Source organism: Clarias gariepinus, chromosome 21 (genome assembly GCF_024256425.1).
Source record: "Clarias gariepinus isolate MV-2021 ecotype Netherlands chromosome 21, CGAR_prim_01v2, whole genome shotgun sequence".
In the NCBI taxonomy this organism is placed as follows: domain Eukaryota; kingdom Metazoa; phylum Chordata; class Actinopteri; order Siluriformes; family Clariidae; genus Clarias; species Clarias gariepinus.
In genome coordinates this window covers 9,732,304-9,876,482 of record NC_071120.1, presented here as the reverse complement: position 1 = coordinate 9,876,482, position 144,179 = coordinate 9,732,304, and the positions used below count along the sequence as shown (strand labels likewise).

The following is a 144,179-nucleotide window of genomic DNA, read 5'->3' as shown; positions in this document are numbered from 1 at the left end:
GGCTTTGTAAGAAAAAGTTCTATTTAAGGCCATTTAAAGTTACAGTATGATCGGAAAGATCAACTTACTTCTAACTGCTTGTGGTCCTATGACTAGAACTTCTGTCCTCATTAGGATTAAGCAGAAGGAAGTTAATTAACATCCAATGTCCTGGACACATTGCTCAACTTCAGGTTTTTCTCGTCTGGTTTTGCTGGTTTGAGACATATAATTGTGTGTCATCAGCATAACAATGAAAACTAACACCATGCTTACAAATGATGTTGCCCAGAGGAAGCATGTAAAGGGAGAAAAGCAGTGGGCCTAAAACTGAACTCTGTGGAACCCCAAACTCCACTAGAGAATATGGAGAATGGTCACCATTTAAATCTACAAACTGATAACAATCAATCAAATACTGTAGGATCTGAGCTTCAAGAGGGCTGTTCCCTTAATTCTTACTACATTTTCTAATTTGTAGGGAGAATACTATGATTAATAGTGTCAAAAGCTGCACTGAGGTCAAGTAACACAAGTTTAGTGACACAACCCTGATCAGAGGCCAAAAGGAAGTCATTTACTACTTTAACAAGTGCTGTCTCTGTGCTGTGATGAGGCCTAAAACCTGACTGATACAGTTCTTTTATGCCATTTCTATCTAAATATACACATAGCTGCTGTGATACTATTTTTTCCAGACTCTTAGAGATAAATGGGAGGTTTGATATCGGCCTGTATGACAGGGGCCAAGGTCATGTTTCTTGATAAGCGGTTTAATAACTGCTAATTTAAAAGATTTGGGAACATACCCACTGTGTAAAAAGTTAATTATTTTCAACAGGGTTTTCTGGGTTTCAACAAGGTTTGAGAGGAAATCTGCAAATTCACAGAGAAACTCAGAGTATGGCCATGAAGGAATTAGTGGGATCGACTGAGCTGACTTTATATTTGTTGCTACACTTTTTATGTTACTATAGAGAGCTCCAAATGCATTAAATTTAAATCCGTATTTTTGTACTATAGACAGATTATTATTGTAAATAACTCTGACGCCTCCTTCTCTACCAGTTAGCCGAGGCTGGTGCATGTAGCTGTATCCAGGAGAACTAGCTTCATTAAGAGCTACAGGTAAATACTTGTTCTCTTTAGTCCAGGTTTCTGTTAAACATAATATATCAAACTCCTGGTCTGTGATAGTTTCATTAACAATAACTGCTTAAGATCTGAGAGATCTGATATTTAATATTCCTAGCTTCAGATCACATGGCTGCGAATTCAGTGTGTTTTAAATTTTTGGTCTCTGTATTAAAATTACTAAATTACTAAAACAGACTTTCTGAGTCTTTCTAAATTTTTGTTTAGCTTGGGGAACAGACACAGTCTTAATATAGTAAACCCTGAGTGACGACTGTATACAGCTAGCACTCGGTTGCTTTAGCCTGTTGGTTTGCTCCTTGGCCTGGGCTCTGGATAGTCACCGATTAACTAGGCCTCTTCTGAGACTATGCACTTTACAGTACTACAAGAAATGAGAGCAGCACCTTCCCGAGTGTGATAGACACCGTCTTGCCCTAATAGGCCAGCTTTGCCCTCAAAGGTACTCCAATTATCTATAAAGCCTACATTATTTTCAGAGTACCACCTGGACATCCAGCAGTTCCGCGACCATAACCTGCTGTAAGCTATGTCGCCACATCACATTGGGATGGGACCAGAGCATACTACTTTGTCGGACATTGCCTTCGCTAATTTAAACATCGCTGTAAAGTTACTTTTACTAACCTGTGACTGACTGGTGCCCCTAAAGACCTAGCTAATTACACATGTCTCAGTATAGAGTCTCCTATAACCGGAGCTCTTTCAGGTTTCTCAGCGGGTGCATGACAGAGGAGAGCAAACCTGTTGGACATGTGAAGTGCAGAGGAGGTGTGCTCTGGTGGGCTAGCCTTAGCGTTAGCTTTGGCTGAACAAGTATGCTCCAAGTCGTCACCCACTCGCCCTGCTGTGAGGGCTATAATGCTGGAGTCGGGGGCTGGCTATCTTCGCCTGTGGCACACAGACTGTTCGCTACGGGAATAATAATGCTCTTGCGCTCTTTAACCCTACAGTATCTAAAGTCTGGATGTGCTCCTCTAACGCTAATATCTTCTCCGTCAGAGTGCTCACTAACACACACCTATCACAAATAAAGTTATCGCTAATGACAGAGGAAGAATGTCTAAACATCCTGCAATCTACACACTGAACGAGCTGAATGGTAGACACAATAGCATAGCAAAAAGAGTTTTAATTGCTTGGTGATGGATTCCGCTTGTTGTTCTCATATGATACACGCATTCTCTGTTAAAATTGTTATTTAGTATAAGCGGAAAAAGGCAGTATAATTTAAATGCTAATACAAACAAACAAGGAACTTTCGCGGTAACAATACGAAAAAACAGGAAGCTACATTACATACTTTACATAGCTTTTCATAAGGTTTTTTTTTTACTTGGTCTGAATTTCCAATGACTGGTGTTACTCCAGGCCTTGGATAATCAACAAGGCCTAGGACATTACATTCACTTTATGGTGAAGGGGCATCAGTAGACGTAACCTGGCATTTATGTATGTAAATACTGATAAACCTTTATGTGCTATAAGCTAAGGTTTTCCTTTTTATGGTTACTTTGGCAACTTCTGACATGAAATATAACCCCTGGAGAAAGGTTTTCCAGATTAAGGGTCATACACAGTGCAGTTCTTATTTTTACTTCTCAACAAGAATGTTACATCATATTTCACTAAAATGCCTATTGCATCATTTGGGTGTAAACTGTCAGCTTTGTTCATTGGTGTTTCTTTTTTGCCTTATGCAGGCTTAGTATACCTAAACTTGTTAAGTTAACTGCCTTGTGTAACTGCCTTGTTGCCTCTGAGAGAGTGGGATGATATTTTGTAATCACTTTATGCAATGCACTGTTCATGGAGAACCATTAAGAACACAATGCCTGTCAACACTACTTTCCTTGAAGAACTTCTCTCGGCTATGGTTGAGACTGTGATTTATTCAGTGATTTTGTGTCTATGTGTCATGCAGGAGGCTAACTCCATTAACAAGTCTCTGAGTGCTCTGGGTGATGTGATCTCGGCTCTGGCTATGGAGCAAGCTCATGTTCCCTACCGTAATAACAAGTTAACACAGCTCATGCAGGACTCACTTGGGGGCAACGCCAAAACCCTCATGTTCCTCAATATCTCGCCTTCTGGCTGCAACCTGGATGAGACTCTTACCTCACTCATGTAAGACGCAAACACAAATATGGTATTATATCTAGTTACCTTTCCTTAAGAGCCATTCAAATTATTCTAACTTGCTAAGAGGGCTCTAATGTGGTTTGAATTTTGTAATGTTACAACCTGGAAATTAGCTCAATTAGGGAGTACACATCAGAAGTCTACACACGGTAGCCCACAATATGTAAGAAAAAATTGATTTTCTTAAGTAAATGTGTCATAGTACAAATCAGTACAGATACACCTGTTCCTGAAAAGTGTATGCACTTACTAAAAATCAATTAAAATGGTAAAGAGGCTAAGGGAAGCTTGTAAGGTTCTGCTTAATTTTAAAGAGATCTTTACGACAAGAAATGTAGAAATTTTTTGAAGCATCATTGTAACACTTACATTCGGCAGTATACAACGGGTGTTCAAGTCAAACGAGCACTCAAAATGAAGTTTTCCATGAATGAAGATGTAAAACTGATAAAAAAAAATTTGCTGAGGATTTCACCCCACAGTAAAACATAATGCAACAAACATTTTTAAGAAGGCTATATGTCCATTAATTACAATTCCGGCCAAGGTAGCTTGGAGTCCACTGCAGTCACTTCTCTGAACATTCAGTGAGTGGAACACCTGATGCTTGAAAACTGATGAACAACTTAAGGGAACTGTACACGGAATTAATCATGAACACCACATGCACGTTACAGGAACTCAGCTGGGGTTTTTGCTACATCCCCTGTACAGTCCTGACTATGCTTCATGCCATTTTTTCATATTTGGGTCATTAAGGGAGTTCCTGGGAGGCCAGCGTATCAGACGTGAAGCAAGCAATGCGATCATAGCTCCAGTGTGCTGAAAAAACTTTCTACTTTGATGTGATCCAACCACTAGTGAAATGGAGTTTACTGTTCTGGTATTTTGCACAATTGAAGTCCTGGTTTGACTTGAATGTCCCTTGTATGACCTTAATTGTAAATAACTTTTATATATATATTTTTTTTTGGATTTCTGGTTCATTGGAACATGACATGTCATGGAGACATCAGATAGAGTATTTGGTTACACATGGTCTAGTTCTCACTGTGAAGTCTTGAATGTGGCACATAACATGCCAAATATCTTAAAAATCTAAAAAAAAAATCTTCCAACTTAGATATGCGTCCAGAGTGAAGGCCATCACCAACCATGCACAGAGGAATATGGAGAGCAAAGAGATCGCTCAACTCAAAGAGGTCTGTTCTACTCTATTTTATCTCAGTGTTTAAATATGTTTCATTAAGATTTTAGGCATTAATAAAGAAATTATCACTTGGAACTTTTGTCTCTCTCTCACATTTTATTTCCAGGTGATTTTGAGACTAAAATCAGGACAAGCTGTGGAAGAAGAAGATGTATGATTGATGTTCGCTCAAATTCAGCAATATTTTTGTCATGTTTGGAGATTTGTGATTTGTTTATTATTAATCAGGTCTAGTAAAGAATTATTATGGCATCAAATAAAGAGAATAGATGGCATGTGCAATCTAATTTATTAGTATGGTTAGTGGGTGTCTTGCAGGTGATTGATTAGAGCGTGGGTGTTTTGCCTATGCTCCTATGTGTCTGAATGCTTGAGTCCATGATGTGCTTGGGCCTTATGGGATGATGTCATGTTGTTTGGATAGTTCATATTATTTTAAACCTAGATCAGGATTGTTACAGCAAGCATGTAGAGATCAGGACCAGCCTTATCTTGAGGTTATGTTCATTCAGCATGCTCGATCTCTAAATCTAAATCTCGAATACACTAAATCTAAATGCACAAAAATGAGCTCACCAAGTGTCTCAAGTAGCCAAACTAATGAATTATTAATCACAGGTTCCAAGTTGTTATCTACTTCCTTGATCTTAATCCCATCTAATCTTGTGTAATCTGAACCCTACGATTATTACAAACTGTCAGTCATCTCCAAGTTCATTAGTGATGCGAACACCAACAGGTAAAAAAAAAAAATGTAGCAAGATGTGGTTTGATTTCATCGGTTGCCATGACAATGCATTTCACTCACTTGATACAGTATGTATTCATCAGCAGCACCTTTTTTTCTTCTTTGAAAAAAGAAGACAAATTAAATTATCATTGTTTATATTAGATCTTTGAATTGGAAAATAACTACTAAGGGTCATATTAATGTCGTATGGCTACTTCCAGTAGACGTGGCATGACAAATCATTACAATCCATTGTAATAAGCTGCAACCAAATGAGGATAAATTCCTGTTAATTCTGGTTCATTTCAAGGTTTCCTCCTATTGCAATCCTTGGGAGTTTTTTACTTGTCACCCTCGCCCTCGGGCGTCAGGGACAAACTGACAATTCTGATTTATACCATATAGTAAAATACTAACAAAATACTAGATAAAAAAATTAGAGTGTACCTTTACATTAAACCTTTATCTTTATTTTTGTAATTCATTTAGCAAATAGAACAATAATGTTAATGTCATTACAAAATATATAAAGGAAAACAATGAAATATGTACAGATTGAAGAAAGGGTATTTCTAGAAAAAGATTTAAATCTACTCTAATCTCATACTTGCGTAAATGTTTAGGATCCAGGACCCTCTAATGATCAGACTGTCACATTATACATCTCTAAACCAAAAGGGGGAATAAAACAACACTCAACACTGTTTTTGTCTCCTTACTGTTGCATATATATATATCCTCCTAACGTTTTACCTTAAAACAGCTATCAATTGCAAACATGTATCAATTTAGGAACCTTTAATCTATATGTACTGTATATACATAAATTCCCTTTGAACTAAAACAAACAAGATACATCCAAGTTCTGATAAACACATGGAGGTATGCACCATCACTGAGGTATTTCCTGAACTTGTGACACTATTATTTTCATTGCATTGAGTTGACCACTGAAAGATAAAACAAAGCAGGGTGTCCAGCATTATCAAAAAGGGCCAGGGTAGCTGTAAATTCCTGTTTAAGCGTAATCTATGAAGAAAAAATGAAAATGACTGTTAGCTTCAGGGGTGCACCAACTTTACTGTACATCAATAAGTAACAACCTCAAGAGACTTGTTGTTATTGCTTACTAAACTAATTAGCTCTTTTTTGTCTTTAAATGGCAGTAATGTGCTTATGTAAATGTAAGCCAGTTTGGCTACATTATTATTTCACATAATTTAAATTTGCATGCAGCTTAATGTAAACCTGCATAAAATAATTAAATTGCAAGTATACAATTACATAGGTTGATCAAAGTAGGCGGCTCTCACTTTCCTCCTCCAGTGTACCTGGCCCTTTGAGGATAAGACTGTACATCTAAATGAATAGTTTTATTCTTCGTTCGGCACCAGGGGGCGCTCACAGTTGTTCCAGTTCACCTGACCTCATATTCATTTAAGTACTTCAGGGCTTTACTAGCTATTTACTAATGTTTGCTGTATCTATAAGACCTCCCCATGGGATCTCTTTACAATGTTTTATGATTGTGGATTTATGATTATCACACTGGTGGGGGTCCTCTTCCACGTCCCCCAGGGGCTGGTGAGCGGGTTACAGGTTGACGGGGATTCACGGCAGCCAGTGAGACATCCTTCTGCATTTTTACTGCTTTACCACTAGTGGCTGTTCCAGCTTTTTCAGTGACCTTTGGAGATTTACCAGCAGGGGGTTTACGGGCAGAATTCTCTGAGGTTCAGGAGGAAAAGAGATGAATAAAAGTGAACATGGCCAAATAATAACCCCTTGATATGAATCCTAATGTTACATTTTTGTATGCAATTTCTTTTTCTAATATTAGGACAATAATTATGTAAACAATTATTTACATTATTATATATAATTATATTATAAAATTATATAATTATGTACAAAATACATTTTGTAAAAAAGTGGGTGATTCCAAATGTGCAGGTTAAGCAATGTGTACTGAACATAACAACAAGCAAAATGTGATCATACATGTATATACAGTAGTGTGTGTTTGAGGAAGCGTTTTGTGAGCTGCTGCACAGAAGGCTGGAAACATCAGAATTAAACATCATAATGTGAAATAAATATGTTAGGATAACCTTTCTGAATCAGCTGTTTGTTTTAAAGGAATGTTTCATCATTACATGATTGCACGACAATCAATTGCACGACAAGCTACTCATTATTTAAAATGGGTAAGCCATACCAAATAGCTACTAGCCTTCCAAAATTTGCTAGCTGCACTAATTTATTTCAAATGATTAAAAATGCATGCTTTGCACAGGGTGTGATATATATTTTTGTAAACATTCATTTGCAAAAAGTTGGTATATGGTTCTTCGTTCTTTACATTGTTCTAGACACATGGTCAGAGTGCACAACGCACAAGGAGAGATAGTAAAAACAGGTGTTTAAAGTGTTTATTAATTTATAAACATAAAAATAAGAATAAACACTGCAATACTCCATTACCATAAGGATTCAGATCCACTGTTATGACACTTGCAACTGAGCTCTGGAGCATCCTACTCCTATCTGTGGTCTTTGACATGCTTCTACACTTGTGCCTTCATTGGACGTAATTAGAAATGACATGCACTGATATACCTGTATGTCTGAGCGAAAACAAATCCATCAGGTTGAAATCTGTATATCTACAAGACAGGATTGTGTCAATACATACAGTAGCTCTGGGGAAGGACACAAGGACATTTCTGCAGTGTTGAAATTAATTGAGTCTCCTGGTAGACTTGTCTGTATAGAGGGATAATGAATGCAGACATATATAGAGCAACCAAGAGCTATGGTAGCCCAGCCAAGGCCTGGACCTGAATCAAATGGAGCAGAGACCTAAAAATGGCTATGCACTTGGTTGAGCTTTAACAATTGTGTCAAAACTTTGTTTCCAAGTACTTATTGGTGGGTCTAAATACTAATGTAAACGGAATATTTCACTCAGCTTTAGTCATTATTACCCATTCTCTATGTGGAATTAACCTGATCTGTATGTATTTAGATTGTGGGAGGAAACCTGAGCACCTGGAGGAAACTGGGAAAATGCAAACTCCACACACATACAGATCTGACTTCCAGACAGGCAGAGCAGCGGCCTGGCACAGTTGCTAGGTAACCCCCACAATGATAGTAATCAGAACAGACGTGCGACACCTGGCCATAAGTCCACTTAAACCCCTAGAAACTGGCACACCATGTATGAATTGTTGTGAAATGCCAATGTCTCTGTCTACCAGCCGCCATGATCACCTGCACACTTCCATTCCTTAATCCACTACACTCTTTGCTTTCAACTCCTCGTTCACTACTTTTTGCTCTTTGCACACCAGTGTTCGAACTTTAATCAGCTCTGCTTCCTATTTAACCCATGAGCAGACTACACCTTGTGGCCAGATTATTGTGTGCCTTTTATGCACTTGGATCCATCACAATCTCTCTGAGCCCTAAAAATATAATCTGGCCAAAAATGGGTCCAACAGAGGCAGATCGCCTGAAGGAGGCATTACAGAGCCAAGGAGCACTTACTATCTGAGCACTTACCAACTGTTTATCAGACAGATTACCATCACAGAAGCCCTGGCGTCACTCATCCTTCAGCCTCCCACTCCAGTTCATACCTTTCGCCATGAACCATGACTCCCCACCCATCTACCTATGACGTGGACCTGTCCACCTGCCATTCCTCAGTGTCTCCATGCTCCCTCGCCTGGGAGGTAACCTACCCAACCTGCTGGAAGTGTTCATTGATTCAGGAACAGCTGGCAAATTCATGGATAAGGGCCTGGTGTCCCCACTCCCATTCCTGTGGGAAGTCTGCATGGTTAGCCATCAGGGCCATCCCTGGGTCAGGGCGGGCATCTTCTTCAAGAAGAAGAAAGATGGCAACCTCTGTCCCTGCAGTGATTACCAGTGATTGAATGCCATAACCTGACTGCTATGCCCCAGGGCCTTTGACTGCCTGCAAAAGGCCAGCTAGCTACTTAAAAATTATATAAAATTAGACCTAATTAGACCTGCGCAGTGCATACAACTTGATCCTACACACTTGTGCCTATTTCTCCTAGCGCTTTTCTCCCTGATCGCCTGACTAGCCATAAAATTGGCCCTTAGAAGAGTGAAGACAACCTTGGCTAAAGGGGGCTAATCTGGAGTGACCAGAAAAAATCTCGTATCTTGAATCATATTCCAAATACTGAGTGATTTGATTTAAGGGCTGCCCTTTGTGCAGTATGCCAGGGCCACCTTGTAGAAACAGCTCCTAGATGGGGGAGTACTATAACATGGCTACCTATGTGGTAGGCAAATCGACAGACAACTACACAACAGATTTCCACCCCACCATGACAGTAATTAGGCCAGACGAGTGACACCTGGCCTTAAGACCCCAGAAACCGACACACCACATGCGACCATTAAGAAAATCAAAGAAGCCAAGTCGAAGAAGAAAAAAGAAACGTCTAAGCCAAAGTGCTAAAAAGTTGTTGTTGTTTTTTAAGCGTAGTGGTAATACACAAACCACACACAAAAAAGATGATGTTTTGAGTGGTAACAAACTTGGCAGTGTGGCAGGTAACAAACGCTTCCCTCTGAGTTTGGGCTCCCATACTTAACAACATACACAGTGGCATGTAAATGTACCCGGTAATTTTTTTACTGCTTCGGGAAAATAGACATTGGATGGAAAGTAGAAGAATGGTTTTGTCACCTTTATTGCTATAGAAAAATAATAATAATTCATCATACCACCATGTTTCCACACACTTTCATACTTACATAATATACTGCAACTTCTGCCTGACATATATATATATATAATATATATATATCAAATTAAAGAATTGAATTGAGTAAATAAATATGAGACTACTAACCAGCTTCCTCTTTAGCAGGTGTTGTTGGTATCAGGGATTTATTGGGAAGAAGATCCTCCAAGTCTTTCATCACCTGATTAGTGCTGTCTTTGTTGTTCCTTCTGTTCTTCTCCTCATCTCTTTGCTATAAAGACAAGTCAGATATAATCATATTCTTTTTATTATTATTATTATTATTATTGGGGATTTTTTCCAGATTTTCTCCCTAATTTAGTCGTGGCCAATTCCTTCCGGTCACTAGAGGGCTCCCACATTAAGGCTACTACTACCATTCAGCCGGCGCGTGACGTCAGCAGTTCGAACTGTTTGCTCACACACCGTTAGGAGGAAGGAGGAAGGCGCTTATCCGCTCCTTCCGCGTGCGCAAGCTCACAGACGCCCCTGATTGGCTGTAGAGCCGTGATTAATGTGAGATTAATTAATGCTACTGTAAGTACCTCTCATCCCGCCCCCCTGAGAGAGCTCGGCCAATTATCTCTCTCTAGACCTCCGGCTGTGAGAGGTAACAGCATCACCCCGGGATCGAACCAGCGATCTCCGGATGACAGGGCGAGCACTTTACCACTGCGCCACTCGGAGGCCCCCAGATATAATCATATTCTAACATTTGTTAAACCTATATATTCTATATTATGTGTTTAGTAAATGCAGAATCCCTTATTGGAAAGTATTAGAATGTAACATTCGACTTTACTGTTATACTGTAAATGGCACTAACCATTTGTATCTTTCTCTTCAGATCCATGTTGGCTTTTTGATAGGCCTTTGAGACTGTATTTAGGTAGTAGATTGCTAGCCTGCATAAGAACACACCATAAGATGATGATGACACACAAGGAACTCAGCAAGTTGTCTTTATAAATCAAGAATAGCAGTTATCTACAAAGTCAAGACTAGAGAGAATAAAACTATTTGATTGAATTCATAGCTAATATACACTGCTTGCTCCCTTTAAACAATACAAATACCCACATCACCACTTAACCAATACCCCAACCTCAGTAACCTCCCTTAGGTGAGCACTCACACCATGAGAAGTACGACAGATATGATGAGTCCCGGGTTGGAGGCATAGGTAAAGATGTTGGCCACAAATGTTGGAAGGTTCTGGATCGTCTCAATTACCACATCATACATCTTCTGTCTCCCACTGTTCGGAGGAAAAAAGAAAAATGTTAATAAACCATAAAACTCCTGATATCATTTTATTTGATTTCTTGTTTAATTGTCTTTTCATTTACACATAGGATTCCACAGACCCCCAGAAAACTATGATGATTAGCCATGAAGGCCATGATTTCTTAGCAATCACAGTAATTTTTTATTGGGATTATACACTGTATATAGTATATAATATTGAGTTCTTACAGTTATTGACCTATAGATGCAATCCAAACTCTATTACCTATCAATTAACAGTTTTAATATATATATATATATATATATATATATATATATATATATATATATATATACAGTATATATATATACAGTATATATATATATATATATATATATATATATATATATATATATATATATATATATATATACAGTATATATATATATATATATATATATATATATATATATATATATATATGCATTCTGTAACTAGGCAATTTAGGCAACTAGGCAATTTAGTTTATGCATCCATTACATAAGCATAATGTTACTGTATACAATTAAATAATTATCATGATATTTGTATAGGAAAGTAAGGGGAAACCTGTATTGTTATGGATTATAACTCTTCTACCTTTGTGTGACTAGTTTATAAAAATCTCCTGAAGGTACCCAGTGCTTCTTTGGAACTTTTGGTTTCAGATTTAATGGCAATATTAAAACATGTCTACATACAATTCCTTCCATACTTTGAATACGAATAATTACCTGTTCAAGATCTAACAGTGAGTGTGTATGCTGTATGTGTGCATAACCTGAAGGGTCCACAGTCAAAAGAAGGAGACATGGTCATCATGGTGTAGACCACAGGCATGAGGCTGAGGAATAGCACAAGCAAAAGGATGCCCATGTAGAAGTTGTTGGAGCGTGAAGCTTTAAACACTCTCTCATGAGGGACGTTACTGCTCATTACTGCCCAGCACTGGAAATACATGGAGGTCACGAGGCGCAGAATGTTTATACCTACGAGCCCTGGTGCATAAAATGCACCCATCCTAAAAGAAAGTAAAAAAAAAAACCACACACACATATGTTAGTTCTTCATTGTGTGTTTTTGTAATTTTAGAATAAATAATGCATCCTTACCAGATCATTCCTTGGTTGAAAATTAGCCCAAGAACATTTCCACTGATATCGAACTCTGAATAAGAAGGCTGCAATGAAGACCACAATACACAAATGTTAAAGTTGCTTTTAACAACGTACTAAGCTTACAGTATCCAAGTCATAGTAAAAGACTCTCTCTGTAATTAAGTGCCCAGAGTAGAATCATGTGTCTCTGTTTGTCTTGTTGTTAAGTATCACCTATCAAGCTGCCTGTTGCTTTTAGGGTGTCATGTTAGCAATGAATAAATAAGTTTTATTGTTGTATTTTTGCAAAAACTCAAGTCAACAATGCAGAATACAGATCAACCTGTTTAAATAACTCTATAAAAATTGTTCTAGAAATTTCAACATTCTTCATGCTATTGAAAATTTTGAACAAAATATGTAACAATCACTGTATTCAAGTTCAGAAAAGCAGATATCTTTTCTCTGTGCCATCTCCAACTAGTTTCCCCTACAACATGGTGAAAATCTCAGTCTCAAGGCCAGGAGCTACACAAGTTACTTATTACCAATACCAGTGACTGTACCTCATCTAATGCATTATCAAGACACCACCATGTCTACTAAAACATCAGCAGCTGTAATGAGGACTGCTGATGTGGCTAGGGCAAAAAATTGCCATGTCCGCACTGTGAGACGCCTAAGACAGCGCTACAGGGAGACAGGAAGGACAGCTGATCATCCTCGCAGTGGAAGACCACGTGTAACAACACCTTCACAGGATCGGTACATCCGAATATCACACCTGCGTGACAGGTACAGGATGGCCACAACAACTGCCCGAGTCACACCAGGAACACACAATCCGTCCATCAGTGCTCAGACTGTCCGCAATAGGCAGTCCATGAGGAGGAGATGCACTGCAGTACTTCAAGCAGCTGGTGGCCACACCAGATATACTGACTGGTACTTTTGATTTTGAGCCTCCCTTCATTCAGGGACACATTGGGAAACATTTTTAGTTTATGTCTTATGGTGTTGACTCTTTTAGTGTTCATACAAATATTTACACATTAAGTTTACTGAAAGTAAAAACAGTTGAAAGTCAGACGACCTTTCTTTTTTTGCTGAGTATATGTATATATATTTATTTATTTATTTTTTATTTTTATTTTTTTACTGTAAGTCGCTCTGGATAGGTCTGTCAAATGATATAATGTAAATGTAAGCCATAATATTTCCTTAATTCAGAAAAGTGCTTTCCAAATTAATGTCCTGAAGGAATAAATACCTCTGAAGACACAGAGAACCATTTAAGGTAACAGAATCTTTAATCATTTGGAATGTAGCTAAAGATGTTAACCTACTGTTCAGAAAGTCATGGGTGAAACCCCAGCACCAGCACGCTGTCACTGTTGGGCACTTTAATGAGGCCCTTAACTGCTCAGATGTATAATGATATAAATGTAAGTTGCTCTGCATAAGGGTTTTTGCTAAATGCTATAACTTATAGCCTATAGTGGGTATAGAAAAAAATCACCCTCCTTTAAAACATCCAAGTTTTAACATCTAAGTAAGATAAAACACCAACATGAAAAATTACAAAATACAAATAGATAAAATACAAAAGAAACTGAATCACTGATTTGGAAAAAGATTCCAACCCCCGCCAAGTTTCATCAAACTGGATGAAAGAGCCAGGAGGAAACTGGTCAGAAAGGGCTACCAAGAGACAAACACCAACTCTGAAGCAGTTACAGAAATTTATGACAAAGGGTGGTCATTGAGTGCATATGACAACAGTATAACAAATTTTCTACAAATCTGGCTTATATGGGATGGTTGCAAGGAAAAAGTCCCTCCTCAAGAAAGGCCACATGCTGTCATGACTGAGCTTTGCGAAAATGCAGATGGTAAAATTTTTAAATTGAAATGAATTTATCACAACACCAAATGATATGTTTGGAATCCAATACAGCTCAATATCCAACTAACACCATTCCTACAGTAAAGCCTGGAGATGGTAATATCCTTTTATAGGGTGGTTTCTCTGCAACAGGGACTGGAGCACTTGTCAGAAAAATGTATGGGACAAAATACCATCGAATTCTTAAGTAAAACGTAACTTCTAAAAAAAAAAATCATAAAATTCTGAATAATAACTTACAAATCCAGCCTCAAGGTCCCAGCACCAGCAGTAGTTGAGGAAACGTACAATTAAAGCTCTCATGAAGTCTCCAACCAGGATGGTCAGGTACGTCACCTGAATATCTGAGACTGTTAGCTTCACGAACTCCTACAGCAGGTAACAAAAACAATTTTCAACATATAGCTGCTTATGTCAAGCATTAATCATTATTTGCAGTAATATATCTAAAATGTGGTTTTAAAGGATTTAATTTGTTTAAAAACAAGATTTGTTAATACGCACAATTCCCACTTCAGTCTCCCAGCAAGGACCCCTGATCACGTCAGCAGGTGAAATATCTGGTGGAGGAATATTCTCTGTCACGTTGTGATACAGTGTGTAGTTAGCATAGTATTGGTTCAAAGCCCAGTCGGTTTCATTCTTTATCAATTTCTCCTTCTCCAGCTATTAATAAAGCATTGGGAATGTTAAGGTCAAAAAGTGGTTTTAAACATACCCTTAGTACAGTTTAAATCATTGTTGTATTTCTGTACCTTCTCATTGACATCATCAATAAGAGCAAACAGGAAGGTGTAGAGATTTCCCAGGAAGAGGGCGAAAATGCGGCCCAGCTGCCACTTCAAGGCAATCCGAGGATGATAATCTTCCAGTTCAGCGATGGTCTCAAACAAAGGTGGGCACACCAAACCCAACAGAGACATTACGAACTCCACCTAAGGGACAAATCATTATTAGGAATAAAACAAAATTCTAGTAAAATATAGTAAACCTGCAGCAGAAGCCAGCACCACCAGCTTGATGCAGGTCATCCCCCTGAGTTTGTTTGTGTTTCCCATTGTACAGTGACAATTTGTGGTTACGGTATACCATGTGAGCTTTGAATATATACAGTACTGTACCATGTGAGCTGTGAATCCTGTGTCAGTGTTTTACTCTTGTCAAACCCAGGCCACCCATATACACATTTCCCATCACATTGCCTTGTATTCTGGTCCAACTCAAGACTGGGTGGTAACACTTACCTCATTTTTTTGGTACCAGGATAGTTGATTGCTATCCAGTTTAGCAAAATCTTGTGATCTTTTCACCACAAAGTAGATAAGATATCCACTCCCTCCCAGGCTGCACAGGATCAGTACGTTAGCAAGAACACGCAGAAATCTCCTCAAATGAATGTTCTCGTCCTTTAAATTCTCCTGCTCATCCACTATAGATTCCTATATGGGTAAAGTTCAGGGAACAAGTCAACGGTTTAAGTACACTACAGACACTATGCAGACCAAAATAACCATGTTATAGTGTATAAATCTGGAATGTGATGTTTTTAACTATCACATTCCACATTTAGACCCCTGCTTGCTGTTATAATGCACTCAATCTTTCCAGAGGGCTTTGCACTAGATTTTGCATGGCTGTGTTTTTTTTTTTTTTTTATCAGATCTCAGGTACCAAAGGAGTCAGTCATACTGTGCATTGAAGAATGTGCAGTCAGCATTCAAGATCAAGTTAAGTTCAGTGCCTTGGCAAACAACCTAGGCTAACAATTTCTTCCCAAGCTTGCTATGTGCACAGGTGCATTTTCATCCTGGAACTGGTTAGGACCTCTTAGTTCCAGAAACGGGAAATTATAATGCTCTGGCATATGAAGACATTCGATATTGTGCTATTGTGCGCTTTCAAGTTTGTGAAAACAGTTTGGGAAGGGTGTCAACATACTTACAGTATGGTGTATAGTGTATTAAGTGCCGGGATGTATTAGCACATTTATTTTCAACACCAATTTTATAGACATGCATTTACCTTGAGTCAATGCAACTTAGATTTTTGAAGTGGAGCAAAGGCCTCAAAAATGAACAGGAAATTCACAGTATGTGTCAAAGTTCTGTATCACTAAGTTTACTGTAAGTTTGTGTCTAAAACTATTGATCCTTATGTTTAAACTAAGATTATGAAAATCATCAAGATTAAAAATTTACATGCAGAAGTTACACCAATGTATTTAACCAGTAATTCAGATTTTGTTTTAAAGTAAGCCCACAAGCTTATAAAGCTTATCAAATAATAGTAATAATAATAACAACTATGCTAATGCCATATAAAAAACGCCAACTAGTCTACTTAGCATGACTTTGGACTGTGCGAGGAACCCAGAGTACCCAGGCATGGGAAGAACATGCGAAATCTATGCAAACAGACCCAAAGCCAGGACCCGAACCCATGGAGACCATGGAGATGTCAGGTCACAATGCTTGCCACTATGCCACTGTACCACCTTTGCCATGCTACATGTCACAGTACCATATGATTATTTATCATGCGTTTAAATAGCTGTTTAAGAAATGGGTATGAAGTTCAGCCTGACCTTGAAGCTAGTTGTTATAGAAGCATATTTATTGTCAGCTGTCTCTGGGTTTCCAATGAGGTAATCCCAACTAGTGAAGAGTTTCCAGCAAAACACAAAGTCACTTTCCTCTCCTCCATCACCTCCTTCATTGGCATTTCTTGCCATCCTTTAAAAAAATTACATACTTGTCAGTCACTACAGGTGAGTTTTTATTATGATTCAGAATCGCTGCATTACAGTAAACATGATCCCGTCTTCTCCTTCAACACAGCAAGGTGAATACTGCTTAGAAAAGAAAAACTTACGTCCTTATCACCACCATCAGGCTGTAGCCAAATATTCCTATTCCAACTAGGAAATAGGACAAGGGTAGACGAAACTTAAGGAGTCCAATAGTATTCTGGTTATTATAGTAGCCATAAAATAGAACGGAGTACCTGCAGTAACCCTTTAAAGAAAAAGAAGAAAGATTGATGTATTTTCAACCAGTATTTTATTGTAATGTATTGTCATTTTCTTAATAGTCTGTTCCTTACTCCAAACTCAAAAAGAACCGAGAAGTCCATAGCGGTATCCTGCTCCTCTCTGGGCACTGTTTTCCTGGGGATGGAGCCATACGGCAAACCCATCAGGACCTCCAGAAAGAGAGCGAGATGTGACTTTATAGATTACTTCAAACACCAAATCTGTCTGAAAGAGTAGGAATACAATCAACAGGGTAGTAATATCTGTTTAAACTGTTCAGGGTGATCCCCTGAGTTGTTAACGGTATTTATATTCCATTTGTCATGTCCGAGTTCCCAGTTAAATTTAAGGACCCACCAGCAGGTCCAGTCCAACACCCACCCTATTGTAGCTAAATGCATTTTATATTGGCTGTACTGTTGTAACTTAATCATTCATAGAGGTACTCAATAATATTTAGGTTGGGATGAATCACTGAAAAAATGTAGGAGGTAAAGGACACAAGCTTGCCAACAACTTCACACTTTTTGCTAAGTAAATTAAAAAAATTACATCTAATTTAATATAGGTAGCAGTGCTATTTGGACAAATCAAACCTAACTAAATCTTTCCCCAAAAATATTTTAAATTGCAAATTTACCTCTGGGATGACAACAAGCCCAAACATAAGTCCAAAAAGGACAAGGTTAAGGCCATACATCCACCTGAGGAAGATGAAGTAGGAGGCTACAGATGACCCAAAGTGACCTTGGAGAAAAAAAAAAAAGAGACAAAGTCGGGTAACCTGGAACAAGCAGGAAATCTACAGTAGAAACATGCCAGCAAATTGAATTGAGTATTAATGTAAAAAAACCAAACCCAACTTTCTACTTCTTTGATTTTCCTCTCCCATGGAATGCATGCTGTCTTAAAGTTATCGAAGTCACGATTGAATTTGATCAATTTCTGAGAAATAGAAAAAAAGTAGAAATATAATTGTAACGTATTCTGACATAATAGAGACAAAAATATACCTCTGATAAAAACAATGATATACCTTGGTCATCATGACTTTAAAGGCGTAGAGTTTCCGTCCTTTCCCTTTACCCAAAGCACCTTCAAACTTCTCTACAAACTCTTGTGCTTCCCTAAAACCATTTAGACAAAAAGACAAACAAGATAGTTAAAATTCAATTATTTGTCACATGTACCTTACAGCACAGTAAAATAATCTTTATGCATATCCCAGTGAAGAAGCTGGCGTGAGCCCGAATACAGCACCCCTGGAGCAAATAGGGTTATGGGCCTTGCTCAAGGGCTCTACTGTGGCAGCTTGGCGGTGCCAGGACCTTCAAATCAGTGACCCAGAGCCTTAACTGATCGAGCCACCTTCTGGAAAATGCAGGTCAACTTTAACCTTAGCAGTCCATCACCTTGACCACTTGATCTAAAATCTTGTATAAAATGTAGAAAAACTCATTAGAAATCTTGATCTTTTCTAGTACTTGTTTGAATCTGACCAACAAGGCTTAGTTTTAAGCCTTGTAAGATAAGTTATTACAAGGTAAGATATACAGTAGCACACGGCATCATTACATGCAATTAGTGGACCAATTCACAATCCCTTTGGAGTAAACACAGATGTTGACACCTTTTCACGAATATCACATTCCACCCACTACTGGTTTCCAATGTAACCCAACACATTGGCGAATTAATTACCTCCTGGATTAAGGATATGTTGCGATCATGACAAGGGACATTAATAACACAACAAAACAAAAACAATACAACAAATTTAGCAATAAAGTGTTGAACTAAAGCTGATATGGCTAATAGCCTTAACTAAAAGTTATAAAGATGTATGGTAGCAGAACAGGCATGCTAGTAGAATAAAGCAAATATGTACTGTGTACTGTATGTGAAGAGTGTAATAACCACTATTCACTTAAATTCTCATGATGGAAACTTGACATCTTGCTGTATAACAATATACATTTCTGGCACGTGGGTCCAGATAGATAATAATCTAAGTTTACTTGTGCCAGGTTTTGAAACAGTTATTCTGAAAAGACTTAATAAAACTACCCGAACTGCAATTTCATCCAACCAAACCAGTTCCTTTTAGGTTCCAGGTCAATTAAAACACTCCCTTGCACCATTGCCACCCTTTTTGTCTTAGGATCCGTGTCTCTACAACTCAGGTACTCAGGCGAAATACAAACCACTGAAGCCCAGCTGCCAGCACAGGCTATCAGTGTTCTCTTGGACAGTGTTTGATTCTACTACCTCTGAACTTGTCTAAACTCTCATCATCTATTCTGACTGGAGATTGCCTGGAGCAGTCTGAGGTAAAGGTTCACCACAAGGCCAAGGATCCAAGGGCGATTTATCAAACTTGTTTAGACAGTTTTATTTATTTACTATTTCTAGTTTTTTTTATTTTAATTTTTTTTCATTATTTTTACATTTTGGTGATTTTTGCAAGATATATCTGATAAGTTATAGTTTATACAGAAAATCCCAACAAAACAGCTGATGCATTTCTGATGCAAGGTCAAATATGTTAAATTCATATCAGATTTTTTTTTCTGTTAAAGGTATAGCAGGGTGTGCGTGGTCAGTCTACAACCAAATAATAATAATAATTATTATTATTATTATTATTATTATTTTTTTTTTTTTAATAATTTGATTATAGTACATGAAAAGCCAAGGGAAGGTAAGGCTGTGGTAAAGCCCTCGAATCTGAATGCAAGCAAAAGAAATCGGAACCAGAAGTGGCACAAAAGCATCCATGAAACTTAGTGTTACAAGGAAAGCTACGTTACTTCAAAATCAGGAGTCTTCTTTTCATCCGCCATGGTTTGTTTCGAAGTGTAGCAATAAGTTTCTTCTTTTCTTCGACCTCCTCTTTTAGCCGAGCCATTTCACCCTCTGACAGGGACTCAGCATCAGATTCACTCCCAGATGAGCTACCAGAGAGGAACATCAGATATCACAATAAGGATGACTAATTTCCACTCATTTTTAATCTCTTAAACAGTGCAGCTTGTAAAAATCGACTGTGATACAAATTTTAGGTTGGTAGTCTAAAATAATAGTTTTTAAAAGTATAAAGCAAGAAGAACGAAAGAAGCATGCAAAACCTTAGATAAATTTGTCACACTAAAGGTTGAGTCACATTGTTGGTTTAATCAATTAATTAATTCATTAATTAATTAATTGACATGTATCAGTCTGGAGAGGGTTAAAAAGCCATTTCACAATGAGAGGCAATGTCCACTTTTAACCTTATTGTCATTGTTTCCTTTCAATTTTGATATATTGGAATATACGATTGTATAATTTTCCCATTACCAAAGGACTATAGATTGTTTATACTAAGCTATTTTTTATTTTGTTTTTCATTCACTTTTGTTCCTTATTCCAGGCTTTAAGTTCTAATTGGCTAGGGAAATGCACCGCAGAGGGCTGGTCTGGTGCAGTTTATTGCAAGCAACAAACAGTTAAATGCTGACTTTGACAAATGAGAGAAAAGGAAGGAATTTCAGGCATGTTAGTATTTCAGATGGAACATTAACAGAAACATTTTGAAAACTTCCAAAATCTTGTTCTAAAAGAAGTGTAATATGTAGCTTCAAAGTTAGAAGACAAATTCTAGCCATACTCTACCTGCTACCTTCTCCTTTTTTCTTTTTATCGCCCTTTTCTTTCCCAGCTTTTCCTTTTCCAGTTTTCTCCTTATTGTTCTCTTCCTCTTTTTCCTTTTTGCTTGCTCCTTTTCCATTCTTCTTCTTGCTCCCTTTGTCCTCTTCACTGTCCACATCAGAATCCTGGGCTGCAGCATTGGTCTTCTTTCTGTTGGTAGCCTTTCTCCGCCCACGTGGTTTCTCACTATTGTTGTCTTCAAGATTGTCATTTCTCCTTCTTCTGCCTCGTCTTTGGCGAGGAGTTTCATCTTCCTCCTCCTCTTCATCATCACTAGCTGCTGTTTTTGCTTTCACTCTGCGAGCAGCAGCTCTGGGTCTTCCTGCACTTCTTGGTCTCCTGATGTCGTCTGAGGAACAGGTGAGACATGGCACTGTACTGTTTCATATTGTTTATACAATAATTTACTTATGTAATACATATAAATGTAAAAAAAAGAATGTAAAATATTTAAAATAATTCTATTAAACTATCTTTTCCAAAAATGTTCCCCTTCCTAAATGCAGTAGAGACAATAATTTGTGTATAAGGACCATAAATAATATACTGATTATATAAAAATGGCAAGCATTGTCAGACTTTTATTATTAAAAGAGGTTTTGTTAAATGTATTAATTATATGTATTAAGTATAAATGTAAATTTATTATAGAAACAGTGTTCCTATAATAATTGTCACCCTTCATAAAAAATGATTGAAGATGCTTGCACGAAATTAGACATTAAACACATTTATTCTATTTCCACTCATATATAAACAAGAAAATGTCTGTTCTGTATGAATTCCAAAACCAAACCTTTTTTTCGAAATCCTAAATAATTAATACATTTAAACAATGGGGGGATAAATAAAATATGTTCAGTGTTTAAAAGTAAATGATGAAGTCCAATGGAGTCTACCTTAATTAAGTCTTATAAATGAATATAAGCAGAAATGGAAAACATATTAAGTATTTAGTATATTAAAATGTGCTATTTCTCATTTAAATGTAAGCAAATGTGTGATTTGAACCGCACTGAACCACATTGTGAAAAAAAAGGGGGGGAGATTTTCCATTTTGTTTAGATGACTCTCTGATAGACCGATCTAACATGGATTATCAGGTTTTACACACACTCTCAAAGTCTGTGTCAGCTCAATGGGGGAAAGAGGTAAAATACTACAAACTTAATACTAAGAAACTCTGAAATCTATAAATATTTCTAAAATTCATTTTAGTAGTACTTTCAGACTTATGGACCTCTTTGTGTTTTATATGCATACTTTAAACATAGAAATTAAGTATCTGCTTGGAAATAAAGTAAACACCTATACATTTATACATTCTGCTATACATAACTTACCATCACTGTCTAACTCAGCATCTATCTCAATTCCAACTGTAACACACAAACACAAACAGGCAACAAAATGACATATATTAATAAGCAATTCAAATCTAAAGCATTCACATATTGCCAAGTAAATAACTAAGTAAAACCTGTATTGAAAAAATTACAAAACAATGGATCAATAATCTATTGTTACTCTCACCGTCTTCCAGATTCGCAGTAATGCCTGTTTTTTGGCGTGGCATTTTTCAACGTCGTGTGATTTCAATATCCGGTCATTCTTGCGTCTGCAGTTTTCTGCTGGTGAAGGCATGTGACACAGAGGACACAGTTGAGTGGCATTCAGCTCTCAATGTGTGGCAGGTGCATCTCTCCAAAGCCCGAGCATCAGATGTCCCCTTGGATACTGCAAACGATATCTCTCCGGAAATTGGCAGCAAAAAGCCTAGTGGCCAGACGAGAAATCTCAAGAGGAGAATGGACAAAAGACAGCGTAAAATGACCTGGTCTTAACCTGCATGCAACAACATCTTCGATTACGAACCACGTAAGACCTCCAAGCTAATCAGACTGTAGATAACACTGAAAATACGGTGTACCATAGAATCATAGACAATCTTATTAAAATATGGAATTTTTTTCTGACATTATTATTCTTTGAATATATTTAAAATATTTCCATCAGTTATTTCACTTGAATAAAAAATCTGGGGTAAAAATCTAAAGAAAGCAGAATAACAGAAGTCTTAACAAAAAAAATTAAGGTTTGATGGGGCATGGGTTTATTTTAATTCATGTATATTAAAAAAAGAAAAATCTACTCTACAGTTTGTATTTATGACCTGTAAAGGAATTAGCTTTTTATGTCTGTTTAATTAGTCAAACACATGTCTGATTATGTGGACATAGCTTGGCCTTATGAATAATTCAAGTGGCAATTGGACACCAAGGCACAACCAGTACGGCCATTAAAACCTTCTCCTTCCCAGAATTATGGCTCTGTTTAGCTGTCCCTCATGTGCTCATTTTGTCCAGACTTTTTTATTTTTTAACTCATAGAGACTTTTGTGTCTTTTCTAATGCAGTTTCTATGATGTGTTGTACTCTTAACAGAGAATTCAGGGATCTCTACGTAAATGCCTACACATGCATCTGAACTTGAATGGCATCCAATTCTTAATCCATAGGTTTTAATGTGTTATTTGCACTTCACCTTGCAGCTATAACAGCAAACTCTTATTAAAAGGCTTTCTACAAGGTTTAGGAGTGTGTTTATGGAAAAAAAAATTTTATGGGAGCACATTTGGGAGGTCAGATTCTGATGTTGGACGAGTTGGCCTGGCTCACAATCTCTGCTCTAATTCATCCCAAAGGTCTACTATTGGGTTGAGGTCAGGACTCTGTGCAGGCCAGTCAAGTTATTTCACACCAAACTCAGCCATGTCTTTATGGACCTTATTTTGTGCACTGGTGCACAGTCATGTTGGAGCAGGAGGGGGCCAAACTGTTCCCACAAAGTTAGGGGCATGCAATCGTCCAAAATGGTTTTATATGTTGAAGCATTAAGAGTTCCTTTGACTAGAACTAAGGGGTCGAGCACAACTCCTAAAAAAACAACCCCCCATCATAATCCCTCCTGCACCAAACTTGACAATGCAATCAGACAAGTACCGTTCTTCTGTCAACCGCCAAACCTAGACTCATCCATTGGGTTGCCAAATTCAAAGACAAAGAAACATAATTCTTCACTCCAAGGAACATGTCTTCACTGCTCTAGAGTCTAGTAATGGCGTGCTTTACATCATTGTATCCGATGCTTTGCATTGCACTTAATGTAAGACTTGGATGCAGCTGTTCAGCCATGGAAACCCATCCCATAAAGCTCTCTACACTCTGTTTTTGAGCTAATCTGAAGGCCACATAAAGTTTGGAGGTTCTGTAGCTATTGACTCTGCAGAAAAATAGCAACCTCTGTGCACTATGTGTCTCAGCATCCACTGACCCTGCTCAATGATTTTACGTGGCCTACTACTTTGTAGTTGAGTTGATGTTGTTCCTAATCACTTTTACTTTGTCATAATACCATTACCAATTTTCTGAGGAATATTCAGTAGCAAGGAAATTGCACAACTTGACTTATTGCACAGGTGGCATCCTATCACAGTACCATGCTGGAATTCATTAAGCTCCTGAGAATGTTTGTAGAAGTGGTCTGCTTACCTAGGTTCTTGATTCTATACACCTGTAATCTCCTGTGGTGATGCCCAGATAGGAGCAGGACAGATTTCCTGGGGTGGTACACCTCTACGTAATGCTCCGGAGGAGAAGAAGTTAAGGAGACACCTTTCATACATAGTAAACACATTAGAGTATAAACTGTATTGATATTTTTCAGATTTTAGTATCTGTACAGATTTGTACAGCAGAATTTTAGTGTGTAGAAGGTGGAAAAACAATCTAGAGGATAGATACATTTTTCATGTATGAGAAGCTGTGTATAATGTATTTATGTCCTGGGTCAAACTAGTGTAAAGGACTGCATTTTATAATATCTGGAAGACCATGAAGAAGCAGCACAATGCTATTTAGCAGCACCAGTGATTTCAAAGTATTCAGCATGATAGCATGACAGCATGTCCCTCAACATGATCAGCAATGTGCCCACTGATGTTTTCTACCTGACCAATCAATCTTTCAGTTGACAGTTGTGTCATAGAGTTAAGGTACCATATCTTTTCATGTAGTAGTAGTAATAATAATAATAATAATAATAATAATAATAATAATAATAATAATAATAACACATTTTATTTATAAATCACTTTACATTTGTGGACAAATCAAAGCAAGAATAAAGGAGTAATGATCCGGGGAATGAGTGTCCCCATTAATATGCTTTCCTGAACAAAAGTCTTTAACTGTTTTTTGGTATTTACTGTAGGTATTTATGGAGAAAAGATGCCTTGTAGGTTGTGGAGTAAGGAGTTCTTTGAGATAGTATGGGGCATTTCCATGGATGCACTGGTGGGTAAGTAGCCAGAACATAGTGAACATAGATTTTCATAGAGTTTATATATTTAATAAAGAGATGGATGGGAGTCAGTGGCATGTCCGGAGGATTGGAGTGATGTGCACATACAGGATCCTGGCAGCACTGTTTTCAATGTGTTGGAGCTTTTGAAGACTCACAATCCCAGAGATCCCAATGAGAAGTGCAATACAATTGTCAAGCCTGCTGAAGTGACTTGAGCTTTGGATCATCAATAAGTTAACAATAATTTTTGATACAGGAAGTTTCATTTCCTTGATTCTTCATGATTTATCCATCAACCATACAGTTTTTTTTTTTTTTTTACCCCAATGTGACAGTCTGTTTTTAGCACACATCTGTTTTTCAGATTGGATCTCTTGGGCTGCATTCCTATTACAAGCCACATTGCTCATTTCAAATTTTTTGGCCAGATCGGATTTGCATGTCATGATGGTTTACATTCATAAGTGACTTGTCTCTGACTCTACACCATGTTCCAAATTATAATGCAAATGATATCTTTCCATGATTTTCATAATTAGTCATTGCAAATGACAGTCAGTATAATTTTCAAGTCATCAACCATACGATCATACGATCTAGGATCACATCGTATGAAAATCTATGTTCACTTTATGGGGTCCTAGAGTGGATACATAGCTGATATGTGGTCATGTGACATGAATAAGAGTAATAACAGACTTGGACACATGATAGTTTTATCATGTTGAAATGTTCTAAATCAGGACAATGGTCATAGAAATTATGTTCCCACTAACAGTCGAATGTGGAAAATTGAATAAATTCACTGAATATTTATTATGTCACTTTGGAAGTCAATAAATGCCTTAAGATATACAGTATTTTAGCAGATAAGTGGCATCACTTTTTATCACGGATGAAATTATTTATTAAAGTGTAATGGTTTGTAGGTTTTTTTGCTCAGTAGTTTAGTCATGCTTTTACATTGCAAATTGATTCTTGTCTAAATCCAACGCCTTTGTTTATAACTTCAATACAGATTATATGACGGGAAATTTTTGTAAATCATATATTGAAAGTCCATTGGGGTTTTTTTAGCGCTTTTCAACTATTTTAAATTTGATGAAACCATGTGATTACCAAAGGACTAATTAAAAACCACACATACACACACACACACACACACACACACACTGGATAATCAGTACTGTACATGATGTAAGGGCAAATGGTATATCCAAGAAAATCAGGTAATTCACGAAGCACATACTGTATATCTGTGCTGGGAAAAGGATCCATCTCTGGGACACAGTACACCAGCAGAGATAACAGTAGATTAGAGAATACAGCGAGGGGGCATCTGAAACTCCAGCAGTGTATATTTGAAAAGCATGAAAACAATACGCACAATGCTCCTCGGGTTCATTTGGTTTCAGGCATTCAGACTGCTCTCTCGCTCGCTATACCTCAAATAAACTTTACCAGAGCTGGAAACTGGATATGCTTATTACACTGGACCACTTGAAATATTCATTCAGGAACCTAGGTGTATTTAACTGTAAATTTAAGACTTGTTGGAAGATTTAATCCTTTCATTGAATTTAAATGTCTACTGTAAGTATGATGTTTTAGTTGTGGTCCTTTATTAAAAAATCCAATTGAGATATTTTACCAAAAAACGCAGTACTTATCATCTAATCTACTGAAAAATTACTTAATATAGATAGAATACGGAATATATATATAATATGTTAATATTCAGTAGATAAATTCATAGGTAGCCACAGACAGCATAAATCTTTAAAAAAAAAAAAAAAAAGCAAATCCTTGGGAACAGTGTTTTTATCGTCCCTAAAAGTAAAGCTGCTTTGTGACAATGTCCCTTATTTACAGTCCTCATCATCAGCAACTTTCACATACAAACCAACACCATAATATATTGTGAACATATTTTTATTTATTTGATCGTGCAGCTTCCTAACAGTCAGAAATATATATTTTTTAATATAACGCAGCTGCTAGTATTCAGGTCTAGTCACGGCTGAGATCAGACAGGTGAAACTTGACTAACGATGTGGAGACAATGAGGCATGGAGTGTAAAGGTAAGTCGAGACCTCAATCTGTCACTCACAGCTGAGCTACTCGGTCCATAACCACAAAAAAGAAATATAAATAAAAGATCAGGTTTTTTTTAGAGAAAACGTATCCGTTTGTTATAGAGGTAAAACAGCAGAGTAACCAAAAGTGTGATGAATGTTTTCAATATTACACTTTAATCGCATTAAAATAATGCTGAACACTTGTGAAAATGTGTTTAAAGATTCCAGGAAGTCTTGCATGGCAATTTATTTGAAATTACTTTATTCAGAACAGTGTGCTCATGAAAATTCTGTTCTGCAGATACTTTCTTCCTACACACACAAAAAAAAAAAAAACCCTTCGCTATCACTAAAGTTTCTTCATCTCCTTCATCTGCTTTTGCTTGGCACACTGCCGGGTCACTGGTGCCTCATGTCTTTAGCGACTTTTATCCATCTCATTGCTGTTTCATACCCTTTGACTCAAATAGACATGAATGATGGTGTTTTGTTTTTGGTCATTTATTTATTTATTTATTTTTTTCAGTTGTAGCTGTATTCGGAGTTAAAATTAAACAGCTTCATGTTTTGTATTATTGGAGAAGTGTTATAGTGTACATGAACTTGTTAACCATTTACATTTACAAGTTAAGTCTTACAAGTGCTTTGAAGATTCTGTCACTGGACAAATCCTTACACAGTTTACCAGGTTACTAAGTTTTAAAGTACCATCAGCCAAACACAGGTTTTTTTTTCTTTTTGGATGGGGATGGAGTACACCCAAAAATGTAATAAACAGATTGCTGCTTAAAGAAAATTAACCAACATTCAAATAATAGTTACTTACATTTCTTTTGGCCAGTGATTGTAGTGGCTTAAGAAACTAGCAATTCTGTTCACTTATTATTTTAAATTTTTTTGCTTGATTGTTTTAATATGTTATAAGTTATACTGATACTGTATAATCTAATAAAGTCGATACCAAAATTAAAATCCGAGTCCGGGTTTGATTCTCGCCTTGTGGTCTGTGTGCACAGAGTTTGCATGTTCTCACGCTTGGGGAGATTCCTCCAGGTACTCTGGGTTCCTCCTACATTCAAAGACATGCAGATTAGGCTAATAGGTGTTTCTAAATTGCCTGTATACAGGATAAAGCCATATAGACAATGAGTGAGTGAGTGAATGATTATATACAGTAAATGAGCCAGTACGTTATAAATTATTGCCCATGTTGTCTTTATAACATAGCTTATAGGTTTTGCAAAAATATTGACATTATTTAATTAATAAGATGGCTCAAAACTGATTTTTTTTTTATCTCATAGCTATTAAGATAATTGTGCATAATGAATTGTCAATGCAACATATATTTTAAAAAGCTATAGAGCATTAAAGAGCCTTGGCATCTAGTGTTTAACTGTATTTTTAAATTATCATAATAAAATGCTAGACGTACAGTATGTTAAAGATGTTGGAAGCCATATTGTTAAATAAACAAATGATTAATGTGATAATTGTCAAGACTATTAGATGTTTATTTCACAAAAAAGAAATTGTTTAAAATCAATTCCAGCATTCATTACATGATTTCCATTTATTTCATTTCAGAGGAACTTGTTAATCTGAACAGAAAATTTATTTTTCCGTTCAGATTAACAGAGAACAGAGAACTGTTTCTTCAGGAGCAATTAATCATAATGAGATGAAAAATAAGATAACGTCTGATGTGATCAGCTCTGTCTCATGACTTCTTTCTTCTTTTTTAATATGGTGGAAATCCTGGTAGTTGCCCGTGTATGAGATGAGACTGAGGTGCTGAGGTTTGAACATAAGGAGATCGGGGGGAGAGTTTCAGGTCAGAACACTGATCTCCATTGTAAAAATGTGGAGGAGGAGAAAGATAAGAACTCTGGCCACTGCTTTTCCTGGTGTCTGTAGCAAAAGAGAGAGAGAAAGAGAGAGAGAGAGAGAGCGAGAGAGAGAGAGAGAAAGAGAGAGAGAGAATAGTGAATCTGTCTTGAATTTATATTATTTATCTATTTTGAGAGATAGATAGATAGATAGATAGATAGATAGATAGATAGATAGATAGATAGACAGACAGACAGACAGACAGACTGACTGGCCAAAAAGAGCTGGCATTTCAAAATAGTCATATTATTGAGCTGCATCAAGCAATAAAGAAAAACTAAGGACATCCTTCAGCAGATTATCAATATGAAAGCATAGTGCTGAACCGTCAACTTTGTGCATGAGTTGGAAAGGTGGTCTAAAAATTTTATGAATAGAGATCACTTAATCAACCGGTGATTAAGCAACATCAAATATGTGTATTTATATTGTGCAGAAATCAAAAGCACATTATTTAAAGCTGTGAATTGCACCCACAATAACACCATCTGTACTCTCACCTTTTATAGAGGCATTATTGTTGCTCTGCTTGTCCTCTTGTGTCTGTTCAGCTGTCTTCCTTGCTACATGTTTGTTCCAGTTTCTATTCTCCTCTCTTTGCTTTTTTTTGGTGAGAAACACAGCACAGAGCAGTATTATAACCCATGTGTGTGTATGTATATATATATATATATATATATATATATATATATATATTAGTGCTGTCAAAATTAGTGCGTTAACGCATGCGATTAATTTGAAATATTTAACGCATTAAAAAAATTTAACGCAATTAACGCGGTTGCAGTTTTTTTTTTTTCCTGTTGTGGCCGACGTGTGTTCAACGTGCAAAGAAGTATGGGTAAGACCAAGGAAGGACTTTTAGACGGAAAGTTTCAGTATAAAACTCTGCCGGATGGTTCTGTGGATAAAACAAAAGTAATCTGTACATTTTGCAAAGCCGAATTTAAATACCACAGAAGTAATTCGTCTTTGACATATCACTTAAAAGCAAAACACCCCACCGAAACAATCTCTACAGGGCCTCGCCAATGTAAATTGCATTGATTGTTTTGAAATTCAAATGACACAAATGGCACATACCTGTGTTTTTATTTCTGTAATAAATATGGCTTTCAAGCCAACAGTTAATTTGGAGAATATTGATGGTTTATTGCAGGTATGTTGTTTACATGAGAAAATCTGTGTTACAAGTTAAACAAAAATTCTAATAAACAATCATATTTGATTTTAAATAGTTTTATTGTCTTGAGTTTACATTAATTATTTACATTTTCATATCCAAAAAGTTTCAGTCTTTTAATTGTGATTAATCGCGATTAATTGCAAAAAATTGTGCGATTAATTAGTTAATTTTTTTAATCGATTGACAGCACTAATATATATATATATATATAAAATCTAATAAAAGTAACATGAAAGTGAGAGCGATTGGATTGGCAAATTAAGATATATATTTAATTTGACTGTACTAGTAATATTAGGAAAAATTTGTTTTATCCAGCTGTATTTACTCAGTATAACTTTTACCGTCCAACTGTAGTATATAACACCATGGCAGAAAAAGAAAAAAAAAAACAGTATGACTTGTAAAGGCAATCAGGTGAGGCTAATATAAAATATATATATACATACATATGTATGTGCAAACCCAAGACCTCTCAATTTTCTGGTGGTGATGGTAACAATTGAATGCCTGGATGAGTTGAGTGTTAATAATTATTTACACAAAAATCAGTGATTTCAACTTACAATCCGCAGTTTGGTTTTTAGATCAGTGTTGGCCCGCTTGAATGATTTAGATGTGGCGTATAGGTAATAGATTGTGAGGCTAAAGCAACATAGGAAAAAAAGACATTTTTTTTTATAATATTACAATTGTATATATTATTTATAGGTTTATACTGTTTTTAACTATTTTAAAATGCCTTTATATAAGTCAACAAAAAAACAACATTTAAGCATTTCTGGTGAAATAGAATAAATAAAAATAATAATAAATAAATAAATAAATAAATAATAAAGTTTTGTTGCTTTCCTAAAAGTCTCTTTTGTAACATTTACCCCATAATTTGTTTCATTTATCAAACAAATCTGTACCGGTGCATTAAAACTTGTTTTTTTCCTGCACAGGTTTGGTTTAAAAAATATATATTTATGCAAAACATTCACATAAAACTGTATTTTATTTGGTAAATAGTTTGTCTCCACACTGGTGCTTACATCAGGAACAATAGGAAAGGCACGACCAGTCCTGGGTTTGAGAGATAGCTGAACGCCGTTGCTAACCATTTTGGCAAATCCATCTGCAGAGACTCTGGGATCACGTCGTATATGCGGTCTTTCCCACTGAAATGTTAAAGAGGCTGTTATGTCCCAGTCCATCTCTTTTCATATTACACTGAATTAAATTTTAGAAAAATTCTCTATAAATTCAAAAAATATCCTTTATCTTGCTTGATGAACGGCAAAACTAAATAACACAAGTTCTTGTTATGGAGTGTGTGTGTGTGTGTGTGTGTGTGTGTGTGTGTGTGTGTGTGTGAGAGAGAGAGAGAGAGAGAGAGAGAGAGAGTGTATAAGTATTGCGATAGGTTATCATGCATGTACTGGTGATGTTGGTGAAAGTGTTAAGTCAACATAGCCATCTAGTGCACCCTAGTGGTAAAGCAAATTTATTTCTTTTTGCTAAAATCTGCTCTTGGCTGCCATCAACCTGTTTCAACCACACTCTGCTGAGGTCAGGGATGCACTTCTGCCCCATAAAGTCCAACACAGACAGAATCGGGTGGAGCTTCTTCCTGCAGTCCACTTGCACATGGAACTTGAACAATGGCTAGTACTAATCCCCTGCACAAGGCAACAAGGCAACAGTGCTAATCGCTACACCACCGTGCAGCCCTCAAATGTACTTGGTAATGTTGGTGGTTTTTCAGCTATTCCCAGCAAGGGGTCTCCACAGTCTGCACATACAAGCTTGGCTTAAGTTTAATGCTGGATGCCCTTCCTGACACAAGCCTCCCTTTTTATCCGGGTTTGGACCGGCACTGCATCCAGGGGCTCGGGTTTGGGCACTAGCTGGGAATCAAATTCTTTCACTAATATACATTTAGTCAAACACTGTATATGAGGAGCAGACTGTCTAAGGATGTCTCTGGATGTTATGTTGATCTTTCAGTACCTGAAAGGCCCGCAGTCGAAGGATGGCCGCAAAGCGACGATGGTGAATATGGTGGGCAGTGTGGAGACGAAGAGGATGAGCAGCTGTAGGGACATGTAGGAGTTGCTAGAACGTGAGGCCTTAAAGATGCGAGGATGAGGCATGTTGCAGCACATGACACCCCAGGATTGTAAATACATGGACGTTTGCAGTCGGATGAGGTTGAGCGCGGGGAGGCACGGGGCATAAAATGTCCCCATGCTGAAATACACACACAAACACTTGCACAAATCAAACTACACAAAGACAAACACAAACAGATGATTTGGACAATGTATTATAGACACATATGAGATAATAAAGGAGGAAATATAAAGAATCATCGTACCAAGTCATCCCCTGGTTAAATATGAGAGTGAGCACATTCCCACTCACATCGAACAAGGAATAGCATGGCTACAAATAAGAAAAAACAGTTTTGTGCTTATCAATATGAGTAAAACCTGCAAGATAGAATCTAGAGAAATCACATAAAAACGTTGGAACAAAATACTTAGAGTATTGTGCAAGTCTCATACAAGGAAGTGGCCTGAACACTTACAAAGGTGTACTCCAAGTCCCAGCACCAGCAGTGGTTGATACAACGAATAATGACTGCTCGGGCAAAGTCGTTGATCAGAATGACTACGTAAGTAGTTACTGTGTCTGAAAGCAGCATACGTACAAACTCCTAGACCAAGAGACAGAAAAGTTTTAAGGCTCTTTCCACTAAGTACTTTTGAGCTTAATACTTGCTCAAAAGTACAGTGTTACAGACTGCTGACATTAAATAATCCAATCTTGATTTATTATTTTAAAATATAATCCATTGGTGTTTCTTAAATAAATATTTTTATACTTTATAGATGAATGGTAGGTGGATAGATGAATGGATGGATGGATGGATGGATGGATGGATGGATGGATAGATGGATGGATGGATGGATGGATGGATGGATGGTGGGTGGACGGATAGATGGATGGATGGATGCATGGATGGTGGGTGGGTGGATGGATGGAAGGTGGGTGGATGGATGGATGGATGGATGGATGGAAGGTGGGTGGATGGATGGATGGATGGATGGATGGGTGGATGGATGGTGGGTGGATGGATGGATGGATGGATGGTGGGAGGGTGGATGGATGGAAGGTGGGTGGATGGATGGATGCATGGATGGATGGATGGATGGATAGATAGATGGATGGAAGGTGGGTGGATGGATGGATGGATGCTGGGTGGATGGATGGATGGATGCTGGGTGGATGGATGCATAGATGGATGGTGGGTGGATGGATGAATGAATAGATGGATAGATGGATGGATGGATGAATGGATAGATGGATGGATGAATGGATGGATGGATGAATGGATAGATGGGTGGATGGATGGTGGGTGGATGGATGGATGCATGGATGGTGGGTGGGTGGATGGATGGAAGGTGGGTGGATGGATGGATGGATGGATGGATGGATGGAAGGTGGGTGGGTGGGTGGATGGATGGAAGGTGGGTGGATGGATGGATGGATGGATGGATGGATGGAAGGTGGGTGGATGGATGGATGGATGGATGGAAGGTGGGTGGATGAATGGATGGTGGGTGGATGGAAGGTGGGTGGATGGATGGATGGATGGATGGATAGATGGGTGGATGGGTGGATGGATGGGTGGATGGTGGGTGGATGGATAGATGGATGGTGGATGGATGGATGGATGGATGGATGGTGGGTGGATGGATGGTGGGTGGATGGATGGTGGATGGATGGATGGATGGATGGATGCATGAATGGTGGGTGGGTGGATGGATGGAAGGTGGGTGTATGGATGGATGCATGGATGGATGGATGGATGGATGGAAGGTGGGTGGATGGATGGATGGATGGAAGGTGGGTGGATGGATGGAAGGTGGGTGGATGGAAGGTGGGTGGATGGATGGACGGATGGATGGTGGGTGGATGGATGGATGCATGGATGGTGGGTGGGTGGATGGATGGAAGGTGGGTGGATGATGGATGGATGGATGGATGGAAGGTGGGTGGATGGATGGATGGATGGATGGTGGGTGGATGGAAGGATGAATAGATGCTGGGTGGATGGATGCATGGATGGATGGATGAATGGATGGATGGATGGTGGGTGGGTGGATGGATGGTGGGTGGATGGATGGATGGATGCTGGGTGGATGGATGCATGGATGGATGGATGGTGGGTGGGTGGGGGGTGGATGGATGCATGGATGGATGGATGGTTGGATGGATGGATGGAAGGTGGGTGGATGGATGGATGGATGGATGGATACCTGTCCCACCATAGTCTCCCAGCAAGGCCCTCTGGGTACATCTGCAGGATCCACTCTGATAGGACCACCAGTTGAATTCTGCGCTATGGACCTGTTATGCATGTTAGCCTCCCATATGGTCAGATTTAATTTCATTGCTTCTTCTTGACCCCTCTGGTAAACAAATAAACAAATAATAATATGCTACTTACATACCGTTTACCTTTTTACACTGACATTTATTTTGTGTGGTTGATACATTTTCCTTGAGTAGAGTCATTTATTTATTATTTGTCTGCAAATATTGGGTGAATAGCATTGATAATGGAACACTAAAAATGCATGTGAAGTGCATCATTGGTGTTTATGGCAAAAAGCACTTCCATTGTAAAGTTTATGGTAGCTACTTCCAGAACTGTGAGTGAGAATGACATGAAATGTTAACAAGGGCAACAACAAAGGGGGCAGAAGTTTAAAAGTGCTCCCATGACTCACACTGATGCTGATCTGGTCAATGATGGCTATGATGAAGCTGTAGAGGTTGCCTACGTAAAGGGTAAAGACACGGGCCAGCTGCAGGCGCAGGGTAATGCGCGGGTGATAATCCTCCCAAATGCCTATTGCGTCAAACAACATCGGAATGAATGTGGTTAACAGAGACATCACTATGTTCACCTGGAAAACAGAAATGCAGAAATAATTATATTAGTTTTGTGAGTTTTTTATTTATTTATTACTAAATGATAATAATAATAATAATAATAATAATAATAATAATAAAATTATAAATAGAGGATTCTTACTTCATTTCTCTCCCACCAGCTGAAATGGTTCATCCCATCATAGATAAACTTTTCAGATCTGTGCACTACAAAATAGATTAGATACCCACTTCCACCCAGGATGAAAAGAACCAGGATATTGGCCGTGACACGGATGAACACTTTCATGCGGATGCTTTCATCTTTTTTGCCAAGCTTCTCCTCACAAAGTGCTTCCTTATGACAAGAAGCATGTGCAAGGAACATGTGAATTCTATACAGACAATTGAAATTCACACACACACACACACACACGCACACACACAAGCAAGCAATCACACAGGCAAACCTTAAAAGTTGTGGCAATGTAGGCAAACTTGCTGTTGGCTGTGTCTGGGTTTCCAACTAGGTAATCCCAACTGGTGAATATTTTCCAGCTGTAATTGAAGTTGTTATCATCCTCTCCGCTGTCTTCACTGGTGTTACGTGCCATGCTATGGACAAATGTTAGGAAAAAGTGACCAGAAGGTGGAGCTATATACCATTTCTGTATAAGAGGAGACAAATCTTGGTTGACTTGGAGCGAAAAGGGTCATGACACAAAATAGCTCTGCTTTATGGCCAATGATCCAGTTCTGCGTATGACACAAAAATTCCGTGTTACTATGGTATGATGAAGTTTAACTACAAGCAAGTGTCAAAGACTATTGAGGATTTTATTAAGTTTATGCTCATCTTTATACATTTTAAGAAGGACATCAAAGAGCCATTTCTCTCTACTGAACATCATCAGGGACACACTGGTATTAAGAAAAATGTACAGGGATTGGACATTGAGAATTGGGTTAGTCATTTTCTTGGTGAATCCCCTTTCCTATTTTTTGGGGCATCCGGAACAAAGCACGTCCAGAGGAGAAAAGGTGAGCACTTCCGTCAGTACTGTGTTATGCCAACAGTAAACTATCCTGAGACCATTCATGTGTGGGGTTGCTTCTTAACCAAGGGAGTGGTCTTACTCCAAATTCTGCCTAAGAACACAGCCATGAACAAAGAATGGTATAAAAACACCCTACGAGAGCAACTTTTCCCAACCATCCAAGAACAGTTTAGTGATGAACAATGCCTTTTCCAGCATGATGGAGTTCCTTGCCAAAAATTCCTAGGCAAAAAAGATAACTACTGTAAGTGGCTTGGGGAACAAAACAGCAAAATCTTGGGTCCATGGCCAAGAAACTCCCCAGATCTAAATCTCATTGAGATCCTTAAAAAGCAGGTGGACAAAACTGATAAACTCCAAGCACTGACAGTGCAAGTACGGGCTGCTATGGAGTCAGTAAGTGGCCCAGAAGTTGATTGACAGCATGACAGGGTCAACACTGCAAATATTGACTTTGTGCTTAAACTTAATGTAATTGTTAATAAAAGCTTTTGACACTTGTGAAATGATTGTAAGTACACTTCAATATACCATAGTAACATATGAAAAAAAGACACTAAAGTAACAGACTTTATGAAAATTAATATTTGTGTCATTTTTTTTTGTGTCAACTTTTGGCCACTGCTGTGCATGAGCCCCATGTTTCAGTAACATTTGCAACTTGCTCTTTTTGACTTTTTGGCTTACGAATCAGAATTACTCATCATGTAAGTGGCAAACAAAAAGGAGTATGGAGCAGGGAGCACACATGTCTGTGAAAGCATGGATGTTCCCATGATGGGTTTAAATCCATCCCTCAAAACAACATAAAATTGGTGCCAAATGATTCAATGCTATGAGTATTTGAATTTGCCTTTAGTAATTCCTGTCTTGTGTACAGTGTTCCCCGAACAATCTGCGGATCTGTTGTAGATATAATAAGTACTGACGATTGACAATATGTGTAAACAAAGGAACAATTTAAAAATTAAAAATGAAAGCATAAAATATTCTATTCAAGGGATCATTTTCACACATGATGCACCATAATCAAAGTTCAAAGGTGAATTAAAGTGTGACTTTCTCATCTAAATAGGACCTAAATTACACTATCTATACCTCTCCGGCTGAAAAAAACAATTGGACAAATCAGAATGATTTGGATAAAGATACTGTGGTTATAGTTTAGTTCATCATGTTTGAAGAATTAATGGTTTATCCATTTGCCCTAGACACAAGGGCAAATAGATATTGTGAACAAACACAAAGACAGAAACCAGATCTATGAACTTTCAGCTTGCACATTTAATCCCAAGGAAGACCATACCCACCCTCGTGTCACCCTCTTAATGTGGGGCTTTTTCTCCGCAAACAGTGCTGGTACATTAGGAAATTCAAACGATGTATCAACATGGAGAAAATTCATGTTTTAACAAACCAGACCACAAACCTACAACCAAATTATCTCAAGACGGTCATGATTTGTCTAGACGTATAGCTCCTGATTTAAATCCCACTAAAGTATAGTATAGATACAAGATGTAGAAAAAAGGAAATAGTTTCCCACACTCACGTTTTAATGACCACCATGAAATTGTAAGCCATGCCGGCCACCCCAACCAGGAAGTAGCACAGGGGCATTCGGTACCTGAGCCAACCGATTGTTCTTTGGTTGTTGTAGTAGCCATAAAACATTATAGAATACTTAAGGTAACCCTGTAAGAAATACACAGGCTCTTGATGTAGCAGTGTTTATTTAAAACTATGCTAATTAACTATGCTAATTATTAGTATTATTACTAATAATCGTGATCAGTGCGTGATCAGTTCTAATCAGTGCAAAAGTGCAAAAGCATTAAAATATAAAAAATTTGCTGACCTCAATGTCCCATATGATATCTAAGTTTGAAGCAATGGCTTGTTCCTCTCTGGGGATCGTTTTCCTGGGAATACTCCCATATGGCAGCCCCATTAAGGCCTGTAGAGAGAGAATTATAGAATGATTCTAAAGCAGATTCATTGCACCAAAATATCTAGGTCTCTGCTGTTGAATAATGCAGATACGGAAAAAAGGCTAAAGTTAATGAGGATATTTCAATATGATCCAGACATCCAGACACATCTGTTTTCTCCTCTTTGATAAAGCTCTTGCATCTGAATGCCAGATGCGAGAACCTGAAGCAGCATCAGTCAGCTACCCTTCCTACGAATACACCCATGGACATGCAGACTTTCCCTCAGCTCATCTGTAGAAGGCCTTTTGAACTCAAGATTCCTCAGAGTACCTTTTATATGAAGACTTTGAAAAATTAGTCCTGAAGATCCCTGGGGTGTTAATATTTTTATGGCTTTAATAGGTCAAGAAGATGTCCCCAATAGGTTTCTAGTGCTGAAAATGTCCTGCAGTATTACCTGTGTCCCCTGGGTAGCAATGAGTATATTGTTGGATCATTAATTTATAATCATGAGATTATGGTACAGGTTATTGAAAAGTAAATTTAAAACAATTTATTATTTATTTAGTATTGGCTCTTTCATTTTATTCTTTTTCCCCCTCTTATTTGAATCCCAGCATGAAGCTGCAATTATAAAATATCTCTGAAATGAAAATGAACTATGCGAGTCCAAGAGACATTGTGTACATGGTTACTGTGATGTCTAGTGATGATGGAAATGTTTCAGATAGACATTCCTCATCCAATATACCAGTAACTACAGGTTTGATTAGAGAGACATGGAACCAAGGAGACATGCAATATTGAACTACCAGTTGCAACTTATACATCTTGAAGATCAACCGTCAGCAATCTTGAAAGAACCAGTTTACAGGGGCTTAGACCAACAATCAACCTGCTATAGGTGTATGGACCATATCCCAAGCTTTCACATTTTTCTTTAAAGCATAAAGAATGCTAATGCATCCTTGCGCATAGCTAGGCGTAAAGGCGGCGCAGTTATATGTCGGGACATTTGTGAAGTCATTAATGACCACAAAAATGGTGAATATATCAGATTTTATTGATCAAGACTATTTGAGACCAGGGGCAATGAGGAAATATGATATCACTTGATAAAGTTTAAAGCACTCTGGGATGACCATAGGTATAGACATAGGGAATTAAATTTAACATGTAGTCTAACCATTACTTACCATCCAGGTAGATGGTGAGTTTTTGTAACACTCATATAACCGCAGTTTACAAAGGTGTAGAACAGAAACTGAATCAAAAACATGCGGCCCAGCAGCCCCCGAAGTCCCCAGATCTGATTGATCACCCATGAGATGTGACAGACAAACTAGTCCAATCCATTGGAGGCCCCACCCAGCAACCCACAGCACTGCCAGTGTCATGTCATAGCACAGCCCCCCCCCCCCCCCCACACACACACACCAAAATAGGATGTTTTGAACAGATATCAAAGGATGTTTTAGCCAGCCTTAGGTCTCAGTGACCTAGTTTTAGTTAAAATATTTTTGTACAACTTTCAATGAAATGTTTTGTAACTAATGTGTTCTTTACCTCAGGAAACATAACAAGCCCAAAGGACAAGCAAAAGAGAATGATGTTGATGCCAAACATCCATCGGAGCAATATGAAATATGAAGCTACTGCTGAACCAAAATGACCTGAGGGAGGATACAAAGACACAATCAGAAAGGCTCCAGGAGTGAGTGAGAACTTACTGAGAATATGGTTAAAAAAAAAATTACTTAATTAATTTCACGTACTTTCAATTTCCTTGATCTTCATCTCCCATGGAATGCAGGCCATCTTAAAGTTATTAAAGTGTCTCTGAAACTTCATCCATTTCTGAAAGTGAAGAAGCAGATTATTACATGTGACATCACAAAACTCTTCTCTTCTGCTGTCTCTGCTTCTCTTTCTTCTCCTCTCTCCCTCTCTTTCTTTCCCTCTACCTGTCTCTCTTTCAAGCTATACTTGTCACTCCTGAGCCCCCTCTGTCCTCTGGACCTGTCTGACTCGTCCTGGTGTCCTGCTTCTGGTTGAAGATCTCGTCACATGTACGCCCGTGTGGTTTGCCTGGGATGCCTGTAGTGACTGGGGACGGTTCCACTTTTCCATGAAAACGGTCCTGTTCTCAACTGATGTAGACAGCTGTCCTCTGAGGACTTGTGACTTTAGTCGCTTGATAGTTCAGGACTGGAGTTTCCTACAATCCACCTGAGCCACACAGCATGATGCTGATCAATCCCTGCTATCCGTTTTCACCCAAATGAGGATGGGTTCCCTGTTGAGTCCGGTTCCTCTTAAGGTTTCTTCGTGATACCATCTCAGAAAGTTTTTCCTTGCCACTGTCGTCCTCGGCTTGCTCATCAGGCTCAGTCTCATCATTTTGATTCATACACATTCACATTACATACAAACTTAAATACATTCTTTTGATTGTGTAAAGCTGCTTTGCAACAATGTCAATTGTTAAAAGCGCTATACAAATAAAACTGAATTGAATCGAATTGAAAAACAACTTTAGCAAAATATGCACCATATAAGGAACAGTACAATGTTTATTGTATGATGATCTTTAATTTTTTTTCTTTTTAGTAGTAATGGTGGTAGTAGTATATACAAAAGTCTAATTCACTCCCTGAAGAAAGGTTTTGCATTTCAATATCATCAAGATAATGAGTATTCAATTTCAGATCATGACTACTGACCTTCGTCATCATGGCTTTGCAAGTGTAGAATCTCCTCCTGTTGGTTTTTCCTAAAATGCCTTCATACTTTTCTATAAAGGCTTGGGACTTCCTGTGTTGCAGATAAATAATCAATGACCGGTGTGTCTCATTTGACCAAATTTTGTTCCTTTTGGCAATCATCAAGTTTGTTGAATATAGGTAATATATTAAAACATAAACCTACAGTATAATTACAGCAAAAACTACTTATTTTAGTATACGTTTCCCCTTAAACATATTTTTGCATATGTGTGTAGTGGGTTAAAGATAACGCTTTACATGTATCCGTGTGTGTGTTTGACCTGAGCGTAGACAGTTTCTTCTTCATTGGCCAAGGTTGTGCTTTCAGTGTGGCGATGAGCTTCTTCCTCTCATTTATGGCTTTTATGAGTTTCTCCATTTCCTCTTCACTCAGAGAGTCTACCAACAACTCTTCATCTGATGAAGAGCTCGTGTCAGAGCTATGGAAGACATACATATGGAAGGCAGATTAAATAATGGCACTACACAGCTCTATGCTCCCTGTTTTACATGTGCATATGTGTATGCAAGTGTGTCAATGACCAGGATAACCAAGAATAGAGTGTTTACTGAAGATGAAAAAATTAAAAAAAATAAATCAATAAACATGCTATAATCATTGTGTTCTATTTGCATACCCACTTAAACGAGTGTTGGGGTCAAAGTAAAAAGTCACATGTGTTAGTCTGGGTCAAACTGTATGACTTGACAGTCCTGAGATAAGAAATTTAGTTTTTACAATCTGACCACTTTATTACGCTTTATAAGATTTAAAACTTTTTTAGTTTTTATATAAGTAATGCCTACAACCTTCACTAGTATATGCTGTAAAATAAATGTACAATTTATATACTAATGTTAAAACTTTTATATTTTATTTCTATAATAATTTTAATACCTTTTTACTTTCCATTTTATTTTGTTATTTTATTAATATATATTACAATTAACTTTTTAGCAATTTCAAAACTTTAATTTAATTTATATTATTTTTATTTCAATACAATAATTATATTATTTTTACTTTTATTGTTTTATTTTAGTTATATACTATTTTTTTATTAAATCACAGTTTTTCTTCTTTTTTACCCTTACTTGCTTATTATGTCAAATGAAAATAAATATTTTGCTTGTCATTTATTATATTTTTTCATTATCTTTAGTTTAAACATTTATGATACATTTACAAGTTTTATATTTTACTACTATTAGTGCTATTTGTTAAAGTTTTACTACTCTTAACTTTCTTTTTTTCTTATTCTTCTTCTTCTTCTTATTATTATTATTATTATTAGTAGTAGTAGTAGTAGTAGTATAGGAATAACTACAGATTTTGTTCACATTTATTGGCTTTACATTTAAAGCTTACATGCTGTCCTTTGGCCATTTCCTTCCCTTTTTCATCTTCCCTAGATTGTTTTTTTGCTTCATTTCCAGGTTCTTCTCCTCCTCTTCTTTTTCTGTTACCCCCTGCTGTTTCTTGGTCTTCTTGTTCGCATTGCAATTTCTTTCCTTGAGAAACTCCTTTACCTCTACCTCCTCTCCTGCTTTTTTTATCCCGTTGCTTTTGGTATTGTGAAAATAATTGGATTTTCTCCGTGGCCTCTGCACATGTCCCTTGTCCATTTTACTTTTTTTTTCTTGATTCTTTTTGACCATCTCTTCTCGCTGTCTTTTTCCATCCACGTCAATTTGAACATAGTAAATGCTGTCACTTTTATCCACTGCAAGAAAATAAATAAATAAATAAATAAAATGTATTAATCTATACTACTGGTCAACAATTTGGCATCACTTTCTAACTCCATGGTCGTTTCTGATTTTTCTTTTTTTACACTATAAAACAATGCTGAAGACATTCGAAATATGCAATAATCTTCTTTGAACAGTTAATATTAAGACAGATAACAGATATATATATATATATATATATATATATATATATATATATATAAAATGGCATATACAGTATAAAACTTAATTAATAGTAAATAGTGATTTTATTCTGCTTTACTAAATCCTGTAAATAGGAAAAGTGTATCATTTGAAATAAAAAATTATAATAATAAATAATAGGCCTATATAAGAAAAAATGATGATAATTGAAATGCAATTGAAACATTATGGCCTCCTGTCTTCCATGTCAATGTTCCCTGTAAAAACCAAATGAAAATGACATTTAGACACACAGAAATAATTACAAGCGAAAGTACCAGATGTCCAGTGAAATGGGACAAGCTCATTAATCAGCTGTGAGAGAAGCTGCAAATGGTATTTTTGAAGCATGAAAGCATTGCCATTACATAAACGTCGGTGTGTAAATTGAATTGGCATTAAATTATTCTGCTGAACAATACAAGGGGTGTTCAAGTCAAACCTGGACTTTTTATTATGCAGAATACTAGAACACATTTCTTAGAGTTAAAACTCCTTCTATTTCTTTATATAATACCCTTCTACACTAATGGAACTTATTTCAGTACTCCCTGGATACCATCAAGGTACAAAGTTTTGTCAGTATCCTGAAACCATGATTAAATTGCCCACTTCATGTCTGAAACACTGGCCTCCCAGGAACTCCTTTAATGGCCCAAACATTTGGAGCGAGGTCAGGACTGTACAAGTAATGTGGCAATAACTCCCAGCCGAGTTTCTTTAACAAGCAAGTGGTGCTGGTGAATGATTGTGTGTACAGTTTCCATAGACAGATGCGTCTCTTCCACAAGTCAGAAACAAGTTATCTAATGATTTTCAGGGATCAGGCATTCCACTTACTGAATGCTCACGGAGACTACTGCAGTGGGCTCTGAGCCACCTCATCCAATATCATTATTCACTAATGTACAGCTTTCTTTAAAACGTTTGCACCATTCAAATGTTTTACTGCGGCTGTTTTATTGACGTCTTTTGTAAATGTCAATCTGTTTAACACCTTCATTTACCAGAAATTGCAAGACAAGTCCTGCTTTGTTTTAGAGAATTATCTTCACATCTCTCACAATATGACACAGTTGTCTTTGTTTGATGTCTGGTTGTTAGTACACCAGTGGTTCCCAATTGCTTATGCAATGGCTCTGATAAACTGTCCAAATTTTCTCACCAAAAAAAATTTAATGTTTTGAGTAAAGCTTGTACAGTCATTGTGTCCACTACCAAATCTGTATATGCTGCAGTCTTAGTGTTCTAGTGTGAAATAGCAGGTACAAAGAGGCGTTGAGGAGGCATATCTCTGTATCATTATACACCCTCAGGGTTTCTGGTTGAGGTCAAACAAGGCTCACTTAACTGTACTTACTTTCACAGTGCGCGCACACACACACACACACACACACACACTGCACAAGATCAATGGTTATAAGAATTTAAAAAATCTAATTAGTCTGGTCTAGACACGCATTGACGTCATTCATTTGTATCACTCTATATCACTAGTGCAGCCATGTCAGGTTGAAGTGCTTATCCGCGCCCACTGGAAAAAAAGTTACTGCACCTACATAAGCACATAAATGCCTGTGTTATATTACTGTTACACTACAAACGCGTCTTTGTTATACTGGAACCAGGATAATCCTGTGGATAAAGAGCTTATTACAATTTATTTATTTATTTATTTGTTTGTTTATTTTGATTGTTGAATGACTTACCCAGCTCGGTCCACAAAATGACCTAAAAGACTCTATTGAAGTTCTATTGAAAAATAATTTCCTTAATCTCAGAGACGTGCGTCACTTTTATTTAAAAAATTTTCAAGACGTCCCGGCTCTTTAACACTAGTCATGAGCTGTGAACTTGCCATCAGATGGTAGAAGTCGTACAGTATGACTGCACACAGATCTGAGCTTGGATAAAACTTAGCCGTAGATAAAAGCATCTGGGAAATCATTAAAAGAAGTCAGAAAACCCGATGACTGATATTCAGGAGAAATCCCTACAGAGTTCATGCAAAGTCTATTTCACAGACTTTGCTTAAAAACACATAAATTCACCAAAATCCCTAAAAAAAATTCAATCACTAATAACATTTTTTGAATGAAAAAACCCCAGTTTACCGTCACTCTCGAATGTGATGAGCTTCTCCGTTGGCATCGTGGCCTCTGGTACCTATGTACCTGTGTCTATGTCGGTCTGCTCAAGAAAATTAAGAAAGATGCTTTCAGGCGTGTATATGTATGTGCGCATGTATTAGGGGACAAGTGGACCATACACCTAGCCAATCCGTGATCGGCCAGTGATGAGTAAGGAGCATGACGAGTTCACTTTTTGCAGCCATTGAGAGACCTGGTCCAAGAACAATAAGCACTCGAAACCCTAGAGCCGCTCAATTTCTCATCCTGTGAATTATTCAACACAATTATGACTCCCTTTTTTCAAAGACAAGGGGTGGATAATTATTCAGGATAAAATACATGCCCAAAGTGATACACAAGTCCAGGTTGTATGATTGTTCTGCTGTGCTATGAATTTATTGAACGTATTTAGTGCGGAAAAAAACAAATCTAGTCAGTTTTGTAAGTTGAAGGTTTAAGAAAGTGTTCTCTGTGTAGGCAACTTGCCGTTTCAGCATGGTACGGTACCGCAGAAGAACAAAAAGCAGCCTTGATCTGGCATACTTTATCAGATAAAGATTTCTTCAAATTACTTAGATGATTATAAAATAGTTTTGTTTTTTTTATGTGTGTGAGTGTAATTGGGGTGGGGTAATCATAACCTAACCTTATCCCTGTAAATCATTTCAATGTCATCATGGAGAGCTATTTAAAAGGTTTTGGATAATGTTTCAGAAATGTCAAAGAATGACATTAAGGAGAAATTTATTATTTATGTTTCTATTATTCATTTTTATTAGTCCATGCAAGAGTATAACTTACATCAGGAAGCCATTAAGAAGTTTGCTTAGGGGTCTAAGTAGCTTTTGACACTGGAGAAACTTAAGAGACTGGTTCTGACAACTGGTGAAGTTGCGGATCCTGGGTCTGGCATTGAAAAAAAAAACTGGTTTAGATTTTGTGGAATAATCAACTGAGATAAACACTAAGGAAGTTCTGGAGAAGTTGATTCAGTGACGTTTTGATTCAACCCAGGTAGAAGAATATGGCTCAGGTGTGACTACACCCCATGGACGTTTTGGTTCTGCAGCACAGGGTACTTAGATCCATTATGGACTGAGGCATTTGTTGGTAGATCGGAACCACATTGTGTGACTGTACTTGTGGTCTGGGAATGGTATTGGGGAATAGTCATGATCTTAGACTTGGGATTGAACAGGGCTTGTGTGTGATTAATAGAGAGAGCTTTGGGGTAAATACAAAGCTTTTTCCCAATGCTCCTGCTGGATTGGTTTCATGCATTTATTTCTAAGGACTTAGAGAAGACAATTTTATCTGACATACAAATCAGCAGCATATGCACAGTATCTACATGTGGTAATGATGGAGGAAAGGGAAGGGCAACAACCGCATTACTTCTATTATTGCTCTACTGACGCAGAGCTGTGGCTCTAAAAAAACTACCCAACATCATGTAAGACCCACACAAAACATTTGAAAACACATTTCAGGAATATTGAATTAAGCAGATGTGCGAATGCTGTAACTCTCAAGCAGTGGCAAAAAGAATGTCATGAAGGTGGCCATGGCTGAAGTGCAGTAGTGATGATAGACTATATGGACAAAAGTATTTGGCCAAACCTGAAATGGTATTTATTTGATACTTCAAAATGGAGTTGATCCCCCTGTCCAGCTGTAACAGCTTTCACTCTTCTTGGAAGGATGTCCACAAGATTTTGGAGTCTTTCTGTTGAAATCCGTGCTCATTCATACTGCAGAGCATTTATGAGGCCAGGCACTGATGTTGGACGAGAAGGCCTGACTTGCAATCTCTGTTCCGGTTCATCCCAAAGGGGTTGAGATCAGGGCTCTGTGCTAGGGCCAGTCAAGTTCTTCTACACCGAACTCATCTAACCATGTCTTTATAGTCCTTGCTTTGTGCACTGGGACACAGTCATGTTGGAAGAGAAAAGGGCCTTCTCCATTTTAATAGTGTCAATTTTTGGTCTTTTCACTCACACTCCTTCTCTAGATCTCTAATCATGCAGGGAGGCCTGGAGGCAAATCCCAGGGACCCAGGGACACCCCGAACGGGGTGCCCATTCATCATATTTCATGTCTTTGGACTGTGGGAGGAAACCCACTAAGCAAGGAGAGAACATGCAGACTCCACACACACAGACACAGACCTGAGATGAGAATCGAACCCTGAACCCTGGAGGTGTAGGCCCACAGTGCGTACCACTATGACACCATGCCACCATTTTCACTATATTTATTTAATGTTGAATTTGCATGGAAAATACTGTAAAATTAGAATTTTAAAAGTACCCTTTTGGGATGTGTGTGTATGAGAGTCGCTACGGCTCTTTGTGCTTTATACACTAATGTATACAAAGATATGCAAATGGAAGAAGGTGGCCATGGGACATGTCTAATCAGCAGTTCAATTGCAAAGAAAAACACAGGCTTCCCAGACAGCGCAGGGCTGAGAACTTGTGTAGGTGTATGTGTGTTTGTGTGTGTGTGTGTGTGTGTGTGTGTGTGTGTGTGTGTGAGAGAGAGAGAGAGAGAAAGAGAGAGAGAGAGAGAGAGAGAGAGAGAGAGGCGCGGGGGTACTGTGCACTGGTGGTACCTCGTGTCCTCGTCTGTCGCTATAAGTGTTGTATAAATAAATGCATGGTTAAGGAATAATAAGCACACACACACACACACACACACACTTAGATCTTTGCTAGCATAATCATAATCATAATCATATCTACATAATGTAAGGGTATAAGAGAGAGGGATAGAGAGAGTTAGAGATATGGGCTGTGTTTTAAGCATGAGTCTTTCAAACATGATCATTGAAAGAAGGAATAATAAGTTAAATAGATGTGGAGGGGTGGAGCCTCTCTAACCCAAATGTGTTGGGGCGGGGTTGTAATGCAATGGCGGTGACATCACTTCTTATCTCAGTCTCTCTGTCTGACTCACAGACACGATGAGTCAGATTAAGTGTTATTAGTGTGCCTGGTAGACGCCTGATAGACTTCTGGTAGACACACACACACACACACACACACACACACAGTTATTATCATTATTTATACACCCAGAACTAAATCTAACCTTAATCTCCCTAACCAAAAAGAAACATTTTGCCACTGCTGACACACCCTAATCTTATCTAAGGATAAGAGCTGTATAATTTAAACAGCTCTGGTAAATTCAACCTCCACTCTCACTGTGTGTGTGTGTGTGTGTGTTGGGGGGGGGGGGCTATGTATGTCAGTAGAGTCCTCGAATCTGATGTAATCCCATCTAATCTAAACCGTTTAGTGAACTTCCTGTAGCAGCAGCCACGCTCTCTCTCTCTCTCTCTCTCTCTCTCTCACACACACACACACACACACTCACACACACACACACAGGTGAAGCTTCAGGTAACAGAATACAGACAGTCTTTATGTTTTCAATTACAAACATTTCTCTTTAATGTTTTTTTTTTTGGGTCATAAAGGTCATAAGTTACATTTTTTCATTTATAACCTATATTGTGCGGTTATGTTTTGTCAAAGCTCGGGATATAAAAAAGATGTTTGTAATTCTTGATATGATGAAGTTCTATAAGAACATGTTTATTTGTAATTTTTGTTAAGAGACTTAGGTACAGTATCAGCACTTCATAGTATTTAAAGATGAATCTGTTACTTGATCTTACTATATATATATATATATATATATATATATATAAAGACACAACAGGAGAAAAACAACATTGTTTGTCGAGAGAGTGAGAGCATATCTGGGTCAATGTAAAAATAGGCCTGGCTAGATAGTGTTGTGTAGTCCTCCAGCTGCTTCTGTCAACGGGTCGCCCCAGCGGACCATCTGAGCCGCGCACAACTTTGGCACAGGTTTTACCCTGGATGTCCTTCCTGATGTCCCATTATGTCCAGTGGCTGGGGTGGGACATTGGCTGGGAAATAAACCGAGAAGCGTACCGCTGAGACACTAGAAAAGTGCACTTCTGTCTATTTCTATTACTAATAGTTATAACAATTGCAATGCTGTTAGCAAGCCTCTGTGTGAGGTTAAATAAAGAAATAATTAAATAAACAAAATCTAAATGGTTAAAAGAAATCAGTCTTGTTTGTGATTGGTTAGAAACCTAGAGCATCAAGGTCGGACTTTCCGAAATCATTGTGTTTGTAGGCCAGTGTATGATTAATGTATGATTTATTGAACAATTACAAAACTGTTAGCACGTCTTTCTTAGCAAGCTTCTGTGAAGATAAGAAATCCTGTGTTATGACCGGTTACAAGAATTTTTTCTGAAGTTGGGACTTAATTTTTTTTTTTTTTTATTACAGTTACAAAGACTCAGAAGTATTTGTGTTCTTCTTGTCTTTTACAAACTTATGTAATAAAAGGAAAGTAAATTGTGTCATTCTTTAATGAATACAAAATTGCTTTTTTGTTGTTGTTGTATACGAGAAATGAAACGTTATTAGATAGCCCCGAGTTCCATCACACCACCCCATTTTTCATACAGTATACCACCACAGACTAAATGTCTTAGTCCTTCCTTATTTAACTGCAGATGTATAAAATGTTATATGTTGCATTTGCCTGCATGCTTTTGTGCTAATTTGCCATCTGAAATGCCTGTAAATCTGGCAAGTGCTCTCGCAGTTGGAAATGAACAGGACTAATATGACTCATCTTACACAAAAGGTTATGGGTATATTTGAAGCTTTTTGGTACATCTAATGGAAGAAATCCAACAAAATTGCCATTTGATTGTTAGGATTTCTAGGATTTCTTTTTTTTTTTTTTTTTACAAAATTGCTACCTTTCTTGTGTGGCTGATTGTTATGTAAGAAAGAACATGATTCATCCCAAAGCTCTATGAATACTTAAGTAGATAAAGTATTATAATTAACCCTTGGTCAACCTTCTGAGTTGTAATTCAGCTCTGTTTCACATACACAAAGCATCTAATAAATGTAAGAGCTGTTCCCGGAATGGTGTAACTGTAATCTTAATTCCAAGGGCACGGGGAGAAGGGGGATCCCAGATCAGCCACGGTTCCCAAGAAAGTGTCGGAGAAAGAGGTCACGTCAATCAAACACAACTGGAACATAACTAAATGAATCCAGCCAGACTGATCTAATGTCGTTCCTAAACCTACAGTAGACGAGACGCAGGGTCCGTGTGTTCTTAAAGCAAGAACATTAGCACCTGGAGTGTATGTGTGAAATTGGCACCTGTTGACACTCACCTCTCCAGCTGTTCCTAGGTCAGTTACACATTGTTTTAAATGAACTCCTTCCTGACAACAGCAGCTCAAGCTATGGAGCAGCTGTCGTGACACCTGTGCATGCTGCAAATGGTGTTTGCCTTAGGACATCTCTCCAAGTGTTTGCTGTATTCAGTAAGAATGGCTCTTACGGCCTGTGATATACAGTAGAAGCAGAAATCCTTACAGCATGACGGCCAAAATCAGATTGCTACAGAACATTTGCTGTCTAGCATTTTAATATCTAATTTAATATGATAATTTATTCAGATTCAGTCATATTTCTATAACAACCGCTCAGACAGGACTATAGTAACTTCTCATTCACACGAACTTGCCCAAATGTAGGACTAAAATAAAAGAGTAAAAAACGTGATTGACACTGACCACTGCGGACCAGGAACATTCCAGGAAAGCTACAGTTTTGGAGATGCTCTGGCCCAGTCCTCTAGCCCACAGTCACTGCACATGACATGAACTGTGCTGGGAGCCACATCCTCCAGGCCATTTCTACATGTTTCTGATATTAAAGGAGTTCCTGGGAGGCCAGTGTTTCTGACGAGAAGCAGGCAGTCTGATCAAGACTTTGGCGCACTGAGTAAACTTTCTACCTTGACGGTATCCAAAAGTGAAAGACTGGAATAAGTGCATTGGTGTAGCAGGAGATTATACAGAGAAATAAGGGGATTTTTTTAGTCTCATAACCATTATCTGTTATTCTGTACTGTACAACCAAAAGTTCCAGTTTGACCTGCCCCTCATATTTATTTAATGTCAACACCGGTCACAGAGCTCCCCCAAAGTGTTGTTGTTGATGCTCCAGCTACATTACCCTTTAGATATTGCAGGGTTTTTTTGTTTGTGCCTCCAACCCCCTCTGTTTCCATCCTCCTCCAAACACACTATTAGATAATGTTAAGCCAGACTCTACAAGAGAACAGCAGAGATATGCACCAAGCCACAGGAAGGAATATTTGCATATGAGGTCACAATAGGGGCGAGATCAAAAGTCAGTAATGTTCATGTGTTACACACAGAGCCGCCTGTTATAGCCCTTTACTTACAGTCTACATTTAAATGGGTAGATTGAATATACAGCTTACTGTGTGCATATAATTATAGTTACATTTAAAGGCTCTGTTAACTCCGTCAGAAAGCCACCACCCACCCACTCACACCCACCACTAAATACTACTGTAAGCAAAATAAGTGATTATACTGTATGTTAAACATATAGAGGATTTGTGAGGGATAAAAGACACTAAATGTTCCTTCCTATCGGAATGTGGAGCTAATTAAACATAAAAAAAACTGAACTGATTTTAGCTCAGTAACCCGTACTAGTGATAATAGTAATAACAACTACCTTATAAAATGGCAACCTATTGTAGAACACAAAAATACAGCGAATAGTAAAAAAAAAAAAAAAAAAAAAAGATTCCAGAAGGAAACTCGACACAGTGAGGTGGGTTCTTTTATTCTGTACATTTTTATTTACAATACTATTTTTTGCATTAATGGCGAGTAAAAGGATTAAATGCAATACATAAATAGGAACAGGTTTTCTTTTGTACAAATTTGCATATAACTAATAGCTGAAATTCAAACTCAAAAACAAATAACATAGGGTCTCGTCACTCTCGGAGCCACTACGGAAAATGTGTGCGGAAAAGGAGCTCAGTTGCAGGTGCCAGTTCTCACACCACTTCACACATTTCACAAAACACTGATCCCTTTTGTCGAGCTTCAAATGTCCCAACGTAACTGACTCTCGAAGGATTGCCTCTCTCTCTTTCTCTCTTTCACTCACACGATCTCACACACACATACATTCACAAACACTAAATAAATGTCTAACTAACTGCACTCGAATGATAAAAGAACAAAAACACAACTCCATGGTATCGTAGCGTCATAGTATCTGAGCTTGTGTGCTGCGAAAATAGCTAGTACGACTAGAACACTAATGCCTTTTCGGATCCACGTCCACCTGCGTGTCACAGTAGCATGTTCACATTATGAAATTGTTATGGGGGAAAAACAGATGAATGATTGATGACTGACAGGCAGCCTGGGCGGAAAGTTGATCTGGTTGACCTTTAACGAAGAAGAGACTTAGATGGAACATCTTGGAAGAAAATAAGGTAGATAATTGTTTAGTAATATCCTGACTGGAAGAAAACGGGTGAATAACAGCATGTCCAAAAATGAAAAACTAAATAATAATAAAAAAAATAATAATAATCATTATCCCTACAACTCCCGAGAACGTCCTGCTCATAACCCTAAATTGCACAACCTCGTTTTGGCAAACCATTAGATTTCTAGACACATAAAAATCCAATACTTGGTAACGTTTACTCGATTTTCTCTTTTCGATGCTGTCAAGCTGTTTTTACGAGTAATAATATCCTAAATCTAACCAGGAGCTAAAAAGTTAGAACGTAGAAGTTATTCAGCTCGTGAATAGGAACACAAATATATATAGAAAACTAGGTTTCCTCTGAAACGGCACCTTGATCTAGAAATCCAAGCTATGGCAAAGAGGGAAAATAAAATAAAGACAAAAGTTAATACCTAAAAACAAACGGTAGTTAATGCATGGGCGAAACACAGCAAGGTTGGTTTTCCCGGCGCCTTTTTTTTCCTCTCATAATAGATAAAACACAAGTCCATTTTATCTGTTTTAGCTCAATACTTCTTCTCTTGCGTACTTTCCCCTTGGATTTATATTCTCTGGATCTTGTCGGCGACCACCACTGGGTTTTCTTTGCGGATTTTGGCGGCCGCTTCGGCTTTGTAGTCGTATGTGCAGTTGTGCTTGTCCGAGTAGCGATGGATGCCGCAGAAGAGCTGGCCGCACCTACAGTCGAAACCTGCAACAGATAGGAATTAGAATTATTATTAAAATTCCAAAACCTGTTATTTAAGGCCCAGGATTGGGAATAATACTGAAATTTACAGTATTGCGCAAAAGTCGTGAGCAGCCCCTCATTTCTTCAATAATTAAAATTAATTTAAATTAAAATAAATAGATTCAATTTTGAAAACAAATGTTTAATTGTGAAAGTGACTAAAAAGATCATTTAAAAAATTGGTTGTTTATGTAACAACCTCATTTCCCCTCTCGTCTGTTCCAACCACTCAGTATTAGGCATCACCAGTAAACTAATCACCGGCCTGATCATCTGTCATCATCTGCACCTGTTTCTCACTGGCTCAGGCCTTAAGTTAAACATTTTATTCATTCTTGGCTTAACACCCAAAAAACAATCCTAAAAATGTTCATATTGAAGAAAAAAAAAACATCTTCAGGAAGCCGGGAAAACTATTCCTTAAAATTCCACAAAGGTCTGACTCTTTGTAAGCAAAATATAAAGAAATGAGGGTAAGGTAAAGACTTTATGATAATTTCCTGCACAGTAAGAAAATACCTATTCAGATGTAAAAAGTTGTTGTGTCCATGTGTAAAAAAAACAGCTCTTAAAAAAAAGAATTTATAAAAAAAAAAAAACCTAATATTATTCTGTAATATCTTGTGCTCAATGCTGATATATCATCTGCGATTCTTTATTCTTTCTCACCTGTGAGGCCGACCCTCTTGCGGCAGGTGAAGCAGCGGTTCTTTTTCGGTTTGCCTGAGTCTGGACTCTTTGCCACATCGCTGAGAGGCGAGCAGGAGGAAGTGGGCTGGCTAACAACTGTGGGAGCAAAAAACATAATTACAAACAGGTTTTCTTCCAGCGTGTCTATGTTGAGATCTGAACGTGTGGCAGAACGTTACAGAACTTCACAGTGCCTGAAAAACCAGAGCGCAGCAAAAACACGCACACAAGTGCACGGAAAGGAGGGGCGGGGGTGGAGGAAAGAGGACGAAACCAAAAGACAGGAAAGAAAAGACGTACAGTGTTTGCGTGAGCATGACATGTTCTTGGACATGTTTCGAAATCAAGAAATCAAATCTATTGAACAAAGCAGTGCATGGTAAACTTCTCTTGGATTCACACTGTAATGACCATTAGGAATTCTTTTTTTGCTCACAGTCAAGTATAACAAATGTAAACATCTCAACTTCCAGTATACCTGTAGGACTTACGTACATGACTATATAATAATGCACTGTTGTTTACGTCCTGGTTATCTACGTTACCTGCTTCTGCGATGTTCGATGCAGGAGACGGGCTCGACTCCTCTCTGGAAATGCTCATCTCCGTCATCTGTTGTGTGACAGGCAGGGACGCTGTGGCGGACGTGCCTCTGAGGAAACAGCACGGTATTTTCCGCTGAGTTGCAATACACACAACCACATGCACAGCTGCTAGCAAAGGCTCAAAGGCACCTGACCAGAACATGAGGCTTTTCGGTCAGAGGCCTCAAAGCCCTCACTGCGTATACACAGACACATACAAGGAAGCACTGACGATTTTTTAAAACACACGAGAAACCAAAGGCAGAAGCAGAATCAAACGTTAGACACATTTACATTTAGGAGAAGCAATCGATTTGTGGGTGATTGTGTTTGAACTGGGTTTCGTTTTCAAAATTAAAAAAAATATATATTAATGAGATTTAAGACAAGACACTTCCAATTGTGGAAATCTCAATCTTGTTGTTTTTCCTTCATATAAAATGTCTTCTCTTAAACCACAGAAGTAAAGATTTAACTCAGTGTGTTAATTTCACTATTTTGGTCGACTTCATAGGTGGCAGAAGAATAAAAGTCAGAATGAACATAAACAAAATTCTAAGAAAGAAATTTGCAGGGAAAAAAAAGCAACAACAACAAAATCAAAGACAAGGCAGGCAGACAGCCCCAGGTAGGTGGACACGTTTTGTTCACTGACTGAAGAGTGGCTCGCAGGGCATGAACGTGTACATACACTCAGAACCAGACACTCACTCTGACGTCGATTCTGCGCAGGTCGCCTCCGCTTTGCTTACGCTGCCTTCTAACCTCTGCATGGCCGACGCCTCCGACGAAGGACTGCCTGCTGCTCCGTAAAGAAAAAGCACACGACTGACCAAGTGCAAACTCCAGCACTGTAACAGCTGTATGTCTCAAACAACTGGCCTGGGGTGTTTGAAATACAAATGGTCAAGAGGGCTCGTTATAACTCGCTTCCACTATGCAAAGACAGCAGAAAAAGCGTGGGAGCTGTCTGCCCTCTTCCACATACATGAGCTCACGAGTTTTTACTGATCCAATTTGTCGATTCCTGTTTGCTAGAACAGGCTAAACACACTGAGCAAAACTGTCCAAAGCTTTATGTGAATTAAGTATATTCGTTCCTGATGTAAGCTCCATGATGCACATTAACATTATGTCATAACCCTGGTTTAGGTATAAGCCTTTGTCGTTGTGCTGTGTAACTTACCCAGGGGGCTGACCGGACTGCGATCGCTGCTCTGCTGTCGACTCAGGTGTTCCTTGTAGCACACAGAGCACATTCCGTTAGTCCTGGGGTTGCCGTAAAAACCACACCCTGTGGTGCACAGAATGGGAACCGGGCTCTGATTGGTCTCCTGGGCCATTGCTGTCGGAAATAAATTCTTGATTTAATTTCCAGTTAAATACATATACAGTACTATGCAAAGGTCTTAAGCCATCCCTCATTTCTAAAAAATATTTTGCTTCCAAAGAACCAGATGTTTTTGCATGTAGTCTCGGGGAATAGTTTTCCAGGCTTCCTGAAGGACTTAGTGACTAATACACCAGTAATACAGATAAAACTGGAACCATTATGCATTTTATTCCTCACGTACACATTATAAGATAGATCATGGATAAAACCACATCAGTGTAGTGTAATATGCTTTGTTGGCCTTTGTTTACAGCCTTGAGGATGATGATTCGATCTAGCTTCATTTCTTTGGTACTAATTAATTCAAGAGCGACTGTTTCCTCCAGACATTTGCACGCTGTTTCTCTGAGGTGACTAAGAACTCTTGAATCACTGTGTTCCTGTAAACATGTTTGTAATGAAAACCCATTTGTTTTTTTTGTTTTTTTTTTACTTCAGCCAGCCTGAAAACCTCCATCCTTTATCTTGCAGTGAACAAACTAGGTCAAAAACCTGCCCAAATAATAGCAAGCTCAAAACAGCAGCTGAGGTTTGAGATGCAACACTTTGCATAAACGTTACACAGGATCACGAGTAATATCACAATGTGGTTGAGAAAGAGCCACACCTTATATTTAAAAAAAGCAACCAGTGATGGATCTAGCAACTTTCAGCCGATATGGTAATCTAGCAAATCAGCTGTTCTGCACTCAATGTGGCTCTGTAGTTTGCATCAGGGTTTGCATCACTTTGCTTATACTACTCTGCAAATAAAAGAAACTATTCATTTTATAACCATGAGCAGTAATAGAGTATGTATAATCTTAAGTACAACTAGCATTACTGTTAGACCAAATCACATTCAAGAATTAAGCTGCATTGTGGTATAATAACTATTTTTTATTCTCTCTTCAGAAAATCCTCCATCTTCTTGTTAGATTTTCACTTCTAAATTTCAATAACTAATATGTGAATATGAAAACAAATATTTCCTCAGAGTTGGCCAAACTGAAACTTGTATATAGTGCTGCCACTTTAAACAATTTTTGGGAGATTAGACACATTTTGTGACTTAATAACATTTAGTGAATGTCTTGAATCTTTTACTGTAGTATCTCAATACTGCTCTAATAGACAATAACTGATCACAATTGTTCGTCATGTCTTTACACTTTTTGCTTGTAACTAACTCTTTACTTCACACAACCAATCACTGATCGTCATCACTCCCCGTTACCTATAACTGAAGTCTGTCATGTCTTTAATTTTTTTTGCCTTTTAACTCTTTACCATCAGTCCTCACGACCACTCATCGCCACTGTTCCCACGTGATCCAATCACTCATCGCCACTGTTCCCTCGTGATCCAATCGCTCATCGCCACTGTTCTCTCACGATCCAATCACTAAACATAATGTGTTATACCTCTACAATTTTTTTGCCAGTAATTCTTTACCATCATGGCTCCCCATGATCAGTCACACATTGTCATGGCTCCCCATGACCAACACTAATCGCCACTTTTCTTTTGTGTGCAACTCTTTTTAGTGTTATTCACAAAGTGATATAAGTGAGTACACATGTCTTGCACGACTACACTCTCTCTTTTGGTCTGCATTCTTTATTAAGTCCAGTATATTGTAAATGCACAAAGGCTGGTGGTGCCATAACCAAACAGAACTCCTTTCTTTTTGTTACAGGAAATGAGTAATTTGACAGGACCTGCCAAGTTAGTATCTAGTGTTTTCTATTCTGATAAAGCGTTATCCTCCTGCCTCAACATGGTATGAACACCTTCCTGTTGTGCACACCCTCATGTCTAACTTGATATACTGGTGATTATGACGTACAAGTAGTATGCAAATTGGGCCGTGACGTCATCTAACCACTTTGTCCTAAAAAAGAATGTGTTAGTAACGGCGCTGGACTTGGGTACACACGACATGGTGCCTGTGAACGGCGATAAGGGGCACCTCATATCATATACAGCAGAGTTCCACATATGAGGTAATACGAGTCCTGTGGTGAGGTAAAGCCTGGCCATGACACGGTTTTTCTCTTACCGTTATGACGGTTATTCAGGCTCGCGCATAATCCTGTCAGAGTAATGAATAATCCTTCTGAGGTGATTTTACTAGACTGGAAGGCGTTCATGTCGATAATTATACTTATATGATTATTATTCTTGTCCTTATTATACTAATATTACACACCCTGGACGCCAAACTGTGGGGAAATAATCCCGAAACGGGTTTAGGTTATTTATTTGTGACCAAACAAAAGTGGAAGAAAGGGAAGCGCTGGTGTTAGCCAGCGAGGCTAATGTTTGTTGTTTGTTCGCCTGACTAACCGAAACCTCATCCTGGTTTGCTTAGCAACTCGGTAAGGAGACACCTGATACTCCATTGTTAAAAACCTTAATACACTCACTCTCACATACACAAAAATAACACACATTTCAATATAGTCATTAACAGTTATTAAAAACCAACAGACAAAAAGATTAAATATACACAAACATTATTTATAGAAACTGTTTTTTTTTTTTCACTCAAATGTCTAGACTTGTTTTCAGCACTTCCTTTTCACTTCAGTCTGTCTGAAGTAACACCAGCGTCAGACATAAAAACTGGTTTGGTCAGGCTGTCTGTCTCTCTCTAAACCCCGAGCTTCCTGTTTAAACCAAACCGGACTTCTTTTGTCCTGAACATCTATCCAACAAACTAAGCAGCTAGCTCTGTAGATAACTTAACCGAACAAAACAACAATAGACAATGAGAGGAATTAGGTAAGAAGCGAGCTATTCATCACTCCGCCATAACATAAAGCGCCAGGACTGCGCCTCTGTTCTCATTTAAAATTCTAAACTGTACACAGCTTATAAGAATAAAGAAGACGTTTTGAGGACAGGCCAATGTCAACATGTCTCAATCTGCCAGGTAGTTAGCTAACGAGCTAACAAGCCAGTGTTGTCCTCTGGGTGCTTTTGCCCAGGCAAGTCACGTCCAATTATTTCTAATGGTGGTGCTGACTAGGAGACTTTTTGTCTCCACCAGGAAGGAGTAGACTAATAAACTAATGTTACCACTTACGTGTATATATATATATATATATATATATATAAAGCATCGCCTGTTTAACCGATTAAAACACGTCATCAAGCTTCTCATTCACATCTCGAGATCTCATCATTCCCATAAACACATCAGATCATCACACCACACACAACTCACCTCGGTCGATTTTCAGCTGCTCTATAACCGATTTCGATCAAATAATCAACTCGGATATTTTCCGAAATGAAAATGAACTGCTCCTTGTTCTCAGTCCGAGCGCTTTGTGTCGAGGACAGCAATAAATGAACTCCGCTCTCTTATCCTTTCTTCGATCTTCCCTTCTTTTCTTTTCACGCTGTTTGTTTCCTTCTTTAGTTAAAAAAGAGGGCGGGGTTTTACACGTCACATCGGCGACTCGGCTTCCTATTGGTCACGCGGCGTGTCCGGGGAGGTGGAGCGGAAATGTCAATCAAAGAAAAAAGGATACATTTACCACATATGTACTGGTGACTAATGCAGCGTCTTGTGGCTGATCCCTGCGTAATAGGGGTGCACAGATGCATCATGGAAAAAGTGCTGACTTTCAAACAGTTTCGAAGAGAAGTTCTGGTATTAAGCTTAGAGTGTGGGCACTGCTGCAGTGCTTGATTAAAGGCCATTGAGAACGAGGAGGACAACTCAAGAAACCCACAGGACAGATACAAACAATGTAGTGGCAATGCGGAAAACTCCCTATTCCCCCCAGATTAGGGGTCCTGTATCAAAATTTCATAACTGGTCAATGAAATTTTCTCCGAGCCAGGGGTTTCTTTCAGATCTATGAAAACATGAGCAGTTTTTAATTTCAGTAATATGTATTGACAGTTTTAGGTAACTACAAACATGTGGGCAGTTTGAACTTTGATGGCCTTGTATATTTGTAGAATGGTTGGCTCTGTTGAGGGACGTGTATAGCCACACCCACCTTTAGAGGAAAAAAGTGCTGTTTTAGTGGTATATAAAATTTTATGATTTATCAGAAAAGCATCAGGGTCCCAATAGAACTGTAGCTCGGTCCTGATCCAGACCAAAGTCCGCAATTCAGTGATGTCTGCTCTATATTTTTATCTTCATTTTATTTCCTTTCTAAAGACCTGATTACCCTTATCGATGATGTAATCAGGACATACTTTTATCACAGGTCTTTAATCACAAGATAGGCATCATCATCATCATACACTAGATTCTGACATGGACAAAGTCTGCTGTGGAATTCAACCAACATCGTATTGGGATCACATGGTACACACATAGTGGCGAGTCATCATTTTAAAAGCTTCCCAAAATCACAAAGTCTAAAATTAGCTTAATAAGAGGCTTTTTTTTTTTTAACCACTATGTTGGAATGTTGTTTAGTCAGTCAGATTTGGAATTGGTTCAAACCTGCTGATGAGGAACAAGAGAACAGATTTAATGAGAAGTAAATTAGTGTGAATATTAATCATGAAATTAACAGAGAATTACCAAATTCTTTGGCCATGCGCAACATGGGAATTCCCAAATGTTTCCAGTCAGGGAGGCTGTAAGAGTGAATAAAATTTCACAGATCCCCTTCTAAATATATTCTAACTCTACACATGTTAAGTTGAATATTTAACATGGGCAATGGTATTTGTATGAACCCTTCATTTGAGAAGCTCCTTCTATTCATTTCAATTTAATTCAGTTTTATTTGTATAACGCTTTGAAATATTTGTGGATGATTGTTTAGTCGTTTGTGGATGAGTTGTATTTGCCGTCAATGTTTACTCTCTGCTGCTGTGTTCATGCCATGTTCCACCAGAGAACCGAACCTTAGTATATACAGTTTTGTTTTGCCTTGCTGCTCAAAGTTTTTTATGCATGTTTTTTAAACTTTGAGGGAGCATTATCAGAAGTGTGTGACCATGCATACTTACAAGAAGCTCAGAGGGAACAGTACATCAAACTCAAATAGAGAAATAATTATAATAGATCAATAATAAATATAACTTTGTTGTGAAATGAATAATTGAGGTAAATAAATATGATCCTACTAAACCTAACTTCTGGTTTTGTGTATCCAGACATCCACAGTATACAGCAGTGAATATTTAAATAGTTATATTCTTGTTTTGTGGACACTGTAGGTGGATAATTCGAGTTAGCAGTATAATGGTGGATTTTATACACACTGAATGTTTCTTTTACTTAAAAGATCAAATTGCCATTAACTGGCTATTTTAGAAAAATTTAAATTAACATTTGTTGCAAAGTATGAGAAATATGGGAGAGATTGAGTAGTGGAAATTAGGGACTTTTCTGAAACAGTGTTGTGGTTGAGCAGTGATGTAAGTCATTGCTTTCACTTTTGGGCACCCTAAAAGGAGATGTCATTTCTTTTGTTAATCGAAGCACATACATAAACCACATAAGAGTATATACTTTCGTACACTGTACAGATTCTTATTTGTAACCAAATATGTTTGTTCTTCTCCCAGTCTAGCTTGTCTTCTGACAAAGTAGCCTACAGTCCCTTTTAAAGGATTGCAAATATTTAGCATTTAATTCTTAAAGTGGTGCGGCACGGTGACTTAGTGGTTAACAAGTCGTCTTGCTCTTTGAAGGTCTCGGTTCGATTCCAGGCCAGGTTTGATTCCTGCCGTGTGCATGCATATTGCGTCCCTAAATTGTGTATGGGTGTGTGTGTGTGTGTGTGTGTGTGTGCACCCTGCGATGGATTGGCACCCTGTCCAGGATGTACCCCGACTTATGCCCTAAGACTCCTGGGATAGGCTCCAGGCCTCCTGTGACACTATATACAGGATAAAGATGAATAGACGACGATGAGTGAGTGATTACTTCTGCTAAATTGTGGATGCAAAAACCTGAAATGTTTTTCATCTAAGTATCCTAATAATGATGTATTACAATGTATTAATACAACCTATTACTTAGCTGAAACATTCTACCAGCATAAACAAAAAAAAATAATTGCATTTTGGGGTGTGCACAAATACATAAAAAGTGCAATTAAAGAATACGAATAATTATTATGTATATGTGTTGCCTTGATAAACTCAGGTCTAGAAACTGATTTACTTGAGTTAAGTCTGTTCTTCTCTCATCGTTCCAGTTACGGCTTAAATGATTCCCTTAGTAACCTAGAACGTAAGGGTTAATCTTGTTGCTTTGCAGTTTCTTTGTGTATTGGATTCTTTTCAGGTGGCGTAACCCGAGAGAGTTGGCAAAAATGCAGGTGTTCTAGGGAAAGTGTGTGTGTGTGTGTGAGAGAGAGAGAGAGAGAGAGAGAGAGAGAGAGAAGAGAGGTACACAGAGTACAGTTTAAAAGCAACATCTAGTGAAGCTAGTTTGAACCTGCTTTTGCAATGTTGTGTATGTTTTTATTTTAGACACCTTTCATCGTTTTGGTGATAATTACTTCCGTCATGATTCATCCTTGTTTGTTTTGTACATACACAGATGAGATATCAATCAATAACACACACTCTCTCTCTCTCTCTCTCTTTCTCTCTCTTTTTATCACTCACACACACACACACTCAAGGCTTCACAAGGTTAACTCTGTCTAATGTGTACACATGCAGCATCACTTCCGTGAATCCTTCCCTACTGCCATGGCTCCTTTGGACATTCTGTCTGCAATTTTATCTGCATGTCAGCATGAGGTACATGAACTCATGTTACCGGACTAAAATTATATAAATTTTTATAAACAGTGTATACACACTGTGTTTATTACAGTGTGAGAGTAAAATTATACGCTCAGATGAGCTATCTATAAATATCTTTCCTGTCTCAAAGAGGTTGGTTTAAGGTGGACATGTTTGTGCGGTTTAAGAAATCCATAAGGAGCCAGTGGTGCTGAGCAAGCTTTAGTGGTGCCAGTGGGGCTCGCTACATCCATGGTCAGTGAGGAGGCTTAGATGGCTGTGGGTGTGTTAGACACAGTGACGATTCTGAAGGACAAGTGCGATACCTGGCTTGGACCAACCAGGGGTTTACGACCCCTAGCTGTGTCCGATTTTTATATTTTTTTGCTCATATGTGGCTGGGGTATGTTTGCTTTAAGGTGTGTTAAACTCAGGCATTAGGTAACAAGCACGAAAACATTCTAACGGAACAGCAGTGAAAAATAGTTTAGGTAATACAGGTCCTACTATAATAGGTGTGCTCTGGTACTCAAATAAACAGAACGAGATATTGTAAATACTTGAGGTAATGATAGAAGTGTATATCGTAACCGACTGTGTGTTTGAAGAGTATAAGAGATGAATGCTAAATGTTTGAATACAAAAACCAAGGAGGCAAATCGAGGAAGTGACTGAATGACATGCCGCCCTTACATATCATGTGATTAGTTCTTCGTGCATGCAGGGCAGGTTAGAAGCATGCTCTGTCCAGAGTAACAGTTAAAAAAAAAATATATATAAAGGATTTGGTCTGTAAATCGGACATGGGTCACTTTTGCCTCCAGATTAAACACAGCATAGGTGCTGTTTTGATTCAGATAGTTCCCTAACTGATTGTTTAAAGAAGAATTTACACAGTACATTCCCCCGTGTTGAATTAACAACCAGCAGTATTTATACGAGTCCAGTTGATGTTGTTGTTTTTTTAAAACTATGTGCCTACTACTACTATTTGAGATTGAAATTTTATCTGTGATTTAGGAAGAAAAAAAAAACACCTGAGATAATGTTCTTTCTTTAGGTTTCAGTTTAATAACACTATAAGAATAGCTTCAGTATCTTTTTACTCACTAAATTTAACTTCTACAAGCAACTGTTCCTCAGTAGGAGTGCCTTGTTTATATAGGAAATGCAGTGTGTGTTATGGATATTTCACATTACAGTGTTGAAATGGCATGTGCTGCTGCGTTTTTTTCCCCACATGCTTCTACAGGCGATGCAGGTCCTGTGAACACACACACACACAGTCGGGTTTCCCCGAAATTTTCATCGCCTGTTCTCTCCTCGCCCGTCCTCTCTGTGCTTTCTCTCTCCCTCTAACTCTTGCTCACTGTTCCTTACTTAGCTTTGCTTTCACATGTGCTCTTTGCTCCCTCACTTCACTTCTTGTCTTTTTAAAAACCATGTCTGTGTTTCAGTAAGACTCCATAGATGCACATAATTAAGCTGAGAGCATTTAGGTCAAGTCTTATGTATTAAGGTCTGTAAGCTTTAGGTTCTTTCCTGTCTGGAAACAATCAGATCTAATCATATGGAGAGTAGACTTAGGCAAGTCACAGAGTTCCCTGTTTTTAACACACCCAATTCAGCCGATTAAGCCCGTCATACGCTAAATCATGTATTAGAGCAGTTGCTGAGTCAGTACTCTCGCATTTCCAAAATGACAAAATCCCTGGAATGAATCATATCCTTTCAACATCTTCACATGAAATAATTGAGATCGCTTTAACATTTTAATGCCTCGTTGTTTACACAGAGTTCAACCCTAACCTCAGTGTTCCACATACTGTGTGTGAAGTCTGAATTCATGGAAGAGCACAAGGAAGTACTGGACCATGGCCAGGTGGTTCATCTGTCATCATAAACGCAACTCGAGGATCTTTCTGGCATACAGTCACAGTTATATATATCATCACCACCACTTACACACAGTGCATGGTTTATAGACATTTGCACATATTGCATTTGTTTTTAATTACACCTGATGTTTTCACACAGCGATTTTATTTGTGATTAGTCAATACCAGGTCACTACCAGAGCCAATGAGTCAGAGTCCGAGTCAAGGCTGAGTATGGCACACTTTGTTCTGGAAGATACAAGTAAGTACACAGGAGATACACACAGGACATGTTAGATATCTAAATTTTTAGAAAGTGATGTCATGTAATTCTTTTTATTGCATTGGGGTTATGAAGGGGTCATAGATCATGCACACACTAAATAAAATGACTAATTAAAGTATAGGTACTTAATACAGTGCATTATCTTCCAGAATTTGTTTTGGCGCTGTGGCAGCAGGGGCATGGTCAAGCGTCGTTGTGGACAGACAGGAGGTGGGTATCAGGTAAGGTGTGGTCTTACCGTTTTCTGTGATCGCTATTGTGATTTGTGTTTGTGAATCTGGGAACTAAATAAAAGGCACAAACAAATAAATAGTAAATGAAAGTCACATAAATAAACACATAAATAAAAGACCACTGAAAGTGTTCCAACAAGGCTGTGCTTTATAAATCCATATGCCGAAATAGAAAGACGTTATAAAGTAGATGCATTATTCTGTGTAATGTATTTGTTATAACTTATACTTACACTACAAAGTAAAAATATCTTTCGTAAAATTACTGTAAATTGTTATATTTTTACATTAATTCATTTTATGCTTTTTTTACATTATTTTTTTCTTTCCAAAATTCATTTAATTTCACTTTTTTTTAAGGATTAATGTTTTTCACATTTATATCATATATTTGTTTTCACATTAAATTTCTTTTCCTCCAATCATGACACTATATTTTCCTGTTATTTTTTAAAAACATAAAACATTTATTTAATATAAATTTTATTCCCAGAAAATAATTTTTAGGATTCATGATTTTTAATTGTTTAAAAAAATGTTTACACACAATTTATAGTTAAAAAACTGTACTATTTTTTTTTTTTCAATTTATTTATTTTTACACATCTCTGCCATTAGGCATCTGCCATCAGGTTGTGGGGGCATGAGGTTCTCAAGGAAGAAGTGGTAATCAAAAAGGTAACTGTTTGGGTTTTGTAATGGATCCAAATAAGCTTAAGGTCAAATGTCTAAAATACTCTCTTCAAGCACATGATCACACCTTTTTTCATGTGCAGTGTGCAAATGTGCAATATCAGCAGGCCATGACACTAGGCTTAAACCTTCAGATCGTCACGTGATCACATTATCCATGTAATAAGGTGTGAATTGTGTTTCACAACCCAAAGTGTAATCATCTCTCCAGAAGTCATGTTTGTTCATTTTTGCTGAGTGCTGTTTGTTTTGAAGAGGTAAACAGTGAACGCTGAGAATAACATCTGTCCTGTGAGTAAAAGGATCATATGTTACTATACATATTTGAATGAAAGTAAAAAAAAAGAAGACTGAGAGTAAGAAACTGAGAAAAATTATGTAAGAACAGTGAAAGAGACAGAAACTCCATTCAATGTGAAGTCGGCGTCCCTAAACTCAGGACACTCTGCTGGACTGAAATGGTTGGACAAAACAGTAAATGTGGCCTCTCCTCCAACATACACAGCCTTTGTAAGTTACACTGTGAGCATAGTGTGAGCTGCAGAAGCTGTGTGGTAATTACAGTGTTGAGAGCAATCAGCCACCACGAAACTGACCTGTCTGGCTTTAAACACAAAGCAGAATTGTTAACTCTCTGTGTGTGTGTGTGTGAAGTGTGTGAGATAAAGAGAGAGAGATAGAGAGAGAGATGGACAAAAGGGTCTCCGGCCCTGTGCATTTTAATACTGTAACAGTTTAACTGCCTTCTCAACCACAAGCAGAGATGCCTGATATAAAAATGTCAGGAGAAAAGATTAATGTTCCTCTTTTTTCCACAGCCCGTGCCAAAAACAGGCTGGATCGACTGGTTTTGTCTGGTTTAGGATTACCAAGTAAAGCAAATTTGTCCAGGTGAAAAGTAACACATTAGCATCAGCATGAGCCTTGTTGTGATGCACTAAGTCACCTGCACGTGGCAGACTTGTATCGCTTGTCACACACACACACACACACACACACACACACACACACAGATAGATAATGTGGAACATTGGTGGAAAAGGGTGGAAGAGGTGGAAAAGAGTGAAATGTGTGTGTGGATTTCACAGTATACAAAGCAAGCCATTGCTGCCTACAGACATACAGTACAGCAAGTGCACTAAATGCGGGACTGACATCTATTAATTAATCACCCTTAGGTTGGTTATGAGAGTGAGCATTGCACGACACATCTACTAGGACAAAACGCAAAACTGTAAAATGTTGCTTTTATTTTTTATAAGCAGTGAGTAGAGTAAAACAAATATGTGATTTTAAATCTTTAAATTTGATTTTGTTAAGCAGAGTTGAAACAATGTATATTGCTAAAAGGGCTTTAGAAATAAAAGTGTAATTTAATTGAATAAAAAAAAAGATGCATAAGATACGATATAAGCACAACTTTAGCATCTCCTGGAAAGGCACCACTTGTTGGTAAAGTTTGGTCCCAAGGAGGCTCTAGATTCCCCAAAGTTACGATTTGGGGAAAGGCACCACTTGTTTTCCAGCCACGTAGACTTCGACAATATTCCGATCGTCACCTGTAAAATCAGTTTTATGTTTTATTAAGTTTTATGAATTTAAAATCAAACTGCCATCGTCATCAAACCTTAAATATGTTAATGCATCTTCCAATATATCAAATGGAAGGCGATAACCGTGCTTGGTTTTACATTTAATAGTAGCAAATTTAGCAAAAAAATGTCTGATATGATTAAATGCTAATAAATCGCTAATAAAACACACAAATTACATGATTATATAAGGACAATATACAAGAGACTATACTTACCCAAGTGTAGAAATTTCTCTAAAATAACCTAAAAAAAACAAGCACAACAAGTGATGGCATAAGAGGAACAGTTTTACTTTAACAACTTTATCACTTTAACAACCACATATTTACTCTGTTTTAAACTAGTGGTGCAACAGATCACAAAACTCACATGATGGACCTTGGTTTCAGATTACTTGTAGAACTTTAAAAACACTTAAAGCAAAGAACGTCCGCCCAAGGTCTTAAATACAAACAACATTTAAACTGTACAGTGTTTAAACTCAATTTGTAAAGAGCAATATGAGGCATGTTTTATTGTGATTTACTGTATTAGGTGACATGGACACAGGCTTTTTTTTTATTCAGCATTGTTCAAATAATGAAGGTGCATGATTTCTCTTTTGAGCAATAGTGATTAAAAAAAAACAGTGGATTGCTGTTTATCACCATGTTTAAAAAATGTTGGCTAAGTTTAGCGTAACAAAGTATGTACATTTACGAAGTCAGCCGACAAAAAATGTATACACACTTCAAGAAAATAACCCCTTTTTTGTATTAATAAACTACATTTATTGCCATATGTTATTATAATAATATGATAATATTATTAATATATTATACATCATTCTTTTACTAAAGTGAAGTGTATGCATTCTTTTGGCTAACCCCATACAGTAGCAGCTAAATTTCAATTCACACTATGATGGTTACAAATGTATGATAGTTAAACTTTGCAATTAATATAAAGGTCAAGCATGTGCTGAACTGAGCAGAGAGATCCATATGGATCAAAATGATCTGTTACACCACTAGTAATAATTCTTTAGTTGGTATTTAAATGGTCACCCAAGATGCATAATATGAGAATATCCTCATTTGTGAGTTGTTACTCCGTAACTCGTAATTTATTTGAAATTAGTGCCATTAATATAAATCTCTGATTTATTATTTATTTATTTTCAGCCAGAACTACTGCCAGAGCTACTATTTATTAACACCCCTTTGGTGTTAAACTAAAATAACAGTTTTTGCTGAAGCTATATTTTTGAGTGCGGGCTCTACCTATATCATATCTGATAAATGGTATAAATGTAAATCTACTTGTTTTGCTTAATAAATGTATAAAGTTGTGTACTTTTTTTGCAGTACACAAAGGTTTTAAAAGCACAGTACTTTCTTTACACATCATTACATTAGTAATCCTAATAATGCCTTAGTAATGTTTATACATCATATTTATAAAGGCAGAACATGTAGCTTATATAACAATAACTCTTTAAAGCATTGTTTATGTCAGAAAAAGTCAAACCTCAGTTTTGTCCTTATCGTCAGAAAACAAATCAATCAGGCTTCCAGGAGCGCAGACGTTCACACGCAGGGCATCAAAGTCCTTTCCAACCTCAAAGTTTCCTGTGCAATCGTCTATTGAGAGCACTGCAGGATACAAAAGATTCAGCATTTACACTTGGAAAATTATATCTGATGTAAAATTCTGTGCTTACAAATTTAAACATTCATTACAGATTTAGCAAATTGCAAACTGCAGTTCCAGTGGTTAAACTGCTTGTTCGCTTTACACGACTTCCTCACTGGAGTTCAATTCATTTAAGAGACTTTTGTACCTTCACTGCCTCCCAATGTAGCCAAGCGGAAGGCTTCCTTATAGGTGAGGGGCTGAGTCTCAGCACCCTGTATGCACAAAACTTTAGATGAGTCCACAGTGCGGCGAAGAGAATCCAGCATGGATGAGGAATAGCCACCCGCGACATCTGCAGTGAAGGAGCGTTTTAAAGATTATAGTACCATTATTTTCTCATATGGAAGGAGCTTTGTGAGCTTTGTGGCAGGAAAGTTTATGTTTAATACTAATTTCAGATTCATTTCTATTTCCATATTAAAACATATCTATATTCCACCACACTTATTTTTTTTTCCTGGAGATAGACTTTAGATCGCATTTTTGATCTAATTTTGATCTAAATATTTCTAAACTGTTACTATAAACAATTGCTAGCAAAACTGTCAGAACTTACCTGTGCCCAAGCCCAATTTGACATTGTACTTTTGAACCTTCTTAACATTAAGAATGCCACTAATCAAGCTGCAGAGAGAGAGAGAGAGAAATCACAACTAATGATGAATGCATCAAAAAATTTCAGCAATTCTCCTGAATCTAAATTCTTGTCATAAAGCAATGTACAACATATAGGCTAGGCTATTTCAAATGTAAATTTAAAAGAAACTAAAAAAGAAAGCTTTAAATCATTACATTGAAATTCCAGTGGGTACAACTTGAACATACACTAAGTTGACTGTCTCTGTAAACTGTCTGAGAAGTTCCATAAATTGATCCAGTTGATTTTAGAAGCTTCTGATTTGCCAGTTTAAGTCTCTTTTTTACTCTGGATAATATTTGAAAGTCCATGCCATTCACTTTAGAAAAAAAGAAAAGACAATTTGTCTTCCACGAGTCCATTTTTTCTGAGCTTCTCTTGAACAACTAAAAATACCACAAGCATCTATCTAAACAATAAATTCAATTTTAAATGTGGTTTGTTGTAATCTTATTTAAAGAAATCAGAGATATTTCAGCTACTAATATAATAAGAATTTTTTTGCGGTGGGAAACCTAATACATAATAATAAACCAATATTATGAACATTTATTTTTAACAAAACTGAAAAAGTGTACCAAGAGTGAAAGCAATTTTGTGAAGAATGGAAAAAAAATGTTCCTCATCCAGGTTCTGTGTTCCTGAGTACCAAAAAAGAGTATACCCTTTTACCCACTGAAAATCTGATATAGTTTAAGCTTAAATCTCAGTTTTTTTAATTGATTGAAAATATGGAAATAAATTGGATTCTCTAACTGATGTAAAACATGAAATGTTTGACAACATAAAAACTGTATTGTTATGATTTTTAATGTCTTTAGTCAACATTACTTACGTGACGTTACTGTTGGGGCAGTGAGCGATTCCTGCTCCGCTTTCATGGAAGGTCTTCAGCTCACTTTCTGTCAGGTGGCACGCATGAGCCATCACCGTCTGTCAATCATTACTGTAATGTTTATCATCACCATCATCTCCACCAAATTGTTACATTTTTATCTATAAATTTCCAAATTTCTTTCTTATCTTAGTAATATTTTTATTTGCACATGGATAAAGTGAGAAAAGCTGATTTCAAGGAATATTTGCATTTTTCCATCATTGTTGGTAACACTCAGATGCGAACGTCTGTCATATGAACAGCATAGAGTTCAAAACTGAGCTTGGGTTATTGTTTGAGCAGTTTCACATTTCTTGTGTGTCTGCCTGGATTTCTTCACGCTCTCTATTTTTTTCTACCTCCCAATACTGGCATCCTAATACTCCTAACTGTTGTTGTTGGTCTTTCGGCTGCTCCTGGCAAGGGGTCACCACAGCAGACCATCTAGTCTTGGCATATGTTTTATGCCGGATGTTCTTTCTGACGCAACCCTTGGGAGAGTCCAGTGGTTGAGGTTTGGGCACTGGCTCAGAATCGACATGGCAAGCGAAACACCTACCACTGAGCCACCAGTTCCCTCTAAATTGTCCTGTGTGATGTGTCTTTGAAGGAACTCTCATTTAGAGTTTCATCACAGGCTCTGGAGCCACCAACCTGACCAGGATCAGTGTTTCCACACTTCCAAATAAAAAGTGCAAACTATAATGTCCTTATCAGATAATTAATTTGCAAACCAAGTGCTAATGCCTAATAAACTTAGCCTTGTGCTCTCAGTAATTATGGCCGTTGTTAATATGTCACTGTAACCCACACAACCAAAGCTAATGAATGCTTTGGAAAGTGACTTGACAGAAGATTGTATCATGCCTAACTTTACATTGTTGATCTGCAGCTTTGACAGAAGCAACTTATCAATGAGAATACTAGTTGCCTTTGACCCGCAGTGCTGGTGATCAATACTTAGCATCAGCTATAGGGGGCACAAAACAATCAAAGTACTCCACAGGCCATGTCAGTTGCCAGTCACTGAGCTAATCAGAGCCCAAGGACTGAGTACTTGCTCACCACAAGAGAGCGCTGTGATCCCGCACTAATGGCCCACCCAAGAGGTAGGCCAAGACTGACAGAAGGACCACTAAAGAAGATCTAAAGCCACACTCATCATTGGCCTACACACAGTGTAAAAACAGACACAGGACCGAAAGCTTGGATGTGACAGCAACACGGATAAACATTTGGAAGAAATGTAGCATCCCATATATTTACAGAGATTGTTCAAATATAAATAAAAATACAGTTCTCACCTTGTTTGTAAGCAGGCCATGCTCCTTGTAGACGTCTGTGTATGAGCTTCCTGGAAAGAGACTTTCCACAACCTCCACCTCCGTTTTGTTTTCGCTGATGTGGCTCTGGAAATGCAAAAACCATTTCAATCCGAATCGTTTTTCACCTCCCAAAAATCATTCTGCACCAAAAACACAGATTAAATGCAGAAACCAACGTGACCAATAACTGAGTAAAAAGTCCAATAACTTGTCCTGATCACCCCAGCATTATCTAGAATTCATAGTGAGAAAGATAAAACAACATCCAGGGAGGGACAGTTCTGTCTGCAGGAACAGTTTGTTTATGACAGAAATTAGAGAAGAATGGCCAAACTGGGTCATGGTACATATGCTTGTTCCCCAGCATGATCTACTACCCAGTATTTTCTACAAACATTAAAGTGTATTGTGGCATCGAGAATTTCTATAAATAATGGCACAATGACTCAATGTCTTGATTTGTGTCAGTATATCAGTTAAAAATTAAGGTGGGTAAGCCAAGTGTCCAGAATAATAAAATGGCAGCACACCAAAAAGGAATGAATGACTTGGCAACCTGCTATCCATCAAAAAACAGACTCTACTGTCTTCTAGATTCAATATGTGGGAAAGAAAATACTGTACACAGTCACAATAGCTGAACCTTTTTTGGACTACAATACAAATATGATATCGGTGGTGGACAGTAACAAAGTAAATATACGCCTACTGTAAGAGAAGAAGTCTTACTGTATTTGGGTGCTTGAAATTTCACTTTGTATTTTAACAAAACTACATTTCACAGGAGGGTTGCTGCTCCGTAATTGGAAACTAAAAGACATATTCAATATTGAACAAATATCACTTTGTTTTGTATTTTAGAGAATCAATTTAGTGAAATCCTTGCGAGAGAAATTGTATAATTTTGCAATTTAACTTTATACTGCAAATACAATAAAAAAATTATAAGTAAAATCAATGACATTAGGAAATGAATAACCCACAATTCATTCATAATATTGTAAATGTATACTGTATTTTATAATTGCACAGGCTTATTTCATTCTTCTGTTATGTGTGAAATCATTCAGAATAATATACAGTAAGGTCAATAAGTATTTGATCACCCTGTGATTTTGTAAGTTCTCTTACTTAGATGAGTAATCTTACATGGAGGGGTTTTACAATTTTCAGCATAGGTGCATTTGCACTGTGAGATACAGAATCTAAAAAGAAAAATCCAGAAATCACATTCTATGATTTTTTTTAACAATTTATTTGTGAATTACTGTGTCAAATAAGTATTTGATCACTTGCTTATCAGCCAGACTTCTGACCCTCAAAGACCTGTTATTTTGCTTTTAAATAGTCCAGCAACACTCTGCTCATGATTCTAAATTAGTAGTATTAGTAATTAGTATCACCTGTTTTAGGTCATTAGCTGTCAAAAAGACACCTGTGCACCCCACAATCAGCCAAAATCTGAGTAGATACATGGAGTATTAATGATGCTAAGAATGGTGAAGAATTAGCCCAGAACTACCATCGTTTCCAAGACTACTATCAGTAATACACTAAGACGTCATGGTTTAAAATCTTGCATCGCACGTAAGCTTCCCCTGCTTAAGTCAGCCCATGTCCAGGCCCGTCTGAAGTTTGCCAGGGACCATCTGGATGATCCAGAGGAGTCATGGGAGAAAGTCCTGTGGTCAGATGAGACCAAAGTAGAACTTTGCCAAAGTAGGCTGGAAGCATCATGCTCTGGGGGTGTTTTTCTGCACAGGGGACAGGACGACTGCACTGTATTAAGGAAAGGATGAACAGAGCCATGTATTGTGACATATTGGACAAAAACCTCCTTCCCTCAGTCAGAGCATTAAAAATGGGTCATGGCTGGGTCTTCCAACATGACAATGACTCAAAGCACACAGCCAGGAAAACCAAGGAGTAGCTCTGTAAGAAGCATATGGACTATTTAAAAGCAAAATAACAGGTCTTTGAGGGTCAGAAATCTGGCTGATAAGCAAGTGATCAAATACTTATTTAACACAGTAATTCACAAATAAATGGTAAAAAAAATCATAGAATGTGATTTCCGGATTTTTCCGGAATTGCATTTTTAAGATATATTCAGAATAATTGTAGACCCCTCCATGATTTCTAAGTAAAAGAACTTGCTAAATCACAGGGTAATCAAATACTTATTGACCTCACTGTATATCCAGTCTACACACCCAGGAGGTAAAATGGTTTACAAGTAGACTTGACTTTTAATTGTGGTGGATAATATTTTGATGGTCATCAAAAAAAAAAAAAAAAACACCTGACACTTTTCTCCACCCATTCCAACCTGCCTGTACCCACCTCTTCACCTCCTTTCCACACTCTCCGTTGCTCTGGACTGTTGACCCTAAGTACTTAAAGTCCTGCACCTTCTTTACCCCGGCTCCCTGTATCCTCATCGTTCCTCTTGGGTTCCTCTCATTCACACACATGTATTCCGTCTTACTGTGGCTAACCTTCATTCCTCTGCTTTCCAGAGCATACCTCCACCTCTCCAAATTTTTCTCCACCTGTTTTCTGCTCTCGCTACAAAGCACAATGTCATCTGCAAACATCATAGTCCATGGAGACTCCTGTCTAACCTCATCTGTCATCCTGTCCATCACCAACAACTTGGTTGCCAACAAGGTTCCTATGTAAGTAACTAAGTATAAAAAGCCTTTCCATTTCCATTAGCTACATACCTGTTTGTAGTGTGCAAAGCTTATAAACTTAATGTTCTCAGGTACTTAAATTGCAAACATCAATGTTAACATTTGAACTTAAATAAACCCCAAATAAAATCAGTTTTGACTAGTTTTGCTATGTGATGATATGTGATTATCAGAGAGCAGTCAGCACTGCAGCCAGTGTGTTGGAAGAGCATGTACCGCTGGTCTGTGGAATGTCTGGCATCTTATTTTCTGAATGCCACTGTACCAGCTCAACCTCCCACCGTCTTTAACCTCACACAAGATTCTCCTTATAGTGCTTCAGAGTCAGATAGACGCAGTAAAACCTCTCACATATTCAACTTCTAGGGAACTTAGTGGAAAAGATTTAAGACTCCTTCCTCTGGCTGGGCCTTGAAGCAGAGGTGAAGACTTTCTGGGTGCACTCTGACAAACACCCTTTCAGGGTGCACACCGACGCATGCAAAGTGTGGCATTCAGTGATACGGAACACCTTGTCTTGTGTGCAAGCAGGAAATTTATTCCAGCAGAGCAATGACATGCAACACTTGAGTGGGAGGCTTTCGCACTCTGGTCACTGACCATGCTCTTCTGCAATGGATTACGTGAGCGAAAGATACCAACTACTGCATAATCTGCTGGTTCCACTTGCTGCGGGAAATCACCTTCACAGACCTTCACCAATCAGTGGCACAGGACAGTAATGCTGATAGACTTTCCCTTCATCGCAGCCTAGAGCTGAGAACGTTCCTGTCACTGTGGGCCTAGAGCCAGTGCACAGTTTTCCGCTGGGAAAAAATGAAAACAAAGAGACCATTCACATATTCAACCAGCACCTTGGCAAGAGAATGCTGGGCAAGGCCGTAAAACGTCTGCCAGCTTATTTCCACTTATGGTCCTTCATCCGCTGCTACCCTATAAAAGGCCCCAAGACATCAGACCTGTGTGTAGTATGCGTAGTGTACTGAATGCACAGTACCCTCCTTGTTTCTGTGTCTCTTCAGACTCTACTAGTTTGCAATCTATTAGATGAATGTGGTAGTATTAGCATTAAAGCTGGATCAAGGGCTGAATCTTACTAGTACCACTATCAGCAGGTAGGCAAATAACATTGTGGGTCATGCAGTAACGCCATTGAAGGTGACGTAAATTATACTGAATTAATGTATGAGAAATAATAATGAGAAATCATTTTTAGTGTTATGGGGTCTGGGACATGCTTTGGGCATGCCAGCCATAGCTACTGTATACCATGTGAAAGTATTTTGTGGTAAACCCATATTAATGGTTTTTAAGAGGCTTACCTGAATGTGGAGATCATTTTTCTTGGCAATTTCTCCCAGGCTGCTAAGCAGGGCAGAGGAACACGATAGGGCAAAACGCGGAGTCACTATGGGTTTCACATGAGCAAACTGAAACCATAAACACACACACAAAGTATGCATTATTGAATTTGGATAGTTTATACAAAGTACATACTACACTGACTTGCTTAACTGAAACTACATTTTCGAGTCCTGATATGATGCTATTTCGCTATTTTGTGCATCCCTCTATGTAATGACATCAGATTTTTCATACCTCAATTGTCTTTCTCATAGATCTAAATGCAGATTATCATTCTTATAAAAACACAGCCCGCTAAAAAGAATGTTTGCCCAAAGCTCATGCTTTATGAAGAACACTCTTTCAAAGTTATCAGTCACTGTGCGACCGGGCCCACTCAGAATGTATACGCTCTGCACAGCAGTGTAGGATGGTTGCCACAGTAGAGACGTGGGCACACTTGTGCATTCTTGTGTGTCTTGGAGGGGGAGGTTTTCTCCAGTGTGAACAAAATTTCATTTTTAGTTAAAGATTAAATGATTAACTGCAGTTATTATTACATTACCAGAGCTACCATTTTTTAAAAATCAATTACTTTCACAGATCCCCAGATTTGTTACCTGTATTACTGTATTTCCTAAACATACAGTATGTATGTGGGCAGATACACAGTTTAAAGTTGCATAGATATACTGCAACCTGTTATAAAGTCTGAATATTACGTAACATACATTTAATATACATGTCACATGACTTAAGACTATGCCATGTCCCTCAATATATCACAGTTGTTTGCTAAGTCAATGTGCCATTAGAGGCACTAAAAAAAAAACTAAAGAGTTTTTTTTTATTACATGTGAGAAGCAGGACGCAGGTCATTGACAGCTGATTACTGTGACTAATTTCTTATGGATTGCTTTATTACTCATTATATCTCAATTATGTTGCAATTTCTGTGTGTGTATTGCTTTGTAAGAGGAATGCAGCACTTTACCTTTTTATCCTGTATTTCCTTGATAAAACTGGTAAATAAACAGACAAACAAACAGAAATGGAATTTAAAGGTATTCATAATCATCTGGTAGTCATGTTACAGCTAAGATATCTTATCATTAGCCATTAAGTGTACTGTTTTGGCCATTATGAAACCTGACTTTAAAGACAATAAATACATACTTCTACAATCACAAATTCCTCTCACGTTTTACCTTTACATTCAGATGAAATGCTCTAAAATTTATTAACGTTTCTTTCCACCTTTACATGACATTGCCAGAATTCAGAGATTAGTTCTGAATAATGGCCTCTACACAATATATCATTAGGGGTGTAACAGTACGCCTATTCAAATTCTTACCATTCGGTACATGACATTTGAGTCTAGCTTTAACTAGCACGAAGGGATTTTCTATATTAATTCGGTGGCACAGACTTATAGAAATGTAAAACATAACTCAGCACTCCTTAATAAGGAAAAAAAAAAAAAAAAAAACAGCCAGCATGTTCGACAGACAAATTGGGATAATGGATATTCGGTTTTATTAGCAAAGTGCTAGAAAGCTAACTCAGATTAGTGATCTATACCTGTATATTCTTTTGCAAACAGTGAACTGTATAGTCAATTAAATTTATAATTGAATATGTCTGTATGTTGGCAGCACGTTCGGCTTTAAACTGTTAGCACTGTCGGGACGCATCTCCAGGGGTCGGGTTCGATTTCCACCTCAGGGTCTGTGTACATGAAGTTTGCATGTTCTCCCCGTTCTTGGTGGGACATACCTTACTTTTTGGACCTAACTTCTAATTCAATGTTTTTGTTTAGTGATTAAGTTTCTACAATACAGAACAATACTGATTTTAAAAGAGATTTAAAATCTATGAAATTACACAAAAGGACTTTACAGAGCATGGGTAGCAGACACATCTCAACATTTAGGCCTTGTTCACACGGGTGTTAAAATAGAGTGGTTTTTTTTGCGTTCGTAGATTCCGGTGAGCGCGGATCAAGCAGCGAGTGTTTTCTACACATAGGAGTCAATGAGAGTGTTCACACGGGCTTTGGTGACGTGCGTTTGTCCGGCTGCGCGTTTATACGGCATCAAGAAAACGTTGCATGCAGCTTTTTCTTGGCGTTCAAATCCCAACGAACGCAAGGAAACTGCTTCTAGTGCGTTTTCTTCACGTTCATTTTACGCTTCGGAGGACCGGATATATCCCATGATCCTACATGCTATACATAGGGAATTGCGGAAAAGGGCAAAATAAAAAAAATAATTAATTGTTGAAAAACTTTCTTCATGTACCACAAAAAACTTCCTTTAATCCGACGTTGTGCAGTCAGAGAGTGAACCCGGTAGCGGCGGGCTTTCATATCCAGTTCCCGACACACTGCCCCCACAGGTTAACACACAAACTACAATTTGGGCTGCAGGCTGACGTTAGACAGAGACAAACGAACGCCGGTGTAGAAGTCAATCAATCGCCACTACAAAATGCAACATAAACGTCTAGGACGTTCAGAGCAAGGTCGTTTATCCAAACGTTTTACGCCTGTGTGAACAAGGCCTAACTGTTTAAAGGAGATTATTGCATATTTTGGACGCTTTCAGCATTGTTTTACAGCGTTGAAAGAAATAAAAATTAACAAAGACCATGAAATTAAAAGGTGTGTCCAAACTTTTAAATGGTATTGTATATAAAGGTCTTAGTACTGATTTACTATGCCCTTCATCCTCTGACTAACACTTACCGCTCAGTCTCTTTTTTGCATTCCTCAGTCGATTCTTTATAGCTTTCCAACATATTGTTCTGGTCCATGCACACCTTCCCTATAAAAGCCCTCTGCCCGAAGTCATCTGCAGGACGAGAAAAAAAAAAAAGGCGTTAGATTACAGTTTGTTTCAGATCCAAAATTTTAATTTTAGCCACTTTTTAGCCACATCTTGTTTGTTTGTTGTTGGAGCTGACAGTAAATCTTCAACATTATTTTTTTTTTTACAGCTGATATCATAAAATAACTCTCGGGCAGAATTTTTCCCACACTGATAGTTTGTCCTGGATGCCGTGTTGGAAAAACCAGGAGGGTTTCTTAGTGAGTCACGCAGCACACTAGGGATTGTATGCGCTGTGTTTACTAAAATAAACAAGATGTTTAAACTTTACAGTTCAATCCATATACTGTACATAAGAGTGTGAGTACTGTAACTCTTCAAAAATTAGAAGTTTTAAGTCAAATCAGTTGAGGGTTCGTTTCAGTATTTACACACAATTATTTTTTCTAAAATTACCAAATTTTAATTTTTTTTTTTATTCCTGTATGATGATTAACAAATATTATGCATCCAGCTTGATAAAAGTATTTTAAAGTTAGTAAACTAGTGTTAGTGATAAGTAGTGTGTGAGGTTCAAACCATGTGTTGAGTTTAATAGCAACCTCTGGTTGTTTTGTTCATAAACATCGTGTTGTCTTGCACAATAATCAAAACATGGCTGTATACTCTTACTTAACAGCCAAACTCCAAAGTTTAAAAGGTCCTAATATGTGTGTGTGTGTGTGTGTGTGTGTGTGTGTGTGTGTGTGTGTGTGTGTGTGTGTGTGGTGTGTGTGTGTGTGCGTGTGTGTGTGTGTGTGTACAGTGAACCTACTTGCAATTTGCCCAAGCAGCAGTGAGGCCTCAGTGTGTATTGTAGCAAAATAGCATGCAGTTGTGGTGCCACTGCACAGAGTTCTTTTCTGTAATGAGTGAGAAAATAAAAAAAGGCTAGTCACAAGAGTGTTGTGTTGAGAGTTGAGTACACACAAGCACAAATGGGTAAATATGTAAAGCAAGGTTAACTTTACATTTGTTCTTCTTTTTCTCTCAGCACTTACAGTACAGTTGATGCTTAGTCAGTGACAGTGGAAAGTGGTTTTGAGGTTTGTCAGTAACATGCCAAAATGCTTTTTTTAAATAAAGTAACTTAAGATAAAGAAAAAAAAATTTATTCCTGATTTAATTAATCATGCTTTTGGGACTCACCACAACTTTGGTGTAGACCTCCTTGGCAAACTGCAGATCCTTATACTTCGACTCCACGGGGAAAGTGTATTTGTTAAGCCAGTCTAAAAGTGGCAAATCCAGGCACGTACCCAAGAAGGCGTACTGCGGAGCATGAATGTGTGTGTCCACCATTCCCGGCATGAAAAACTCACTGCAGAGGAGTATGAACATCATCTATCACATCATCATCGAGATCCTGAATATCAGTTTGTCCTTCTGTATAGATTCTGCTCAATGAGATTAAACAGACTGATCCTAAACCATACAACACTTAAAAGCATAATCTTAACAATAAGTTGAAAGTTCTTCTTAAGAAGAAGAAGTTACGTACTGAGTCTCAAGCTGTTTAACATCTGAGGGTTTGAAGCCCCACTTCTCGCGAAGGCTTTCCACATTCTTGCCTTCCTCAAAAAAGACAATCTGGAAGAAAACAGCATTTGAAAATAATTACTGACAGTAATTATTAGCTTACTAGAATATAATTAGCACAATTAGGTTGAGACACGTCTAGACACACACATGGTGGTATGAAAACATCTTCGTGGTGATAAATCCTTAGAGTCCTCCCTTTTATACTTTTCTTTTTTTTTTATCGCCAGGCCCAAGCATCGGGTGTTTTTGTTTGTTTGTTTGTTTTCCCATCTCATCATCGGTTTTCCTGATTACTGGAACTTTTCCTTCATATGCCATCTGTAAGTATTTACATTTTCTTTATTACAAAATTATTATATTCTTTGTAGGTTATTTTTTTTTGTATTGTGATAAATGATGTAATCATCACCTTCTCTTTAATTACATAATAAAATCATTGTACCTATAATCTGCAGCTCATATTTGACTAATTGTTGTGCCCTTTCCCATCTTCTATTTCTTTTCTTACCTTCTTTGATTATTATCCTCCCTCAACGTTATGGCTATAACTAAATATATTATATATTTTCATATAATTTTTCATTTTATCTTTCTTTAAATACAATTAATTCTCTGACAGTTTTGGTCCTGATATGACCTGACACACACTCACACACACGCGGGTTTCCCCAAATTAGCTTTCACTGCTTTTCTCCTCTTCGCCCAGCCTCTGTACATTTCCGCTTGTATTTTTACACTTGCCCTTTTGATTTTTTTTTTTTTCCAATTGCTTCAGAGGGTTTTTTTTTTTTAAGACTGACAATTCTCTCTTTCCTCACTATTTTTTCAGCCAAACATGCTGCTTCTCCCCCCAGACCTGTATGTCTGCGAGATGCTCAAGATTTTCCCAAATATGCTCATCACTTTCAGATTTTCTGAGGGTTACATCATACTATCCCTCATTCACTCTGAAAGCAAAACATTAAGTGTCTCTGTGCAGACTGAGCCTGTGTTCATCCTGCCTTTCGAACGTACTTTAGGGCAGTCCATTAGGGAGCCCCATCTACTCCATCCATCTACAGACTTAACTGCTCCTCCTAACCTGAGGCTCAAGGCACACAAGTCCTACTGATAATTCTAAAGTTTCTCCAGCTTATTCTATGGCTGAAAGTCCTGCTACTGGCCTACTTCACCTGTCACCTACTGTATGTGGATTCAGACTAGTCTGTCCTATAGGCTTGCACATACTCGGTTGCGTAATCAACCTGGTGGTTTACCAGCAGCTCACTTAAGCAACCTTGCAGCATTAAATTAAGCAAGTAACCGTGTGATTTACTGGCATTTTGTTCAGTATTTTACTAAGCAATCTTTCCTGAGCTTTCCTTTGCTTCGTTGAGCAACTGACCGTTATGGATCAATAGCCTTTAATGTTCTAAACATTAAACTGTATTTTCCCTATTTTTTCTGCACATTTGTGTGTTTTGTCTGCCAAAGTTCACCTGCCTACTCTTAGTGTACAATTCTCTCATGTTAAAACATTTGTAACATTACCTTATCAAATCTAAAGTAGCTTCTTTATCTAGTAGGCACTGCATAATAGTAACAGCTAGATAAAAGGTTATTGTTCAGTTTTTATTCCTGTATTTATCCTTTCACCTTACTTCAAACCATAAGGAAGTTACTGAAGAAAATCCATTTCATGTTTATCATTATGAACGCTGCACTCTGGCTAAAAGTAAACACATGATCTGTGCAGATGTATATACAGTACCAGTTCAAAGTTTGTTTTTCCACATTCTAGAAAAATCCCAGGCAGTTCAAAACTATAATACATATCGAAATATGGCTCTCAAAAAGATCATCAAAGGAAAGCGAGAGCAAAACTTCTGCTGTGGAGGAGAAGTTAATTTAGAGTTCATGTATCCTCAGAAATCACCAGTTAACAAACAGCACCTCAGATTAGAGGCATTATAAGGGATTTACATAGTATAATAATAACTAGCAGATACATCTCAATATCAACTATTTTGTATATTTTGGACGCCTTCAGCATTTTTACAATGTAGAACGACCGATTGCCGGGAGCAGCCGAAAGACCAACAGCATTTGATTTGCAACAACTAAAAACAATTATAATTGCTATTAAATAGTATTGGTTAGGCTACTTAATAATGCAAGTAAAGAACAATTAATATGAATGAGTACAACAAACTAAAAACTCACTGATTACCTTACATTTTTTGAGTTTTGACAACTCATTCGGGTGTACAGTGTGTAATATTAAGTTGCAAGACCAACAACAATGAGGTAAAAATGGTTTAAGATAATAAGAACATGCTGTTTCCATGTCCATGTACATAATGATTGTATTTACAGGAGAGAAGTTAATAAACTGTACATTAGGTGCACCAGCATGTTAAAACAGAAAAAAAGGAGAGAATGAAATGAATGAAAGCACATGATCATATCAGTGCGATAAAAACAGAATGTGTATGATGATAAGCGGTAATGGGCGGTTGTAGCTATTAAACCCAAGAACATTTTCACTATTTTTTCCCTTATTTTTTTAATAAACATTTATCAGGCTCAGGACTGTATATAAAGTGACATATCCCATTTTTAGGTGAAACCTGAGCAATCTGATAAACTGAACTTTATTTCAATTTAGCCTATACTATACAAACGTGACATGTATTCAAATAGCACAGATACACATGATCATGTGTTTTGTGGTTGTTTTTAGTTGTTTCTATAACCCAAAAAAAGATGAAAATATCTTAATTTTGAGAGGTCGACATTTTTGCAACATTATTCCTATATTCCGGTAGTAGTAACATTAGCATGTTATAAAAGTGATGATAATTTGAAATCTGACATATCAGAAAACTCAAATGCACAGTTTGATATCTGAAGCCTCCCCATTAACACACATGTATACTAGATATTGGTTTAAAAAAAGAGAGATCTTTACTGCTTGGGGTTTTTAAGGGAGATCATGTGTTGTGAATACTGGGGAGGAGGAGACGGGGACCTTGAACAAAATGTTCTCGGTCAGGTCACACACTGCATGGAGCTTTTTCCAAGCAGAACAACGTGTTATAAAAGTTCTAACACACAGAGACTCTGAGCTTCTCTAATGAAAGACTCCGGAAATCCCTTTTCTTTACAGTCATTTCTGCTCAAGCTTGAGTCATGTGTTCCCGCACACACACAGTATATTTTGGCGGGTTGCCCGTTTATACTGACACAAGAATGTGTGTTTGCACACGGTTTAAACTTCTGTCGGGGAGATTAGAGACATCTCTAGCGGACAGTTCCCTCTCGCATCCCCGATCCTCTACAGAGAGAGAGAGGGAGAGAGAGAGCGCGAGCGGTGGACTGACAGGCGCTACAACCCAGCGGATACCAGATATAAAGGCGGGAGCAGTGGCGGCCGCGCATGCTCTGTAGATGCACACAGTTACGTACAGTAACTGTAACAACCATAATACCATGTATGAATCTGTGCCATGTCCCCGCGTGTATGACTTATTATGAACCAGAGTAATGTTTGTGTAGTTGGTTAAAACGAAATAAAATTCACTTCTTCACATTGTCTAGGTTATCCTGAAAAAAAAAAACGATGATAAATCCATTTCATTCCATTCACATAAAGGTGGTCTTATAAATCTGCCCTTTTTCTTAGCCCACGTGACCTTTTTCTCCTTCCTTTTTTGCTTAGTCATGTCCGGACAGTTAGTTAAAATGTAAATCATCATACTGCCTAGTTTGTGATGAAAATTTCCACTTATCATTTTTCAATTTTTCATTCAAATAAATCAAAATCAAGCAGTATTGAAACATACTGAGCTCAGAGTGAGTGTTCATAACTTGAACACTGTATAAAACTGCTCGATACTGCTCAGTGTGTCCGTGTGGCAGTATAAAAATCAACTCACCTCCGAGATTCATTCATTCATTTAGTGTTCTTTCTTTATATTAATACTCAGCAGGATTGAGCAGCAGTGAGCAGTGTTAAACACTATCAAGTTCACATTAAGTTCATTCAGTTCATTTACACGCCTTAAGGGCTTTCATAATAAAAGTTGAAAAAAAATTGGACACATGTTCTATTTCCTGATTTTATTTTATTTTTACTTTTTTCTCTATTGTAAAACAGAGCCAAAGTCATCTGAAGTATGCCATAATCTGCTTTAAACAGTTGATATTGAGCTGTATCTGCTACTTATGCTGTTAAACCTTTATAACGGCTCTAATCCAAAGTGCTGTTAGATATTTAGTGTTTTCTGAGTAACTCTACATGAACTTCTCCTCATGTTGAATAAGAGCCAGTTTCACCATGGTGCTTGAGAGCTTCTGCAAATGCACTACTGACAATACTGTTCTTGTGAAAGCTGCTCCAGAACAGATGAACTTTGTGTCTTAAAGCAACAGCTCACTGTTTTTGTTGTTGTTACTTAATTATGTAATTCAATTTGGGTTGATTCATGGCTTTTGTTAAAAATAAAATAAGGAGTCCAGTGTTGTTGTAGAGGGCAGAAGATTGAATTACAAGGCGTGTGTCTAAATCTTTGACTGGTACTGTATGTACAATTACTAATTAACACCATGTTTAAGACTCCACACACACCATGTTTAAGACTCCACACACACTGAACTACAGGTTAGAAATAATAGATTCAATTCCGGCTGAACAGAATCAAAGCCGCTGACGTGTATCTCTCTCCCCGCGCGTATCTCTCTCGTCCGGGTGCCGGTGTGTGTCGCGGTGTGTCGCGGTGTGCTTTATTCAGTCCTCGCTGACTCACCTTGCCGTGCTCGTTCACTCCCAGCACGTAGTCTTTGAGCACGCGCAGCTCCGAGTCCCGGGTGGAGTGCGCAAACGTGCCCCGGTGAACGCTCGTGATCCTGCCGTCGCTGCTCATCGCGAACACACGTGCAGAGGGAGACAGAGAGACAGAGAGTTGAATAGTTGAAAACGTCGCACGCGCTGTGCCCTTGCCTCTTTTTTTTTATATATCTATACAGGGCGTGAGCGTGCGCGAGACGATGACGACTGGAGCCTGGGCGCGCGCTTCAACCGTCAAGAAGGAAGAGGCGGTGCAGATGAGTGAGATCAGAGGAAATTAAATATATAGATCAAATGAGTAGGATCAAGAGAGGTGAGGAGTCAGGTGGACCAGTGGAGATGTTACTTTGTTCGTTAAATAGATTAGGATTTTCACTTTCATTTTGAGGGAAGATGCACAAGATCCATTGAAGACTCGAACTCATATCTGTTTGCAGCATGCTTCAAACTCCTGTAATAATCATAATAATAATAATAACAATAATAATAATAATAATAATAATAATTCCTAGGGTTTCCTTCATGTGCTCTGGTCTCCTTCCACAGTCCAAAGACATGCAATGTGTAATTGAGGTTATGTGTGTGTGCCCTGCGATGGATTAGCACCCTGTCCAGGATGTACCCCGCCTCCTACCCTAAGTCTCCTGAGATAGGCTCCAGGCCCCCAGCAACTTTGTATACAGGATAAAGTGGTATAGACGATGAGCGAGTGAGTAATAATAAGAAAAATAATCAGAAGAAGATGTAGGTGGCAGCTGATGTTGGACGAGAAAGCCTGGCTTTGTTCCAGTTCATCCCAAAACTGCTAGATGGTGTTAAGGCCACAGGCTCTGTGTGGGCCAGTCAAGTTCTTCCACACCAAACTTATCAAACCATGTCTTTATAGTCCTCGCTTTGTGCACTGGTTGGAATAGAAAAGGGCCTTTACCAATCTGTTGCCACAAAGTTGGAAGCAGAGCATTGTCCAAAATGTCTTGGTATTAAGATTGCCCTTCAGGTTAAGGTGTCCTGATTAAAACACCTGCATTCAATAATGAACAGGTTTTGGAGAAATACTTTTGTCCATATAGTGTATTTTCTTCTTCTTCTTCTTCTTCTTCTTCTTCTTCTAGTCACCTCCAGTTTGCATCATGCTGCATGCTGCAATCACCGGTTTTATGTAACACACGTTAAGAGGATATTGCTAACTTTCATCCTCCCTCTTTTACAAACATGAGCTTATGCCTTGCTGGTATCCCTGTGATTGACAGTTGAGTATTCTTGTTCGCACCAGTGGTACCATCAGGTTTTGAGCTAAAAAACACCAAGTGTTTTTTTTCCTAATCATCTCTCCAGTCTGGGTGAGTTCGTGCCCACAATCGCCTTATGATGAATGCTATTCTGGGCTAACAGGAGTGTACTCCAGCTCTTGTAGTTTATCCAGCTCATGGTTCAAAGTTTTGTGCATTCTGAGACGCTTTTATGCCTAACATGGCTGTAAAGAATGATTATCCTGGTTACGGTCTCCTTCCTAAAAGCTTGCTGTTTTCCTCTCTGCTGTCTCATCAACAGGTTGTTTCCACTCACAGAACTCTGTGAATATATATTTTTAAATGTTACATATCGCTATATTTTTTACTTTCTTTCAAAACCTGACTCATTTTTTTTCTTTAAAAGATTATCCATTATGAACACGGAGAGGACTGCGGAATAAGAAATCCTCAATGGTCTGTAATGGTCATGCCACCTGACATTCATGGTATTTCTTTCTCATGGGAACTCTTTATTCTTTTTTCCATGAAGCTACTGTAAAACATCATTGTAGCCCAGAACACAAGGCCACATTTTCCCTGCTGGAATAACAGTGGCATCATCTGACACGCCAGACAATACACTACATAGTTCTAGCTGTAACTGGAGATGTGTTGTAAAGCTGAGCTGGGAAATGCTGAAGTGTTACATTATATTGTCCTTCTATCATGGACCTTTAGGGCACAAAATAATAATGAAGACAATAATGTCAGCTTAAAATGTCTTTTAAGGAACTTTAAAGCGGGTGACGTCTCTGAATGTTTTTTTGTATAATAAATACGGCATTAAATCATGCATGCCTATTACCCAAACACAGCAGAACAAAGTAATGATGTGGCTGAACACTGCTTATTAAACCGCTTCAATGCTAAATATGGTATGTTATGAAATTGAACAGCGTAACTCGTCATTAAAGTTACAGTATCTCACAAGAGTGAGTACGCCCTCACATTTCAGTAACCACTTTATTATATGTTTTCAAGGGACAATACTATAGAAATGAAACTTGTATATACAGTACTTTAGAGTAGTCGATGTGCAGCTTGTCTAGCAGTTTAGATTTACTGTCCTCTGAAAATAACTCGACATACAGTCATTATTGTCAAAATAGCTGGCAAGGAAAAGGAGTATATTATAATATGATGTCATGTTGCAGAGTGCAAACACTCTGCAGAGTGCAACACAGACTTTATAATAACTCTATAATACCTATAATAACTAACCAAAGTTAGTAATAAAACAATATGCTTTTAATGGAAAATAATCGATATTAGGGTGAAGTTCTCCTTACAGACTTTACAGATAGAGCTTTAATCGGGCCTTAAAAGTTTGGCCCGATAGAATTCGGCCCGACGAGTACATTTTGATTGACAGCTTTTTAAAAGCCAGACCTTATTTAAATGTGCACACTCACACAGCTTTTGCCAAGAATGAGTTATATATACATGTTTTAACATAATGTATTGATAACTAATGTATAGGCCACTTGGAACACAGGAATAAAACATAACTTCCATCTTTACATCTTACTCATGCTAATCGAAACGCATCACATGCCCACTCATTTACCGCGCAAGCCCGAGCCCGTGTAAAATTATAGAGATAAAACCTGAACCCTACCACACCCATCGGGTCCTGTCGGGTCCCGTCGGGTTTGGGCAAAGATCTTTAGCTCTACTTACAGACATACTGTACAGTACTTTACTACATTATGGAAAAGATTAGTTTTTTTTAGATGACATCATACAACAGGAGCAGATGTTGTGGCAGGATGGGGGCTGTGGAACAGGGGACAAGTGTCTGATTCAGAGTAATAAATCATAATTATTACTTTTTGTGAGCATACACAAAAGACACATTTTCTTTTACTTTTAGTCCTATATTGTGCTTTGTACATTGTGCAGCATCCAACATACTATGCCGCTAAATTGTAACAGGAGCTACTGTTCTCTAATACTGCTACAATTCTCTGACTAATCAGTGATGAGAATTTACCAGCAAAGTAAACTCGTGTGTTTGCACACAAGCAACAATCTCCCCTGGGCCGTGCCCTCATGGAAATCTCCACGACACAGCCAAATAGACCTGCCCCACCCACTACATCATGCTACATCATGATTAGCAATAGATTACTAAGTTTTTAAGTTTCATTGGTATGAAAATTGGTTCCAGATTCTGATGAAGCTGTACTAATTTTTTAAAAGCAAATCGAAAAAAAAAAATCAACAGTGTTTTAAGAGCATCACCTTGTAGCCATCAGTAACATCTTAATAAGACAGGTTTTTTGTTGTTCTTGTAAAAGAAACACCAGGAGATGTTTTTATTCCTTTTAAACTTTTTTTGTCAAAAAATAACCCCAAAAAAAAAAAACTACCATCAGTACAAAAGCAGTTATCCTGTTTAGGGACACAGAAGGGCCTTGGGCGAAAGGCAGGGTACAGTCTGGATGGGGTGCCAACACATCGCGGGGCACAAGCTGTGGGAGGAAACAAATCATGGGAAGAGCACACAAACTCCGCTCACACAGAATGGAGGTGAGATTTAAGCCCACCACCCTTTTGTGTAGAACTGCCAAATTGTAGAAAGACAAGGCCTAGGATGGAATAGAAACAAACTGATTGTCGTCACCACTGAATTAAAAGGTGTAGACATCTCTTCTGAGACAGATAAATCAACCCCTTGTATGTAGGAACCCTATGTACAGGTTGTAGATTATGTTGGCAGAGAATTTTGTGTACGACTGGGAAAGAGAAATCAACCTTTTCATGCTGCAACGCTTTGCTGCATGAGTCTGTTTGCAATAATTAATAAACTTTTGTAATTTTTCTCTAGTTTTTGAGGATTTCAATCACATGTGTTAAGCAGTAAAAGCTTTCAGATCCACTGAAACATTTCAGGCTAATTGATTTAAAGGGTAACGAGGTTTACTAGGTTTGCCTAGTTTGCTAACATTTCATTAATAATTATTATTTTTTTAATTATTTAAAAAAAGATAAGAAAAAATAAAATTTTAAAACTCATTTATGCGTTACAGAAATTGTTCTTTTTTTAAAGGTCATCTTTAATTGGCTCTTGGGGTTTATTTGGCTTGTCAAAAGTCATACTACAGTAAAAGCTTGATGATGATATTTGAAATGAAGTGAGCTGATCAGTTACTGTGGGAAAATTCCACTTGTATTATTATACGCTAATAGCAGATGTGTAAAGGCACAATTTAAATGAAATCTATTATGCAAAATCATTTTTTTTAGTCATTCTGAGAAATTCAGATAAATCTCCTGTGTGTTGTGTGTGTGTGTGTGTGTGAGAGAGAGAGAAAGTGAGAGTGAGAGAGAGAGAGACAGAGAGAGAGAGAGAGTATTCACACATGTCAAGTTCCATTCCAAACAGCAGGGAGTAAAACTGCTTGGTTCAAAGGGAACTGTGAATGACGTAGGGAACAAGGGAACAACGGGTCTTCACTCCACCAGAAGAAAATTTGTTTAAAAATTACCCACTGGCCCTTTGCACCTCACTGGAGCTCAAAAATACGTGAAGTTCAGAAAAAGAATGTCAAAGATGATATAATATTAATATGATGCAATAAAATGTAGCATTTATATAGCGATTTTAACAATTGCCATTGTGACAAAACAGCATTACACAGTAAAGCAAAAGCTAATTATGTAAGTTTGTATTTAATGTGAATGTGTATGAATCAAAATGATCAGATTTTTCCTGATGGTGATGGGGGTAAGAAAACACCCCTGAGATAGCAACAGGAAGAAACCTTGAGAGAAACCAGACACAACAGGAAACCCATCCTCATTGGGTATTACATAGCAGGTAATCTGTATAATAATAATAATAATAATAATAATCCTAGTTTTAATTTCTCTGTACATATAATTGGTCAAATAGTTTATTTACAAGTTATACACATTTCAGTTATATATGTTTTATAATTGTATCAGTTTCTGTTGCAATAAATATTAAATATTTAATGTCCACAGTGTTAAATTCCCACAGCAGCAACCACAGGTATCTGAGGTGCTCATGTTACCATGGTAACAGACGGAGGAAGTGACGTCTGTGCTGGAATGCTGGAATTTTGTCGAGGGTAGATCCCTTACCCACATTCCCTTCACAGGGAGCACGCTATCAAGTACACTGTGGAATGGAATACAGCTCTTCCTTCTTCTTCTTGGTGTTTACTAGTGGCTGGCATCAAGCATGTTACATTACTGCCATCTTCTGTTCTTGGTCTCCCTCATCTTCCTTTCAGTTTAAATCCTCTTTTCTAGTCCCGTCACCTTTAAGAAACCTATCAAAAACCTGATACTGATCAGCCATAACATTATGACCACCTGCCTAATTAAGTAGGTCCTCCCTTTGCCACCAAAACAGTGATACACCGTGTGTTCTGACTACCTTCTATCACAACCAGCATTAAGCTTTTCCTCAATTTAATCTACACTAGTCGAGTCAGCCTTCACTCCCCGTGTGTATCAAAACGGTACGTTTGAAGAAGGAATGAAATAAACAGCTGATATTTAAGTATAAAACGCTATATGTGAGGGGTTTTGCAGCTTGAGTATACTTTAGGGCAGCTCTGTTTTTATGTAAAAAAAAATAAAAAAATATGGGACATTTACATTATCCAAGAATGTCAACATTGCAAAGTAGTGTGTGTGTGTGTGTGTGTGTGTGTGTGTGTGTGTGTGTGTGTGTGTGTGTGTGCGTGTGTCCTCAAACCTCAGGAAAGCAGTTCTGATATACGGCAATACCAAATAGCAACAGGTTTGGAGAACGTTGATGCGGCTGAGCTACAACAGCCAGACTCCTAATGAATGTCCTTTACAGCCCAAAGTGGTTTTATGGTTTATCAATATGCAATAAGCGATTCATATAAGCAGGACAGCATTACAACAGCACACATGTGAATACCATAGCTCATATTCTAGGTTTAGAGGAAGGAAAAGCCAGTGTCAGTTAACACGTGCTTTTGAGAATCCTTATAACCTCCTTATCCTTATAAAGGAAGAAGCCAAGAGGAGGATGTCTTCATCAATATATGAAGCTCTAGTTCACGAAGTTCAGGTGCCTCAGTTTCCTTTATGATGAGCACCGCTACGGACGCTATGATGGCTAATAGATCAGGTTGTCATAGTCTACGAGGATGTGAAACCATTTAGTGCAGCAGTAATGCATAAGAAGAAGGTGCAAATAAGTCACATGGCTCATTCTGGGTTTCCCCAAACACTCTGGCATCTTAAAATAGATCTCACTAAAATCACTCACACTGAGTCATGAGGAAAATCCTACTTCCATTGCAGTACGAGCTCTTCATCCTTTTTCTATTTGCGTGCAAATGTGATTAAATATTGTATTCATTTTTATGTAGTTTTGGCCTCTTAATGGGTTTTATTTACTGTTTTTAAAAAAGCATTCAAGTGTTTTGATTTTGAGTTTTCAGCTGGAATCTATTTACGCATTCAACTCAAAACCACCCTCCACATTATCACATTCACCATTGTTTAACTTAATCTCATCCACATTTGACCTCTAAATGTTCTTTGGGACTTTTAAGCAATACTGAGCTCCTTACTCTACAAGATATGCACTCACCGGCCACTTCATTAGGTACAGGCGTTTAACTGCTTGTTAACGCAAATATCTAAATAACCAATCATGTGGCATCAACTAAATGGATTTATGCATGTAGAAATGGTTTAAACTGAGCATCAGAATGGGGAGGAAAGGTGATTTGTCGCTTTGAACGTAGCGTCGTCTGAGTATTTCCAAAACTGTTGATCTACAGGGATTTGCACACACCACCTCAAGGGTTTACAGAGATGGTCTAAAAAAAGAGAAAATATCCGTTGAGGGCAGTTCTCTGGGCGACAATGCCCAGTTGATGGCAGAGGTCAGAGGAGAAAAGGCCAGACAGGTTCGAGCTGATAGAAATGCAACAGTAACTCAAATACCATCTCGTTAGAACTAAGCTATGCTGAAAAGCATCTCTGAACAACACATGAAAACAGCAACCATGAGGCAGATGAGCCACAGCAGCAGGAGACCACACCTGGTGCTGCTCCTTTCAGCTCAGAACAGGAAACTGAAGCTACAATTCCTGAGCTCATCAATTTGACAAACAATATCAGTCACAATGATTTTACTCTTGTATGTATTAATGTTATTTATTTTTTTTTATAGTTTTTCCTATTACTAATTCAATATTAATTTATATATAGGTCATCTATTTCTGTGTTCTTTGTTTTTTAGTATTATATTTATTTTATGGGGTAATTTAGCTGCTGTGGAAATTACAACCTTGCTTCGGGGATCTATACAGTCGTTTTATCTTAAAAGCATCATTAACGGTCCAGGCTGCTGGTGGCGTAAAATCCATCCTTTAATCACTACAGGATAATGCGCCATGTCAAAGGCTAAAATCATCTCATAATTGTTTCCTGAACATGACAATGAGTTCTCTGTACTCTTTGAGATGTGGTGGACGTCTATGGCATGAGAAATTAAGGCTTTTGTGGAAGCAAAATGTGTCCAAGTCTGTACTAACAAGGTGTACCTAATGAATTGGCCGGCATGGTAAGACAATGCAAATCAATTCTAAAGTCATGATTTTAAAAACTGTTTTTACTTAAATTTACAAAGAAAAATGTAGTACAAATGATAAATACAAGAAAATCTGTATTTAAATGACTGGAACCTTTTTCCTGTAAGATCTGACATGTGATTCAATGCACAACTGAGAAGAAATTAGTAACATTTAACATAAAACAGAATAATTACTGGAAGTAGCTCTGTATTAGCGTCCCAGTGGAAGGTTGCAAGTTTAAATCCCCAGACCGTTTAATCTTCATCCTTTCACAGTTTTTTAAAAATCCATTCTGCACAGCTGAGTTTTCCACAGACCTATTCTTCACTCATCATGCTCATGACACTGAGGTTCGTCACTACCGGACACAACTTCTGCTTATTTTTCTGTCTCCTCAGAATCGCAATCGCTGTCCATTTCCCCAAAATCATCCAAATCGTCCTCGTCGTCTGTTTCATTGTTGTCTTGTTTTTTTCTCCTCCTGTTTCTTTTCGTCTCTTCTTCTTCTTCCACTTCCTCTTCTTCCTTTTTGTCCAGCCTGCAATAGGTTATGATGTTATAATACAGGTTATAACGCGTTAAAATAATTATGATTTCTTATTAGCGTATAATAAATAGTCCTGCTTTACACTCACTGACACTGAGATGACATGCATCTACTTGAACTTTAACATACAGGACATGATCATAATTAACTAACAATTAATTAAGCCAAGGACAGGATTTTATAGAAAGCTAAACCAATTTTAATAAATGCAATATATACTTTCTTCACTAGAGGGCGCTTGCATACAGGCATATACAGTACACATGCATTTCTAATAAAACCAAATAATTATTAAGAGAGATAAGTGTTTTGTCTTTTTCTTTTCTTTTTTATAAAAGCAGGTCTTTTTTTTTCTACACAGCAAGAGATGAATAATTAAATATTTCAAGGTATAGTTGTTACTCCTAATATACAGTCATCAATTGCTTTCATCTGTTGCAGTAATAAATATTATTGATTTAGGTTGTGCTCATGTATATGCTTTCATTGCTGTTAATGTCTAGTCATTACTGTTTTAGCTTGAGTTGATGTACAGTTTAATCATTGCTGTTATAATTAGGATTGATATGTAGTCATTAGTCTTACAGGTATAACTTATGTACAAGTCATTAATGTCACTGTGGTCACTAATACATCGTTACTCTTGGTGTTAATGTATAGAAATGGCTTTTATAGTCACTGCAGTTAATGGATGACCATTACAGAAAAAGCTGGTTGTGATGTAGAGTCATTACTGTTAATGTATAGTCTTTAGTGTTGACACATGATCATAAGCATTACAGTTGGTATTGGTATAGTAAATACTGTTATAGCTAATGTTGGTGTATTGATGTATAATCACTGCTGTTTTTATCATCAACTGCTAAAATCATTACCATTATATTTAGCAATATAATTACTGTTATTGTCATTATCGATGTACCGTCATTAATGTTAAAGTCTAAAATTAATAGTGATGAGTCTATAAAGAGACAATTTTGTAATCTATGTTGTAGGGTTTTTTTCCCCTCATTTTATTTCATTACCACCACAACCATTAAGTAGGAATTAAAAAAAAAAATCACGTGTCTTGAATTGTACATCTTGTATAGTAATGAGGAAATAATGATCTTAAACTAAATGTTTCTAGCGCCTGTTGTATTACACACTTACTTCATACACGACCCACAAGTTAACTGTCTGGTTTCTACTATGTTTACAGCTCTACCTCTGGAAGGTGTTTTATTGTTTTGTTTGTACAATGAGTTCTGCAGAGCTCACACAGGCCTACAGCTCGGAGATACTCACGGAATCACCACCTCTTCGCTCTTCCCACATTTAGCACAAAGCTGCAGCTGGAGTGCACACGGCCTACACATGATGTAGTAGGCATCCTTCACTGTCTTCTGCAGGCACTTAACACTAGGGGGCCACAAAACACCAGGATTTGTTATTTCTTATGATTTATTAAAGAATAAATTCTCCACAGCAAGTGTTATATAATATATATATATATATATATATATATATATATATATATATAAATAACACAATGACAGCGGGCACACACACACACACACTGAAAAGCAAAACATTAACTCCTTAACATTCTATTACGTCATTTCATCTCAAGGCAATCTAATCTCTGTCTTCACGTCAGAAATGAATGCATTTCACTTTCAGCATTGTGTTGCATTCTATTGGTGCAGGTGTTTGTTTACATTGAGCAAGTAGCCGGCACATACTTGTTCATAACATCACGTTAACTCAACATTTGATTTCATTATGACTTATGGTGCAGGTCAAACTAGGCAGATATCTAAATACTGTAAAAGTACTGTAAAAAAAAAAAAAAAAAGGAATGCTTCAAGTGATGCTGTGACAGATACAGAGAGACAAATTTTATTATTTTTTTCCATGAGACTGGTGGTTTCTGGTCCTTCAATGTATAAAGCTTAAAGATATCACTGAAAGAGCGTGTTCTGACCAATCTACAGACAAAACCTCTCACTCTCACTCATCGTCTATACCGTTTTATTCTGTATTCAGGGTCAGAAGGTTTACGGCATGAGGCAGGGTACACCCTGAACAGGGTGCAAAACCATTACAGGGCACACACAAAGGGAACGCCAATTAGCATAACCTGCATCTTTGAACTGTGGGAGGAAACCGGAGTACCCGGAGGAAACCCACTAAGCATGGGAAACTCCATGCATACAGAGATGGGAATCGAACCCGGACCCTGGAGGTGCAAGGCAACAGTGATAACCACTACACCACTGTGCCAGACGAAACCTTTATTATTTATATTGATGTTAAAAGATGATTATTTTTAAGATCTTAACGTCTTAGATTCTTAACTCGAGTGCAATAAGTGTTTTGGTTAAAAAAATCGTGCGACAGAATCGTGATTCACATTTTAGCCAGAATCGTCCACCCCTAGCATCTGTGTGGTAACTATGGTAACGTACTGCTGCTGCTATGCCAGCGGAAATGCACGTGCCGTGTAGAATGACTCCTGTACGGCCAGAAACGACAAGTAAACTCCAACACGTCCGAAATAATCTAACTTTTATTGCCTTAGTAACTTCAGTCTCCACACACACACACACACACACACGTGTTGTAAGCCGAAAGCCCGCGTGTCTCACCATTTGCGCGGTTGTGTGAGAGACTTGTACTTGCTGTATTTGACCTTCCACTCCAGGATGTCCTTACAGCGCTGACACACACCCTCGTGCACCTTCGCGTTGGCTTTCTGAACAAATAAACAAATAAATCCATCAGCTGACAGCGTTACATGCTAACACTTAGCCACTTGGCTATCTTACCTTCACTTGCGGGGTCGCGCCGTATTTATCATTCTTAAAGGCTGTCGCGTTCTGATATTTTTGGCCTCGGGTTCGAGACACAGCGCCTTTCTGTGTACTCATTTCAGATCGATGAAGTAAAGTGTATAAACTACTCTTGAGAAGACATAAATAGATATCAGAAACCACACGGCATCACGTTTTACACGGTGACGTAATGCGCTAATACCGGAAGTAAATACAGAATCCGCGTTGATGCAAAACACGCCTCCTACTCTATATGCGGAAGTAAGCTTATCTGACGCTGTTTTATTAATACGGTACGTAAACGCGTCCGCCATCTTAGAAAGGTCATTTTCTCAACTCTGTTCGTGCAACCTAAAACTACAGTTTTACATTTTTATTTAATTAAAGGATCACGTCATATGTGTGTAATTATATTTAATAATTTAAAAAATACATTAAACAATAGTTCCTGTTATCACTTACATTATGGTATCTATAAACAGCTGTTCCCTCACAGAACAGTTTTTTTCTTTTGTTTAAAAGTTAACAATACAAGCGAAACAATAATGCATATTATATATGTTGCATATAATAATGCAACAATAAGAAATAATGCACTTTTCCCCTTGATAACAAGAACTTTATTTATAATTGTTTAAAAAGTATAACCAGAGTAAATGGGGGAGGTCGATATTTTACTGTTTCTCCTCCTACTACCTCAACTCATACCTCATTACTATGAAAGTACTGAAACATGTTACCTTGTTGTGTTTAAAATCACTCTTAGTGTGCACATTTGCACGTGCATTTTGTTGTCTGTTGACTATTGTTGTCTCTTTTTTGTATAGAAGTAGGTTTAGGTTAACTTTAAAAAAAAATGTAAATCTGTCATATTTGAGCTAGTCAGCTAATTAGGTCTTTTAGCTAGCTAGCTAGTTCTGGAAGAGTTGTGTTGTTAATTTATGTTGTTGCATGTACTGTATGTGGTACCTTGGTCCTGGAGGAACATTGTTTTGTTTCACTGTGTACTGAACTGTATATGGTTGGAATGACAATAAATGCCTACTTGACTTGACTTGGCTTGATTGAATTATAAATTGTTTTTTGTGTGTGTGTGGCAATTCACATATCACTACACTACGTTTGGTATGAATGAATTATTTGCTTAGGTTGTTTCAAAATAATAATTATGGTGAAGGACAAAAGTCCAGGCTGCTCAGTAAAATATTAAACTCTTGTATTTAAATTTAAGTGCTTGATTTTTAAGTTAAAAAATATTATCTATTATGGAAGGGGCTACATTTAATTAATCAGTAAAGTTTGAAGGTTTAAAATCAATCAGAGTCAGCACCTAGGGTGGTGACAGGTAATTCACATCCCTGTTAACCAGATATGACAATAAAGAAGCACATAACAGAGTTGTTGTGTGATTTAGTTAACTTAAATTAATGTTGTAATTAAAATATTTAATTTGTTAAACAAAGACGAACATATTCTTGCTTGTCCTGGTTCTAATCTCACGGTTGCACATCAGACCCAAGGGTGCACAATTTGCACATTTAATTATGGTTTACTTGGACTTTTGATATGATTTATTTATTTATTCATATATTTTGTTAATTTTGTTTATACTGCATATTTTCAGTTTAACTGTGAACAGTTAATTATATAATTAAATAGTTTACATCTTATACTTTTTTCTTTCGATATTAATTTTTTTTTCTGGGGGGGGGTAAATAAAAAAAAAAATTATTATAATTTATACATTATTTCCTTACATAAAATAAACTTGTTTCTATATAAAGACAATGCCCGTAGTTAAAGCGCTTTATACATTTAACTGAACTGAATTGTATTTTGGGCTTATGACGTCACAGTGGACGATAATAGGCTCGCTGCAGCGCAGCTCGACGCCATCGGCTCCATCTCATTGGTTCAACCGACCTGCCAATCAAGTGACGTACACATCCGGTATTTCGGAACAGAATAAGAGGAAAGAGAAGCGAGCGCGAGCGGCGTCTCGAGCGGAGATTCAGTCGGTCCGTGCACCGGAAACAGCGCCGTGAGGACTCTCTCTCTCTCTCTCTCTCTCTCTCTCTCTCTCTCTCTCTCTCTCTCTCTCTCTACACGTTTCCCTCCTTCTCTATTCGGACCCCATGTGGAGGATATCTGTGCGGTTTTTCCGGTCGGAGGAAGCGCTGGGAAGGTCGCTGAGGCGGCGGCGGCGCATCTCCGGGTCCAGAGCGGAGGAGTGAAGAACCGGAGCGGAACCGAGCGATACCGGGGACACGGTGCGCTTTACATCACAGCACCCGATAAAACTGGTATCAAACTAAAGCTACAGATCCGGCGCTGTGAGGAGGAGCAGATAGTTCGGTGTAGAGGTACGTGATCGGTTCTCATCACCACCGACGGTTTATCCATTAATACAGAAGCGCTGATGTTCGAGGTGTTCGAGGCTCCTGGTGGAGTTTATAACCTGCTGTTCCTGTGAAACTGTATGTTAAGACCAGCATCACAATACTGGTCACACTGTGAGGTTCGAAAGAAATACAATTCCAACTTTTCCATTTTTATCTCTTAATGAAACATTTAAGACACACTTGGCAGAGACAGCAGAGGACGACATTAATTTTATATTTATTATTATTTTATTATGAGAATCTTAATATTAAAAGTTCATCTATCATCAATACGAAAATAGGTGTAAGAGAAGGTGAAAGGATCCAACTGATGTCTCTAACTGATGTGTCCTGTATATGTACTTACTTGCGGTGCTAGCCCTCAGAACTGTGTGTGTGTGTGTGTGTATATATAAAATTCACTATGTAGTTCACGATTATGCTGTACAGAGTGACATTATTTTTTTTTCAGCACAACCTAGGCAATATGATGAACTGAATGTTATTTGTTTAACCAACTATACAAACATGACTTTAAATAACAATAATAACTAGAGACAGCTGATTGGCCGAACTCTCTGAGGGGCGGGATGAGAGGTACTGTACTTGAAACTGAAAAAGTACTGTACTGAAAAAGATGAGACGGAGTGGTAGAAGTAGCCTTAATGTGGGAGGAATTGGTTATAACTAAATTAGGAAGAATATCATAAAACTAAATAATAAAAAGAATAATACATGCATTTTTACTGTCCACTATTAGTTAATTAATCATGTATGGCAGATGGAGAGATTTTTTTTAAATGGTCAACAAATATACTCTGTGTGGAAAATACTGGATGATGATGATGATGATGATAAAGTCACCTTATTTCCCCGATTTTTCTGATTTCCTGCTCTGACTTGTCATGGTATTACACAATAGATAATACACAAAAGAGGTGCTCTATTCACACCAGGAATCCCTTCAGGGCATCGTTTCACACTTTCACTTTTGTTCTTGTAGAAGCCAGGACGCGTGTGTGAGTGTGTCAGGATAATTTTCGTACATCGAACCTATCTTATGACTGTAAGCCTTGTGAGTATAACAGTGTAATAAGTTTGAATCACAAGAATAATACTATTAGTAGTAGTGCTACAGGCAGGAGCGTACATGTCGCTGACGAGGACGCGCCTCAGGACGTTTGGACGGATTCTACTCCGTCCAGCAGGTAGACGTCAAGCAATTTGCGTCTCACAAATGCGACCTTTAAACTCGCGTTAACTTGCAAAGTTCCTCAGCACGCGCACAAGACTAAAAGATGTGCGTCAGCAGGCGTTTGTGGTCACATGACCTTTCATGGATGCGGAGCGTAGAGCGAAGTTGAGGGAGAGAAGAAAAAAAAAAAGACCTGAATGTATTTAATCTTCCTCTAATAACTCTCTGCTTTCACAGCCTTAATTTGTATACAAGGTTCTTTTTTTACCAGACATGTGAAAAGTCTCACATTGTTCCCACAAGCGAACACTTTGGTCACCTGACTTACAGTATTTTGACAGTATTTTGCGTAGCTCTGTCAAACATCTCCTTCACAGATGTTAAACACAAGAATGGAAGCCAAGGGTGCTAATATTTTTGTCTCCGCGTGCAGACTTGGTCAGGCGATCTAATGTACTTTACTGATCAAATGTACTAATCTGTTCACGCTAATCCCTGTTTATTTAATAAAAATTTTTTATTATTATTTGCGTAGAGGATGAATCACCTGTCGCTGAGTGAGCTGTGCTGCCTGTTCTGCTGCCCGCCGTGCCCGAGCCGGATCGTGTCCAAGCTGGCCTTCCTGCCCCCCGAGCCGACGTACACACTGCTGAGCGACGAGAGCGGCTCGCGCTGGACACTGCACCTGTCCGAGCGCGCAGACTGGCAGTACTTGGCGCGCGAGAAGGACTCAATCGAGTGCTTCATGACCCGCACGGTGCGCGGCAGCCGCATCGCCTGCATGTTCGTGCGCTGCTCGCCGAGCGCCCGCTACACGCTGCTGTTCTCGCACGGTAACGCCGTCGACCTCGGCCAGATGAGCAGCTTCTACATTGGACTCGGGTCGCGCATCAACTGCAACATCTTCTCCTACGACTACTCGGGCTACGGCGCCAGCTCGGGAAAACCGTCCGAGAAGAACCTGTACGCAGACGTCGACGCGGCGTGGCACGCCCTCCGAACCAGGTGAGATGACCAGGCTCCGCCCACAGGGTTTGCACTGGCTAATTCCAGACCAGAATTAGTTTTTCAAACAGGTTTTTCTCAAGGTTTTTGTTTTTTTTTACCTTAAATGATTGTTTTTAGGAATAGACAGTACAGTAGCTCTGAGCAGCGCAGATTCAGTGCAGGACACTGGACTCAGTTTTTGAGAAACGGGGTTTATAACTCTTACTGGAGTTTCTTTGTTTTAGCTTCTTGCGAGTGTTTATCATTTCTCACGAAGCTGTGAGTAACACGGACCTTTGACTCCACCCACTAATCGCCAACGCCCCTCCCACTCACCCTCAGCTCAGGGTTTGATTGGACGAGGAAATGTTCACATGGACTACGTGAGTCACGTTCATGAGAGTTTGTTTGGATTTTTCAAAAAAGAGTGTGTGAGTGTGTGTGAGTGTAAGCATGTTTTGTCCACAAGAACAGCTGCCACTCTTGGACCCTGTGTGTGTCCTTATTTGACAGACCATGTCCCAGAGAGCCTGCAGACACACACACACACACACACACACACACACACACACGCTTCAGTAAACAGTGAAACTGCTGATCTGTGATGTGTACAGTTTCAGCTGGTGGCCTTTCAGAAGTTTAAATCATACATGCACTTCCTCATTTCCTTAAAGTGATAACGGTCAATTCTTTACTTATACAAATAATCTGGAAGCCGCAATTTGCGCTTCGTGCCTCCGCAATGCGCGCAATCGTTTCACGTCCTGAGCAAACGAGAAAACCTGTTTGGAAAACCCAGTCCGGTCCCAGGTGCTTGTTTGCATTCGAACACGCCTCCTCCTTTCAGGCCAGAATTCACAGGCTCTTGTAGATTCTTGGGGACGGAGTTTCGTAAACACTGGCAGCGTGGTGTCAGATTTTCTGGTAATGATGTCGTGCAGCTTTGATGTTGTAACCATGTAAGTCATGTTTACTCACCAAACGAAACTCTCGGATCTGTACAGTCAGAGGACTGCGGCGTCCTACGTAGTACGCGGTTGTGTGGTCCTTTTAGAGCGCGGACGTGTCCTGAAATCCAAAGCGATTGAAATTATGTCAACCAGACTATAATAGTTTAAAATATTACCTTCAGCAATTAAAACGGTTTACGGAAAAGTAACAAATTATTATTATTATTATTATTATTATGCTTTAATAAATTTATGTTCTGGAAAGTCTGTTCAACAAAAAACCCAATGTAGAGGATCTGTCATTAGAATGATGGAGATCTGGGAATGTGTTCTTTCTCTGACAGCTGGAAGAATGGCAGGAGAGTTTAACATAATGCTCCTGATGTAGCATCTCTTCACTGTCAAGAGATGAAGGAGACAGCAGGACACAGAGAGGGAAGAACATGCACACTGAGAGAGAGACGTAAAAGTCATTGAAACTTCCCCAGTCCTTGTTTTTTCTTTGAACAGGGTTCGTTCCATTTTTGGCTTTTCCCCTGCCACATTTCAACCTCACACAGGATTAATCCATCACTCTGAAAGCGTGGGCCGTGATTTGTATGAGAATCTCTCGTACGGGAACAGGATCGTCGAAGTTACACCACGTTCATGGGTAATTAGTCATCGTCCATCTAGGAACCTCTGTAATCCAACTAGGGACAGTGGAGGCCAATAGTGATTGTTGTATTTATTCCCACCTCGGTAGGACCTTCGCTCAACATTCACACGCTATGGAGAAATTTAGGAACATACAAGCTCCATGCACGTAGACCCTGAGGCGGGAATCGAACCCGTCCCCTGGAGGTGCAAGGCGACAGTGCTAATATGCCGCCATAGTTATACAGATGATTAATGAGTTCTGAAGGATTCCTAAGATTTTGTTTGACTCCTGTCGTCCTAGCGCATGCTTTAAAAGACGTCACCAGATAAAGTATGACATGAAGCAAGCATTTGCTCTTGTGTATCGAAAAACAGGAAACTGGCAAGCGGTGTTATCTACGCTAGACTAGCGATGTGTTACATCTACAGTGCATAGTATCTGTACACCATGATGCATGTTGCAGCTGCTGAGCGTTTTTTTTTTTTTTTTTTTTTTTTTAAAGGATTTCCAGTAACAACAATGATTTTGTTCATAAATGTTAAGAACTTCTGGTCTCCAAACAACCGAGTACTATGTCTGAAAGAAATTCTTTGTTCCAGACTTCATAATCCTCCAGGACGATCACAAGACTGCTCGAGGGAGAGAGAGAGAGAGAGAGAGAGAGAGAGACTCCTCCCCAAACCTAGGATTATCATGTGAACTTTTAAAACGGATGTTATGGAGCATCGTTGTTTAGAGAATGAGTGGTGTGCACTTCCCAAGTCAAAGATATCAAAGATTCTCCAATCAGACAGGAGGAAGCACAGCGTTTGAATGCGAAGCTGTGGGATCTGCAGTTATTGGAAGATAATTAAGTCCAAGTGGTGACCCTACCTCTGTTGTGTTTCTTACTTTTTCTTACGTTTCCCTCAATGCCTTGGGGGTTACGGGCAAAGTGCAGTGTTTTTCCTGTTCCTAGGAATATGCTGTTCTGACCTCGGATCAGCGTCGCCATTCCTGGAATCTTTCCGAGCCTCTGTTCCAGTTTAGGGGTTGCAGTCCCAGTGGGACGTGTAGGGCTTTAACCTAGTTTTGCTTACAGTCTCTTGTATTTCTCCAGCTTGTCATGTGACCTCTTTCAGGGTGGCCACTGGGTCTGGTGAGTTCACCATTGCTCATCCTTTATCTATGTAAAGTTCTCACACGGTCATTGCCTTATTGTTGTGTTTTATTTTCCTTTCTTTTTTCCAGTTCAATACTTTCTATGGTTTTGTGCTTTTGGACTTGGGAGTGGTTCACAATCCCACTGTACAATGCCTGCTATACAGTCTGCTTTACAGTTCTCCGGCTCCACCTCTCAGTGTTTGCCGCATTTGTCTGTTGAATTGTCTCTTAGCCCGTTTCATCTCAGATTCAGTCAAGGAGTGGCAGGGGGAGATGATTTTAGAGACAATTGAGTTGGTGCAGACAGACTTGAGGGAGCAGGTGGTTGTTATCTTGATGGTAATGTTGACATGAAAACAGTGAGGATAGTGGTTGGGGGAGGTGGTGGATCTTGGCGGCGTTGAGGGCGGTGAGCAGATGCTGATGGTAGATGATGTGGACCATGTCGGTGGTGGATTTGGATGGAGGGGTTGGTAGATGTTGGGAACAGGGTGTATGGTGCAATTGGATGGTGAAGTATGGCGATGACGTTGGTAGAGTTCGTAGCTGTTTTTGGACTGTGTGGATGGTGAAATTAGTTGGTGGAGTGTGCTGATGGCAGTGGTGGAGCTGGTAGATGTTCGCATCCAGGTGGATGGTGGAGTTGAATGGTGGTGAAAGCAACATGGATGGTGGAGTAGATAATGCAGATGGATGGATGGATGGATGGATGGATGGATGGATGGATGGATGGCACATTATTGTTCTTCCTTACCTGAACTTTGGCTCTCAAGCAATTAGTGATGCGTACAGTAGGTTTTTGTTTTTTTTACACTTAGCGTGTATGTTGAGTGTGTGTTTGTTCACACAGTCAGGGGTGTTGCCTGAAAGATGAGTATACACAGGATGTGCACTGCAAGAGCTGGATCCACCCTGCTGCCTGTCTGGACAGGTGAGTCAGCGTTGAGTAAGCAGGTGTGTCTGTTTTTGACTAAACACACATACGTTCACGATCCATACACATTATGTGTAGCTGAGGAACAGGTTGCTCAGAGCATGACGCTGCTGTGCGTAATCAGCAGATACGCTGGATGGGAGTCTCATCTGGTCAGGAGGGATCCATCTGTCACATCCGGGAAAGAAAGAATTGGGGGGAGGAAAGGGGAAGTATGGCAGCATCGGAGAGCAGGGAATACATCTGGGGAATGTGGCAGGATGAGGATAAGGAAAATACAGGGACAATAAGCCCGGGGGGGGCGGAGCTGCGAGAGATACCAGGAAGGAAGGGGGGAGAAAATGGGTAAGTCGGTGAAAAGCAGAGAGGGAGGATGGTTAGAATGAGCAAAGGTATGTGTAAGAAAGAAAAATAGAAAAGATATTAGGAGTGAAAAAAAAAAATCTAAGGTTAGAAAAATGGCAGAAAAAAAGCTTAAGGTGAAATAAAGAAAGAAATATCAAAAGCAAAAGAAGCATAGAGCTAAAAAAGGCAATGAAGGAAGTAAAAAAGAGAATTAAGAATCAAAAGAAAAGAAGCAGGGTGACCAAAAATAAAGGCGAGACAGAAGTGTACTCATGGAGAGAGAGAAAGAGACTCGATTATATAGAGGGATGACAGAAGGAGTAAAGAGAAGGAGACAGATGGGCAGAAGGAGCAGACGGTGGCTGTAGGGGATGTTGGAGATCGAGTGGACACTGGGGACGGAGAGAGGAATGGAAAGAGACCGATCGGGGGAGAAAAAAAGGTCATTATATGGACAAAAAAGACGGAAATAAAGGACGAGAGACGGAGGGAGTCAGTGCTACACTGAGACATGTACTCCATTCAAAACCAGTTTCATTTGCATTCTTCTATTTTTTTTCAGCCCTGTGTGTGTGGAGGGGGGTGGGGCGTGGCAGGTCGGGTCAAATATTGATTGGTCGCCTGGCAACTAATTTCTCAGTGTGACGTACCGGTGCTGTCTCTCGGTGATCTCCTGTCCAGAAAGGAAAAAATAATAAGAAATGAAATCTTGAGTGTATTGCAGCTTTACATAACTCGAGAGTTCAGGACTTTGAGTTTTACCAACAAGTCTATTCTTCAAACGCGTCCTTTAATTAACGTAGAGAGGAAGGAACAAAAATAAAACAAAAGAAAAAAAGTCTGATCAGAAGTCAGCTGATTACTAGCTTCTAAGCAGTTATTTTTAAGAGCGTGACGGAGCTCAAGGTATATTATCATATCAACAGATGTGAACCCAGATAAGGTGAGTGTGACAAGAGAGAATTTATGTCCTATATAGATTAATTGCAGTATACCAGTGAAAATGTTATCTGACGATAACGGCTTGTCTTATCTTGAGAAACCAAGTGTGTGATCATGACTTCCTCTTGTGTTTGTCTACAACAACGGGTCTTAAAGAAAGTGAAAGAACGAGGAAAGAATAGGGAAGGATGTGGCAACTTGAGCAAAGGGGGCATTTTCACATCAGGGCCCTGGGATCATTTGCGAGAACACTTGACCCTAAAGTCTGGTTCATTTTGATTAATAAGAACGCAATTGTTCCACGCTCAGGAACCGTACCCAAGTTGGAGGTCTCGGGAATGATACAGTGCATGCTTGGACACGGATATGGAAGCCAATCGTACCTGAGAACCCATACACAGACTCACTCACACACTACGGGCAATTTGGAAACATCAATTAGTCTAATCTGCAGGTCTTTGGACTGTGGGAGGTACCCGGAGGAAACCCACCAAGCACAGGGAGAACATGCAAACTCCAGGTACTCAGAGACTGGAACTGAACCTGGCCGGGAAATGAACCCTGGAGATGCAGGGCGACAGTACTAACCACTACACCACCGTCTTGGCCAGTACAAATCGATTATGCCTACATAGTGATGATTGGCGTGTGGCAGGGATTATTTTTGAGGTTTCTGACTTCAACAGGTTTGCGAAGATTCTAGGAATGGTTAACGCGCATACTGTATTTGACGAAGCGTCTATAGCGCCACCATTAGGCTGGTTGCTGCAAATCTACTTGCAGTGGAAAATCAGGCTACAAGAAATAACCCTAACAATAATTATAATAAGAGGACAAACTGCAGTATGTGCGTGTGCTACTATGACTACATAAAATAATAACAATAATGATTAAAAATAGCTGAGATTAGATTAGAAATCTATCAAAGATTAGATGTTTAGATTTTGGTCCATATTTGTTTCCTTCCCCTAATGGAAAAGCAGTTGCAAAACGTTGTACCTTTTATAGATTTCCCCCTAAGTTACCCAACAGCTGTATATCACTGATGAAATCAAAACCGCCCCTTGGCCAGTGACTCGTCGTAAATCTGTTTACAAATTGTAATGAGTATGTCTCTGCGGGGGGAGGGAGGGAGAGAGAACCCTCCATAGGGCTCATGTTTTCTGTTCACAGATAAGAACGCTGCTAAACTCGTTTCCAGAGGTGATATCCTGACCGCAGATGATCACATGATGACACAGAGCATGTGTTTCGTTTGGTTTTTTTGTTTTTGTTCACCAGCCTAACACAATATTCGGCTTCCGCTGTATTCCACGCCGGGAGAAAACCATGTTCTCAATTACGAGAGCTGACCGCGACGTGCTTGTCATTGTTTGATTGTTATACCATACAAGTTACATGTCTAGCTTGGAAATGTTTGATCGAAGGATCCTAGAAAGAAGCTAAATGATGTGGTGTGTTCTACTGGGTTTATAAGGGATATTTTGGCCGCAGCAGACTGGTGAAGGATCTATGAAGATTATTCAACTCTGGTTCTGTCCTCATCTCACATGCATGTCATGTTTGTTTAAACGGCGTGAAATATCCCAGCGCAATCTGTCAACCAGTGATGAGGACCGAGCCGTTGCTCGACGTGGAAGCTACTCCTATTACAGTTTTTTTTTTTCAGTGTGTATGTTTACTTTTTATTTGCATGTCAAGGACCGTAGCGTTTGCCTACTGGGCGTCGACCGATCTCGTCCTCATGAGCGTCATTGAGCTGTTAATCCTCACTGATTTAGAAGTATTGATGACCTTGGGGTTGAGTAAATACTACAAATTAAAATAAACAGCAAAAAGAAGCGTAGTGTGTTTATGTCCGTGTTTTTTTTTTTTTCCCTCCCCTTTTTCCCACCTCTTTAGGTACGGTATAAGGCCAGAGAACGTGATTATATATGGACAGAGTATTGGGACGGTGCCGTCTGTGGACCTGGCTGCACGTTACGAGAGCGCCGCGGTCATCCTGCACTCTCCGCTCACCTCAGGCATGCGCGTGGCCTTCCCCGACACCAAAAAGACGTACTGCTTCGACGCCTTCCCCAAGTATGTCCGGTTTTATGTATTGTTTTATGTATCTGTTCATAAAACAAAAGCTGCGTCTCGTACGTTAAGTTATACATCGCTGCTCAAAATTTTAGGATCACTTGCAAATTTCTTTGTTTTTCTGTGGCGATTTATTTTCTAAATTCTACGACAATACTAAAGATTTCAAAACTATGAAATAATACATATGTAATAAGGCACTTATGTAACAACAACAATACTTACTTACTCACTTATCTTCTATACCGCTTTATCCTGTATTCAGGGAACGGAGGGGGGCCTGGAGCTTATCCCAGGAGACTTAGGGCACACACACACATACACACACACACACACATACTCATTCACACACTACAGGCAATTTGGGAACGCCAATTAGCCTAACCTACATGTCTTTGGACTGTGGGAGGAAACCGGAGTACCCGGAGGAAACCCACCAAGCACAGGGAGAACATGCAAACACCATGCACACAGAGACAGGAATCGAACCCAGGCTCTGTCGCCTTGCACCTCCAGTGTTAACCACTACACCAGAGTGCCGTCACAACAGTCAGTTGTTATTTTGTGTCTAGTATGTGTGCAAAACCCATCAAGCACCATGATGAAACTGTCTTATGAAGACCTTCCTAGGAAAACGAGACCAAAACTTACCTCTGCTACAGATCAGATACAAATCACCACTTAACAAACGGCAGATCCCAGGACATAGTGGAATTACGGCAAACAAACAGGATGACATAGCAGCAAAACAAGTCCCACCCCCTCAATGACTTTAAGAAACTGATACAACAATATATATTAAATAAATGTCAAGCAAAATGGGAACAAAACCAAAATAAACCCATTGGTGGGGAAAAGATGCTTTCACTCCTTTAAATCCAGACACAACCAAGTCGTATATTGAAGGTGCCGTATAGATGTATTAAAGGGTGAAGAAGCTCCAAAATTTAAGCACTGTATCACTACTCTAACCATAAAGCATATACTTTTGACCTGCCCAAGTTTTAATACCATAAGAAAACTATTTCCACCAGAACAAATAAAAAAAAATATTCTGCAAGACAAAACTAGAAAAAACTTTTTAGCAAAAATGCACCTAAAGAACCATATGTAAAGTCTTGTTCTTCTAGCCAGGGCCATGTTATAATGTCATATTTAATTATTATTATTATTATTATTATTTACTTTTTTCCACAACCCTCTAAATCCCTTACACTGAACCATATTATATTGGTTTGAATAAGTTAGTTTAATGTTTAATATGTTCAGTATCTGCCATGAAATAGCCTGAGAAGCTGATATGGCAATAAATCCTAATGCAAACAAACAAACAGCACCTCAGGTTAGAGCCGTTATGAAGGCTTTACAGATCATGAGTAGCCGAAACGTCTCAAAATCAACTGTCCAGAGGAGAATATTGTGTATTTTAAACACCTTCAGAACTGCTTTATAGTGTAGAAAGAAATAAAAATCAGGAACGACCATGGAGTTAGAAAGTGATCCCAAACTTTTGATTGGTACTGTAAATATTTTAAGGATAATATTAATAGTTTATATTTATATATTAATTAAAATTTAAATGCTGTTTTATTTATTTATTTATTTATTTTAAAAAATTTTGTCCATCCCACAGCATCGATAAGATCTCCAAGGTGACGTCGCCGGTACTGTTGATCCACGGCACAGAAGACGAGGTGATCGACTTCTCGCACGGCCTGGCCCTGTACGAGCGCTGTCAAAGGCCCGTGGAGCCGCTGTGGGTCGAGGGCGCCGGGCACAACGATGTCGAGCTCTACGGCCAGTACCTCGAGAGACTCAAGCAGTTCATCAGCCAAGAGCTCGTCAACTTGTAGGACAGCGACGACAAAAAAACTAAACTAAAATAAATAAATAAAATAAACACACAAGGCTCCCGACTGCATCTCACACACTGACAACTGGGAACTCCATAGACTGCCTTAGGTTCAGGCATGTGCCGATAGTCATACATCCAGTGATTATATAAGACGATATTGTTATCACAGAACGAACATGATCACTACCTCTGTGTTCCACTTGAGAGGAGGTGCGGGTTTTTTTTTTTTTTGCTTCTTTCTCCAGCAGCATCCGTAGCATGACATCGTGTCCTGATTAAAGATCCCATAATTCCATTCAGCACACGTTGTGGAGAAAAGCAGGCGGACAAAACTGGCACTGCTGCTCCAGTTACAAGCTACAGCGCTTTTTTTTTTTTTTTTTTTTTTGTATTTAAACTGTGATGAAACTTGCTCCTGGTGCTGGAGTACATCCTGTCCTGCGTGATCTTAGTGTCCCTTGTGTACACATGTTACACAAGGGAAATACTAAAGACCAGGCTTGAAAACCTGTGTTACATGAAACAATGTGATGTTGGCATCATGCCTCATGTCTGTGCTAACACCTGAACCCTGACATCTCGATTAGAACGGTCGTCTTTTTATTTCCTATTTGTGTGTAAAACCCACTGTGTATTACAGCTTATAGAGAGTGTGTGTGTGTGTGTTGGTGCATGTAGGTGTGTGTGCGAGTCGGCAGGAGTATTGTGTGCACTGAACGCATTCTCAGGTTTTTTTGAATTGTTGAACCCCGCATGATTGGCCTCAACGTTTTGAAATTCGGTCACGTTGAAATAAGGAAATGTTTTGAAACTGTAAACGCTTGCTCTCTGAATTAGTGAAGATGGAGGTGTAAAGTTTTGAAAGGGCGACGTTGCACAGTCGGTGTAACTCTACTAATCGGGCAAATCTGCATGCTCGGTGTAAGATTTTGCACCAGTAAACGCTGCACGCTTGTCACAGTACGGAAACACACATTAGCATGAACAGTAGCCCAATGAAGCATAGAAAGAACAAACCGAATACCCTTTAAGTATAATAGCTGCCACGCTTGCTTTAAGCTGATAAAGATCTTGCTTTGTCAAATCATTCTATGTTCCGACATCATCTTAGTGTGCTTAGTCAGTTGAGTTCCTCAACCACCTGCTTCAAGTCCAGGAAACCTTCTTTTTCTTTTCTTTCCTCTGCTGTGTTCACTTTAATGATATTGAATTCTCCAGGAATACTGAGTTCTGATTGGCTCGTGCCATACGGATTCTGTGGGCGTCGCTGTTAAGGATGACAGCATCATCTGTAGCTGCACCACTCCAGTTGATCATAGATGAAGATGTATACAGTACATGATATACTGTATGACTATGATGACTGTTTGTAAATCTCATTCGTATGTATGATTGTTTTTTAAGTCCTGAAATTATACCAGTTCAGATTATTAATACTAATAGAACTTGAAATTATTATTATTATTATTATTACAGTGGTCTTGTTGGAATAGACATCTATTAAATGATTTTGTTTTTTTTTTTCCTATGATGTCCTTCGGTTTTGGAAGGAAACTGTCGTGTATGTACCAATGATCTAAACAATAGTTAAAGTAAAAGAAGAGAGAAATAAAATGTGAGAAGAGTGAAAAAGCATGTGATGGAACTTATTTATTATGACACTGTCTGTTCAACAGCATACGGTACACCAAAACCAGGATGTTCATTTACATTTCACTCGTGTGTATGTATATATAACGTGAAACATTCTACTGTAGATTCATTACATGTAAAGTGAAATAAAGTATTTCAAACTTTTTTTAGTTTTAATTTCGATGATTAAGGCTTACAGCTCATGAAAAATGTATAAATCCAATATCTCAAAAATGTTACAGTATTTTCAAATCAATCAACTGTATACATTACCAGTATAGAAATATCCAACATTTGAAAAGGACAATATGTTTTTTTATGTACTCAGTATTTGGTTATGGCTCCTTTAACATGAATTACTGCATCAGTGTGGTGTGGCATGGAGGTGATCAGCCTGTGGAATTGCCGAGGCATTACTGAAGACTAGGTTGCTTTAATGGTAGCCTTTAGTTCATCTGTATGGTTCAGTGTTTTGCATCTTACTCTTAATAACATTACACGGGTTTTCTGTAAGGATCTGGTCAGGTGAGTTGGCTGGCAAAGTAATATCATGATCAGTAAACCTGTTAGTGGTAGTTTTGGCACTGTGAGCGGGTGCTAAGTCCTGCTGGAAAAGGAAATCCAAAAAGCATCTTTATAAAGCGCGTCAGCAGATAGAAACATGTAGTGCCCTAAAATCTCATGGAAGACAGCTGTGTTGACTTTGGACTTGATTAAACGCAGTGGACCGACACCAGCAGATGACACGCTTGGCACCCAAATCATGACTGACTGTGGAAACTTCAGTGGCTTTACACAGATACTGCACAGTATTTATCCTGTACGAGCAGTAATTTACTCTAAATATTATCTTCGAGATACTGGAATTCTGATTTTCAAGAGCTGTAAGTCATAATCATCAAATAAAGTGTGATAAAGGCTATAATATTTCACAATATGTGCAATGAATCTACAATCTATAGGAATATGTAGTATAGTTTAGAATATGTTCTAAAAACTATTCCAAGTATAAGAAAAATTGTGTAAGGAAAACATTTATTTATAAAACAAATATGCTTATCATTTTTATTGTTAAAAATGGGGAAAAAAATAATGCTCTTTATATAAGAATATCCTTTTTTTTTATTTAAATAGCTTTTAAGAAAAAAAAATTAATGTTGATAGATGGAACTGTTCAATTACTGTCGCGACTGCATTTACTGAAGTAAGTCCTCTGGCGTTATAGTTTATGTATAGCATCATTTCTTTCCTTGTCTTAAAGCCAGAAAGTTGCTCAGTGAGTGAAAGAAGAACCTGAAGAAATATTTCCGAAACTTCTTACAGTCAAATATGTAAAGAATTGTGCTCATGTATAACATTTGGGCGTTTATACCTGACTATAGTATTACTGAATTTAAATCAAATTAAAATTTTATTTGTCACTTACACAGTACGATATGCAGTGAAAATGTCCACTCTTACTGTACTTGATTACATTTCCAAGAAAAAGTTGATTGATGTAAAAAAAATTATAATAATAAAAAAATGTGCGTTTGAAGAATCCGCAAAAAAAAAAAAAAACAGTTAAGTTTGGCTAATTTGTTATGGTTAAATGGATATATTTACAGGCAGGTAAACTGAGCGTACATTCCCTTTGCTAGCATACATTAGCAGACAATCAAATTCCAGTTAATAGGAAACATTATGAGACAAATCAGTAACGTTGCTTTAAAATAAAAACACATTTACATACATAATTAAACAAAGGGCCGGGCTGCGCTTCACTTTTAACTTAATTGCAGCTTACAGTTTTAGATTTGCATGAAGTTCATACAAGGTTCAAAGTTTCTCACTTTTTTTTTTTTGGAGCATTTTGTTTGATGTTCTGCGAATGTTTCGAAAACATTTGTGCAACACTTTAAGAAGTATATTTGTACGTTCTAAGAATGTTCTTCCATAACGTTTTGGAAACATTTCAGTCAGGTTTGTTCAGCGTTTAAATAACTCCATTACAGTTGTAGCTTGTAGTAAGGTTTATAATTTAGAAAATATATAACTACTTTCAATATACAAATATGGGAATGGCTGGAAGATAAAGTCATAAGTATTCTATCGGTTATTAACCTGGACATTTGACTTTGTATTACTTGATCACATACGAATGTAGCATTTTTTCTCCTTTTACTTTTCACCTTTTGTCTTTATTTCATGTCTATATTTTAACATTATGTCTACATTCTCCCACTGATGAAATATGAGTGCTTCATTCACCAAGAAACGTAAGTAAACTTTTGCTAAAGCTAACTAACAACAGGCTTCCCATCGCTTTAATGTTAGCTAGCATGATGATAGCTCTGACTGTACAAACTAGCTGAAAACTAAAAGTTAGCTGGGTAACAATAGCAACACTTTCTTTGCCCTCTGGTCTTAAATGAGTAACGGAGCAAATCGAGTGCCTTGAACGTAGCATACATGCTAACTGGGTTGAAAAAGGTTGGAATTAATTATAATTATTTTTTATTCTTTTAGTCTATGATTTAGGTCACAGTTGCTTTTTTAAGTGACCTTATCAATGGAAGATATAGTAAAAAAAAATAATAAGAAAATATAATAAAATAATAATAAAACAATCCTTTCCTCTCCTAATGTTCTGGAACATTCCAAACATTTCACAGGGGTGAGTGAAACTAAAGTAAATATTATTTCATGACCTATAATGGATGAATTACTGCATGACTATGACGATGACGAAGAAAATGATGTTTAACAGATTTAAACATGAATATTGATAGTGTATGGTACACGCTCAGGTTGTCATGGCAGCCATTTTAGATGTGTTGGAGGTACCTTGTACCTTTTACAAAATTTGACATGTTGTAACTGTAGATTTACCCTTCAGGTTGAAGGTTTCAGCTTTTGGGCCACATTTAGTAACAAATCAACACTGTAATTTACAGTAGAGAGAAAGCTCTATGGAAGAAAAACATTCACGTCCTGGCCAACATTAATGAGGGAAGACTGACTGGAATCCAGGAGCATTTTAATCACGCTTCACTTCACATGCTTAAAACATTGCTGAACCTTTGAACACACACACACACACACACACTTAGTGTTTAACCTTTTCTTGACCTTTCATCACTAAGATGATGAGCAGATTGAAAGATAATCACCTGGATGAACCTAAAGCCTGTGTAATTATGAATCATATGGCAACTGTGTTTTTTTCTGTCTGAAATAAAATCGTATGTCGAAAGTAAATAATTAAAACAATTTAATCATTTTATAGTAGAATAACTTGAATATTTTACTGCATTCAGCCTTCATTCGTGAAAATGATTCCTCATTCCTCTAGAACCGCTTTTTTCAATTTTAGTTCCAGAGTATGCCTGTTTCATCTGGGAAGAAAAAATTAAATAAATCTATATTTGATAACCTGGTCATTCGGTACGTTCAATTCATCAGCTGACTTTATTTTATTGCCACATAACGTTACTGAGCCCAGACCTGACCAACTGACTCAACCCCAGATCAGATCAGAGGCTTGTACAGTGGACACTATGCATTATGAGTGCATCGCTTCCTGTGCTTCCCTTCGTACCCTGACTCTGGAATAAGGTCAGTCTGGACTCATCAGATCACATTACCTTTGTCCATTGTTCCAAAGTCCAATCTTTATCCTCCTTAGCACGAACTTGTTAGTCTCACTAATGAGTGGTTTTCTTATGGTCACACAGCTGTTTGGTCCCAGTCCTCTTCACATTGTGTGTGTTTGTGTGTGTAAATGCTCTATTAACCATCACTGTGATTTCTACTGTTGATTTGTATGCTGCAACTTTACCAAGCGTTTAAGGTATGTCCAATCCTGAATTTTTTTTTTTTCCAACAACATTTATTCCAGTTTTAATAATTGTTGGAAAGTTCCTAACCCAATTCCAGTAATTTCAGTAATTCCAATTCCAAAAAAAACCTCTTTGGGTGTTTTCATTGCTTAATGTAGGTTAATAACTAGACCTTTTTTAAACAGTTAGATTTTTTTCTTTGTTTTCACAGGCAGTATAAATATAAGATGGAAGGGGCTAAAAAAAAGTCCTACTGATTTTGTCTTTAGTCTTGAAAGAGTAAAAAATTTTCCAAGTCTGTACTCAAAATCCTTCATTGTTTTTATTGATCTATGTGTTGATTTGTTTATTAGCTTGTTATTTTTTCCTGGGTTTGTATGTAGGAATCCTATATTGTATTGTTTCTAGGTTTAGCCTGATATGTATTTATTATACTTGCATTTACTCTTAATTGTATATCTAATTTATAGTTTATATCTATAGTATATCTATATTTTATTTAATGTAGAAAAAAATCCCCATAAGTAAGTTTTACGCTCAGACATTTTTACATAGTTCACATCTGCCCTAAGTGACATTGAAACCTAAAAAATGTTTCTGAAAGATTGTATGGAGAAAAAGCTTGTAGTACAGCGCCCCCTTGTGGAGAACATTCAATATCTCTAATGTATCGCAGACCTTCAAACGTGTCACTTTTTAAAGAATAAAAAGCAAAAAAGAAAAACTGTGTAAAGAACAGATCAAATCACTTCCTATTTATTTTACAACCCAGAGGTCAGAGAGGTCACTTTAGCAGCCTGAAGGAGCTGACCTTTGACATTTGTAGCCTGAAATAAGAGATGAGATAGAAAACAAAGATTAAAAAAACAGCTGTTTTAAGATGTTTTTGTGGATTGCTAATGATAAGATTGAGTTGTGTTGACTCGTGGTTTTACAGCTTTGTTTCTCAGAGAGTCACACGGCCGCTCCTTAAGGGGTCAAGGCTAATGGTGGGGTTGAGTAATATGGACAAGGGTTTTACTTCATCTGTGACAGTTTTCTGAAGGACACAGCTGGTAGTACAATAATCATTTCAGGGAAACTAACATGCTTTATTTTAATGCACTTATAAATCAGTGAATGGTATTGTTTCTGTAGTAACAAATTAAACAAGGACCTGATGGCACAGAATAATTTTTTATATGGTGAAAGTTTTCTGTAGGTCGTCATTTATTTCACATTTCTAAAGGGGATTTCTAGTGAAATACACCCTGGAAAGGACCCACGTCTATAACAGTGTGACATGCTCACACACTCACCCACACCTAAAGGGAATTTATCTTAGAGAAGCTAGCTACAGGTATGTTTTTTTAAAGGTGGGAAAAAACCTGAGAAGACAGAGAGGAAGTCCAGACGTGACCAGGATTGAACTGAAGAGGAACACCGTCTGAGGTAAAGCTATAAATTAAACTTTTAATAGAAAGATTTTAAGTAGAGAGAGTATAAAACACATAATGTTACGGTTTAAATACTTAGCATGTGCACATGGCTTTAAAATACAGTTGCATTTGAAATTATTCAACCCACATTCAAGTTTTTTTTGGCCAAAATTACTAACATGCAGCTGTTTGTAATAAATCAGTGAAACGAAAACAGAACTACTACAGTATTAGAATTATTCAACCCCTTGATGAGAAACATCTTCAGTCCTTAGTAGAGCCCCATTTAGTTATTATGACCTGCTGTAAATGTGATGTATAGCCAGACTCTGGGAGTGTTTCTAAGCGATCTTAGCCCATTCCTCTTGGGCAATGGCCTCTAGGTCAGTAAGATTCCTTGGTTTGTATGCTGGAACTGGCTTTTTTCAAATCCTGCCAAAGATTTTTTTTTTTTATTGGATTTAAGTCAGGAGAATGTGATACCACACTAGAACCCTCCAATACTTCATCGGTCAAGATGATGTTTGACTATGAACTATTGCCAGGGGTTCATTGTCCTTTTGGAACGTCCAGTGATGCTGTAGTTTCAGCTTCTTCACAGATGGCATGACGTTTTCTTCAAGAATTCTTGAGCAGCCCCAGAGCATCACAGAGCCACCACCATGATTCACTGAAAGCAGAGTGCACTTTGTGCATAGGTTTTATTATTTCTCCTCCAAATATACTGCTGGTTCATACGCACAAATAGTTCAGGTTTTGTTGAATCAGTCAATAGAATTCCCAAACCTTTCATATGGTTTTTTAACACATTGAAGCCGACTTTTTTGTGTGCTGTCAGTAGCAGGGTAGATCTTAGGGTTGTTCAGTATGCGTCTTATAGTGCAAAGTGAAACTTTAGTGCATGCCGCTAACAGAGCTTTCTGTAGGAACTTTGCAGTCAAATGAGGGTTTCCCAAAACTTGCCTCCTCAGGAATGTGGTAGATTCAGCCAGTGATAGCTTCCTCTTTCTGCCATGTACAGGTAGTCTAGCTACTGTTCCTTTAACTTTAAACTTGTGAAATGGGATTCCTACTGTATTTCTAGTAACATTTATTACTTTTACTATTTTTTTATGTCCTTGTCCTTGTTTGTACAAGGCAATGATCTCTTTTCTTAACTTCATGAACAACTCTCTTGACTTTCTTTTCATTTCTGACATGCAGTCAAACTTCTCCAGCAGCAAATCACTAGTAAGTCAAGGTATTTGACATTTTCTAAATTAGGTACACCTGAGGCATCTAATCTGTGCTTGGGACAACATCTGATTTATAAACCTGTGCTTCAATGAAGGAAAATGAGACTGCAATCATTAAAATGTCCATTTGTGTTGACTTTGGAGAAACAAATTGTTACATTAGTTGTGTTGAGCTATTTAAATTGCTTTTGTTTAACTGATTTATTACAAACAGCTGCAAGTTAGTAATTTTGCACAAAACAAAGATTTGATGGGGGTTGAAAAATTTCGGGTGCAACTATATTTAAACTGTTACATGATGTGTTATAGGTTAAAGCATTAAAAAAAAAACAATAATTATAGCACGTTTAAAGAATGAAACACTTGGGGGGAATAATCATCCATTGGGTGGAATGGTAGCGTACTGGTTAGCACTGTGTGCATGGAGTTTGCCTGTTCTCCCTGTGCTTGGTGGGTTTACTCAGAGTACTCCGGTTTCCTCCTACAGTCCAAAGACATGCAGGTGAGACTAACTGGGATTCTGAAATTGCCAATAAATGTGCGAATGAGTGTGTGAGTGTTGACCGGAGGTCCTATGATGGTTGTGAAAATGGGCATAAATACAATAGGGTAATCACCATTGGCCAGCACGGTCCCTAGTTGGACTACAAAGGTTTTTAGATGGAGTGGTGTGATGACAAAGTCCTGTAACAACCCATCCTATCCATCTACCTACTGTGTTACAATGCTAGACGACGGTCGGACACATTAACCTTTGACGCCACCGTCACTACTTTGGGTACCTTTACCTGAGTTCTCCAGCTTCTTTTAACCTGGATTCATACATTTTTACAATCGTTCGCCACATGGCAATTTAGCACTTTGTGTAGACTTTGGAGAAACCACTTGTCATATTAGTTGTGTTGAGCTATTTAAATTCCGCTAGTTTCACTTATTTATTACAAAACTATTGCAAGTTATTAATTTTTTTGGGCTAAAAAATAATTTTCAATGGGAGTTTATTAATGCGTACACACACAATCATGGCGTACAAATAAAATGCACAATCTTATTGAGTACACGTTGAAGCACGGGCGGCGTGACGTATGCGCTCGGAAGCTCCGCCCCTCCCTCTGTTCCAGCCCCCTGCGCGCGCCTGGTCCTGTTGTTGGTTCATTTCCTCTCAGAGGCGCAGTGGGGGCAGAGGGGCTGGCGCGGGTGGATTTAATTACCCCCAAAAAACATGTAACCTGAAATATTCTTTACAAAAAAGCCGAAAAGATAAACGGAAGTCACACAGAAGAGTCTTAATAGGACGGTTTTTATATATTTTATTTGTTTTTCTGAGGCCTGCGGATGGCGAGCGCGAGCGTGGAGTGAGTCTCGCGGAAGGTAAGATGAGAAAGAGAAGAACGGCTCTCCGCTCCGGTAACCGTACGCCTCTCTCTCTCTCACACACACACACACACACCGAGGGGAGAGTTTACTGAGGAAATTCCACCAACAAACTTCAACTTACTGCTGTTAAACTTGCACTTTTGCATCGTTCTCTACAGTTAAACGTTGCTGTAACGGTCGGTTCGAGAGATTTAAACCGTTAATAACCGTCAGTCTCTGTGACATGAAGCCCCGCAGCAGCTGAGCTCGCGCTGTTTAGATTAATCCCGGAATACCTCACAGAAATCACACCGAGAGGGAAAAAAACAGAATGAAAAGAACAGAAGTAATATAAAACTGTGTCCTGACACGAATCAACACGTTATATCCCTCACCAGGTTCCACACGATACGATATTATCACGATACCGATACCTAAAGGTACCAAATCGATTTGTGTCGCAGTGCAAGCTTCACCATTTTATACATATTCTGACAGATTCAGGTTTTGTTAAACTTCTAAACAAATAGTTTTTTTGAAGACGTTGTGCTGTGTAAATAGTTTAGTTTGTAAAATAGTTTAGAGCGTGAAACATGTAGGATTATATAGGAACTACAGCATTTTACTGCCTTAAATGCTAAATAAAAAATTCAGATCCCCACCGGGTCTGTGTGTGTGTGGAGTTTTCATGTTCTCCCCGTGCTTGGTGGGTTTCCCCCGTTTTTTAACAGTCCAAAGACATGCAGATTAGCCTTGCTGACGATCTTAAATTGCCCGTAGTGTGAGAGTATATGTGTGTGTTTGCGCCCTACGATGGATTGGATCATGCCCCAAGGCTCCTGGGATAGGCTCCAGCGACCCTGTACAAGATAAAGCAGTATAGATAACGAGTGAGAGTAATATATACTTATTCACACACTACGCGCAATTTGGAAACACCGATTAGACTAATCTGCATGTCCAATATTGTGTGATATCGTTTTAGCTACCACTCAGATTTGTCAGACATCACTTAGTGACCACCATTTTGCTGATATTAGACGCCATGTCAGCCGTACGGCATAACTCTGAAAACACATTATATAGGGTCGTTGGCACAGGCCCTGCCTAAACCTTTCGTTGATGAGGTAAAGTTTCTTAAATGCTTTTGGCTGCTGTGTGAATCAAGTCCAAAGCTACAGCCTTAGAATTTGAAGCCTCAATATTGTATAGTCACAATATCGTTCTGCCTTGGTGTTTTTGGTCTTTAACACATATGTGTCCCTGATGGGCGTCGGAATAATTCCCAAAAGCAATAGGATGGGTTGTTGCGTCCTTTGCACCGGACAGAAGGTTTCCTGAGCTGCATTAACTCCCGATGTTGTCGTTTTTTTTTTCACATGGTACCTAATCGGCTCCAGATGATCTGATTGGATAATTAGCTGTGGCTGACCCGTCTGACCGTAAAGCAGCATTTATCCTCCATTTACTTCCAGCCGCTGTTTTTACACTGTGAGGTATGTGTCATAGGGCTGTGCCATTTGCTAATAGTTGTTGAAAACACGGCCTGTCGAAACCCTGGCCCTCATATCGCACCAAGAGCGAGAAAATACTTTGTCCTTCCGATAATCCAAGATGTTCAGAATAATATTAGGATTTGTTTTGCGCAAGTCTGTTGATTAATAATGGCCTTGGTTTAATAAATAAAAAAGGAATTCTTGGACAGTGTGTGCATGTGCACTGTAACCATGTCAGGGTTTTAAAAATTGATTAGACTATAGTAGCTGCAAGCATGTAGACGTTCTTGCGCCATAGCTGTCCGGGACTAGGAGAGTGATTTTGAAGACGTTTTGGTTTTATTCTCATGAAATGAAGATGGCACAAGAATGTGACGTTAATTAATTTTGAAAACACAGGCCGTTCTGTTCAGACCTGAGCGTCAAGGCTGAACAACTGACTTTAAGCTGAGTGATTATGTGAACATGGCCTTGGAGTGTGTTCATGGAGGACTGAGCAGGCCGGGACTCTCGCTTATTGTCTCTCTCTGTGTCTCTCTCTTTCTGTTTGACTTAATAGGTGCCATGTGTTTTGTGTAAATACCTTAAAAAATTTAAAACATTCACACATGGGCCCATGCCATCAAAACACACAACAGTGCCAATCAGCAGCTTGAAAGGAAGCTTCATTAACATTGCATAACTGGATGGAAAATTTTCTCCTATTCGAAAATTATTGATTTGCTTACTGTTTATTTATTTTTTTTCTGTGCTCCTCCTCTCTCTTTTCGTAGAAAGCACCAGCCGGCTGCACCATGCAGGGGTACAGAGGCCCAGGCCGCCATCCCCAGTCAATGAATCCATCCAACGGATCAGCGCCTTACTCCATGACCCGGGTCGTACCCATGAGATCACCGCCCCCTGTCAAAGCCCTGCCTCCACCACCAGCACGTCCAAAACCGTTAGCTCCTCCACCAGCACGATCGCCTGCCATTCACGTCCCGGAGGCCCACAACCGGCAGATAATGAAAAACACCTACATCTGCATCGGAGTCAGTTTTTTCACGTTCTTCGTCGTGCTTTTCCTCGTCCTTGGTCTGAGCCCCAGAGAAGTTCTTGATGGTAAGATATTTTGAGAAACTTATTTCTCCTCATTTTTAACACATTTCTTAGTAAACTTTCTGCAGGTTCTCATAAACACAAATACTCTTTCCGCACAGCATAAGAGAGATTTTTGATCCACTGAACAAACGCCTAAAAATTGTCAAATAAAGTCCTCTTCTCTTTTAAATAAGCATTTAGCACATAATGCCGTCTAACACTTGCCTACCACAGCTAATGCACTTTCTGAGCAAATCCCTGTATATTGCTAAAGGTCTAACTGTGGGTGCATCTGAAACAATAAGCTGTTGCAATAAGAATGAGCGCTTTGTTCTTTGTGCTTTAGAGAACTGTCCCGACCACAACCTGATGCTGAGCAAATGGAAACCCGGAAATAACTCGAAAATGGATGTGGTCGTACGTAACGGAGAACGGCTCAAACTCATTGCATCAGCCACCATGCGCTCTCTCACCATCCAATCAGGAGGTAAGGCATGATCATGTGACTCGTGTGTAGTGCAATGCAGCTCTCGATAGCATGTTCTGAACCATTTCTGTGTGTTCACAGGGTTGGTGGTGTTTGCTGATAATAAAGACGGTTCGAACAACATCACTTTACTAACAGGCTTTATTTTAATTGAAGATGGAGGCGCACTTTACATCGGCGCCCCGAAGTGTCGTTATCGTTCGCACGGCACCATCACGCTAGTGGGCCGCTCAGACGACACTTCCGTGTCTCCCGTACCCGATTTTGGACGCAAGTTTGTCGGCGTGCGTCCCGGTGGCACACTGGAGCTCCACGGCCTCCAGCGTCCGTCCTGGACTCTGCTAACACGCACCGTCCCCGCCACGGGCCTGGCGGCAATCAGTTACACCTTCGAAAAGAACTTCAGCAGAGGCATCAACCTTCGCGTTGTAGACCAGGACACGGGCGCGTTGCTGAGCAACGAACGCTTCGACACGCACGAATCACAGAACGACAGCAGAAAGCTGACCCAGATGCTGCAGTCGCTGCCACACGGGCGCATCGTCACTCTCGCCGTGGGTGACTCGGCTGCAAAGAGCCTTCTCGATGAGACCAAGAGGACCGTCCAGGAGCTTCTGGGCAGCCACTACGTCCATAAGCTCAAATACAGGTATCCTGTAACGCTAAAGTAATCATAGGAAATGGGAGGAAATCCTGACTCGCCCAAAGGTCCTGGAAGTTACGGGGTTAAAGGGCTCTTATACACGTGTATGTAATTGCTCACAGCAGTATAATATAATGTCTCTGTCTTATAGACAACGTGTAGTCAACGCTTTGATGTCAACTTAAATTTTATTCATCCTTAAAGCACAGGAATATATATAGCATGCATGTGCGCACACATATAAATACCCCCAATGTGGAACCAATTGAGATGCTCGCCATATCCGCGGTGTAATGGGTCACTAATAGGCCCGAGTTTCTTTGGAGCATTAAATCCAACTTCATCCTGGCATCTTGCTTTGGAAAAAATAAATGGAAGAAAACCGGTCCATGTTTCCTTTCTCTGTATTTGTACAGGAAAAGCGCCACTGGAGGCTTAGGCAGGCGCGTTTCCAGGATGTGTGCTAAAAAATGAGCTGACTTATGTGGTTTTGTGTGAGATGTCTGAGAAAGAAAACACACAAAAAACATGACTGGAAATGACCTGACAGTCAGGACAGGCACAAAGGGCAGGACACACACACACAGGCACACACATGCACACAGGCACACTTACACCCACACAGTGTGGAGTGACATTAAGAAGCCTGTTGCAATCTATTCTACCCATTGAGCACTAAAGGGCTTACACGCCCTAACACTATGACCAGATTCTCACACACACACATTCTGTGATTTCTCCAAAATTCTCTGTAACTCACACTTAAACACACTCTCACTCTCACTTATCCTTTTTTTTTTTTTTTCTTTTCATGACTTGACAGAGCCTTTGAAGGCTTGGCACAAACCCCCACCAGCCCCCCTGCACAAACAGAAACATCTGGCACCATAATGTTCAAACTTGCGCCAGGCTGAGTTCCCTACCACACACACTTTATGATACCTCAGCACGCACTAGGGGGTCATGGGCGTGTGTATGTATGTGTGTATGCGTGTATGCGTGTGTGTGTGTGTGTGTGTGTCTGGGGGTGTGATTATTCCAACCTCAAGGAACTTGGATCACTTATTGTGGCTTGAAAAAGTCCACTGTGGTTATTGAAACTATTTTGAGAGTAGTAACATCAAGTCTTCACATTTAGATCGTGGCGTTGGACCATGATGTGCCTTCAGTTCATTATGATACACATATTATATTTCATTCATTTAACAGTTGGAAAGCTTAAGTTCCAGCTCTGATTTTTACACATCCATGACACTGGAGAGTCCTTCTTTAATATTTAACATGTTAATGCATGAATTAAGACCTTCTGAACAATCAGAACCGAGTATGTTCCATAACATCGTGAGAAAAACAACAGCAGGGATAACACTCTTAAGCATTTATCAAAGTAAGTAAATGCATGATCCAGGTCCAGTTTCATGCCCACACTTGCGTGATATTTCTTTTTATATTTTGTGGCAGCAAACACTGCCCCCACTGCAATCCGATTAAGACTTTAAAACTTGTTTGCTGGAACTCAGTGCTGTTTCCAGTTATATTCCGGAAAACCACCGCCCTGGCCTCGGCGGTCTGTCCGAATGCTGCACTATACCCTGGTGACTCTTCTTTTCATTCAGCGGGAAACGGCTGTCTTTGCATGCTTTTGGTGTGACTTTGATCGGAAAAACAAAATATTCCGATCGTTTCCCCTGATCTTCTGACGTCTTGTTTTTGTAAAATGCTATGTCTGAGTGGAAGCGTGTTTACTTTTAATCTTGGCAGACATTTAGCACTTTAGACACAGGTCTCTCTGGAGGAAGATTGACATTTACGTATCGTATTTTAGTGGACTTTTCTTTGTTAGAATTTTTTTTTTCTTTGGGTTATTGCTTGCATTTTTATTTTTATTTTTTGGCCTTTTTCGCATCTACCACCTACTGAAGCAGAAATAAAGTGTGACTAAGAATTCACAGAAGTCGAAAGGAGTCTAAAAGTAGCATTAATAGCAGAAATAAAAAGCTAAATAAAGACTAACTGCCCAGTAAAACTTCATGCCAGTGGCACTTCTGTTCTTAACGTCCCTTGCACACAAAGTTGTTGCATTTTTGTCAAAGACCTGACGTCATCCTGCACTGCACTGCACTGTGTGGGCGTGTGTGTTTGTGTGTGTGTAGGAAGGATATGTCATTAACTGCTGACATTTAAGCATGGCATAACATACATATGCTATTTCTAGGTAATAAGCTAATATTAATATAGGTTATTAATAATCTAAATGTGTTAATCATCAAGCATAATCTAAGCTGCTTAATGTGCTAGAAAGTCAGTTGGCATTGCAGCTCTGAAGTGTTTTTGAGGAAGGAAGAGATCAATTTGTTGACATCTTTCATGAAGCCTGACACTTGTAGTGTGCCAGAGCCCTTTCCACTTCCACAATGCTGACCAATCAGTGTCAACACTCCACAGCGCGGGGAGCTCAGCACTTCTCAGCACAAGAAGACAATGAAGAATGGCCAGCTCATGTCCTAAACGTGCATCAGGATCATGGGGTTCTTTAAAATAACAAGGAATGTCTGGGAATAAATAGTCTAGATACACCACAGTATTGTGGAAAGTTTTCAGAATTGAGGGCAAGATGACTAGATGAATGTTTGAATCCAAATCCAGAGCCAGTCGTAGGAGAAACCTAGGTCCAGGCACTATGAGACTTGATACTAGGCTGAAGGTTCAGGACACACACTGCTGAATGTACTCTGGATTTGCTGCATTCTCTATTTAGTCAGGCAGAACTTGGGCGATTTAATCAGAAAGAATGAGGTAAAAGATGATGCATATTAGTGCAACTTTATCATTTGTATCTATTAATCTTGATTACAGCAATAAATAGGGCTGGACAGAAGTTGCACACTTAAGGATTTTATTCAGTCCTCTTGAGCTTTGATTAGACACCATGTGGTGGTCACACTCCCAGAAGCACTCCTTTTACAACCGGGAGTCCTGGAATACGCCTGTGCCATAAATGAGGTAAAAAACTCCATAGTTGTGATAACCTGGTCATTAAGTACATTCAGGTCGTTGACTGACTTTTATTGCCACATAACTTTGCTAAGTCCAGACCTAAGCAAATAAAGTAATCCCAGATTACACTTCCTCCAGAAACTTGTACAGTGGACACTATGCATGATGGGTGCATCCCTTCATGTGCTTTTCTTCTTTCACTGACACGCCAATCACTCTGGTATTAGGGTCAGTCTGAACTCATCAGACCGCATGACATGATTTTTTTCATCGCTCTTAATTCAAATATTTATGCTGCCTAGCAAACTGAATACTTTTTCCTGATTATTCCCCCTAGCAAGTGCTTTTCTTATGGACACACAGCTGTTCAATCCTGAGTTCTCTAATTTTCACTATTAAACATACCTCTGGTTTTTACTGTTGGTTTTTTACCATGCAAAGTGTTTAAGTGATCTCTGTTCATGATTTCTTTTTTTCCAACCACATCTCTGCAACATAAATGTACCATCCTTACAGGTTTTGATAATGTTTTTAGGGGTTTATAACCCAGTTCCAGTAATTTTATCTCCTTAGTTGTTTTCTTTGCTTGATGCAGCCCGATAATTTGGTCCTTTCTGAAATGTCGAGCTTTTTTTTTATTTTGGCAAGGCTTTGTGTATAGAAACAGAAACTGAACAATGTGAGATGCTATTATTCAAGATCAAAATTTTTTCGAAAGTGATCTCGAGTTACCCCGGATAGTTTCTCTAATGTTTATTTAACATCTGTTTTCTTTTTTAAAAATTGTATTTTATTTTCTCTTTTGCAGGCAGGCTTGGGCGTTGGTGTCGGTGGTCGGTGGAGGAAACGGCTCCTGCTCAGAGGACGTACGCGAGCACGAGAACCACGACACCGGGGGAAAGGCGCTCGCCCGCCGAGACTTTGTCACCGTGGACGGTGTGCGATTCTTCGTGTCTGCTTACAGCGAGTGGCGGAACGGCAAGTCACTAAATCACTTAAAATCACAACTTCTGTACCTGTGCTGTCGATCATCAGCGCTTCCAGAAGCTGGAGAAATGCTAGGGTCTTAAATCATGTCAAACTAAACGTCTCGACCTTAAGACCCAACACACACTTCTTTTTCGAAGGAGTGGTTTTATTTAGCGCAGCTGATTTGTTCCTGCTGCGAGTACGTTATTCCTCTTGCTTAATCTTATAATTGCAAATACATCATGAATAAATCACACGGCATGTGCGGTTAAATTAAATAAATTTTCCAGCGTAAACCGGAGCGTCTGTAACGACGTCATTGATTACCAGCTCTGATACACAAAGACAGCTCTGTGCATCAAGCTCTTTCTGTGCCACGCTGGACTCATCCCACCTCCAGCTATTAATGCGAATAATCTCTGATGAATGAGCGGCTCATGGCGAGAGGATGAACCAGGCTGACCCTCCGAGAACGACAGCTCTTTAGTCTGGGAACGTTACAGCATCAATTATGTCTTATTATAGCCATTATCGGCTCGCCTCGGGGAGCTATACACGATGTAAGGACAGTGTGCTATTGTAGTTTCTTTGATAGTAGCTCTGTGTGTGTGTGTTTTTTGGTGATGTTTTTGCGTCTGTGTGTGGAGATTGAGCAATCCGTGCATCATGCAAGTTCTTGATTTTGTTGCTTGCGTCAAAAAGAAAGACAGGGAATTGAACTAAAGCTTCTAAAGCTGCTGTTGTATTAACATGGACACACAGAATTACAAACTTTTTGTAAATCACAAGACGTGTGGGTCATCGCTTTAGTTTTTTTTTTTCTTCTAAACTTACTAACATCTATCTGAACTTTCTTCATCAGTCATGTAATGGCCCCCTAACCCTACTGTTTAACAGCACAACTTCATTACGCTATAATACTGTAATTACTACTTTATAGAGATGCGTGTAAAAACAAGTAGCGAACCCAGGTGCAGGAATGAGTGTGGTTCACATGTAGATGTCATAAAAACTGCTCCTGAGAAACAGGGTGTGTCCGTGCTAAGTCCTTCATCAGCTTCATTTGTATATACATAAGAACTACGTAATTAATCATTATCGATTAATTTAAATATATGGTTTATGTCAATGTTGAAAAATTAAAAAAAAAATTCACAATTTCACTTTGGTGTGGCACAGCAAGTTTCTGTAGTTCTGCGATAAACCCCTGTCCCAGTCCTTGTCTGGTGTTCTTTGCTAAAAACATGTAAAGTGCTGTCAGGCATCTGTTTGATTTTATTTAGCATGTAAGTTGCATGTGATATATTCTGTTAGGGCTGCACTATTCTTGACAAAATGTGAATCATGATTTTTCTTCATGGGAATTGAGATCATGATTCTCTCTCTCTCTCAAAAAGCATTGAGTGCAAATGCAGGCAAAAAAGTGTTTCTGCACAGGACTTTCAACTCTCGTGTTAAAATAAAAGTCACCTTCCTCTATTTAAATGTAAATTAAGTGTTAAACACAAAAATAATATTAACAATAATATATAAAAATAACTAATAAGTGGCACTTGTGCATTGTGGATAATCAGACAACTACAGAACTTCATCAGTGTATTAGTTTATATTATTATTATTATTTTATAATAAATATAAGGTAAATGTAACAGATTTGGGTAGTATGTGGTTAAATACATAGTTTAAGGTGTAGAATTTATTGTTGTGAAAGGGTTTATCGCTCAGTCTTAACACACTTTCAGTAAACTTCCTTTGTAGTTTTCACACAGTTCTCAGAGTCTCTGTGTAACAGCTCGCATCAATACGGCAGATTTAATGATCTGATACTTTACGTTATAACCCAATTAGAACTGCACGTGCCTGTCTCTGATCATACAGTAGTATGTATTAAAGTTTTTAGCATGTTTGTGTGTGAGAGACATTTACCATATATTGATAAAGAACACAGATGCCCAATCAACTTATGCCATGATAAATGCAACAACTGAAAAAAATTAAACACCCATATCTTACATATGCGGTTCCACGTGGTGTGGCGTTTTAATTGTTTCTAACCTTTCCACACGAAAAATTAAATTTTTAATTTTTGTAAGTCTTCTTGGAACCTCGTGGACCGTTAGGCGTCACTCGCTGTTGTGGTCAAACTGTATGATCAATATCACAACACTCTGCTCGCTGAATTCCAGTCGGACAATGTGTTCGCTCAATGTGTATGTGTTAAACAGTTACACCCCTATCACACCTTCGCAGTTTGACTTGCGGTGAGACGTGATGTTAGGCACCGCGAGTCAAACCGCTAAGGTGCGATAGGGGTGTAACTGTTTCACACATACACATTAGAGACACATCGGGTATGCGTGGTTTAAGTGAACAAAAATAAAATCAGGGTGCAAAACAGTTTTAGGCATAAAAATAACAGTATACTACTCCAACTCCTGATCACTGGTTAGCTTGTTTAGGTCCACCTCCTTGTAACACGTTATGTGATTGACAGCGGAGCGCCTTAAATGAGGAAACCTTGACTGATGCAGCAATTCGGGGTTGCTGTAAAGTAAATAAGTGAACTCGTGATACAGCGTGATCTGAATGCTGAAAAATACACACAAGTTTATCGCTGTAATTCAGAAATGAGATCGCAAATATGTATGACTTGATATTGTAATTTTTTTAAAATAATAGTGCAGCTCTATATTCTATTTTTTTTAATAGAACTAATTCAGGTCTGTAGCTTGCATCTTACCAATCCCTCATATTTTGCTAAAATAACCAGAACTTGTAAAGACTGGTAAAATTTTACACTAGATTAATAAAAAAATAAAATAAATAAACATGATTACTGTTTATCTAAAATAACAAGAAAACCTGTTGGTGAAAGTAAGTTTGCACTTTTAGTCTAAATAAGCAGTTCATAATAATTTGCTTAATAAAAAAATCTTATCCTAAACCTATACCCTCTAATGCTAATTATTGTTTTGAAATCGAAAATTTTGTCTAAAAAAATAATCTAGAATTCAATTTATGGGCCATAATGCCGCTCTATATATATTATTTTTATTAATATATTTATTTTTTATTAATCTTGAAATTTTGTATGTGAAAGACCAAAGTATTATTATTAGGAATTAATTAATTAATTTATTTATTTATTTTTGTCTCCACAGGTTTCGCCATATCAGGATTCCAGGTGGACGTGGTGGACCAGGTGATCCTGAACGTGCAGGATGACGTAAGCAGCTGGAGGCCAGGAGATCGCATCGTGGTCGCCAGTACTGATTATTCCATGCACCAGGCTGAAGAGTTCACATTGCTGCCCTGCCCCCACTGCGGCAGAACACAGCTTCGGATACAAGGTGAGACAGGGTGCGTGCGTTCGCGTTCGCTCGCGTGTGTGTGATTCTCTCTATTTATACTCCATCACTAATGTAACTTTCAATGTGCATCCCAAATAAAATAAACAATGCTGCAAATAGACATGGGACCATTTCTGAGATCAGAAGAGATAAGTGCTATCTATTGACTACTAACTTAGACATCAACTTCCTCAGAGACAGGAAAAGGCTAAGGGACCTCCAGGGATATATACATGAGATGTTTTTGATGTTTGTGTTGGTGTTAGCGTGCCATTGTGCTTCTTGTGAAACATTAGAGAAACAACAGCAAAAAAATCTGTTTGTTTCTTCTCACTTAAAGACATCACTTTAACAGGGTGAGTTTATGGTACAGTCTGACAAAGGAAGGTTTGTTGTAACGTAAGTTCTTAGCTGAAGTCTTTCCTGCTACATATGCAGCTGACAACTCGTATCTCTTCAGCAGTTTTTTTGTGTGTGTTTGTGGTTCAGGGAAGCCTCAGTTTACTCACATGGGCGAGATTGTGGACGGTGTGGACATGCGCGCTGAGGTCGCCCTTCTCTCTAGGAACATCCTCATCCATGGAGAGATGGAGAGCTCCTGCTACGGCAACAACTGGTGTCAGTACTACAACCATGACACCTTCGGAGGACACGTCAAGGTCCGGCGATTTAGAACGATTAGTTATGATTGTCATAATTAGGATTGTTCTCTTTTAATTTGTATTGTTGGTGTTTTTTGTGTGTGTGTGTGTGTGTAGATTCTGGGAAATTTCTCCTCAGTGCACATGTCTCAAGTCGAACTGAAGCATATGGGACAGCAGGCAGAGAGGGACAGCAACCCAGTCCACTTCCACATGTGCGGAGATGTGGATGAGAACAGCGCCTACCTGGACTCACTCTCCATCCATCACTCGTTCTCCCGCTGCGTCTCCATCCACGCTACCAACGGCTTACTGGTGGGTGGTGCCAAAACTTAAATAATGATGTTCCCAGAAACACAGTATCTGTGCGGGAGGCCATTAAAACATTCACACATTAGTGATGTGTGTCTCCTTTGCTGTTTTTCGTCAGGTCAGGGACACGGTGGGATACGACACGCTGGGTCACTGTTTCTTCCTGGCGGATGGAACCGAGCAGAGGAACACGTTTTATCATAACCTGGGATTAGTGACGAGGCCAGGGACCATCCTGCCCACGGAGCGCAACGACACCTTGTGCATCAAAATACGAGATCGGGTGCACGGGGGATACACACCTTCACCGGCCACTGAGTGCAAGTACGAGCGCTCTCATAGAAACACACACCTCCCTTAAAATTCATCAGTTATACTTTTAATTTGTTTGGCGAGTCCCGCCTCTTGTAATTGGTAATTGGTTGATCTTCACTACACAAGGATTTTTTTTAAAGGTTGGGAATTAAGCGTAGTGTTACTTCAGCGCAGTTTAACCAACATCATGCAATTTATATTTCCTCATTATTAAATCTCACTCTGCATGCGGTTGGTTATTAGTGTTTTATTAGCTTTTATTTTATTCCTCAGCTCCGTTATGCTCCACACAAGATGTGTCAGTCAGTCCCGTGACCACCAGAGCTCAGTCTGACTTTTACAGACCCGAGTGCAAGCTGTACATCTTATGAGGTCATTGGAAGTAACTGTGTACACCCTGAGATACTTCACTGTACACACGTTTAAATGACGTTGTTCACATTTGTCTTTCTCTACATCGCTTATTCCGTCTCCTCTTTTCACAGTCCCTCAATTCTGTCTGCTCTTTATCTCCTTCTCTGTCTATTAGCACTATCAGCCTTTGTTTACTTGGACAAACAGATGCTGCTCATAAACACACGTACCAAACGTACAGATAGAGTATACATGTACATACAGACAGTCAGTCATTCATGACAAAGAAATTAAGATAAGGACTGATGAAAGATTCAACAACAGCATGCCGAAACAAAATAATGAAACTAAATCAAGCTTAACAGCTGTTTGAGGATCAAATATTCATTCTAGAGACCTGGATTTGATTTGATGAGCTAGTTAATCATTCACAGACACTTTTAGTATATTTAAAACAATGAATGATGCGCTCTGTCCGTATGTGATTTTGGTGTTAATTTGTGTGTTCGTGTTTTTAGGGCTGTGTCGACGTTTTGGATCGCCAACCCAAACAACAATCTGATCAACAACGCAGCCGCTGGCTCGCAGGTGAATCAACCCTCCTATCGATTATTACTCCTAAGAGAATGAACTGCAAGTTTATCGTTAAGAACGAACGAACAGAAAGTCCGAGTGTGATAAGGGCTGACTAGCGTGATAAGGCCAGTCTAATCAGCTTTAGTCATTTAGGAGTTTAGGTTGGGGCTTCTTAATTGAAGAGTTGTGACATTAAAATGATAACAGCAAACAAATTTAGAAGGGAGGATGCAGAATCTGCCTTCAGGTCCGCATACAGGCTACAGGTGACCATGTCAACTGTGTCAATTAACAGCTGAACATTATTAAAAGTTCAATTCAGTACAAATAGATGTTTATTATTTTAGTGTTCTGTAAATACCAGCTTTTTGTTTCTATAACCAGGAAATAGTTGGCAACTATGTGTCCATGTCTTATTTACTAAAACAGATAAGAACAGGGTCCATGCATTGTCTACTGAGGGTATAAGTCACACCTCCTTTATCGAAACTGACATGTAGAGAAGCCATACCCGAAACCTGTTTTGCTGTGCTTGACCGGGCATGCCTCTTAGTCTACCATCCTAGGTTAAACTGGATTATGTTGAAATTTTATATATATATTTATAATAATAAAATGTAAGATCTTGTTGGGTTACAGTAGGGCTTAAAGTCCTGTGACTGGAATACTACTTGTTATCTCAGATTATGAGATTCCTGCCTCCTTCCACCTTGTTTATTAAAATTTTATTTGGCAGTAAAAATCATTTTGCATTCCCGTGCCAGTTTCTCAGCGCGTTATTAGCAGAGGGTTATGTAAACACCGGCATGTGGCATCAGTTTATCCCACAGTTATTAGAGTGTAGGAGTCCTCTGCTGAGAAGAGAAGAGTGGCGATGAGAGTGAGAGAGGGAGAAAATAAAAATTGTGCACTCTATGATGGTGGAAACGGGTAACATGGGTAAAGAGCCATGTGATTATATTTACAGTAAACGGGGAGATAGCAAGCATGTTTTAAAGTTTCTCCTAAATCCATGTGTTTGGCTGTTCTACATGATGCCATCTTGATCTGCAATTTTATAATTATTTTTTTATGTAAGAAAAAAATTTCAAGTAAGAGCGTGTCTTATTTTTTGTCCCTGGTTAGGATGCAGGAATTTGGTACATCTTTCACAATTCCTCGACAGGAGACTCTAATGGGCTCGTTCCCGAGACTAAAGCTGAACTGACCCCGCTGGGGATTTTCTACAACAACAGAGTTCATTCCAACTTCAAGGTAAAACGGGTTCGAGAACCAACTAAAGCAGCTCGGATTTCAGACCAACTTTACTGTTTACAATTATAGCTTCTACAAACATGAATGTGGAATCGATTACAGTGTTTTTATTTGTGCTGGTGCACAAACTAGCCATCTGTTTTGTTTGCTGGAAACATGCCACTGTTTTTAAATAAACTGGGTGGCAGTTCACCAACACACACACACACACACACACACACACACACACACACACGCGCGCACACAGTTTATAATAGACCTCTGTTTTCAGTGTACATTAACAGGTCAGGGAATGGAAACACAGCATAACTAAATCATCTTAGTCTGTAGGAAATTAACTGATGAGGGGCTCAGAGGGGACTCACTTCATTCTAATCTTATGATTGATGAGGGCTGTAATGTAAACTGTTTTTTCTGCTTTGACAATCTGTTAACCATTTTACATGTTACACATAAATAATATAAACACAAATCAAAATAAGTTACTCTGATGCCGTCTTTTCTCCAGGCTGGTCTTTTTATCGATAAAGGAGTGAAGACGACAAACTCCAGCGCTGCAGATCCTCGCGAATACCTCTGCCTCGACAACAACGCCAGGTCTGAATCATTCACACACAAAATGCACCCCCCCTCCCCGACACACACACACCTAAAAAAAAGTTGTTGTTTTTTTTGGGAATATTTGTCACACTTAAATTATTGAGCTTATCAAATCATTGTGTAATTTTAATATTACACAAAGACAGCTCGAGTAAATACAAAATGCTAATTTTTTGATTACTTCATGTATTAAGGGGAAAAAAGCTGTCCAAACCTGCCAGGCCCTGTGTAAAAAGGTAATTGGCCCACAACCTAATAACTGGTTGTGCCACCCTTGATGGCAACAACTGCAATCAAGCGTTTGCAATAACTGCCAGTGAGTCATTCACATCGCTGTGAAGGAATTTGGGCCCACGCTTCTTTCAAGAATTGTTTTAATTACATTTTCACAGCTTGAAAACCTTTTCACATTTTTCAGCTTTTTTTCCCTCTTAATAAATGAAATCGCCATTTTAAAACTGCCTTTTTTATTTGTCTAGGTTCTTTGTGTAGTATTAAAATTAGTTTGATGACCTTGATCTATCAAAGTGTGACAAAAAAAATCAGGGGCTAAATACTTTTTCACAGTACTGTATATTCAGTAAAATTTTATTTCTATAGCGCCTTAAACAATTGACATTGTTGCAAAGCAGCTTTAAAAAAATTATTATTCAAGTTTGTATGAAATGTGAATGTGTATGAATCAAAATGATAAGCTGAGGACGACAGTGGCAAGGAAAAACTCCCCAGGATGGCAACAGGAAGAAACCTTGAGAGGAAACAAACCTCAACAGGGAACCCATCCTCATTTGGGTGATATCGGATAACAGAAATTGATCTGCAGTCATTTATATTTAGTGTTTATTTTTTATTATTTTTTTTATATATGTACTGTGTCCACTATGTTTGTGTGTACAAGTCATTTGAGTTTATATTAAGCTCTTATACGTCTTGGTCTAAAATTTCATGGGCCATTCCTCGTTGGAAACATGTGTCCTTTTTGAATGTGTGTGTGTTTGTTTATACACCTGAGACCGATGTTCACTAGAACAACATAATTAGTGTAGATGCAGTTTCCTCTGCACTTACTCACTCTAACTTCGGTAAAAGTGAACAGTAAAACCTTGAGGTAGCTGTGTGTGTTTGTTACAGGTGAAATTGCTTTAAAACCTGAAGAAGTTGTATGAGGTGTGTGTTCGTTCATGACTCAGGTTTCGTCCCCATCTGGACTCGGACCCTACCAAGCCGCGCGTGGCCGCGCTTATCGACACGCTGATCTCCTTTAAGAACAACGACCTCGGCGCCTGGATCCGTGGTGGTGACATCATCATAAGGAACTCTGGGTTGGTGACATCTTCATAAATAAATCAAAAGAAAGGTGCGACAAATGAATAATACAACATGACACTGTACTTTTTTTCTTTGCCACAGATTTGCAGATAACGGTGTTGGACTGTCATTTGCAAGGTACTGTATATATGTGTGTGTATTTAAGTGTGTGTGTCACTGTGAGTGGATGTGTGTTGGCTGTGACCTCATTATTCAAACATACTGTATTTTGCTGTAGCATGGCTAAAACAGATAAATGATTAAGATTTCACGTCAGAAAGACTTTAAATCCCATTTATCCAATCCTAGTGGGCGTGTCCTAGTATTCTATTGAGCATGCTTGATTGACAATCACTTTGTTCCTGACTTCTCCCAGGATAAGATAATGGAGTAGTACTGTTCCACCTTGCATGCACAAAACTGTGTAGATAGTATTAAATAATGACTGCAGTAGTACATCTCAACTCTCTCTCTTCTCCTGTGTGTCAGTGATGGCAGTTATCCTAAAGACATTGGCGCCAGTCAGGAGGTGTCCGAGTCCCTGTTTGTAGGGGAGAGCAGGAACCGCGGCACCAGCGGAGGACAGAATAAATACTGGGGTGTTGGAGGAGTGGACGGCTACAACCGGACACTGCCACGAAACAAGTGAGAGAGACTTAGCACAAAAACATGTTTTATATGAGATCAGTGCCATAAACTGATCTTACTATAGAAACGATATCTCATTAGAAACTGTTTTTGTTGGTGCTTATATATACATATAAAATCTGTTTTAGTTTTATAACCTTGTGTATGCTTGTTTGGGTCATGTACAGGACGTTTCCCATCCGCGGGTTTCAGATCTATGATGGACCTGTTCGGCTGATGAAGAGCACGTTCACGGCGTACGTGCCCACTCCGGATCGGTTCACTACAGCCGTGGGCTTCAGCCTCAAAAACGTCTGGCAGCTCACACCGAGAAACAACCTGTCCTCACTGTCCTTCCTGCCCAGCGTAAGTCTCTATTTCACACACACATACATACACACACACACACTTATTCTTAAGCACCCGGTTTTTTATATATATATAATGTGTGTGTTTTTATAAAAAAAAAATAATAAAAAAAAAATTATTTTTTCTTTCATTTTAAACCTATAAAGTTTAAGTGATCTTCCTTCCAGCCTGTACCTAAAAAAAAAGGCAAAAGCACCATCTGGTGGCATCACTCTTATGTGTCCAGATGTGTGCACTTTATTTTTCAGCACATCTTCGAACGCGTAATAGTGTGTTACTTTAAAGTTATAAAATGTAATTGTGTAAAAGATACATATACAGTAAGCCTAGTATCGTGTAGGTTCTGGTGTGTGTATAGAGATGTACGCTGGGCAGAAGGTGTGCGTGTGTGTGTATGTATGTATGTATGTATGTGTATATATATATGTATATATATATATATATATATATATATATATATATATATATATATATATGTATATATATATATATATATAGGTTAGAATTTTGTTGTTGACCTTTATTGACTTTTGAGCAACCCATTTTCTGTATCCAGGTGACCCTCAGGGCATTTTTTGGTCGTCCTGGTCAGTGGTTTGAGGACAACGACTTGGACGGAGACAAAAACTCAATCTTCCATGACCTGGATGGATCAGTGAGTGGTTACCCCGACACGTATGTGGTAAGAGCTGACAACTTCCTGCTCCAGCACCCTGACTGCGTGAAAATGCCGCAGTGGAGCGGGTCTGTCTGCAGCGGGCGCTATGCTCAGGTGAGGAGACAAACTTGACATCTTGAATAATGTCGTGTTTCCAAATGCAGTAACTTTCAATCTAATGATCCAGTCCAATCCAGTCTAATAATGCAAAAAAACCTCTTGTTTTCTTCTAAAAGATAATACTCTGTAACTATATAATCTCAGCATTTAGTTTTTCTTTATCTAATGTTATGGAATAAATTGATCATTATAATATAAGCTGGTAAAATCTTTACTGTTTATTGGTACAAGCATTTAAGCAAATATTTCATGATTGTATGAAAGACAAATAACATGATTTTATGAATCTGTTCCTAAAATTAAAGATCAAATTAAAATATCCATAAATTGTGCAAAATTCTTTCTTCTACTCCATTAATTTTAGGTGTACATAAAGACGCAAGGTGTGCCCAACCTGAGCCTGTCAATCATCAGGGACGAGTATCCGGATAAGCCCTTAGTGTTAAGGGGCATTAACAGCCAGACGGCGCTCTCCCAGCAGTACCAGCCCGTTCTGATGCTGAGCAAGAGCTATACGCTGCACTGGAATGGCCAGGCGCCCAAAGAAATCGTCCTCTCACTTACCAACTTTAACCAGTAAGCACAGACACATACCTTAAACAACAGTGTAGGTTTGTGTTTCGTTGTTTAGCACAAAGTTTTATTACAACCAAAGTGTTCCTGTTCATTTGACTGTCCGTGCCTTGTTAACCCCTGACTGGCAGGATACTAGACTATTTAAAGCCGTGTTAAACTCTTTACTGACTTTTTGACTTTATTGACTTCTTCTCACTTCTTCTCTGACTCACTGACTGTCGACTGTGTGAATCTTTAAGTTTCTAACTGTGTGACATTCTGACTTAGATCCTTAAAGCATTGAAAATAAGCAATCATTTATTCTAAACTATCCTTAACACAAACCAAACAAATTTGTTGTGGTGTTATTGTAGAGGCGACTGGGCGCTCATTGGCCTCTGCTACCCTTCAGACACGACTTTCCAGGTGATGTCGGACATTTACGACCGTCAGAAAAACATGTTTGATGGCATGGAAGACTACGGCACCGTATCCTCTCTGGCTGAGCTGGAAAAGCGCCAACAGGACAGGAAGTACTTTTTCGACCGGGATACTGGGTAAAAGTCTCAAACAGGCCTCTATTTGATGTAGAAAAAAATGTGTTTGGAAGTCCAGATTATTAAAGAAGGAAAAACTGTCACGAGTTTCCAAAACACCACTTTTTTTCTTTTGTTACTTTTAGAAATTAAAATTCTTAAAAAAAAAAAAAACTGTCTGTGAATAAATTTTAAGTGTTGTGCTGATAAAACAGCAAAAGTATCTTAAAATGTCATTATAAAAGTATCCCAATTAAATGAATTCATCCTATCTGTCTAATAATGAGTCGATAGCCGCTAAGCTCCGGAGGAATCTGTGAGTAAGGATAAACCCGTCCTGCAACTTCTTTTTACAGCCACAATATCCCTTTGCTGAATGACCAGCAATATAAATAAAACCCATATTGCTCTTACAAATCACAAATTAAACATTTATTTTTATTAATCTTTACGTAAAGCGCATTTCTGAAATGTGAAATATCATGGGATTCCTGCAGGTTAATCTTGTTCTTGTGGATTACTATCAGCACTACACCATCTGACTGTTTTCTGACGTCTCAGCGTCTGCAAGAAAAACCTTCCACTGTCAGTGGAAAGTGGGAGGGGCCAAACTCAAATAAGATCCTGTTTAAATTTTAATTAAAGCAGCACCGCTTTAGTAAGCGTTTAGTAATTTACCGTACAGGAAGCATGTTTCACTTTTTTTAGGTTTTCTCTCAGCACTGTACATACTATAGACACAGTAAAAACACATGACGGATGAGATGATCTTCTTTTTTTTTTTTTAGTTTGCTTTGGTTGTACACTCGAGCACGGCATCCCCGTAATGGCCACAGTTACTGCTCTACCCGGGGCTGCGAGCGAGTAAAGATCACGGCCACCACGAGCACTAAGCAAACCTGTAACTGCACCGCTGCTGCCTACCCCAAGTACACCAGGGAGCCCAAAGCATCAGTGCTCATGTCTTCACCCGTCACACAACCCTGCAACAAATGCGGGGCCTCAAAGGTAATAATCAGCAATAGGCTTCACTAGGGGCCGAGTACCCATCAATATTCTGTACCAAATCTTTATACTTATAGATCAACAATGCTCAGTCTTACACTTCTCTTGCTAAGGTCATCTATAATTACACACTACAAGCACATAAAAAAAGACCTTCAGACGGGAACTCACTCGTTCGTGCTGTTATTTCAAACACTCTAGTTAATTATTATTTTTTAACAGCATGCCCTTAAGTGTTTCTTTTATAACCCGTAACAACTGGTGTTTGTCTTTCTGCAGCTGGTTTTCTCTAACGACCCCTGGAACAGCTACCTCCAAACACAGATCAAATCCCTCAGTGTCGCCGATGAGGAAAAGAACGACACGCAAGCCTTCATCACTGTGAGTAATAACAGGCTGACTGTGTACAGGAAAGTGTATTTATTTTACCTAAAGCACTAATATGGATTTTTTGTTTGTTTGTTTGTTTTTTCTTCTTCAGGTAAACACCAAACAATTTAACCTCACTAAAACCGGCTTCCTCGTTGTCACCGTAGATTCCTGCACTGGCAAGGTCCTCAAGAATTTGTTTTTTGTAAAGCCAGACTCCAGGATGGAGCAGTACTTCAAAGCTGAAATTCCAGCACGGTAAGATTTCCAGCACAGTCGCCTACAACTGATCATGTTTGAGTTCCCGTGCATGTTCTCCCTGTTTTGTTTTTTTTTGTGTTTTTATCCCACTACTAAAAATGTTGATGGGTCAATTGAAGACCGTGAAATTGATCTTCTTTACAGACCGGTGCTGTTAATTTTTTTAGACTAAAACTAGGTCTCTGTGTCTGATCAGTGAGAGAGGGCGGTGTTGAGACGGGAGGAAGGTTTAGTTTTTATTGGAGGTTTAAAACAGCTTGGACGACTCATTTTGGCTGAACTCCTGTTGGAGCCATTAATGAAGATCTCAACTAATTCAGCTGAGAATATGATGTCCCAACTTCCTCTGACCCAAATCAGCCAGTTTATTTATTTATCTTACAGCTCTGCCCATTTTCCATGAATCGTCGGATGCCTGATGAGCCACAGTTATAGCAACTTTCATTAAAATTAATATAATTATTTGCAGCAGTGCCATTCTGACTGTAGAGATATAGTGCAAGTGACATACAGTAATTAGTCACCGTTGGCGGTCTAGTGCGAGTGAAAGATGGTCATGTCGTCAGGGATTATAAAGTTTATTACCCTGATGTGAAAGAAAATGATGTGATCATTGTGATATATTTAAATCCAATTTGATACAGTTTCACCCACAGGGTAATAGTTATTACCTGAAGTGATAAATTAAAACCTTCATGCAAAAACCCCTTTAGAAACTGTTGTCTTAAGAAATTTGTCTGTTGTGAATGTATAAGCATTTGCCAACTTTTTTTTAAGACCTAAGTTGCTCAAAACTAAGTCAGAGAGGCCAGATTGAGGTGTTGTTCAGAAAAGAGATTGTGAATATATCGGTAGAAGGATGCTGTGGTTGGAACTGCCTGGCAGGAGGTCTGGAGGAAGACCGAAGAGGAGATTTATGGATGTAGTGAGAGAGGACATGAAGTTAGTTAGTGTGAGAGAAGAGGATGCAGAGGATAGGTTTAGATGATTAGCGGTGGCGACCCCTGAAAGGGAAAAGCTAAAAGACAAAGAAGAAGAAATTGCTTGAAAACACACTTTTATGGATTTGTGTGATGCACATAACGAGCAAGAGGGCGATGAAAATCAGATTTAACTTTGTGCAGAATACCTGAGGGTAAGTCCAGGAGCGAGAGGTTTATTAGATGTAAAACAAACAATGATATATGTAAGAACTAAACCAGCCAGACTTTATTTAAAAGTGGTTATATTCTGAACATAGTAAATGTGAAAGGAGCAGAACAGCCTGTACTAAGTGTAATAAAATTAAATCAGTTGTTGTGCATTTAGTGCAGATAACAGCTTAAAAGCATAAGTAATATTTTAAAATATTATTCACTTTATATTGTAGTCCTTATGGTTTGAAGGAGGATGGGATAGAAACCATATCACCATATCAAATTGTTTGACACATTGTTAGAAATGGCTGTCTAGAAGATTTATTGCTTACATAGAGCAGAATTTCTCATTACAAGCACTGAGCAGCTTGATGACTGTAGTGGTGCGAGTACGACTGTCCAAATGGTCGGTGCGACAACAATCGAGTGACAGTGTGACGTAGCTGTACAAGCTCTATAGGATTGTAACAAACCAACAGTGGGAGCAAATGGTATTTTCTTTGACACTGAAGTGCTTATAATTTTATTTTTTTTTCCCAGGTCAATTGTCCTGCTGGCCTCAAGAGGAAAACCTAATGGATTTGCTGGTGTCGCCCAGTATCTCGTCCCCCTGGGAGCGGCCAAAGTGGCAGACCTGCAGGGGAAAGGTTTGTTGTGAATGATTTACAGAAACTCTCTTACTGTATTTCAGAACCTGCACCGTTTATTTATTATTATTATTTTTTAAGTAAAAGTTATAAATACCACTAAACAATTATACATTGTATACATCTTACAGCATTTAGACCATTACAAAATTTTAAAAGGAAAACATCAGTATATAAATAAATGAACTTGACAGATTTTAGTAAAAAAAAAAAAAAAAAAAAAAGACATCATAAACATGAATCATCAAGGATTTCACTACGGTTTTATATTTCAACATTGATTTTTCCATGAGAATGTTTTGTGTGCTACAGAAAGCATGCCAGTTGGAACAGTTTTTTTGGACTGTTGACAGATCTCTCTCTCTCTCTCTCTCTCTCTCTCTCTCTCTCTCTCACTTTGTTTTTGTTAGAGAGTCTCTCGTTCTTTGGCTTCCAGGGAGCATCATCGCCTCCACCATGGGTCTCGTTCCTAATGAACCAGGGTCAAGAGGTCGTGGAAAAATATCTCCCTCTCTCCTTAAATGAATATTCGTGCCCTCCTGGAACAGAGCTACCACAACGGAAAGATCTAGAACTGCTGAGGAAAGCTCGGAGTTAAAGACCTTACAATGTGAACGCAAATGATTGAATGTGAATTTATAAACTTTATTTATTTGGTGCGAACAAAACACCTTCGGGGGGGTATTTTATAGAGTACACTGTGTGTGTGTGTTTGTGTGCGTGTTTTCAAGTGTTCAAGTGATATTGTGTGTGTCTCATGTCCTAGTATGTTTCGTAGTTTGTGGCACCGACTGGAAAAATTCAACCAAATTATCAGCAGGAAAAATCCGAATTCAACTGTACAGCAAAAAAAAAAAATGCTTAAAGAAGGCACAGCCATGAGGATGTTGAAACATTTCAACTGTCAGAAATAGTGGAGGAAATGCCAAAAACAAATAATTCTTCAGCTTAAACACACTTAAGCATCCAAACAACCAAAACTTCTACATACAGAGGGAAACACAACAAGTAGAACGTAAACACTTGGGCAGGAGAAACAAGATGGGAACAAACACTTAACCAGCCAAAACAAGTGAAAAACAAAGACTTGTGTGAGCACACAGCCAAAATACTTTCATATGCTAACAAACTGTCAAAACAAGTAGAAAACAAAACGTTTGCACACACCCGGTAAAAACAAGTGCAAAAAAACAGACTTTTGGATCCACACACTTACCAAACTAAACCAACCTGCAGAACAAACACACAACCAGTCAGAACTCATCAGTGTGAAATCAGTTATAGTGTTCTAAGGTGTAGGATTCAATCTAGCTTCAAACCTGTAGACACACTACAACTCATAGAAACCAGAAATTTTGATGGTCTATTCTCATCACGGAGTGCACGTGCGCTTCAGATTTCACTCTGAGAAGCGGCTGCTACACGGCTTCCAGATGTGTGACTAAACTGATAGAGGAATGTATTAAAGAACAACGTTAGCAGTGTTTTCTGCAATATGCAGCTAGACTAGAGATTGTATTAATTTAGCACTGTTCCTTCAGATCCGCTTCCTTCTCAGAATTCCCCAACCCCGTTCGTGCAAATACAAGTTGTCTGATGATGTAATCAGAATAATTCCAGACACAATGACTTATTATTCAGTGTGCAGACAGAGTTATTAGAGCTGTATTGAGATGTCTGATAGGGCTGCGACTGCCAGGTCGATGATTTTAAGACCCGACCCGGGGATCGGTGTTTCAATGATGTGCTGATGAGACGGATACGGAGTTCTTGAGATGCCATTCTCAAGACGATTTTGTCACTGAAGGTGGCAATGGCACTGAATCTTTGGCACAAGAGATACATTCTGAGAACTGCGCCAGGTTATCAGGAGCAGGATGCGTTCGAGTCAGAAACTGAAGGTGGATAGCGTTGTCGTACTTTAAGGCTAATTAGACAGCAGACTAATAGTAAATACACAACTAATAACGCGATTATCTAATGCTCACTTGTGCAGAGCGCCTTCTCAAACACTAGCCTTTAAATCATTTTAAAACTCATTATA

The 144,179-nt window shown here is 38.6% G+C and overlaps 8 protein-coding genes across 9 annotated transcripts in view; 3 read left to right on the top strand and 5 right to left on the bottom strand.

The window, feature by feature from the left end:
• si:dkey-96l17.6 (uncharacterized) overlaps nt 1-4,643 on the top strand; it is a 22,715-nt gene extending 18,072 nt beyond the window's left edge. The window contains exons 8-10 of the mRNA XM_053481616.1: nt 3,059-3,261; nt 4,400-4,478; nt 4,593-4,643. Coding sequence (XP_053337591.1) covers nt 3,059-3,261; nt 4,400-4,478; nt 4,593-4,643 — 333 coding nt within the window. The remainder of the gene's footprint in view (nt 1-3,058; nt 3,262-4,399; nt 4,479-4,592) is intronic.
• Nucleotides 4,644-6,759: 2,116 nt separating this feature from the next.
• tmc2b (transmembrane channel-like 2b) lies at nt 6,760-22,573 on the bottom strand. Its single transcript, XM_053481338.1, has 20 exons — nt 22,531-22,573; nt 22,341-22,376; nt 20,962-21,346; nt 20,118-20,261; nt 18,344-18,434; nt 18,171-18,252; nt 17,948-18,054; nt 17,379-17,477; nt 17,148-17,290; nt 16,861-17,008; nt 15,521-15,715; nt 15,032-15,211; nt 14,781-14,942; nt 14,517-14,645; nt 12,386-12,453; nt 12,055-12,294; nt 11,142-11,264; nt 10,833-10,911; nt 10,115-10,238; nt 6,760-6,944 (listed from the first exon to the last, which is right to left on the bottom strand). The coding sequence occupies exons 1-20, from the start codon at nt 22,571-22,573 to the stop codon at nt 6,760-6,762; spliced, it is 2,763 nt and encodes a 920-aa protein (XP_053337313.1).
• Nucleotides 22,574-29,182: 6,609 nt separating this feature from the next.
• On the bottom strand, nt 29,183-45,382 carry tmc1 (transmembrane channel-like 1). Its single transcript, XM_053481615.1, is given in 19 exon segments — nt 29,183-29,352; nt 29,832-29,931; nt 31,084-31,162; nt 31,555-31,680; nt 32,513-32,752; nt 32,880-32,947; nt 33,093-33,221; nt 34,828-34,980; nt 35,302-35,481; nt 35,610-35,804; nt 35,917-36,061; nt 38,057-38,199; nt 38,363-38,461; nt 40,005-40,111; nt 40,214-40,295; nt 41,162-41,252; nt 41,485-41,643; nt 42,573-42,927; nt 45,253-45,382. Coding segments are annotated over 19 exon segments (2,751 nt in total).
• Nucleotides 45,383-51,992: 6,610 nt separating this feature from the next.
• zfand5a (zinc finger, AN1-type domain 5a) lies at nt 51,993-59,521 on the bottom strand. Its single transcript, XM_053481257.1, has 6 exons — nt 59,330-59,521; nt 55,912-56,070; nt 55,437-55,527; nt 54,687-54,793; nt 54,121-54,237; nt 51,993-53,412 (listed from the first exon to the last, which is right to left on the bottom strand). Exons 2-6 carry the CDS (start codon nt 56,066-56,068, stop codon nt 53,264-53,266), a joined length of 621 nt encoding a protein of 206 aa, XP_053337232.1. The 5' UTR covers nt 56,069-56,070; nt 59,330-59,521; the 3' UTR covers nt 51,993-53,263.
• Nucleotides 59,522-67,141: 7,620 nt separating this feature from the next.
• On the bottom strand, nt 67,142-85,528 carry gda (guanine deaminase). Its single transcript, XM_053480873.1, has 14 exons — nt 85,263-85,528; nt 80,435-80,523; nt 80,083-80,254; nt 79,709-79,796; nt 78,813-78,918; nt 77,058-77,085; nt 76,042-76,149; nt 72,003-72,107; nt 70,657-70,754; nt 69,741-69,808; nt 69,330-69,476; nt 69,017-69,141; nt 67,723-67,750; nt 67,142-67,471 (listed from the first exon to the last, which is right to left on the bottom strand). Exons 1-14 carry the CDS (start codon nt 85,377-85,379, stop codon nt 67,404-67,406), a joined length of 1,347 nt encoding a protein of 448 aa, XP_053336848.1. The 5' UTR covers nt 85,380-85,528; the 3' UTR covers nt 67,142-67,403.
• Nucleotides 85,529-93,211: 7,683 nt separating this feature from the next.
• On the bottom strand, nt 93,212-96,744 carry c21h9orf85 (chromosome 21 C9orf85 homolog). Its single transcript, XM_053480874.1, has 4 exons — nt 96,549-96,744; nt 96,369-96,475; nt 95,026-95,139; nt 93,212-93,729 (listed from the first exon to the last, which is right to left on the bottom strand). Exons 1-4 carry the CDS (start codon nt 96,648-96,650, stop codon nt 93,570-93,572), a joined length of 483 nt encoding a protein of 160 aa, XP_053336849.1. The 5' UTR covers nt 96,651-96,744; the 3' UTR covers nt 93,212-93,569.
• A 1,907-nt stretch (nt 96,745-98,651) lies between these two features.
• abhd17b (abhydrolase domain containing 17B, depalmitoylase) lies at nt 98,652-111,812 on the top strand. The gene is made up of 4 exons (XM_053481271.1): nt 98,652-98,917; nt 100,666-101,135; nt 107,974-108,153; nt 109,787-111,812. Exons 2-4 carry the CDS (start codon nt 100,669-100,671, stop codon nt 110,004-110,006), a joined length of 867 nt encoding a protein of 288 aa, XP_053337246.1. The 5' UTR covers nt 98,652-98,917; nt 100,666-100,668; the 3' UTR covers nt 110,007-111,812.
• A 7,471-nt stretch (nt 111,813-119,283) lies between these two features.
• On the top strand, nt 119,284-142,879 carry cemip2 (cell migration inducing hyaluronidase 2). 2 transcript variants are annotated; one of them, XM_053480838.1, is made up of 25 exons: nt 119,284-119,485; nt 120,871-120,966; nt 121,740-122,067; nt 122,393-122,533; nt 122,615-123,182; nt 126,982-127,151; nt 130,304-130,492; nt 130,982-131,151; nt 131,251-131,448; nt 131,564-131,769; nt 132,633-132,702; nt 133,816-133,944; nt 134,453-134,541; nt 135,735-135,866; nt 135,955-135,990; nt 136,342-136,497; nt 136,668-136,845; nt 137,405-137,620; nt 137,991-138,202; nt 138,556-138,738; nt 139,506-139,725; nt 140,002-140,103; nt 140,204-140,349; nt 142,029-142,135; nt 142,546-142,879. In XM_053480838.1, exons 3-25 carry the CDS (start codon nt 121,761-121,763, stop codon nt 142,731-142,733), a joined length of 4,113 nt encoding a protein of 1,370 aa, XP_053336813.1. In that variant the 5' UTR covers nt 119,284-119,485; nt 120,871-120,966; nt 121,740-121,760; the 3' UTR covers nt 142,734-142,879. The 2 variants fall into 2 exon arrangements, with proteins under 2 accessions (XP_053336813.1, XP_053336812.1); XM_053480837.1 differs by lacking the exon at nt 120,871-120,966.
• The last annotated feature ends 1,300 nt before the right edge of the window (nt 142,880-144,179 follow it).

Bases quoted from the DNA above. Each gene is read 5' to 3' on its own strand.
- c21h9orf85 (XM_053480874.1), bottom strand. From the start codon at position 96,650: ATGAGTACACAGAAAGGCGCTGTGTCTCGAACCCGAGGCCAAAAATAT. The intron at 96,476-96,548 runs GTAAGATAGCCA...TTATTTGTTCAG, and splicing joins GCGCGACCCCGCAAGTGAAG to AAAGCCAACGCGAAGGTGCA. The intron at 95,140-96,368 runs GTGAGACACGCG...GTGGCCCCCTAG, and splicing joins CTCACACAACCGCGCAAATG to TGTTAAGTGCCTGCAGAAGA.
- abhd17b (XM_053481271.1), top strand. From the start codon at position 100,669: ATGAATCACCTGTCGCTGAGTGAGCTGTGCTGCCTGTTCTGCTGCCCG. The intron at 101,136-107,973 runs GTGAGATGACCA...CCACCTCTTTAG, and splicing joins TGGCACGCCCTCCGAACCAG to GTACGGTATAAGGCCAGAGA. The intron at 108,154-109,786 runs GTATGTCCGGTT...TCCATCCCACAG, and splicing joins TGCTTCGACGCCTTCCCCAA to CATCGATAAGATCTCCAAGG.
- zfand5a (XM_053481257.1), bottom strand. From the start codon at position 56,068: ATGGCCCAGGAGACCAATCAGAGCCCGGTTCCCATTCTGTGCACCACA. The intron at 55,528-55,911 runs GTAAGTTACACA...TTTACGGAGCAG, and splicing joins CAGTCCGGTCAGCCCCCTGG to CAGGCAGTCCTTCGTCGGAG. The intron at 54,238-54,686 runs GTAACGTAGATA...TTGCTCCCACAG, and splicing joins ATCGAACATCGCAGAAGCAG to TTGTTAGCCAGCCCACTTCC.
- gda (XM_053480873.1), bottom strand. From the start codon at position 85,379: ATGAGCAGCGACGGCAGGATCACGAGCGTTCACCGGGGCACGTTTGCG. The intron at 77,086-78,812 runs GTAAGTGTTAGT...TTTATTTACCAG, and splicing joins TGCAAAAAAGAGACTGAGCG to TTTTATCAAGGAAATACAGG. The intron at 67,751-69,016 runs GTTTGACTTTTT...TGTTTTTTTTAG, and splicing joins ACGATAAGGACAAAACTGAG to GTTATTTTAGAGAAATTTCT.
- cemip2 (XM_053480837.1), top strand. From the start codon at position 121,761: ATGCAGGGGTACAGAGGCCCAGGCCGCCATCCCCAGTCAATGAATCCA. The intron at 134,542-135,734 runs GTCTGAATCATT...TTCATGACTCAG, and splicing joins TGCCTCGACAACAACGCCAG to GTTTCGTCCCCATCTGGACT. The intron at 139,726-140,001 runs GTAATAATCAGC...GTCTTTCTGCAG, and splicing joins ACAAATGCGGGGCCTCAAAG to CTGGTTTTCTCTAACGACCC.
- tmc2b (XM_053481338.1), bottom strand. From the start codon at position 22,573: ATGCCACGCCAAAAAACAGGCATTACTGCGAATCTGGAAGACG. The intron at 20,262-20,961 runs GTAGAGTATGGC...CCTCTCTGGTAG, and splicing joins AAAAAAGGAGAAGGTAGCAG to CTCATCTGGGAGTGAATCTG. The intron at 17,291-17,378 runs GTAAGGAACAGA...TTTTCTTTAAAG, and splicing joins CGGTTCTTTTTGAGTTTGGA to GGTTACTGCAGGTACTCCGT.